The following is a 144,179-nucleotide window of genomic DNA, read 5'->3' on the forward strand; positions in this document are numbered from 1 at the left end:
GATACAAGGGAGCCAAGGTATGTAACACTCTGACTGAGATATCTTATCAGAGGATCAGGAAGTGGGAATAGGTATGCTGAACAGTTTCTATTGCCCACTGAGGGAGCCTGATAAGGACCGTTAACTTAAACTCTCTTTGTTGAACATAGAATATAGAACATTACAGCGCAGTACAGGCCCTTTGGCCCACAATGTTGTGCTGACATTTTATCCTGCTCAATGATTTATCCAACCCTTCCCTCCCACATAGCCCCCCCATTTCGCTATCATTCATGTGTCTATCTAAGAGTCTCTTAAATGTCCCTAATATATCCGCCCCCACTACTTCTGCTGGCAGTGAATTCCAAGCACCTTCCACTCTCTGTGTAAAAAACTTACTCCTGACATTCCCCTTATATCTTCCTCCAATCACCTTAAAATTATGTCCTCTTGCGTTAGCCATTGTCACTCTAGGAGAAAGTATTGGTATTGGTTTATTATTGTCACTTGTACCGATCGTACAGGTTAATTCATTACACAGTGCAGTTACATTGAGTTAGTACGAAGTGCATTGATGTAGTACAGGTAAAAACAGTAACAGTACAGAGTAAAGGTTCACAGCTACAGAGAAAGTGCAGTGCAATAAGGTGCAAGGTCACAACAAGGTAGATCGTGAGGTCATAGTCCATCTCATTGTATAAGGGAACTGTTCAATAGTCTTATCACAGTGAGGTGGAAGCTGTCCTTAAGTCTGGTGGTACGTGCCTTCAGGCTCCTGTATCTTCTACCCGATGGAAGAGGAGAGAAGAGAGAATGACCCAGGTGGGTGGGGTCTTTGATTATGCTCGTTGCTTTACCAAAGCAGCAAGAAGTGTAGACAGAGTCCATGCAAGAGATTGCGTACGAGGCAAATCGAAGGAAAGTCGTACAGCATGGAGCCAATGGCTGTTGTGAAATGAGTGATGATGCAATATCCCTGGTAGTTTGTAGTGAATGAGGGTAATATTAACAAAGAAGATGTCTTCAGAGTCATAGAGAGAATATTGAGGGCATTCCTCGAGCATCATGTTGACTGTTCAGAAGTCTGCCAGTAAGGGCTGGAAATGTGTCTATTTCCAACAAGTGAAGCAAATATTGCATCATGATGTCAGTGAAATATTAGGACAGGAAGTGCTGATGACAAAAACACCAAATGAGGCCACTGTGTGGCTGAGAAAGAGGCGGGTCAGAGAATTACATCAGGGTACGGCGACTCAGTTAGAAAAGACATTCTGAGTCTGGAGCCAGTGAAAGACGATTATTCATAGCCTGATTCAAAGGCATGATTCGACCATCTCCGAATTAATGGGACTATTCTCAAATGTTGATGGAAGGCAGTTCAGAGGAAGAGCCTATAATCTGAGGAAGAGTCAAATCACTGGAGTTTCAGGAAAACAGCTGGGGCATGGCAAGTGTCCATGAACAAGGTGAGGAGGGAAAAGCTCAGTTTGAGGTGCTGAAACAAGGGAATATCAATTAAGTCTGGTGCAGACAATAGTGACAGATGAGACAGTGTGAGTTAGGGAAGGAACTCCATATCCATAAGAGCCTTGTTTACCAAATTAGTGAATCCAGTGCAGTCGGAGTTGGGATGGTTTAGAAAAAAAGATTGCAATGTGGAGGCAGTTCAAAGACTGTGAAGATCCAATGTCAGAAACAGCAAGACTGTCTGAAAACAGTCATGGCAAAGTTGAAAAACTTGAAGGCAATGCAGAAAGGGAGAGTGTGACTTTCCCTTTTGAAGAAAGAAGCATGAAAGAAGAAAGATCTGATGGCTACAGAGAGTCGGGATGACAGTATCGATGCACCATAGAAAGCATCCTATCTGGATGTATCACAGCTTGGTATGGCAACTGCTCTGCCTGAGACCACAAGACACTGCAGAGAGTTGTGGACACAGTTCAGCACATCACAGGAACCAGTCTCCCTTGCATGGACTCTGTCTACACTTCTTGCTGCTGTAGTAAAGCAGCCAGCATAATCAAAGACCCCACCCACCTGGGTCATTCTCTCTTCTCCCCTCTCCCATCAGGCAGAAGATACAAAAGCCTGAAAACACATTGCACCAGGCTCAAGGACAGCTTCTACCCCACTGTTATAAGACTATTGAATGTTCCTAGTACGATAAGATGAGGACACTTGACCTCACTATCTACCTTGTTATGACCTTGCACCTTATTGTCTACCTGCACTGCACTTTCTCTGTAACTGTTACACTTTATTCTGCATTTTGTTATTGTTTTACTTTGTACTACCTCAATGCACTGCGTAATGAATTGATCTGTATGAACAGTATGCAAGACAAGTTTTTCAGAATTAGAATCAAGTTTACTATCACTGGCATGTCGCGAAATTTGTTGTTTTGCGGCAGCAGTACAGTGCAAGACATAAAGACGAAAATTACTATGTTATAAAAATAAATAAATAGTGCAAAAGAAGAATAACAAGGTAGTGTTCATGGGTTTATGATCCGTGTATCTTGGTACATGTATCTTGGTTCACTGTATCGTGGCACATGTGACAATAATAAACCAATTCCAATAAACCAATTCCAATTCCAGTCGGAGTACAAGACAGGATAAGAGCAGAAGCAGAAAGATAAGAACTCTTAAGAAGCATCCAAAATAGAGATTATTATGACTGAGTTCATAGTATTCAGTGATGTGTAATTGCAGTTATTGCAGAAATTAGTGAGGCATTAGCCTCTCTGTTAGAGCCATAGAGAGAAACAGCAAGGAAAACGGCCCTTTGGCCCATCAAGTCCATGCCAACCATCAACATCCATTTTACAGTAATCCTACCTCAACCCCATTTTTTATTCTTCCCACATTCTCATCAGGTCCCCCCAGATTCAACCATTCACCTACAAACGAGGGGCAATTTTCAGTGGCCAATTAACCCACCAATCCACATGTCTTTGGGATGTGTGAGGAAACTGGAACACCTGAAAGAAACCCATGAGGTTAGAGGGAGAATGTGCAAATTCAATTCAGATAGTACCCGAGGTCAGGGTTGAACCCAAATCTCTAGTCCGATGAGGCAGTGACTACTAGCTGTGTCACTGTCCCTCATATGTTATGTTAGGTATTATATGTTTTGTATTATGTATTACATTTAGGTATTAGAACATAGAACAATTACAGCACAATTCAGGCCCTTCGGCCCACAAAGCTGTGCCAAACATGTCCCTACCCTAGAAATTACTAGGCTTACCCATAGCCCTCTATTTTACTCAGCTCCATATACCGATCTAACAGTCTCTTGAAAGACCCTATCGTATCAGCCTCCACCACCGTTGCCGGCAGCCTATCCCATGCACTCACCACTCTCTGAGTAAAAAAACTTACACCTGACATCTCCTCTGTATCTACTCCCCAGCACCTTAAACCTCTGTCCTCTTGTGGCCACCATTTCAGCCCTGGGGAAAAGCCTCTGACTATCTACCCTATCAATACCTCTCATCATCTTATACACCTCTATCAGGTCCCCCCCATCCTTCGTCTCTCCAAGGAGAAAAGGCCGAGTTCCCTCAACCTGCTTTCATAAGGCATGCTCCACATTCCAGGCAGCATCCTTGTAGATCTCGTCTGCACCCTCTCTATGGCTTCCACATCTTTCCTGTAGTGAGGCGACCAGAACTGAGCACAATACTCCAAATGGGGTCTGACCAGGGGCCTATATAGCTGCAACAATACCTCACGACTCCTAAATTCAATTCCCCGATTGATGAAGGACAATACACCATATGCCTTCTTAACCACAGAGTCAACCTGCGCAGCCGCTTCGAGCGTCCTATGGACTCAGACCCCAAGATCCCTCTGATCCTCTGATTATGTGATCCCTCTGATTATGTGAACAAATTAGTACACACTGGTTACAATCAGAAAGATCAGAATTAGATTTATTATCGCTGTCTTAGGCCGTGAAATTTGTTGTTTTGCGGAAGCAGTACAGTGTAAAGACACAAAATTACTATAAAATATCAAAATAAATAAATAGTGCAAAATAAAAGCAATAATGAGGTAGTGTTCATGGGTTCATGGATCGTTCAGAAATCTGATGGCGGAGGGGAAGCTGTTTCTGAATCACTGAGTGTGGGTCTTCAGGCTCCAGTACCTCCTCCCTGATGGTAGTCACAAGAAGGGGGATGGTGGTCAAGAGTAGTTAACATAAACTGGTCATAATTATGAAGGCAAACTATGTTGAAGCAAGAATTGCCAGATATCAGGGAGGCCAGCATGGAGAAATGATCCGCCGGAACTATAAGTGCCTGGAGTGGATAATTCAGAGATGTAAAATGGCTTTGCACTGAACAGTTCAGTGAATGAAAAGACCAAGACGTCAAGTGAACTTAGACTTGGTTGAACTCACAATTGTGTATTGCTATGAATAGATGAATGATTGTATAATTTCACGCCTGCAAATAGTTGATCATTTGCAAGAGTTTATTTTTTTTATATGTTGGAGAAGCAGTATGGTTTATACACATGTAAATGTATTTCAGAGAACTGAGTTTGCCATGTGGTCTGACATCTTACACTGCTGTTAGTTGAGATTAACTGCCTTCATTAAAGGATGTTTTGTTGATAATTCTGCCTCTGTTATTTGCCTTTGCAAGCAGCAGCACAAAAGAGACCACAGACATAGCAAAATGAATAATGTGTTACTGAGGCAACCGTCAGAATAACTTCCATCAAGCTACCTTGACTAGAGAAACATTCATGTAAATGCTAATGGAGTCAGTAAAGAATAGCAACAAGCTACTCATTCTTCAGATGGGTGATGTTTGTCCTGAAATGGAGAGGAGCCAGTGCCAGAAGCATAGAATCTTGGATCCATCTACAGTGCAGGAAGAAATTAAATTACCTTGTTAGCTGTGCAAAGCTAAGACTGCACTTTGCATACTTCATCTTCTATACTACTCAACTTTAAGCCCAGCATTAGAAATCTTCCCTTCCCCTGCACTTATATGTCCTGTTTAATTACACCAGGACACTTCACTACACCTCCATCTGCTTGCACTTCCATGTTCAACATATGCTACTGCCTTCACAATGAGTTTTCCTTCTTGTTCATGCTCCCTGCTTTTCCTGCTCACTGCACACACAACTGAAGAATGCTTGCTAACAAGTGTTCACAACTCTTCTGTTGAGCGGCCACAAACACAAAAGAAATTGTCTGAGGAGATGACAAGAAGAAGGTTTAATATGTGGCAGACGTTGCAGTGGTGGGTGCCAGCATTGGTACTCTCGCAGGGTAGGTCCTGAACTGCAAGCCACATGAAGGATGGTGGACATTTTACCATGATCTTTCTCTTTGTCCCTTAACTCACTAGCTCTTACATTTAATCACACTTCATGGGGCAACTTAATGTTGCCACTCACCGACTACCATTTACTTTTGTCGCTACACACTAATACTTGTTCCTCTATCCTTGTTCAAAGTTCTGCAAGCAACTCAGGTCCTACCACTAGAGTTCATGCCAAAGACACCCTAGTCAGGTTGCAGGGAAATTACTACTCCAAATTACATAAAAGTGGGATTAATGGGTCTGCAGAAGTTGATTCACAGAATGCAAGAGATTAAGTGGGAAAAGACAAACTAGAAAATGAGAACAAACTTGACTCCAGCTCTGCAGCTTCAGTAAGAAGGGACTTCAAAAAGATCATGCCTTTCTTCTGTTCTGTTCACTAGCTGAGCTATGGATACCCATGGTACAATTTATAGCATGGGCAGTTACACAAAGGTGAAATGTGTGGTCCTCTCTCAGTGTAACAGCATGTCTGCACTTTTGCAACACCATCACCCCGTTGCCATGGAATCTGCCTGCCTCAGAAGATGCATTTTGCTGCAGTCTCTTAGGCAGGAGCTGTGAGAGTTCACTGACCATGAACATCTCCATAGCCTTTGAATGAGCCACAACAGCTTTCCACCCCCACACCGCAGCAGTCAAGGAAATACCTTGTAAGAGCAGTAGAGAAAGCAGAATTCATCTAGATGTTAATTATTGTGCAGGCATTCATGCAAGCCAGGAAGATTAAATCTTTGTGTATAGAGAGTTATTGACAAACCTGCAGTGTTGGGTGACCTGAATATCAACATTGGTCCCTGTGTTTGTAATGTACTGGAAAGCAGGAAAACTGGTACAGTTGATGGGCATGACTTTGAATGCAAAGGAACACAGATTTATTTGATGGAAGCCTGGGATTCTGAATCAAGCAGATAAACTTCAGAAGTCTACATGCTAAAAAGAGACGACAAAATTTGCCCCATTTTTGGTCAACCTTTTTGTTTCTATGGGAGTTCACAAACAGTCAGATCACTGATTGAGCAGGATGATATATTTTATCTGCATTAGTTCCTCTTCATTTTCATCTCATTATCACAAGTCATGTGATGGAATGGTTGACATGAAAATCAACATATCCATGCCAACCCAAGACGGACAACAAAATAACAAAGCAGCATCATATTGCAAAATGATACCACTAAGGAGTGCCTGATGCATATCTGTTATCATGTTTTATAGAGTCATACAGCATGGAAACAGGCCCTTCGGCCCAACTCATCCATGCCAACTGTGTTGCCCAGCGAGCTAGTCCCATCTGCCTGCAGTTGGCCCATAGCCCTCTAAACCTCTTCTCTCCATGTACTTATCTAGATGGCTTTTAAACATTGCTAATAGAATCATAGAAATACAACATGGATACAGGTCCTTTAGCCCAACCAGTCCATGCCAACAGTGGTGTCCACTCAGCTAGTCCCAATCTCCTGCGTTCAGCCCATATCCCTCTAAACTGCACTCCTCCAATGTACCTATCCAAGTGCTTCTTAAATGATACTATTCAACCACTTCCTCTGGCAGCTCGTTCCATACATTCACCACCCTCTGCATGAAAAAGTTGCCCCCAGGTCCCTTTTAGATCTTTGCCCTCTCACCCTAAACCTATGCTCCCTAGTTTGGGACTCCCCTACCCTGGGTAAAAGACTGTGACCATCCACTTTATCTATTCCCCTCATAATTTTAAACATTTCTATAAAGTCGCCTCTCATTCTCCTATGTTCCAAGGAATAAAGACCTAGCCTGGCCAACCTCTCCCGACAACACAGGCCCTCTAGTCCTTGCAATATCCTCATAATTTTTTTCTGAACTCTTTCCAGTTTAGCCAAGTCTTTCCAATAACAGGGTGACCAAAACCGTACATATCACTCCAAGTGCGGCCTCAACAATGACTCATACAATTGCAATATAATGTCCCAATTCCTATTCTCAATGCCCTGACTGATGAAGGCCAGTGTACTAAGTACCTTTTTCACCACCCTGTCTACCTCTGGTGCCACCTTCAACAAACTATGCACTTGTACTCCCAGGTCCTTCTGTTCCATTACACTTCCAAGTGCCCTACCATTCATGGTATAAGTCCTAAACTGGTTTGACTTTTCAAAATGCATTATCTCACACTTATCTGTATTGAAATCCACTTGCCAATCCTCAGCCCACTTACCTAACTGATCAACATCTCCCTGTAATCTACGATAACCTTTTACACTATCTACAACGTCACCTAGTTTCATGTCATTTGCAAACTTATTGATCAAGCCTTGTTCATTCGCATCCAAATCGTTTTCATAAATTACAAACAATAAAGGTCCCAGCACCGATCCCTGTGGCACACCGTTAGACACAGGCCTCCAGTCTGAGAAACAGCCCTCAGAGGGTGATGTTTCCTACCACTGAGCCAATTATGAATCCAATCCACTATCTCCCCTTGGATCCCATGTGATCTAACCTTCCAGATTAGCCTGCCATGAGGGACCTTGTCAAAGGCCTTGCCAAAGTCCATATAGACAACATCCACTACCCTACCCACATCTACCCTCTTGGTTACCTCCTCAAAGAACTCCAAGAGATTTGTCAGACACGACTTCCCACGCGCAAAGCCGTGTTGACTGTCCCGAATCAGACTCCATCTCTCCAAAAGTTGCTCAATCCTGTTCCTCAGAATTCCCTCCAGCAATCTACCCATCACTGATGTCAGACTCACCAGCTGACTTGATTTTGATACCTTTATAAAGTTTTAGCATTTGTTCATTTTATATTCTGGAACTGCATCTCACACATTTAAATCTGACTTATCACAAGTACAATAGAGCATTTCCACTCATTGAATTCCAAGATATCTCATCTTTAACCCCAGAAAATCAGTTTTCTTTTGGTTCTGATTTGTCCAGGTGGCCATGCTCAAATTTCCAGGACTTCGTAAAATTAAGTCAATCATGCATTGAACATCTGTTTGACAATTGATCTGTGCAATTTCATATTTCATATTTGTTTACAATATAGGAGGTGATTTGACCCATCGAGCTATTTCCACCAGCTGTCACAGGATCCCACCACAAGTCACATCTTCCTCTCCCCACCCCTTTCCATTTTCCACAAGGACCAGTCTCTCTGATCCCTCCCCACCCACCCACCCCGCCCCCCCCCTCCTCTGGCACTTCCCTCTGCAATCATAGGAGGTGCAAGACTTGTCTCTACACACCCTCTCTCATCCAGGGACCTAAACATCCCTTCCACATCAGGCAAATATTCACATGAACCACCTCCAAACTTGTGTGCTGCATTCAGTGCTCTCAGTGTGGGTTTCCCTACATCAGTGAAACCAAGCACAGACTGGGCGACTCCTTCACTAAGCACCTGCACTCTATCCACAATGGTCATCCTGACCTCCCAACTGCAAGCCATTTCAACTCGCTTATCTGTCTGTCCTCAGTTTCTTCACTGCCAGGATGAGGCCAATCGTAAAGAGTCACCAAAGACTCTTGCAAATTTCTACAGATGTACGGTGGAGAGCATTCTGACTGGTTGCATTACTGCCTGGTATGGGGGCTTTAATGCGCAGGACTGAAAGAGGCTGCAGAGGGTTGTAGACTCAGCCAGCTCCATCACGAACACAACCCCCTCCACCATTGAAGACATCTTCAAGAGGCGGTGCCTCAAGAAGACGGCATCCATCATTAAGGACCCTCACCATCTGGGACATGCCCTCTTCTCACTACTACCATCGGGGAGGAGGTACAGAAGCCTGAAGACCCACACTCAACAATTTAGGAACAGCTTCTTCCCCTCCGCCATCAGATTTCTGAATGGTCCATGAACCCATGAACATTACCTTGTTATTCTTCTTTTGCACTATTTATTTATTTTTGGAACTTACAGTAATAGTGTAAGTTCTAATTATAACCTCCCAACTGCAAGCCACTTCAATTCGCTTCCCTCACTGATCAGTCTATCCTCAGTCTTGTCCACTGTCAGGATGAGGCCAATCGTAAACAGTGACCAAAGACTTCCAAATTTCTACAGATGAACGATGGAGAGCATTCTGACTGGTGAAATTATAGTAATACTGTACTGCTGCTGCAAAACAACAAATTTCACGACATATGACAGTGATAATAAACCTGATTCTGATTGAAGAACAACACCTCATATTCCCCCTGGGTAGTCTACAACCCAATGGTATAAACATTGAATTTTCAAATTTCAGGAAATCCACCCTCCTCCCAATCCCATGTGTTCCTTTCTCTCCCCTTCTGATCCACCCAGATTTTCTCACCTGCCCTTTTTCCAGACCACTCCCTCAACTACTGCCAAGCCCCCTGTTACTCAGTTTCTTTCCCCTCCCCCAACTGTTTCCATCTGCTCATCAACCCTTCCTTATCACCTTCCTTGCTCCTCAGATTCTGGCATCTGCGGTCTCAGTAGTGTTGCAGTTAGCATAACGCTACTACAGCGCCAGCGACCCGGGGTTCAATTCCCGCCACTGCCTGTAAGGAGTTTGTACATTCTCCCCGTATGTCTGCGTGGGTTTCCTCCGGGTGTCCTGGTTTCCTCCCACATTCCAAAAACATACAGATTAGGAAGTTGTGGGCATGCTATGTTCGCGCCGGAAGAGTGGTGACGCTTGCAGGCTGCCCCCCAGAACACTCTACACAAAAGATGCATTTCACTGGGTGGCTTGATGTACATGTGACTAGTAAAGGTATCTTATCTTGCGCTTCCAGCCTCTCTCTGTCTCCAACTTCACTCTCCCATCCTCCACCCACCCCCCCCCCCCAACCCCACCTGGCTCCATCTACCCATTTTTTCACCCTTTATCTGTCTCTGTCTATCACCCACCAGCTGCTGTCTCCTGGCTGATGAGGGATATTGAGGTTCTGGTCAGGAAACAGAAGGAGGTCTAGGTCAATAACAGGCAGCTGAGATCAAGTGAACCTCAGGAGAAGTGTAGGGGTTGCAGGAGTATACTCAAGAAGGAAATAAGAAGGGAAAAATGGGATAGCTTTGGCAGAGAATATTAAGGAGAATCTAAAGAGGTTTCAGAGGGAAAAGCAGTAACTAGAGAGAGAATCGCGCCTCCCCACCCCCAGACCAAAACAAACATCTTTGTATGGAGCTGCAGGAAATGGGCGAGATCCTCAATTAGTACTTCTCCTCGGTTTTTACAGTGGAGAAGGAAATGAAGACTTTGAACCTTGAAATAGTTAATGGGGAGGTCTTGGGGATTATCTGCATTACAGCAGATAAGGTATTGGATGTCTTAAAACATATGAAGGTAGATAAATCTTCAGGGCACAATCAGGAATATCCAAGAACACTGTGGGAAGATAGAGAAGAAATTGCAGGAGCCCTGGCTGAGATATTTGCATCATCATTAGTAATGGGTGAGGTGTCGGAAGACTGGAGGGTGGCTAATGTTGTGCCGTTATTTAAGAAGGGTGGCAAAGAAAAACCTGGAAACTATAAACCAGTAAACCTAACATCTGTGGTAGGTAAGTTACTAGAGGGGATTCTGCGGAATAAGATATACATGAATTTGGAAAGACAGAGTTTGCTTAGGGATATTCAGTACGGCTTTGTGTGTGGGAGATCAGGTCTCACAAATTTGATTGAGTTTTTTGAAGAAGTAGCCAAGAGGGTCAATGAGGGCAGAGTGGTAGATGTCGTCTATATGGACTTCAGAAAAGCCTTTGATAAGGTTCTGTGTGGAATACTGCTGTGGAAAGTCAGATTGCATGGGATCCAGGGAGAGATGGCTAATTGGATAGAGAACTAGCTTGATGGTAGGAAGCAGAGGGTGATAGTGGAAGGTTGTTTGTTGGACTGGAGGCCCGTGACTAGTGGTGTTTTCCAGGGGTCAGTGATGAGCACATTGCTATTGTCATCTATATCAACAATCTGGATGAAAATGTACAAGGCATGGTTAGCAAGTTTCCAGATTACACTAAAATAGATGGAGTCATTGACAGTGAAGATGATTATCAGGATTTACAGGATCGATCAGCTGGGTAAGTGGGCTGAGGAATGGCAAATGGAGTTTTATTCGGATAAGTGGGAAGTATTGCATTTTGGGAAGACAAATGAGGGCAAGACTTTCACAGTGAACAGTAGGGCCCTGGGCAGTGTTGTAGAACAGAGGGACCTTGGACAACAATTACATGGCTCCTCGAAAGCAGCATCACAGGTAGACAGGGTGGTGAAGAAGGCTTTTGGCACGCTGGCCTTCATCAATCAGGGCACTGAGTATGGAAGTTGGGATGCTAAGTTGCAGTTGAACAAGATATTCTTGAGGCTGCATTTGGAGTATTGTGTTCAGTTTTAGTCACCCTGCTATAGGAAAGATACCATTAAGCTGGAAAGAGTGCAGAGGAGACTTACAATGATGTTGCTGGGACTCAAGGGACTGAGATATGGAGAGAGATTGAGCAGGTTGGGACTGTTTTCATTGGAATGTAAAAAATGATGGGTGATCTTATGGAGGTGTATAAAATTATGAGGGGCATAGAAAGGGTGAATGTGCACAGTCTTCTCAGGGTTGGGGAATCAAGACCTAGAGGGCATAGGTTTAAGTTAAGAGGGGAGATATTTAATAGGAACCTGAGGGGCAACTTTTTCACCCAGAGTTTTTGAGGATTAATATCTTTATTAGTCACATGTACATCGAAACACACAGTGAAATGCATCTTCTGTGCAGAGTGTTCTGGGGCAGCCCACAAGTGTCGCCACGCTTCCGGCACCAATGTAGCATGCCCACAAATTCCTAACCTGTAAGTCTTTGGAATGGGTGCGGAATCTGGAGCACCTGGAGGAAACCCATGCAGTCACTGGGAGAAAGTACAAAATCCTTACAGACAGCGGCCGGAATTGAACCCGGGTCGCTGGCGCTGTAATAGCGTTATGCTAACTGATACACTACCGTGCCATCAGTAAATGGAATGAGTTCCCAGAGGAAGTGGTTGAGGCAGGTACATAAACAACATTTAACAGGTACTTGGACAGGTACATGGATAGGAAAGATTTAGAGGGATATGGGCCAAACACAGGCAAAAGGGACTGGCTTAGCCGGGAATCTTGGCCAACAAGGACCAGTTGGGCCAGAGGGCCAGTTTCCATGCTGTATGACTCTATGACTGGATCATCATGATTTGGATGAAGACACTGTTGGCATTGTGGCCAAGTTTGCAGATGATACCAAGATAGGTAGAAAAATGGGTAGTGTTGCAGGGGCAGGGAGTCTGCAGAAGGACTTGGACAGGTTAGGAAAGTGAGCAAAGTGGCAGATGGAATACTTGGTGGGGAAGTGTAGGGTTATGCACTTTAGTAGGAAGAATAAAGGTGTAGACTATTTTCTAAACAGGGAGAGAATTTAGAAAGTGGACATGCAAAGGGACTTGGGAGTCCTAGCTCAGGATTCCTTTAAGGTTAATTTGCAGGCTGAGTTGGTAGTAAGGAAGGAAAATGCAATGCTAGCATTCGTTTCAAGAGGACTAGAACATAAAAGCAAGGATGATCTGCTGAAGCTTTGCAAGGTATTGGTCAGACTGCATTTGAAGTATTGTGAGCAATTTTGGACCCCGTATTGAAGAATGATCTCAGGAATGAAAGGTTTAACATATGAGGAGCGTTTGATGGCTCTGGGCCTGTACTCAATGGAGTTCAGAAGGATGAGGGGGATCTCATTGAAACCTACCAAAAACTGAAAGGCCTGGATAGACTGGATGTGGCGAGGATGTTTCCATTAGTAGGAGAGTCGAGGATCCAAGGGAACAGCTTCAGAATAAAGGGGCGTCCCTTTAGAACTGAGACGAGGAGCAATTTCTTCAGCCAGAGGGTGGTGAATCTGTGGCATTAGTTGCCATGGAGGGCTGTGGAGGCCAAGTCATTGGGTGTATTTAAGAAAAAGATTGATAGGTTCATGATTGGTAAAGGGGTTGAGGGGTTCATGATGGATAAATTACAGCATCTGCAGTCTCTTCTGTCTCCACAATTGGATTTTTACTTGAAGAAGATACTTTCAGAGATGTGGGAAAGAGCAGAACAGTGGAACTAATTGAATTGCAGTTTCAAAGAATTGTCACTGATGTGAGAGCTCAAACCCTTTCTTTCCATGCTCTATAATCTCCAGTGCAACAAGTGTTGCCAAAGGTCTCCACATACCAGAGAACAGTGTTTCAGATGCACTTGACGTTCATGGTTTAACCGCGTAGTTGATATTACCAGCTGGAACTTAATAATCAAACAAGCAACAGATCAACGTTAGAAGAGATAAAGGTAACTGTGGTCATGAACTATTGAGAGGGTAAAATTTTGCATCTTAACCTTACAAGGGGAACAGAATAAACACATCAAGGATAAAAAAGATACCAAGATACAGAGAAAGAGCCGGGGAATGGGGCTAACTGTCCCAGTTGGTCAAACAGTCCCCATCTGGGCAACACTCTTCTATGACTTTACTTAGTCTATGAATTGATCAGAGCTTTATCTGTTTCACCATGTAAATTTGCTGGTGGAGTATCAAAAACACCTTGTGCCCCATTTGAGGTCCTTTGCACTATTAACAATCTTGATTGGAGAAAATAGCAGGTAAAATTAATCAGATGCAAAATGAAGCAAGTCCAGTTGAAATTATTTCTCTGATGTTAATGAGGTCTCAACTATTAACAGAAAAATTTTGAATAAATGCCATAACTAAAATTATGGAACAAAATTGCTCTAATGTGGAATAAAATTAAGCATGGAAAACTAATGGCTGAAGTAGCTGTACCTGAATACAGTCATACCTACTTTAAATAAAACAAGTGAAAAGATTGCATTTATTTAGTGCCTTTCACAACTTCATAATGTGGCATAACACATTACATCCAATGAAACACTGCAATTGCTGTTCAGCCTCAGCACAGCAACACAATATGTGCAGTTACCAGATCATTTAATCTTGTAAAATACTCCATCACCTCATCAAACAGTGATATTCTCCTCAGCAAGCTTATTGGGATCTCTGGGAAAAGCTCACATAAACATATCATTCTCCCACATTTTTCAGCAAGTTAAAAATAATCTCAAAACGCTCACAAAGTGATCATTAATTCCCTGGACTAATTGAAGTCTGTCGTTGAGAACAACAGGACAGTTAGTTAGCTACACCTGTTTCTTCTAATTCCTTAATCAGCCTGCTGAGCCATTACATAGGTACTTCAACATGTTACCTCCCATAACACTGAGCAGCAGAGAGGCCGACAGCTGCTGATAAATTAATCTGAATCAGGCATCCTCTTGACTCCCAAGAATTCTTTCTGTAATTAGAAGAGGGATGTTGCTGTACAACTAACAAATTTCAAAGAATGACATCTGATGGAAGTTAGAAGGCAACAAGTCTTATCTTTTTACAAGAGGAAATAGACAGGCTCATTGATTTTTTTATTTAGTTCAGCTTACACAGCTACTCAGAAAGTTGACAAGCTTTGTCTGGCCTATCAGGTGTGCTTACCACATTTACAGCCTACTTCGGGTTTTCATTCTCATTCCATTGACCCAGTGATGGTGTGAAGCAGCTCTTACGCTAAACTGGAATGTAAAGTGTCCAAACTTATTTCAGGGTAAAGTAAATGAGTCCCATTCAGCTTCATTGCAGTGTCTAATCAGACTCAGGCAGCAAAGATGAAGTTGTGGTCTAAGTGAATCCATAAAAAAGTAAGAACTATGAACAATTGTTTATATCTTTTAAAAATTCTGATGACCATAATAACTCATGCAGATACATTAATATAATTGATCTTGTCTTAGATTCATGTAAAGGAATCCTTTCACTAGAGATCAACCAGATGAGTTGAATGAATTGGAGCCTGTCTCCAAAATGTATCCCTTTAATGCCAATGGAATGAATTTCAGAGGCCCAGTACTATGTACTGACAATGCGGAAGAAATATTCTCTCAGTCTTAACTGATATGTAATTCCTCGTCATTTCTGAAAATTGTACTTCTGTAAAATATACTTGTGTGAATTCTGAACTCCCAGATTAATTACTCTTTTGCATATTGCAAATGAGTTAGTTTGAATAAATGGTAAAAAGACATTATGTTCAAGAAGTTATCAACATTCCTTGTATATGGTTTGGCAGAAATTACTTGAGTTTATCATGGAGCTGTTATCTAATGTTCAAATTATACTGGACAGTTAATACAAATGTCAATGTTGATGTTGAGATTTGAGCAGACTGACACCACAATAAACATTACCCAGGAGGAGGTATGGTCATACACAAGTGCAGTTTATACAAAAAAGGAAAGTTTTTTGAATATATTGTCCTTTTCCTTTTCTACAGCATGGTTACATTCTGTGGAATGTAGGATATCATGACAGACATGGTGTGACTCAATGGAAATATTGCTGCCTTTAAAATGGAAGTTTATCGTTTCAAGGTCCACTCTCAGAGACTTGAGCGCACAATAAAAGCTGAATCCCCAGTGCAGTACTGTATTATTGTCCTGCTGGAGGTGCCATCTTTCAGATAAGATCCCATTTGGCCTCTGAGGTTACCAGAGCACTATATTGAAGAAGTGAAGGGAAGTTCACATCAATGAGTTGGCTGATACTTATCTCTCAACTAACCTTACCGTCAAATGGTCGATAATCAAACGATGTTATTTGTGAGACATTGCTATTTCTGCCCCATTTCCTACATTACAACAACGACTGCACCCTTAAAATGTTCACTGGGTGCACAGCACTGGATGTCCTGCGATTATGAATGATGCTTTAAAAATGGAAGCCTTTCTTTCCTCACAACCTACACGGAAGTAAATGCACATCAATGAGCTTTCCAATAAAAATGAAAATTCTAGAATTACTTAAAAGGAGAAAAAGCTAGAGACCAATAGGAAGAAAAGATGGAGACAGGGAGAGAGCCTGAGAGAAAGAGAGGATATGAAATAGTTCTATCGGAAACTGATGAGAGTTGGAGTCCCTTCATGATTTTGAGCTGTGAAGCAGTTCAGGCAAAATTTGATTCTTTAGTTTCTTAAGCTTGTCACACATGACATTTTATTATTCCTATTGTTCTACAATTGTTCATTGGAACATCTATTCATCCATAATTGTTTTTAAGTCCTTTAGAGATCTTCAAAAAAGAATAGTGATAAAAAAATGACAGAAAGCGAGTGTCACATTTCACATCCTAACTTCTTTTTCACAAGAAAAATGAAAATTCACTGTCAAGTGTCAAGTTCTTTCTGTCAAATGCTAGTGCATGTAGGTGGTCCAGGGGAGTTAATAATACTTTTTCAATCATCTCCATATCCTCACAATTGAGATATTCCTTTTGTTTCCACAGATAATCGAACCTCTTAGTTGAAATTAATTATGATACGGTTCATTTCTGCTTTGCTAACACTGCATTAAAAATAACCAAATGAGTAATCAGCAATCTCTTTTGATGCTCCAGGGAACTTGTTTTCTATTTTGACATTGACTTTGGAGATCTGGAAGTAAGAATTTTTATGTGCTTTGCACACTGCATAACTAGGTTTTCTATGGGTAATATTATAAACTTGAAGATTTGTCGGTACTGAGAGGAAGAGGAGATCAACGTTGGGGGTTGAGTTTCTTGGTGAGAAATGTTGTAGTAAGTCAGGGGAGTCTTCATATCGGACCAAAATTATGTGGGAAGAAGGAAGTAACTTATTTCCTCTGAGTGCAGAAATATGAAATGGGGAATCCAGACACAGGAAAACAGGTACGAAGTCTGAAGTTTTCAATGTAAAGATTGACTTAATATATGAAGCTACTATCCAGGCCCATAACTGAGTGTCAAGATGGATATCACTGGTTCAGTACAGAATAGGTAGTTTCAATTCACTGTTGAAATCCCTGTGGCCTAGGCTGGTAATGGCTTCTTCAGGAGGCATCATTATTGTTCAATGTTCTTCCTTGTGATCCATGATGACTATTTCCCCAAACTGGAAAACATTCATTTGCAGTAGTTGGTTCATGTGGCTTTTCAAAGTCTAGCAATTCCTTTACACTTAGCAGCTATTTCATCAAGGGAAAATGGCACTGTGCACACTGCAAGCCCTTCTGTATTCCAAATTACAGGAAGTGCCTTACTGGTTGAGGCCAGCCACTCACCTGGGTGCATTCAGATCTTCAACTCCGCCATTTCGTGGTTAAACTATTAATGCCATCGTATCTGTGAAGGGCATGCTCTTTGATCTTTATCTGAATGTTTTCCAGCTTTCGTTGCCACTTTAATTTTCCTAAATCTCAGTGACCACACCTACCTGTCTATCCATGATGTATCAGGTCTCCTCATCTGCAGTGTCAACATTTTAAATGATAGGTCTGCAAAAAAATGTTTAATTTCGCAGGCAATGGTTATGTACAAGTTTCCCTTTTGGAGGAAAAGAATAAAATATAAAATCATGTACATTGAATAGATCCTAACTTCAAGTGACGGCACCAAGACATAATAGTGAGAGAAAAAGCTGTATCACCCCTTCAGAAGATGCATTTGAAAAATAGCTGAAACCCTTAACAAGGTGATTGTTGGTTAGGTTGTTGTTGAGTTGTGTAAGAATTATCCCCTGCATTCACGAATTCCCCTTCTACTCAGACGATGGGAGAGTAAAGGAATAATAAATAACGGACTGAAGGTGGCTTGAAAGGTCGAGACTGTTCTAATAGCACCAATAGCTAGACTTACTTCAGCAATGTATTTGTGTGATCCTTGGACCTCTTTGGGCATGGCATGGTCATTCATGCATTGGCTGCCACCACTATATCCCTCCATATAAACTATCTCCATACTTAACCCTCTTATGGAACCCTCAGACGTCTGTGCCCAACAGTGCTATCAGGAGAGGGTGGACAAACTTGGGCTCTTTGGAGAAGCGGATGCTGAAGGGTGATCTGTTGGAAGTATATAAAATTATGAGGGGCATAGATAGGGTGGGCAAGCAATATCTTTTTCCCATTATTGAGCGATCCAATACCAGGGGGCATGTGTTAAAGGTGAGGGGGGTAGGTTCAGAAGAGAGGTCAGGGGTAAGTGTTTTACTCAGAGAGTGGTGGATGGCTGGAATGCGTGGTAGAGTGTGTGGTGGAGGCACATTCATTGGGTACTTTTAAGAGGGGCTTGGATGGGCACATGAATGAGAGGAAAATGAGGGGATATGGGCATTCTCTAGATAGGAGGGATTAGCTATGTCGGCACAACATTGTGGGCCGAAAGGCCTGTTCTGTGCTGTACTGTTCTATGTTCTATGTAAATCCCTGACCCATCGAAGGGAATGTGCAGATAATGTGAGGCTGGAGGGAGGGGATGAAGGGTAAAGATTGGCAGGGATTCTAGGATACAAATACCTTCAAAGGCTATTAGTCTTTGACATTGGAAACTGTTCTCTGTAGTTCTCTGAATCAGCTGCAAAAGGTTAAATTACTGCTGCTTTTTAAAAAGTTGCTCTGAAATCACTTCCATCTCAAAAGGAACTGATCAGAAATGAGGAACATTCAGGAGATTTGTACCAAAGTCACACAGGCTTCCTTCTCCCTCCTGAAAAATTAACTTGACAGTGATTAAACAAGGGATAGCACATTAGTGGCCATTGTTATTGTTTTTCTGTTGGAATCCTTTCACATTGATCTTTTCAACGCATCGTCTTTGACAACTCACTATACTCTATTTTATGAAAGTTAACTTTTTAATTCCTTTATATTTAATGGGAAAATATTTTTGAAAGGATGATTTAATTTTACTACTTAAACTTTATTTTAATGTGACTGTAGATGCAAAATCAGCCATTCAAGGAAGACAGAATGGATGTCCTCTAAATGTTACAATTGATTTACATGCGTGACTATTTCTTCCATCATCTGCAGTTTTCTTGTCTTCTGTTTTGTGGTTGCGAATGATCTATTACCAGTGATTAGTCACTAATATTAATAAATCTCCTGTAAACAAGTGCAATGCATACCACACAGATATGAAACGATATTACTCTTGCAGATGGATTCTCCTTTCTTTTTCACATTGTGCTCTTAAAGTGATAGGGTTGCAAATAAAATGATAAACAAGCCCAGAGTAAGAAGATAAGAACTGATTCAAATCAAATCTATTTCTCCTGTTTGTTTACCTAAGGTAAGCAGTGTACAGCAGATTGTTCAATCAGGCATTTGAAATAGGTTATAAGTCCTTCAAAGTATTTCTTCTGTTTCCAGTTTTCTTTTGTTATGCTTTCTTTCCTGGAGGCAACGTGTGGCTCATGCTGATGTCCGATTTTAGTGTTCAAATTTTACAAAAACTAAATTTGCTTTTATGCCTTTCCAGAAGACAAAGAGAAGCAGGGATGGTCATTGGGGCCCTTGAGTCTGTTTTGTTATTCAGTAAGGTCATGGTTGATCCTCCCAGATCCCAAAGACATACAGGTTAGGAAGCTGTAGGCATGCTATGTTGACGCCGGAAGCGTGGCGACACTTGTGGGCTGCCCCAGAACACTCTATGCAAGGAGATGCATTTTACTGTGTGTTCTGATGTACATATGACTAATAAAGAAATCCTGTCCTATCTTAGTGAAAATGTGGTTGTCATGGATCACAGTGATTTCTATCAGTCCCTGACATATCACCTGCCTACCTTAACTTAATTTAATCATTTAATATATTCAGTTATTTAAAGATATTGCTGTACCATTTCCCTTAGTGGATCAAACACCTTCACTCACCAAAGTACCGAAGTGCACATTCCATAGACATAGAGTTCACTTAGATAAATATATCAGGAAGATACAACTATATTTGGATGGATTACCAGCACTGCTATCTTACTGAAAATGACAAGCAGTACATTCCTTACAGGAATAGCAGAAGATAGGCTTCAGGTGCCAGTGGACCAAAATACCCACTTCACACCTTTGCAGTTAGACACAGGATCATAGCCCAAAGCTTGACAAATGTGAGCGAGTATCAATCTGTTGGAACTGGCTGCTGGTGAAGTGACAAAGAAGAGAAAGAATAATAAGAGTCTCACTCACCTCTATCTGCCCTCAGGCAAAATCATGTCACTTACTGGTTGAGTCATGAAATAAATATTGACCTCACAGATGCAAATAGGATTAATTATGCCAACTGTATTACCAAGATAAAAGGCTGAAACAAAATTAATGATAAGGTTAACTGAATGAAGAATAAGTTAAAATTAATTAAATATCATTTCTAAACCCTGAAGGATCAAATACAAAAGACAATTTGAGATTTTGATTCTGTTTAAATTGAACATTTGGAGCAGAAGTTCACAATGTGATATTCTCACTCGTCACAAGACAACACAGTTTGTGATGCCAGTATTTATTCCTAGATTTTGATGTTGGAGGTTTAACCACATGTCTCTTCACTAACTGAGGGCAAGTCATTACACCATAAAGTTCAATTTTTTCTAGTCTTTGTTCATCTTTTTTGCTTGATATCAGTTAAGCTAATAGTTAAGTGACATACAGGTTATGGTACTTCAAAGAGAAAATGTACTAACAAGTGGGAGTAAGAAAAAAAGCATAGTAAGATATGAACATAAGAAAGAAGAGCAGAAGGAGGTTATACAAACGCATCAGCCCACTCTGCTATATAATAAGATCACAACTTCTTGATGTAGGTATTATGTCCACTTTCCTATTTGTTGACATCTCTACACACCAAAAATAGATCCATCTCAACCTTGAACACCTTCAATAATGCAGCCTCTAAGCTCTCCAGAGTAGAGAAATTCAATGATTTATGACCCCCTGAGAGAGGAAATTCTCTCTTATCTCTATCTTAAATGGCCAACCCTTTTTTTCTGAAACTATGCTGCCCAGATTCCCTCACAGGGAGAAACATCATTTCAGCATCTACCTTCTCAAGCCCCCTCAGAATTTTATGTTCACCTCTCATTCTTCTGAATTCCAGTGAGTATAAAACCTGCTCAATTGTTCCCCATAAGACAACCTCATGAATTTTCTCTGAACTGCCTCCAGTACAAGTTGAATAAGGAAACCAGAACTGCGTGCATTTTTTCCATGCACGGTATCAGCAACACCCTGCACAGTTACAGCACCCTGACAGTTAACAGGAGTTGGTGAGACTATACCTTTTGAACCTCATCCACATTGCAGTAAAGTCTAACATTTCATTTGCCTTCCTAATTACCAGCAGTTCCTGCATGCTTGCTGTCTTTCTGTGTTTCACAAGAACACAGATATCCCTCTGCTCTGCAGCATTCTGTAGTTTCTCTCCAATTAAATATATTCAGTTTTTCTATTCTTCCTACCAAAGTGGATAATCTCATATTTAGTGACCATCTGTGAAATAATTCACTAACTCCATCCCTTTGCAGTCCTTTTGCATCCTCCTCAGATCTTGCGTTCCCACTAATTTCGTATTGTCAACAAATTTAACACGTCCTTCATCTAAGTCATTACTATAAACAGTAACTAGTGAAGACCTCAGCACTGATCCCTGTGGCATTCCAATGGTTAGTTTTTCAATGTAATAATGGCATAATCATTCTGAGTGTTTCCTGTTGGGGAGCCAATTGTCTACCCATGCTATTTTACCTTCATTGACATGAGTTCTTGATTTGTGCAGTAACCTTTTATGTGACACTTTATTGAATGTTTTCTGGAAATGCTGCTGAAAATGAACTTGTTTATTCTATTTCACAGTCCGATGAAGGGTCTCAGACCTGAAACACAGATGCTGTCTGACTTGCTAAGTGTTTCCACAACTTTCTATTTTTATTTCAGAGTTCCTGCATCTGTAGCATTTTTGACTTTAGTCAAATATTATATTGACAAAGTGTTGTGGTCTTTAGTTGGACTAGACGATGCAATTGAATTATTGAAGAGTTGCTTTGCTCATAGTACTATCATTCATCACCTATAATTCATATGAAGGTTGTCGATAAACATTGCAAATATCTGATTTGTTTGATCTTTTAAGCTCATGTCACATTAAGATTCCCAGAGGAAATGCTTTATTGGCTCAGACTGTTGAAAGCCTTCTTTTAACTAAACTGTATAATATAATGAAAATAGTGTTTAAATTAAACATAGCTGTCATATTGTACTACATGGTCTCAAAGGATTGCTTCAGATTCAGGCAATAATTTGCCCAAGTTAGTTTAAAAACAAAACATAAGCTGGAACATATTTTGCTTGGTTGTTAAAGATGTAATCCAAATTCCTAAAATCACACACATTTTGCTGACATTAATGCACCTTCATCATGCTACATTAATGTTAACAGCAATGAATATAATTTCTACCTATACTCTAATTGTGGAACATAATTACCAAAAGCTGAATCATTACATGACAAATGTACGTGATGTTTCAGTTGTACAAAGTGACAATATGTGGAGTGTAGGTGGGCTCCTTTGTAATGTTGTTTACTAAGGCAAGTAACAAAGATAGAGCTGCCAAGAAAATAGCCTTTATCGGAAGTAGTCAACATTCAACTAACAGCAGTCACTGTCACGACAATTTATTAAAAGCCATACCACATGCTAAACAGAGTTCTTAAAGGTACACTCATATGTATATATGAATTATGTATCTCCCCTTAAAAAAGTCACAAATCAATGAACATCATTAACTATCTATCTGTATTCAATTCTATGTGCCATTAAACAATTTACATATACCAAAATAAATAATTAGTTTATACTTTTTACAGATACATACAGTATATGTATGCACAGTTACAAATTTAACCTGTCATAAATTTACTTGCTTCTTTCATCCTCTCAGCAGGAAGTACCTTTTACAACATTTACCAAACTTCAACTGTAACTCTAAGCTTAACTTAAATTATTAATCCTTGTTAACTATTGTTTTCATTGTAATACGAAATACTTTAAATGCAATCATATTGGTTTCTACTTTAATTTCTTCTTAAGCCCCTTCCGTGTGCCTTTGTTCTCATTCTGTCTTGGATCTTGACTTCCCATGGAAGTATTTTTTCTCTTTCCTGTGATCCCTGTAGATGTTGGAAAGACATTGTCTCTCCAGAGACTTCATCACGGTTTATATCTTTGGCTCACTTGATGTTTTTTTCTGCAGATTCATCTTTCCCCTTCATGGTGATCACCACAGATACTTCAGTAGCTATCATACAAGTATTCTCTCTGCCATTCTAATGCAGTATTTGCTTTACTTGCAGGTCTGCAGCAAAGTAAATATATGCACACCTCTTTCTGGTAGACAGACAAATGGTCAATACTGAAACCCATCACTTCCAAAAGAAAATCTCTTACTATTTTCTTTATGTCTCAAAAGGCGAGTACTTCAGTGATATTACCAACTCAAACTTCAACCCTATATTTGGGAATGTCACCTTTCCAATTACCTTCATGTAATTTTACCCTTGGCTTCATATCATACAATCTTTTCTTGAACTCTGGTGTGCAACCATTGCATGCACGAGGGCCAACTCTAGTTTACCTCCTCTCTGAACTGTCTCATGTTTTGCTGCTAAGCTCACCTTTTACCCCAGATGTCACATTCCTCTTCTGATGGCTGTCATCAAACTGTTTGACAAAGCGTCACTACACATACCTTGATAGTAATGCCTTCCTCTGTGAACTGAGCCACCTTCTCTCTACGTTCATCTGAGCTATACTTCCCCAGGAAGTGAAACACTAGGTATTGATCTCTCATTCATCATGACTCCTCCACTTGAGCAGCAGTCGATAACTCTGGCCCAAAAATGTCTATGAAATATAGACTTCTTGGTGTCTCTCAAGCCCCCCTGAGCAGTGATGTGCTTGGCCAGCACCAGAGTACCAAAGCACATGGGTCTTGTGTCCCTTCACTGCCCAACACTGCAATTCCCTCAAACAAACAGTCTCTCAGTCTGAGTGACTCCGTTTAAGCTATGCCCATGATTGCTGATGCATCCCTCTGGCTCATAGCATTGTAGGTTATAGGACCTATCAACAGCATACTTCCTCAAAAGCCTGGAGAGTCATTCCTACATAGGTGCCCAAGACTAATGGGATCTGCCTCAATGAAAAATGAGTTATTTTCAAAACATATCCAAACCTATAACAGGACAACATGCAGCAATATCAATATGCATATCTTTCCTAACACTCTCAGTTAATGAGGTGACTTTGAATATGCTGTAACGATCTTTCTCTTAATTCCATTCAATAAACACATTTCCTTTTTATCATCATCCATGACCATCATGGCAGATGGAACTCCACCAGAACAGTTCCACACCCTTTGCTTCCTTGCATCTAAGGCGAACAGGGACTATCTTCAATGGCAATCACTGTATTTAGGTTCTTCCAATATACCTGTTCTGGGATAATTATGGAAAGTAAACGGACATTCTGCACATCTGCCATGTCCAAAATCTGCTGTAATTAATACATTCCCTGGAAAAACTTAATTACTGCCCTGTTGCTCCCTCACCAAATTCATTATCAATGTTGGGTCTACAGGCTCATTTCTGTTACCGTTCACCAAGGCAGTACAAGGACAGGGTTTTATTGGAGGTGGCTAACAATCAGCTAATAGCAGTGGTTGATACAACAATGTATCAAGCCATTCCATATGGTATATACAATTCTTAAAGACACAGTTACATTCATATATGTTATGCTGTACCCAGATGCATTCAGCAAGAAAGCATAAATCATGATGAGCAAAAACGAACCAAGGATTGATGAAAATTCCCATCCTATATTACCGTGTGGAACACAATCTAGACTCCTGTTAAATTGCAATGTCACCAAAAGTTACACGTCATCAAATAGATAACAAGATGTCTCCAGTGTGAGTGGATCTCTCCTCTGCAGGTGTTTGAAAGTATAAATATCTGGAGAAAAACACAACCTTTTCAAAATGCTGAAAACACAAACTTTTCGCCCGTCGAAGCATCTTTGTTGTGCTAATGATGTCACCGTATTGGAAAGTTCATGATATTGTTACAGGAAGTGGGATGTAGATGGCATGATCAGAATGCAAGTTTGTGCCAATCAAACTGTCACGAGTGGTGTTTATGGAAAATTTAAGAAACTTGCAGGGAAGTTGTAGACAGAACTGCTTCAGATTTTGTGTGATCACCAAGGTAATTTCTGCCTAGAATCATCTAGGTTCAAGAGTGAGGCAATGTTTACAATTTAAAAGTAATTAACAGATCAAATTAATCATCTCTACAATGTTAGAGAGCGGTTTACGTGAAGTAGTTAGTTAGGTTTCAAGCTGTGTAAGGGTACTGAACACAAAGGTCATGTTAGTGTATAACAATTTGTGGTATTTTATATGTTATATGATTTGTGTTTAACTCATACAAAGATGTGAGGTAAAACACAAATCATGTAAGAAAATATTTCATAAAATGGACAAGTTTGTGAGATATTTTATGCCACTGATTTGTGGTGTTTGTATTTATATTATTTTACCTGTGGCATTTGGTCAGTTTTAATAAACTTCTTTGAAGCATTCTGTCTTTGCACTGTGAATTTGACCAGCTTTTACTCATCTGTATAGATTCTGGCTGATTCCAGAGGATAGCTGTGAGAGAAAAAAAACTGCTTGCACACCATGAAATAGACTTCCATTGGATAGAAATGATATCAGCTCTGAATTTCTTCAGACCCACTCCCAAGATTTGCTGCTTGCCCAACTGCTCAGCCTGTTTTCACATTGAATAGACACCCCAGCAAGAACTCCCTTAATGAAGATAGTTCCAGTCTGCTCAGTAAAGCCGTATGAATAAATATTTGCAAACATTAAAAAAAAATCAAAATTTAAGATATTTGAAAACAACGAAACATATTTGCATTTAACTCAATTAAATCTAACATTTCATTGAAGCCATTTCTCTCCATTAAAGTGAATTGTATTGCTGTACCAATAGCAATTTTAACCTTGCATATGTTCAGGGTGCAGGTTCAACTGTGGCAGTTTGCAATCGATCTCAGGAATTCTTATGATGTTCATGAAGTCCACCGTCAGAGAACAGTAGACATGATAGCAGCAATCAACTATGAGGAAGTTCAGGAATTCAGCATTCACCCATGGTTGATCTTAAATCCTTAAGTTTCTCATTCTTAAAGAGCTAAATGCTGGCAATTCCTGCGAATTTGTCCAATCGATCCAATGTAATGACACACCTCATTGTTACAGAATTTTCACCCCCATCCTTTGCCCTCCCCAAAACTTGAGCTCAGACCCACTGAGTCAAGAACACAGATCAGCTATAGCACCTCTGCTGCAAAGCTGACCAAAGGTTTTCAGGGTTAATCATATCTTCATGGCTCAAGGTATATGATATATTCTGTTACGATATGTCCTGATACAGGTCTCGACCTGAAGCATCAACAGCTCCTTTCCCCTTTCACAGATGCTGTTCAACCCATTGAATTCCTCCTGTGTTTGTTTTTGCTGTAGGATACATCGCCCAACTGAACAATTCAAAATACATAACATGTAGAACTAAACCATTATGCATAACTTATGCAATTTATGCATAAACTAGCATTTACCTTTACAAAAAAATCCAATCTACAATTCAGTTGCTCCAAGCCTTGTTCCTTAAAAGGATCAGTATTCATAAGGCAATAAAACCAATGCATAATATTACAGGATAGTCCTCCTATTTCAATCAATGCAGATACCTGCAATTCAAATCAAGACACCAATATAATCTGAGATTAATGAAGACCATTTGGATAATTACATCAGGGATGCAAATTGCATGCCTACAAAGTATGAAAAATGTCCAATCCAATTCACAATGGATTTGGTGATATTTAACAGAATACCTTTAATGCACCAGAAAGGTGTGAAGATCCAAATGTTTGATTTTTTTGATGAATAATAGATTTCCTTGTGCTGACTTTATTCCTTGAACATAAACTGACACCTGGCCCAAACGTGATTGTGAGCATCGGTACTATATGCCACATAAATGTTTTCTATTTTCTATTTTCTATGCAATTTTACAATTTTCTATGCAGCTTCAGTTAATTGCATCCTTACCAATAATTAGTTTAATTGATGTTTTATTCACCAGCAAGTAGATCTAACTATCACTGAAATAAAACATTAAGCACAGACAATGATTTTCTGCAAAACTATTAAAATCACTGACAAGTGAAAAGAACTCTCCTTACGCATGCAATGTTAACAATACTATGAACGTTAATCATGCAACAGGATTAGTAGTGAATTTAATAATAAGACTGTAATTTGGCTGTAGTTGAGGGTAAAGAAACAAATTGGGCTGGAAAATAATTTCTCTAGTGTTAAAATTGGACCCAGTACCTCTCAAAAGAAACTAATTGAAAATCAAGTTGTGTGTCCCATTTGCATTGCCCTTCCATTTATGGGTGGATAAGGTATACTGGAGGCAATGGGTCAAGTCTTACAGGCTGACAGATGGAGCTTCTGAAGGGAAATACCAGTTCTCAGCCACTATCCCTCAGAACAGTTCTGACTTCCATGTGACCAAACATGGAAGTCAGAACTGTCCTGAAAATCAGATACCGACACATCCAACCGTCTGGTCCATCACTGGATTATTGTTGAGTCCGGTGGTGAATCAGTGATTCACCGAAAAATGGATCTGAATACATTTGTATCTCTCGCTCTGCTTTATGCCAGGGAGAACTGGTGCAGGAAAGGTGATCCCTTCCATTTGAATGGTTTCACTAGCCCTGAGGAAAATGATGAGTCCAGGTAAATATTTCTATATTCAATGTTTGTGTTGTAATCTGTTTTTTTATGATGTTTTAACATTATTGGTACTGATATTGGTTTATCATTGTCACTCATATTGAGGTAGGGTGAAAAACTTGTCTTGCATACCTTGTCTTGCATACCTTGTCTTGCAAAACTTGTCCTGCATTTTGTTGTTTTTATATGTCTAGAAAGACGACCAATGCATTCTAGGGGCAGGATCTTGGAATTTGCTGCCTGGGTTATGCTCAAAATACAGAGTCCACTCCATCTTACCCAACACCTGTCGGGATGACAGCCACAAAGGAACTTCATCTAATTTCATCTGGATGCATCAAGGCTTGGTATGGCAACTGCTCTGCCTGGGACCACAAGAAACTGCAGAGAGCTGTGGACACAGCTCAGCACATCATGGAAACCAGCCTCCTTTCCATGGACTCTGTCTATACTTCTCACTGCCTCGGTAAAGCAGCCAGCATAATCAAAGACCCCACCAACCCTGGACATTCTCTCTTCTCCCGTCTCCCATCAGGCAGAAGATACAAAAGCCTGAAAGCACGTACCACCAGGCTCAAGGACAGCTTCAGTCCCACTGTTATAAAACTATTGAACTGCTCCCTGGTACAATAAGATAGACTCTTGACCTCACAATCTACCTCATTATGACCTTGCACCTTATTGCCTACCTGCACTGCAATTTCTCTGTAGCTGTGACACTTTACACTTCACTTTACTCTCGGTACAAGAGACAATAATAAACCAATTCCAATTCCAGTTCCAAGCTTTGCTGCAAATTTTAACACAGAATGGAGCCACCCAATAATTTCTCTGAAACAGCTATACAGTGTTTCGTAATGTCCATTTGGGACTAGCCCTGAAGAAAATACTTCAACCCAAATGAAACAAAAAACATTTTCCCAAAGGCCTTTCTGGCCAAGTTGGTCCAGGTTTTCCCAATCTTTAGCAGCACCACCCACTTCATGCTGAAACAGTAGACAATGCAGGCAATGAGCAGCCAACAGCCCTTCACAACTGTCACCTTCAACTTATCTTCTCTCTGAGTGTTACAGATGTGGTTTGGATGAAATTCATGGGGTAACGAGATATGTCTTGTGTTATGTATCTCCAGAATTTGCCCCAAATCATTTGCCTTCCAGAAATGATATATTGACCTCAACCTTCCTATTTACAGAATATATTGATATGTTCTTTAAACATATCAATATGTATTTTTATATGTTTTTTTATTCCATGTAGAAACTGGCCCATACTGTAACTTGACAATAGGAAAGAGCAACCACGATGCAACTAAACTGACTTAAGAAAGTTATAACTGGAACCTAGCAGCATACACATCCTCAGAGGCACAAGAAATTCTGCAGCAGCTAGAATCTGGAGCACACACAAAAAGTGCTGGAGGAACTCAACAGGTCATGCACCATCCATGGAGGGAAATAAATATCCTTTTAGTTACATTATAATTGATACCATAATGCTGATTGATCTCTTGGGGCTAGAAAGGAAAGAATTTAATCTTTCCTGTCGCATTCTTGCATCTACTCAATTGCTGCTAGAGATTACAAGAGTTAAAAAAAGAAAATGTTCATTTGCTTGTTTTACTTTCTGTGTCTTTTTCTCTTAGCTAAGCTTACCCCCTCACTTTCTTCTCATTTTGTACCTGATATAACTTCAATTCATTCTCCTCAACATCATCCATCCCAATGTTTGAAACTTATCGTGCTTCGATATTGTTCCCTTCAGTCAGTAATATCTCAGGTGTCCTGTTATCTTCCCCATGCTGTCATCAGCGCTCATTTTAAGTAAAATCCACCACACAAATATCTTGAGCTTACTTAGTGAAGTAATATGCAGGTAATCCAAATAATGGACCACACTACATAATACCCTGCTCCACCAAGCAGCTGCATAAGATTATTGTGTCATTTGAGACTTCTACTTATTTTGCCTGGAAGGATCTTTGATTTAATCTGTATTATGGAATTAATAAAGAATTAGATTTAGCTTATATGATTAATTTCTGGAGTTGCAAGATTTAGTGACAACATTAAAATTAATGTGGACACTTAATAATGGATTATGTGAATGTTAACACACTGTCTCAAAGGGAAATAAGATAGCCATTATAATTTTATTTTCTTCACATGTCACATTAATCTTGAAGTCACTGAGCAAATGTTGGAGTAACCTGAACCCTGATATTAGAACAGGTTTTCATTTCCCAGCAGGGAGATTCATCTAGCAAAGAATATCTGCACTATGTACTTTTTCTGCAAAGGACATGTCTCATTTAAAGTCATTACTTTAATCGGCAATTCAGCTTTTATTTACCATTGGCTTTGTGTCCATTGCTGGCAAGGCCCAACTTTAATTGCCCTCGAGAAAGTGGTAGCGAGCCATTTTCCTGAACTGGTGCAAATCTTCCGGTGAAAATTCTCCTGCAATATTGGGGAAGGTTTTGGAATATTAAGAGTCTGTCATGCAGCCTCTGCTCTGATCTTGTAATCACTCCCTTTATGTGACTAGCCCAGTTTAGCTTCTGTTCATTGAGGTTCCGGATAATGATGGGGGAAGCTACACAATGGAAATGTTGTTGAATAGCCAGTGTTTGGTACATGGAAGAAAGGTAATAGGTCAGCCTTTGCTTCGTGGTTGTTCTTTCCCATTGTCAGGTTACAGTATGAACCAGTTTCTCCATGGAATAATGAAACATATAAAAATACTTTCATTGATTTAGGGAGTAGAACTGACTGAACAATTTTGAAAGCTGGTACTGATCAGGTGGGCTGAATAGCCTTCTCCAGTTCTGTGACAATTTTTGCTGCTCTGTTAACTCTTTTGATGGACAGGTAGAAGGCGAGATATGACCTTTAAGAAAAAAAATACAAATCACTGCTGATAAATTAAAAGATCATTAATTTTCAAATGATTACATCATACATGAAAATCGTAGTGTTCATTCATCTATTTCATCCAAAATTAATTATTTTGTTGGTGTGACATTAACTATAGGGAATGTGCTAGAATCTATTAACAGGGCACTCAGAAAATCTTAAAATGCTTGGGCAGAGTTGGCACAATTTCATGAAATAGAAATTACAGTTACAGATTTTTTAGCCTTTTTGACATTTTGGCAGAGTATATAGAGGGGAACTAGTTGATGTAGTATAGTTGGATTTTTATAAAGAGATTCATTAATGTATCACTCAAAAGGTTGTTACACAAAATTAGGGTTTATGAGATTGGGGATAATTTGGAATGAATTAAAATCCAGAACATAGGGTAAAAAAAAAGTGTTTATGTTGGGAAGTTGCACGTGGTGGACTGTCTCAGGGTTAATGTATGGGTCTCAGCTCCTGATGATCTATATCAATGAGTAACTAATTGCACTATCCTGATATTATAAACTGTGAGGAAGCTGCAAAGAGACTGCAAAGGCAGATTAAGATTAAGTACTATGAAGGGGAATGTGATATTATCAATTTAGGTAACAAACGTAGGAAAAATAGAGTTGACTAGAAATTGAGATGCATTAAACAGCTAATTCACCACAGGCCAATGAACATTTTCCTCAAAAAAGATTCTGCAGTGCACAAGCCGAAGCCATCATGTGCTGCTGAACAGCCTCACAGTCAGAAAAAAAATGTTCCTTCACATTGCAGAAAGGGCAAATTCAACTATAACAACATAAGACATAAAAGCAGGGGTGGGCCAATCTACCTTGTTATGACCTTGCACCTTATTGTCTGCCTGCAATGCACTTCCCTGTAGCTGTGACACTTTACTCTGTATTCTGTTATTGTTTGTACCTGTACTACCTCAATGCACTCTGTACTAACTCAATGTATTGGCACTGTGTAATAAATTGATCTGTACAAACAGTATGCAAGACAAGTTTTCACTGTACCTCAGTACAAGTGACAATAATAAACCAATACCAATACCCTCCACATCCGTTCCATCATTCAATAAGATCACAGCTGATCACTTACCTCAGTGCCACTTTCCTGTATTGGACCTATAATCCCTTTATTCTCATAGTACCAAAAGTTCCATTGATCCCTAAATTGAAGATACTCGGCATCTGAGTCTCCACAGTCTGCTTGGATAGAGAATTCCAAAGATTCACTATCCTCCAGGTAAAGGAACCTCTTCCCATCACTGTCCTGAAAGGCCAACCCCTGATTTTGAGTCAGTGACACATGATTCCAGACACACTGGACAAGGGAAAACGAAGCATCTACCCTGTCAAGATCAATAAGAGTTGGTCAAGTCTGGGACTGATGTCATGGGGACAAAAAGCCAAGGAATGGGGTGGAGGGTTTGCTAAAGGAGAGCTTGAAGACCATAGTAAGAAGAGGGGTCACCCGATCAATAGAGGGGTCAATTTGGTTGCTAGGCAAAGGGGTTATGGCAAGGACATATGGGATTGTTCAGTGATGATTGACTGCCAAGGATCAGTGGATTGAGAGTCAGTAGGTGAAGGGGTTAATGATATGGGGATAGGGGAAGGTAGAATTCAGTAGTCAGAAAGGGCATAGATAGTCAGTGGAGGGTGATTGAATGTTGAGGAAGAATTTGGAAGTTAAAGGGGGATAGGTAATCAGGAGTGGGTGGAAACAGTAGTCTGTGGGACTGTATTAGAGTGAGGAGCTCCTGGGGATGTTGGGTTTAGGATAGGATGCTTGAGGGAGAGCTGGGTGAATGCATCAGTTGACAGCTGCCGACTGGAAAGGATACCCAGAAACGTTCTGGCATCTGCTCAGGCAAGTCCATTTTAAGTTACAGTGAAGCTAGCCTTAGCACTGTAAAGGTCTGTTTCTACATAAGTGGTTTCCAAGCAGCACAGGTTCCAGGTGAATGGGTGAAAATAATGGAAATGGTGTGCAGGCATCCATTGCACCTCTGCAGGTGTCCAGGCTCCCCCTTACTTTATCTCATTAAATGTCAAGTGGAACCAGAAGAAACCTATAGACTTACTGCTGCACACCTTAAGTCCCCAAATTTCCATTGTACTTCATTTTCCATTGAAATTGCATCATATAATTCACAAAAAAAAACACAATGCAATCAATTTCTAAGGAAACGTGTTTAAAAGATGAAAGATTTAATGTTGATGTGCAAGGGATTAGTTTGGTTTTGAACAGTAATCAGAGGATGTTGACTTGCAGGTAAAGCAAGCAATTAGATTATTAAAGGATATAGAACATAGAACATTACAGCACAGTACAGGCCCTTCAACCCACGATGTTGTGCCGACATTTTATCCTGCTCTGAGATCTATCTAACCCTTCCCTCCCAAATAGCCCCCCATTCTTCTATCATTCATGTGTCTATCTAAGAGTCTCCTAAATGTCCCTAATGTATCTGCCCCCACCACCTCTGTTGGCAGTGTGTTCCATGCACCCACCACTCTCTGTGTAAAAAAACCTGCCTCTGACATCCCCCCTATACATTCCTCCAATGTGGATCTTTATTGCATTTGGGTTGGAGTACCAAAGTTAGGAGCTTTTATTCCACATAAGGGGCTTTGGTCAGACCACAGCTGAAGTACCATGTGCAGTTTTGTTCCATTATACCTAAATAAGAATATACTTTCTATAGACACACTGACTTCTGAAATGGGGGTGTTGTCCTATTTGGAGAATAGCTAAACCTGCAGATGTAAACATTAAGCTCAAAGAAAGCTGACATTAAAAGAGTCAGGTGGGTTTACTGTTTTATTATCTCGACATATAAAAATTGACAAAGCTTCCTATCCCAGCGTGTTGTGAGGAGCCAACAGGGCATTTAAATGAACATCTGAGAAAAGGTTGTGTGATAAAAAACAGAAGAATCATTTGCACTGAGACGCAGATACAATGGACTCTAAACTGACCCAAGAAAATGAGTACATGATAACATGTGTTTGTGTTTATACTTAACCATTCGACTTTGTCTCTAATACCCTTTGGTCTGCCCGCAAGATTTACCAATCCACAGGATAGTAACAACCACGGTTCCACTTAGACTGAATTCATTCTCAAAAGCTTTTCACCAACCTTTCAAAATCTGATAAATGCAGAACCTTCCTCATCAAAACACCTTGCGTAATAAGGGTCCAAACATCAAACAAGATGATATTCCCTTCAGAGGACAATGAACTAAGGAGTGAGAAGAAGCCACGTCATTGACACATAGCAATCAGACGAGACTAAGATAATGATCAAAGACGGTGAGGGGGGGCAGGGGGAGAGGTGATGCATCAGTCAATTGTCATGAGCATGATTCTTGTACTGTAAAATAAGAATATTAGAGAGAAAACTTGGGCAACTTGCAAGGGAACTATGAACAGGACTAATCAGACTCTGGGAAATCGCTGCAGTGAGTAATGGTTCGTAAACAACTTGAGTTAAAGAGGTAGTATTCAGAGCTATCAGGAGAAGTATGTTGAAGGAAGTAGCAGATTGGCATTAATATAATATTCATAAGTACAGTCCACAATTAAAAACAAGTGAGTTGTACTACCCTGTGAGCCCTGTTAATGCTACCTTGTTGAATTCAGGCTGAATTTAGAGATTATAGTATTTAAAGGAAAGTGGGGTGGGGAGTATGTTAAGACTATATTTTCCAGTGTTTAGAGGATGAGATGGGATCTCATTGAAATGTATAAAATTTCTGATACTTTGATAAGGCGAGAGACAGTTTCGTCTGGCACACCTAAGCACAATTTTAGGATTGGGTGTTGGCTTAATAGGATTGTGATGTGGAGAAAGTTCATCACACACAGGGTTGGAATTGTCCTCTGTAGAGGGCTATTGAAACTTGGTGCAAGAAGGAGTTTGATAGAATTTTGGACATTACTGACATCAAAGGATAAAGAGATAGGTTGAGAAAGGAGGCTTTTAGTGTAATTAGTATCACTGTTTATTAGAGAAGGGTTCCTTCTACCAATGTGCAGTCTTATATTGTTCGCCCAGATAGAATTTTGATTTTAGTTTATTAAACAAAATTCTCTTGATTATTCTCAAGATCACACACTTTAAACTATAATACAACCTATATCAATCCATAATGACAGTAAACTAAAAATATTCATTAGCTGAATTAAAATTATATGAGAACATAGAACATGTGCAGCCATTATATTCCAAAACCTTGTTTTAATCATAATCAGATTACACATTCCGTTTGCCCTAATGTTTTGGGCATCCAGCTAGAATGTCTTCTTAATATTAATGTGTTTCTTGCTAATGGCACCTTACAAAGCTTCTCATCATACATATCTGTGTGCATGATTTAGCAGTTCATAGCTGTATTAATATTCATGTCACCATTCTAGTTATTAATCTTTAACTTTGAAATTCTGTCTTAACACTAATTGCATGGATGCTATTCAGGAATTATAGTGACAGGAGGGAAGGAAAAGGTTGAGCAAATTGAGCCTGGAGTGTTCTGGCGTTTGGAGGAGTGAGAGGCAATCTCATTGAAATATTTAACATTCCTAGTGCTCTTTGCTTTGCTTTCCATTTTAACATATATACCTCATATCTCTGGCTTTCTGCTTCAATCATTTCCCTTCCATGAGAAGTGGTTTAGCTACTACTATCCTGGTTTATTCTTCCCTGTCTAGCCTCCTACACTGAGGCTATGCACTCTTTTCTGCAATTAGTGCATCGGGTTGCTCTGCTCTGAAACACACGTTGAATGATTTCACTGCAACAGTAGCAGACTTTCCTGACAGAACTGCCTTTCACACCATGGCTTCTCAGAACAAGGAGCCAGAAATCATGGGAAAATTAGCCAAGCTGACTTTAGACCAGCATAATATCCAAATCCACAAAACTAGCTGGGCCAGACATTCAGTCTGCACTCACTGGTAGTGATACGACAGCAGGAATAGGTGCTAGTGTGCACAATGCACATCCATCTATTACTGACTGAGTATTGAATAAAAATATCACTCCAGGGAAAGAGAATCAATGGCGAAGCAGACCTAGGTTTCCAGTCCCTATCTCATTTGGAGGGTAGCATTCAAAGCTTCCACTAAACACCTTGTCCTTTGAAGTGACGAATGGTGGCCCTACTACCTCGTCATCCAATTGGTCGAGTTGAGAAAAATTTCTGGAAGGTCACTGCAGGGGTATAACTACCTTCCATCAGCAAGAAAGGACAACCATAACTCTGCCCTGGTGGTCAGCAATGCAGAACCTTGACAACAGCCAACAAAGCCAGTGAGGACAACAGCCAGCAAAGGGCTCCAACCAAAGGAGCAAAGGCAGCACCATTTGAGGCAGGAGACCAACATTCCTGAAGAGCAGAAAACCCTGGACTCCGGGAGTCCAGCGAAGATGCCTGTGACCAGCCCCAAACATAGAGGATAGTGTTTGGGACTTGGACAGATAATTAGAGACTAAGCATTGTTAAATATTAAATCTTGGCTCGCCCATAGAAGACAGAGGGTGGTGGTAGATGGAGCGTATTCTGCCTGGAGGTCGGTGACCAGTGGTGTTTTGCAGGGATCTGTTCTGGGACCCCTGCTCTTTGTGATTTTTCTAAATGACTTGGATGAGGATGTGGAAGGGTGGGTTAGTAAGTTTGCTGATGATACAAAGGTTGGTGGTGTTGTGGATAGTGCAGAAGGTTGCTGTAGATTACAACAGGATATTGATAGAATGCAGAGCTGGGCTGAGAAGTGGCAGATGGAGTTCAACCAGGATAAGTGTGAAGTGATACGCTTCGGGAGATTGAATTCAAAGGCAGAATACAAGATTAATGGCAGGACTCTTAGCAGTGTGGAGGAACAGAGGGATCTTGGGGTCCATGTCCATAGATCCCTCAAGGTTGCCACACAGGTCAATAGGCTTGTTAAGAAGGTGTATGGAGTGTTGGCCTTCATTAGTCGGGATATTGAGTTCAAGAGCCGTGAGGTGATGTTGCAGCTCTATAGAACTCTGGTCAGACCACACTTGGAGTATTATGTTCGGTTCTGGTCACCTCATTATAGAAAGTATGTGGAAACTTTAGAGAGGGTGCAGAGGAGATTTACCAGGATGTTGCCTGGATTGGAGAGCATGCCTTATGAGGATAGGTTGAGCGAGCTAGGGCTTTTCTCTTTGGAGTGAAGGAGGATGAGAAGGACTTGATACAAGATGATAAGAGGCATGGATTGAGTGGACAGTCAGAGACTTTTTCCCAGGGTGACAATGGCTAACATGAGGGGACATAGTTTTAAGGTGATTGGAGGAAGGTATAAGGGGGATATCAGGGGTAAGTTTTTTTACACAGAGAGAGTGGTGGGTGCATCGAACGCACTGCTGGCAGATGTTGTGGGGGCAGATACATTCGGGACATTTAAGAGACTCTTAGATAGACACATGAATGATAGAAAAATAGGGGGCTATGTGGGAGGGAAGGGTTGGATAGATCTTAGAGTAGGATAAAATGTTGGCACAATATTGTGGGCTGAATGGCCTGTACTGTGCTGTAGTGTTCTATGTTCTATAATTAGGACTGCATATGCTTATCCACAAACTTACCTCCAATCTAAAGGCCTACCAAAGTTTCAGGAAGGAAATTATGACCAGAGTGTGTGCAAGACCCAGTGCCACAACAGGTCTTTTCAGAATAACAATGAAGTTGCTTATAGTCCCTTCTGAATTCCACTAACGGGTTCCAAATGTACAATATTCTACAATCTCCGACAGTGTTAAGTGGAAATGGTTTTGCAGCTTCTCATAAATTCACAGAATCATATAGCACAGAAACAGGTTCTTTGATCCATCATTCCGTGCTGACCATCGAGTACCCAGCCGTGCTACTCACATTTACCAGCACTTGTTCATAGCCTCTCTGCCCTGGCAAGTCAAGTGCTTATCTAGATACTAGTGTACTGCTGTGAGAGTACCTACCTCCACCAAGCCCTCAGGCAATGCATTCCAGATCCAATCAGCCTCTGGGTAAAAACATTCTTCCTTAGATTCCCTCTAATTCTCTGACACATTACCCTAAATCTATGCCCTTTAGTTTCAGACATCACAGCTATGGGGAAAGCTTTCCTAATACCTACCCTATCTATGGCCCTCATAATTTTATATATTTCCATCAGGTCCTCCCTCAACCTCCTCCACTCTAAGGAAAACAAACCCAGTCTATTCTGATAGAGTCTATATAAGCTTAATAATGTACCTCTTCTAAATTTCCTAAATAGTGGAAATATGCCTTTATTGTGGCAGTTGATTTCAAACAATTTGAGCATGATCCTTAAAATGATGCTAAGTTAACTATGTGATACAGTTCTTGAAGTAACAGTGACCCTGCCAACCTTAAACTAGTACTTCCATGTAACAGCTAGTATCATGCTGCCTAATTACTAGGTCACACATTACAAACTGAATTAGGACCAGGTTATCTATTCACAGAATTGTTCTTCCTTCATTTGCACAACAATTGTAATAAACCAGCAATTAAAACCCCTAAGCAGAATTAAGGACCTCATTTATGAATTGGATGAATGGAAATTAGTTCACTTGCAAAGAACATTACATGTAATAAAACTATAATGTTTCTAAACTTCTTGACTATTTTTCCACAGATAAGGTAGATAGTTTCTGGTTAAAGTGTAATGTGTCTTCTTGCAAATTAAAAAAAAGTATTCTGACCACAATTTTATTTACGTTAAGCTGAATTTGTTTGCCACCTGACACCAATCAATAGGCAATTATTTTTCTTTTCAAGAATTTGAAAACATGTCACAATTTATGCAGAAAAGTTCTGACATGGTTGGCATTCTACATGACGGGGGTGGGGTGTGTGGGTAGTAATTGTAGAACAGGTAGAATAGGGGTGAAAATTTTTGACAGTGAAAGAAGCCTTTAAAAATTGGAATGTTAAAATAATCAGGCACGTAAGTCTTAGACAGCCATCAAACACTTCAAGGACTTTGAATCTTTCCAAATGTCCCTACTGTTCCCTTCCATTCAAATGAATGGACCTGATCTTCCTCCTCAGGTTAAGCAGGCAGATTCTCCAAGTGTTAAGAGCTGGAAATTGCAGCAACTTGGCTATTTGTTAGATTTGAGAACTTGCTGGCAAACCTCAGTCAGCAAACTCAGACTTCCAAGTTTGATCAGGACCGGTGATTGTAAATTTGTTGGCACATATATTCAGAAATTTCACTCGACTGGGGGGAGAGCCAGCATTTTTCATCAAATGCATTACATCTGTGAATGCTTAACATCTACACGTTGGTACAATAATATCTCACAGATTAATTTTCAGGGTTATTTGAACATAATAAACTTCATGGATCAATACAAGTTGTCTTTGTTGTCAGCCTCAGATGGTATTCAAGGCTCAAATTTATTATTTGAAATTGTTTTGACAAATTAAAATTGAATAATCTTGATAGGTGGTTTCCTGTTATCAGTATTTAGTCTTTGACACATGTTATATTATTCCTGGCATGAAGTATTATGGATGTAGTCACACAGGAACAAATCTGAACCAACATTTCAGAAAGCTTCCCATCTTTTTTAATGGATATGTTTAAACTAAGAAGATTACTTTAGTGGCTATACTTACTTTGTGGGAAAACCAAATTGCAATATTTAATTTAAAGCATTCTTAGCTTCACTTTATGAAGTGATGTAATTAAAAACTGTGCTTACTGCCTAAACTCTTAAATAAATTATCATTGCTTTAAAATGCCCATTAAGGTAACTTAATTAAATAGTGATATTTTACCCTTGGTTTAGTTAATTTTTGACATAATTCTCTAAACACCTTTTGAGGAACTTGGTTTCAATCTGCCTTCAACATCTGTTTCTGGCTTCCACATAGCTTCAGCCACTAATGATTGTCAAACAATTCATTTTTAATTTGCTTGATTAAATTTGTACAGCTAGCAAGTGATAATTACGAATCTCCAGACAACCCAAATTTGTCTGAGTCCTTTGTAAGTAATGAAAACATGGTCCACAAGAAATGATATCCAACGTGAAAGCACAAGCCAAAATGATGTACCCTTTTAAATATCTTCTTAGACTGTGGAGGAGTGATTAACATGAGTACGGTAGCCACATATGATTTCAGGAGTTGCACATGATGTGGGAACTTATATGGAGAATGTTCTGCCATGGCTAGAGTTTTGAAGTGGTGGTTCTTAACTGGAACCATGCTGAAATTTAAGCTACTCGCTCCGGTTTCCTCCCACATTCCAAAGACTTACTGGTTAGGAAGTTGTGGGCATGCTATGTTGGCGTCGGAAGTGTGATGACACTTGTGGGCTGCCCCCAGAACACTCTACACAAAAAAGATGTATCTCACTGTGCGTGTCGATGTACATGTGACAAATAAAGATATCTTATATCTTATCTTATTCCCTTTTATCCCTCCTCCCATTGGGCAGAAGACAGAAAAGCCTGAAAGCACATACCACCAGGCTCAAGGACAGCTTCTATCCCACTGTCCTAAGACTATTGGATGATCCCCTTGTACAATGAGATGGACTCTTGACCTCACAATCTACCTCCCCATGGCCTTGCACCTTATTGTCTGCCTGCACTGTACTCTGTCTGTAACTGTAACACTTTATTCTGAATTCAGTTATTGCTTTTTCCTTCTACTCCCTCAAGGTATTGATGTGATGAAATGATCTGTATGGAACATATGCAAAACAAAGTTTTCCACTGTACCTCAGTACATGTGACAATAATAAACCACAACTTACCAAGTCAAAAATTCACTATATATTGCAGTTTGTACATGAATAAAAAATCACTATCCTTCGTAACCCTACCTCCTTCACCACCGTCCGGACCAAACAAAACTTGTACAGCAGCACCATTTTAGCATGTAATTTTTATGGATGACATGAGGTCAAATAGATATTAAAGTTCTGAATAGATTTATACGGTTTGGAGCTTTTTAAATATAAGAAATATGCTGGAAATAGTGGGGCAGCTTTGGATAACTTAATGTTAAAAGTTCCTGGACAGACACAGAATTGGGCATACCACTTTCACAACCTCTGTCAGCAGAGTGGAGACTCAGTTTGGAAGATTGGTACATAGAGGCTGTTCTACAAAACATAAAAAAAGACCTCACTTTCAGAATGCTGTTCATCAATGCAACTGAAGCTGATACCATTATTTTCTTCTGTGGCAAATACCCAAAAACTGTGCCAATGAGGGGAACCCATGATTCCTTGCATTAAAGGCTATTTGGTGGAGGTTGACCCTGCCTTGTGCCAGATGTTTGTGTTCTAATATCTTCGCAGCAACGTCAAATGAACATTTCACGTCAATTGACATTACTGCTACATAACCAGGGTTCTTCATTTGTAATTATACCACTGGCACAGAAGAAGCACAATTCAGTGCCTCATTACAGGCTATGTATTGTCACATATAATCACATTGATCCCAAAATATTGGTGTCTAAGTCATGTAAAATTCCCGTAGTGCATTGCCAAGACATTCCAGAAAGCTGTGAGGAAGGTCTAAAACTTGACATCGGGTCTTATCATGGTAAGTCAGGTGTTCAATGCCATTGTTAGCTCCAACTACTCTTCCTCTGCTGAACCCAACTAAGTACACCTGTTCTTCTTTCCTCCACATTAAAGTAAGTTTTAAAGAGACTTCTTATTTTGTGGCCTGCCCCTTGTCCTGAGTTTTGCATTGCAGAAAGAAGAAGATAACTTCACTCCACTTTTTACCAATATTGGAAACAGGTCTAGAAATGGACAAAGGACATTCAGGAGGACAAAGGACAAAGGTTAAAGGAGTTCAGACGAAGTGTCTCGGCCCGAAATATCGACTGTCCATTTCCCTCCATAGATGCTGCCTGACCTGCTGAGTTCCTCCAGCATTTCGTGTGTTGCTTCAGATTCCAGCATCAGCAGGGTCTTGTGTTTCCAAAGGACATTCATTTCAATGGTTAAGTGAAGCACCTAAAAACGGCCTTCCAGAACGTAGCATTTACCAAGGTACCTGAATGTAAAAAGTGTCTGTTGAATTTATCACTTTGTCACAGAATGAGTGCAATAATCTTGAATTTACTGCTTTTTCCACCTGCTGGCTCATCGATCTGAAAAACCCTTAATCTTTAGGCCCCTTTCTCATTTAGCCTTGTTTAGCCTTGGTCTTTAGTCATAAAAGAGATGGTATTTAATTAAGCCATGTACTTAATTAGGTTGCGGGTTGCATGTGCTCAACAGGTGTTGTTGCTGGCTCACAGCTCCAGCGATCTGGGTTCATTCCTGAGCTCCTGTGCTGTGTGTGTGTGCTGTTTGCATGTGCTTCCTGTGACCCTTGGGAACCAGCTTTCCCCCTCATCCGAAAGACATGCTGATAGGTTACTTGGTTACCCTAAACCATGCCTTGTGTGGGTGGGTGGTGGGAAACTCAGAGTGGAGTTGATGGACAAGGTCACAGGGAGATAAATGAGGAATAGAATTGATGGGATTGTTCTAATAACTGGCATAGACTCAATGGACTGAATGGCCTCATAGCAATGAAGAGTATGAATTATTACAATATGTTACAATATTGCTGAAGAAAAAGAGCACATTAGGGCGAGAAATGTGCCTTGGCAGCTGGCATTAAACACCTGTGTGAGTGTTGGCCGCCAGTTCTCTTCACCTCCAAAGTTTACTTCCATTGCCTTCAGTGCAGCTTACATCAGAAAGTGAGAACAACTGGCAGTCAATACTATTGCATACATTTAGCCCTAGCTATTGAAGATAAATTTCTTATCCTTAAATCTGTTCCTTCAGGTTTAAACAAATTTAATTAACTGCATGTGTTAAGCTGTCTTAATCCTTGTTATCTGGTTTCCAATTTACTTACTCCACTCTTGAAGGCACAGATTTAGGATGAGATTTGACTGCCAGGAGCCCCCTAAATCTCACTGAAAGGGATGTGTGGACTCAGATAGTGCATTTTGGACAACTATTGGCATAAAAAAAATCACCAGAACAAATGAGATGAGATATGGTGGCAAAAATTCTGGAAACATCCTGCTGACCACCAACATAATTACATTGGATTGAATTATGTTATTGGATAGTGTGCAGCTAACAAAATGGAATGATTTTCCAGTTAATTCACCTACTGCTTGAATGCAGAAATAGCAACTTTGCTTCATGTTATTTCTGGATATTAATTTAGAACTCCCCAAAAACACCTGGGTGCTTTCCCGTGGTTCCACCATCCAAGTTTGATGTTGTGTAATGGTTTCAGAATCTACCTAACAGTTTACCTATGCTCAGTCAGCTTCTGTTTCTTTTCATATTTCTCCTCCTTGTTTAAAATGCCGCAGTCAATTATTTACATCTTTTCCTCATGTTCCAGTTTCCAGTTTTCATTCCACTATCACCAGTCGCAAGTGCCCTTGAAGACATATTGCCCTGTCCGTTAGATCTCCCTTCCAAAACTATTTGATTTTCCTCCAATTCATCCTGACTCCTAAAACATCCTATGAACCTAACCAGTTAAAAAAGCTTTTAGTGATATCTGCCAACACTGATCTCTATCCCATCAATTCTCTGGGTCAAATTCCCTCCCCACATAATGACCTCTGCAATAACACCTTTGTTAACACCTGTTCAAAGTGGACATACCACCTCTGTGAAACCAGACAGTGTACTGTCCATCTGGAAGAAAAGCTGCGTCTGATCCGGTCTCACCCAATGATCACTTATGCGCAATGGAAAGTCATTCAGGTTTGGATCTGCGCATGTCTCAATTACATATAGTATTGACAAACAGAGCTATTATTGAGGCTTCTAAGTTAATTGGATTTTTATCCTATAATTAATTGGTTGAAGGTAAATTCATAACAAAAGCATAAGACCTTTCAACATGTTGCCAGATTATAGGAAAATGACAAAATGTCAGTCAGGGACACCAGGATTTAGTCTCAGGGAACGCGTCAATCTGACAATAGCAGACCTTCTCAGTAACTGTGTCTTTTTGCCAGAAGGAGGGAAAGGATGCAGTCTTCTCCCTGGCTTATCTCTGAAAATCTTTCATTCTCAGATCTTCATCAATGACTGCACCAGCTTTGATCCTCCTCCTCCTGCAGCGATGGGCATTTGTGCACATGGTTAATACCAAACAAATACGCCTTTAGGCTTAGGCTGCCAAGTGCAAAACCAGTGAGACTTCAAAAAGAGAACCATTTGAAGATCAGCTACAGGTAATTTTTAAGTCTTGTTGTTACTTGTGAATAATTTAAAGACATTTTCATTGGATGTATTGTTTTTAGGTGTATAACTCTTTCTTCCAAAGAGTTGACAACATTTCTGTTGACAACATTTCTATTTTGTCTCTTAGAAAAATATGATAATAAGCATTGCTGTGTGAATGGACTCGATTTAAATAGATAATATCCAATTTTAATCTAAATATCTGTGGTGGGTATGGTGGGTTTTGGATCAAATGCTGTTCTCCACCCGACTTGCTTCATCTAAGCATATTCAATGGAATATTTGAGTAGAGTAAAAATAGGCACCACTTTCTCACTCAGTGGGATGGGATAATATCTCAAATTTTATCAAAGAGAAAAACAAAGAATTGCAGTTGCTGGAAGTCTGAAATAAAAAGAGCTGGGGATAGCCAGCAGGCCAGGCAACATCTGTAAGGTGAGATATCTTTATTAGTCACATGTACATCGAAACACACAGTGAAACACATCTTTTTGCATAGCCTTCTGAGGGCAGCTCGCAAGTGTCGCCATGCTTCCGGCACCAACATAGCATGCCCACAACTTCCTAACCCGTACATCTTTGCAATGTGGGAGGAAACCGGAGCACCCGGAGGAAACCCATGCAGACACAGGGAGAACGTACAAACTCCTTACAGACGGCAGCCGGATTTGAAGCCAGGTCGCTGGCACTGTAAAGCGTTACACTAACCGTTACACTACCATGCCTGCCTGTAGAGATAGAAACAGAGTTAACATTTCTGTTGACCTTTCGTCAGAACTCAGAAGAGTTGGACATTGAACATGAGTTACATTGCAGAAAAGGGAGGAGGATGGAGGGAACAAAGGGAATATCAACTTTATTCTAAACCCCCACCTGATGTGTTGTTGGTAAGAAAATTGTCAAAGAGCATCTAATGTTTCCCTTTGATTTGTGGTGTTATAGTGGATAATGCCAATTATTTTATTGTCCTTACTACTGCAAGCTTGGGCCTAAAAGTTAACTGAGGTCATCCCCAGGTCACAGCAGGGTTCCTTCCCTGGGCACTGATCATAAGCCGAAATGCGGCTGCAACTCGAGTTCCCACTCAGCGGAAGATGCCTGAAGCCCCGCAGCACCCAGCAATCCATCCCGCTGGTCTCCCAAGTGGTCACTCATATATACGGTCTGTACATACGCTGGGTGTTCGTAAGCTGGGGAGGACCTGTTTCTATGGTTGAGAAAACAGATTGATGAGTAGTAAACCAAATTAAAATGGGGAGTTTTCTGTTTCTGCTTCTCTCTGAGTATGAAAATATATCCACTGGATACACACATTAGGAAACTGAGCAGTCTCAGCCCATGGTTCAGATATTATTAAAAAAGCTGTTGATCAGGAGTGTTCAGTTGTAGCATGAGTGCTTCTAATTTCAGGTTCCATTCAGTACTTGAGCGCGTAAAAATCCCTTACACAGACTTTTGGATGAGATTTCCTCTTGCCTGCATTGCAAGAGACATTTTCCAGTGAAATTTAAGGAATGGTTTATTCATCTTATTCACTTGACAGTGGCTGTCATTCTTGACATGATCACCAGTGCATTCATGCCGAAAGGAAAGTAAATCAGACATTGAGAATTGAGGAGCCAGAGATATAGGATTTCAGCAGACAGTTGATAGGACAGCAGAGACCATGGGGATTATCTTTGATCTCCAGGATAATCCTGAACAATGAACAATTTTGGTTGTGAATCATGTGTAGTAATATGATGTGGTAATCTGCAGATAGGATTTGTTTCCCTGCGACTTGATGCAATAAAAATGAGGGCAGTGGACAATACTAAAGGATGTCAAAGGATGATGTAGAGTGTTAAAGTTTTTAATAATCATTATGTGGGCAGAAAAGAGGGAGGGTTTCTTTGAGAAAATCATCAACTTCTGATATTTTGAGGTGAATAGAGGTCAAAAAGACACAAAATTTGACATTATAAAAGATGTGGGGAAGAAATATTTTTCATGAGGAAATGGGCTAGAGAGAATGGTGGGTGCGGATGTTGACAAGGAAGTGGCCAATGATTATTATGGCACACAGTGAGCTACCAATGTTTAGGAGAAGGCTGACACTATGGGAAAGAATGTTGTTGCAGGGCAGAAGAGTCAATCAAAAATAGAAAGTAAGGTGAGTTTAGATGGAGATTGAAATCTTTAAACATGAGAAGTTGTTCAGTTCAGAGACTAAGGAAGGAAAAAGTATCATGGTGTAAACTTGGGGATCAAACAGAAACCACTAGAAACATTCAACCAGTCATGTAGCACCTGTGGAGGGAGAAACAGGAGCTTTAGGTTGATAACTTCTCATCAGCATCATTTTTCCTTTTGTAAAACTTAGGGTTGAGGGTTGGAAGAGGGCCAAAATGTTGTAAGAGAAATAAGAGGAGTCAAACCCAAAGCGAAGTGCCTAAGATTGGAGAAGGGAGCAGAAGGGTAAGACAATGACTTTCCATTTGGAGGCTGAAAGAGCCATTGTGTCACATCCCTGGTACAGTTGAGGTAAGTGATAGAATCTATAGCCAATTCGGACTAATTTTTTGAAAAATGATCAGACCAGTTAATGAATCTGGAAAAATGCAATTGACATTAATTAGGGAATGCTTAATTGATTGATAAATTTGTTACAGCACAAAAGGAGGCCATTCACTCCAGTAATCCTATACTTGCTTTTCTGTAAAGCCTATCAATTGTTTTATCTTCTGATATTTATCCAATTTTCTTTTGAAAGCCATAAACGAATCTGCATTCATCACATTTACAGTCAGTTTATATCAGATCATAATTCCAGGAATCAGGTGATCCCCTGCGGTACAGCCATTTGGGTTACAAAAATTTGCCCTTACCTAATTTACGAGTCACAACCCAAAAATTTGAGATGCAGAATGAAATTCACTCTCACAGAATTTATATCAAAAAAAGTTAATAAATCAGCACAAAATATAATTTTTTTTTCAAGTTGCATTTCTTGACACATATGCAGATGTTCTCTCGTTATGGAAAGTCACAAGATAAGATATCTTTATTAGTCACATGTACATCAAAACACACAGTGAAATACATCTTTTCCGTAGAGTGTTCTGGGGACAGCCTGTAAGTATCACCACGCTTCTGGCACCAACATAGCATGCCCACAACTTCCTAAACTGTACGTCTTTAGAAAGTGGGAGGAAACCGGAGCACCCAGAGGAAACCCACACAGACATGGGGAGAACGTACAAACTCCTTACAGACAGAATTGAACCCGGGTCACTGGCACTGTAAAGTGTTATGTTAACCGCTACACTACCGTGCCTGTAATAAAGGCTGTTTTCTAGGAATGCAACAACATGATTTTCAACATCTTCTCCGCTCTGAGGCTTATGTTATCATTCATTTAGTATGTTTTGAAGGGGCAATTTGTTGATTGACATAATCAGTGCATATCATTGGCTCATGGCATCTTGCTTTGACTTATAATTAAGGGGTAATGTTGAAATTACCTGCAATTAATTACAATCACATTTTCTTTATTATTGTGGTGGGGAAGGGCAGAAGCAAGGGGAGAGTAGAGCGATAAATGTAAGTTCTTCTTTGATATATGCACAGCAAAATTGCATGCTCGAAATAAAACTAAAATACAATGCTGGAAATGCTGAGCAGGTCAGGCAACATCTTGAAGAGTAAACCAGAAATAATATTTCAGGTTGAATAGAGAAAAGCACGTTGTATGATGCAGAGAAATGGGGGAAAAGAAGAACAAAAGAGAAGATTCAAGTGAAGGTCTTGAAGATTTTAATTATAATGAACAAATAAAAAACAAAAGCCTACCTGGAAAACTGATTTATTTCACAGATAGAACTTTGTGTCAGCAATGAATGTCAATCAGCAGAGTTCACATTTTCATTTATTTTGGTATCAGAATGTCACAGGTAGCATACAAAATGCACATACAGATGACTGACCAGTCCCATTTCTTTGAGAAATGCACCAGCCAGTGGTGTAACAATGGTGACAAAGCATGGGGAAGTATAGATGGAGTGAGTCAAAAGGTTCTGTGCTTGCATTAAAGAAAATGATCATTTTGATGAAATTCTGTGAACATTTTTCCAATATTGCACCACATCTGTGAAGGACGCCAGTGGAATCCTCAAAGAAGGATGATTAACAACAGTTACAAACACCTGCTTATGTTATTTCTCCAGTGGTTTATGACGGCAACCTACACGGTTCAAGACTCCCTCCATATGACGTATTCCAAAATGCACTGACAAAGTGTGAGCTTCCAGGGAGTTCCCTCCCAATTGTTGAAGATAACTTTGGTGGATGTGCCACAGAAGGAGATTTTCTTGTTTTTGATTGAGAATTCTCCAGCTGAACTTATGGCAGATGAATGAGAGAACTTCCACATAAATTCACCAAAAATTGTGTCTAACAATAAACTTTTGAAGAAGTATGTATGGAATATGCTTATATTGAAGATTTAAAACAAATGTAATTGAGGCATTTACGATTTTTAAAGCTGCTCAGAAGATCAGAGGAGAGAAATTAATTCCTCTGCTGAGAGAGTTCAGAACAAGGGGCTAGGTTCTATCCTTAAAGTTAAGGTTTCAATATTCAGTGATGATGTCATGTGGCACTCCTTTACACGAAAGGCTGTGGAAATCTAATTCCAGACTTGGAAAAGCTGTTGAGGTTGAGCCTCACTGGATTTGTGTTAGACAAGGAATTGAGATAGCTCTATGGAGTGAAGATACTGATGAACAGTGATTTAATTAAATGGAGAAATAGGTTATCGGTGCTAAATGACCTTCACCCATTGTTTTCTACTCCCCAACCCTAATGATGATACAATGCCAAATGGTAGACAATACCACAAGGAGGATGCAGAGAAGTGCTGTGGATATGAACAGGTGCAGTGAACATAATAGGACATGGCAGAGAGCATAAAATGCAGAAAAAATTCTGAGAAAAAATAGGCAGGCTGAATATTTTTTTACTAGTCAGAGATTAAAACATATTGGTGTTCAGAGGGATCAGGGTGTCCTTGTACTCCGATCGCAGAAAGCTAATATGCAGGTTCAGCAAGCTATTAGGAAAGCTAATAGTGTGTTGGCCTTTATTGCAAGAAGGTTTCAGTATAAGAATAGAGATGTCTCGCTCCAACCCTGATGAGTGCAACTGGAATAATATGTACAGGTCTGATCTCAATAGCAAAGGAAGTGTATATTTGAGATAGAGGGAGTGCAACACCGGTTCACCAGATGGACTTCTAGTGAATGAGGTGAGATTAAGCCAACTAGGCTTATACTCTCTCGAATTTTGAAGGATCTCATTGAAGCATACAAAATTCTTAAGCTGCTTGACAGGCTAGATGCAGAGTTGATGTTTCCTCTGACTAATGTGTCTAGAACCAGGTGACTGGTCTCAAAATATGAAGTTGAATATCCAGGACTGATATAAGAAGAATTCTCTTCAGCCGTGGGGTGGTGAATCTTTAGAATTTATTACCCAAGATGGCTATAGTGGCTCAGTCATGGAGTGCATTCAGGACAGAATTTGATAGATTTTTAGATGTTAAAGGAACCAAGAGATTTGGGCTTAGTGTAGGAAGTAAAAGATCAACCATGATCTTGTTGAATGATGAAGCAGGCACTCAGGGCTCAATGGCTTATTCTTGCTTCTCTTCCTTATGTTCTTATACTATCCTTATAGAATGGAATCTGCTCAGGAATTTTTTATTTTGAAAATCACTGCAGTAGAATTGACTTGCAGTTGTTTGATCTATGACAAGAGACTCTTGATGAGTGCTTTGGTGCAGTTTTCACATTGATTGCAGATTTATCTAAGTAGTTAACCATCTTGATGGCATGGAAACTATGATTATGCTCCTTCAGTGGCAGCTTTAGTTGTTGTTTCTGTACTTTAGAGTGACAGTATTAATTCACTGCTTAACAATTCTTGAAGTTTACTAAAGCTGAACAATAATTACTGTTTGAACTTGATCAGCCTTGTTTTAATTATGTAGAAACGAGAACTGATAAGGAACATGGAGAGGTCATTGCTGATATTGGCATTCTTATGCAAGCCAAGTTGTTTTATACAGTCTACGTTTGTTTTAAATTGCTTTCCCAATAGTTGATGCAATGTGAGACTGTAGCTGTTATGTGTGACCTTAATTAACAATGATGTTGGAGGAACCTTAAGTGTATCACAGTAACAAGAAATTGATTTGCTGGTAGCGTTAAAACTTTCTTACGGATGTTTAAAAGATTCTGCACTAAATAATAGGACCTTCGAGAAATGTTTGCTTTTTTCTGTGGATCCCCTTGTGAGGAAGATCAGAAACTTCCATTGAAGTCTTAAACTTGATGTGATGAAGATCAGTTAACATTGCAAGTCTGCTAGTAACCATTGGTTTAATTTCTATTGTTAGCATTAAACATTGCTAACTCTTTCTCACTTGTTATTGACTATTTGTCTTACAGCAGCATTTTTGTGCACCTTGTATTTAATTTTACACAAACAATTGTTAATTACATGTAATAATGATCACAACAGATTGATAAAACTTAAGCTAGAAGTGTTCATGCAAAATGGGTGTAAGTCTAGATTTGGGCTGCCTAATATCAACAGCCTACATGTAGTAGTTCTGGGTAACAGTAAAAATAGTCTTTTAGAGATATAAAGATTGTGGTCTTGTTTATAATTAATAGCCCCCTAGTAAAAATGTATGGTGGCTCAAGATGTTGTACAGATAGTACAAAAAAAGTTAATCTTCTGTCTTTTCCATTAAAGACTATTGCTTACATGATTACATGCTCATATTATTGTGCTACATAGGTTAGCAGAATATCTCAAACTCAATATGGAGTTTATTGTCGTATGCATGAGTACATGTGAACATAATAGGACATGGCAAATAGCATAAAATGCAGAAAAAATTCTGAGAAAAAATAGGCAGGCTGAATATTCTTTAACTAGGTGCACAGGTGAAATGAAAAACTTACTTGCAGCAGCATCACAGGCACATAGCATCAGATGAGCAGCATTCACTGCAAAAGACATAAGTTAAGCATAAATTGTGCACAATTTCTACAAGAAAGAATACAATTATAACAAAAAAAGGGTCCATTTAGTGCAAAGTGATCAACGTGTCATAGTGTTGCTATATTGTAGTGATTAGGGTTGTGTCAATTGGTTCAGGAACCAAATGGTTGAAGGGAAGTAGCCATTCTTGAACCTGGTGGTACTGGATTTCAGGCTTCAGTACATCCTGCCTGATGGCAGCTGCATGAAGATGTTACAACCCAGATGGTGGGGATTGTTGGTGATAGATGTTACCTTCTTGGAGCAGTCTTCTGTAGATACTACCAATAGTGGGGAGGGATGTGATGTGACGTGACGTATTGTGCTGAGTCCACAGCTCTCTGCAGCTTCTTACTTTCCTGCACATTTGAATTGCCGTCCCAAACCATGATGCAACCAGTCAGGATACTTTCAACAGTACATCTGCAGAAGTTTGTCAGAGTGTTCAGTGACATGCTGAACCTCCTTAACCTTCTAAGAAGGTAAAGACACAGGCGTGCCTTCCTTGTGATTGCATCTATGTGCATCCTGTACCAGAAGGTATTATATTTGCCAGTACAATTGTAATCTGCATTCAAGTATAATATTCATGCATTCCTTCTCACATAAAAATCGAATGAATTACTATGATGTATTGTTTACAAAGTGCTGGCTTACTGCAATACAATTCTAATCTCATCAATATGTTGAAAAATTGTTTTATTAAGCAATTAGTAACAAGGACACAACAGTTTGCCCTATTACAGTTTGCCCCATTAAAATAAAAGCAACTCTTATAGCCCTCTGATTTTTCTTGACAACAGCAAATGTAAGAGTCGTCAACAACTCTTGACACCACTCATGACCACAGTTCAATAAATAACTCCACTCAGTTAATCCAAGACACAAACAGTTGTCAAGAACAAGTGTTTGCACATTCCTTCTATTGTTGGGGATTCCCGGCAACATTGAACATAAGAGTATCTTCTCTGTTTTAAATCCATTGACATCACTCACAATCACAGTCCAAAGGCAAAGTTATTTCATATACATGATCAAACTACTTCCTGTCACATGACAAGCATCTTCTGTCACATGACAGATCACTATAGGAACCACCTTTAATTCTGTTTAACACATTGGTAAATTGGTAACATTACTAGACAGGTGGTTTTTAAACAACATAAATTGTACATATCACAATGTTATAATAAATTAGGTAAAATGTATAATATCACTATTCTAATCCAGTTACAAAGTTCTTGCTGTCTTCTGCATTACTCTAAATGCATATACCCTGTGCCCAGGACGTAAACTGGAATTGTTCACTTATCACAGCCTTGCAGTGATAATCTCCAGTCTCCACTTGTCTGTATTTACATTTGAAATTTATCAGGTATTGAAACTTATCCTTTGCTATGTTGGTCTTTTAAGCAAGGTTAGATCCAAGTAGTAAGCATTGCACATCAAAAAGTTTAAACACTCTGTGTGAAATGCAGATTATCTTCAAATATTTTTTTCTGCAGCCTCCTTTTGAAATTTCTGAAACAAGACCTAGAACAAAGAAGGCTGAGATTTGGTGGAGGTGCACAAGATCATAATGAGTTTAGATCAGGAAAATACAGGGAAGTTGCTTCTATTGGCCATTTGTTGAACATCGCACAAATTTAAAGTGATAGGGAAACGATTCAAGAGACCAAAATGTCCACAAGACAGGATATTTACATTGCAGCATTCTCAAGAAACTTGGTACAGTGTAGTAGGATTATATCTGGTAGCTGATTAAATGGCACAACAAAGGAATCAGTAATTGATAACATGAATCATTAACGAACACTGAGTGCTTCCCTTTATACAACATTTTCTATCCATATACCATCTCCCTAACTGAAAGATAGTTTTCACTCATCTTTTTGCAATATTTTCATTTGATTAACATTTGTATGTACAATGAATAATATGTCAGCTTGGGCCATTAAACTACAGATTTTTTAAAAGTTCACCAGAATTCCACTCAGTTGTTATTTCAACTTGTCTTGATTGTATCGATTGTCTTCATCTTTTTAAACAGTCCCTTGGGATCCAGGAGACTTGCTTCATTATATTTTTTTCAAGGAGACTTTGAAAACATCTTTTATGCATTTTCTCCATCTCACGGTATTCTCTTCCTGAAGTAGACCAAAGTAGGGTGTGTCTTGTGAGTCTGGTGTGAGGCATATAAACGATATGACCCGACCATCAGAGCTGGTTGAGTGTAACTAGAACCTCAGTGCTGGTGATGATGGTCCATTCATTTAGTCAGTGGATTTGGACTATTTGTGGAAGCAATATTGGTGGTATCTCTCCAGCGTTTGCAAGTGTCTGCTGTGGGGAGATCTTCCATCCAAAAAAGTTTCCTGCAGGAGTAGAGCTAAGCTATGGGATGGATGAGAAACTGTTCAACTTACATTGGCTTCACCTTAGAATCAAGTTATAGTACACAGAGGATGCATGTGTGCGCATTGAGAGGATGAATTATTGTTCACTGAAGCATATGAGAGAATGGACCATATCCACAAAAGATAGGCCATTAGTCCTCACTGTACAATATTGCTTTCAAGCAACAAAGATCCACACCAAGATCCAAGACCACTTGCTATGTGTTGGGAGCCACCTCTTGGCGAAGATAGACATCAATAATCCAGTATACCAGCACAGACTTTGACCAATTGACGAAAAGATGATTTTAAGGTCAAAACCTCAAACCCGGCACAAAACCTGTGATCCAGTGGACAGTAGTGATCCCTGCCTTCCTCTGCTCTTCAGAGATGTGGAATGGTTTGAATGGACTGTACTGCTGCTATGGCAATTAATATGTGTTGAGAATGAACCTACTGAGATGTTCTACCACATTCAGTCTGCAGAAGCTTTGAGAGTGGCAACACTAAACCCTTCTATTTTATTCAAATATCACACATTGAACTGGAAGTAAGTCACTTGCAGCTCTGAGTGTCTCTGCAGAGTTTATTCTATCATCTTTTTTATGATTAAAGAGGACGGAAAATCATTATCAGTGCAGTGGCATGAAATGCTGTGTATCCCTGAGGTAGTTATGACGCGGCCATCTTTCATCCAAAGTTCATGAAAGTTATAAAGTAATTAAAATTGGCCTTGTTTACAGCAACAACATGAATTTTTATACACTATTTTTTAAAACTTGTTTGTTCCAAACTGAATTCACCGAATTTGCTGAATTGTACTTAAAATATGAACACATATTCATGATTTTATTGCAGATGGTATTTTTCCATGCAAAGAGTTTAGGTGAGCAATGAGCTCCCACTCCAGATCCAGAGAGATTTTTATCACTTGGCCTCGTTTAGTTCCACAGGTCTCAAATAATGAGGCAGATAGCACTAAATGATCACTGGACAGGTGGGGAAATGAGGGAGGGGTGAGACCTGTGCTGGGCACGAATGGGAGCCAGGCCCAGCGACGAATGGACAAACAAGAAGTGAATCTGGCGCACAAGGAGGGGAAAGGGGGTGGGGAGGGGGGATGGTCAATGATTTCCAAAGTAATCTCTTGTGGTGTTCAATTCAGCTCTCAACTTCTTTGGCCTGGCAAGAAAGGCATTACTACTGCCCTGAACTGGAATCAACTTTACCACCCATTAAAGAGAATCCAGCTAGCTTGTGGGATGTGCACTTATCACTGATTGTTTTTTTAAAATTTTATTTATACAGCACGTTAACAGGCCCTTCCGACCCAAAGAGTCCACGCTGCCCAATTACACCCATGTTAACCTATTAACCCGTACGTCTTTGGAATGTGGGAGGAAACCGGAGCACCCAGAGGAAAACCATGCAGTCATGGGGAGAACGTACAAACTCATTACAGACAGCGGCGGGAATTGAACCCCGATTGCTGGCGCTGTAATAGCATTACACCAATGACTACGCTACCGTGCTGTACATTGTTTTTGACCACATCAGAGTGGGTAATGGTAGTGTGACGGTTAGTGCAATGCTTTACAGCGCCAGCGACCTGGGTTCAATTCCGGCCACTGTCTGTAAGGAGTTTGTACGTTTTCCCAGTGTCTGCGTGGGTTTCCTCCGGGTGCTCCAGTTTCCTCCCACATTCCAAAGATGTACGGGTTAGGAAGTTGTGGACATGCTATGTTGGCGCCAGAAGCATGGTGACACTTGCGGGCTGCCCCCAGAACACTCTGCACAAAAAGATTCATTTCACTGTGTGTTTCGATGTACATGTGACTAATAAAGATATCTTATCTTATCTTATCTTATCTTATCTTATCTTATCTTAAAGAGTGGATGTACATTCCTTAAACAAACTCATTGTCATCTCCCCTCCGCCACCATCCCCCCACCACCTCAAGTTGGCTTTGGTCAGTCTTGTGTTACTAATTTCACAGTCTGGTGACTGGATAAGTGGGGTTGTTCTCCTTAGAGCAAAGAAGACTGAAAGATTTGGTAGATATATACAAGGTCATAATGGGGTAAGGTCAGATAAATCAATGGAAGCTGCTCCTATCAGCTGATTCTCTCATGACCTTGGTCACATATCTAAAGTTATGGCAAAAAAATGGGGGAATGGGAACAATAACGTTTCTTCTGCAAAGAATAGTTATGAATTGGAACTCACTACCTGTAAGCCCAGCAGCAGAGTGGCACAATAGTGAGCATTGTCGCCTCACACCTCCAGAGACACAGGTTCAATTTTGACTTCTGGTGTTGTCTGTGTGGAGTTTGCACATTTCCCCTGAGAACCACATGGATTTCCCCCAAATGCTATAATTCCCTCCCACATGCCAGAGACTGCTGGCTGGTTGATTCATTGGCGACGGTAAATTGGCTGGTGTAGGTGATTGGCAGGAGAACAAGGTGATGGTTGGGGATGGTAGTTAATGGGGAAAAATTGGATTAGTGCAGATAGGTTGATGGTCAGTGCAGATGCAGGGGCTAAGGGGCTTGTTTCTGTGCTGTATCACTCTATGATCCTATACCTGGTGGACCCTGCGTCATGTAGTCCATTCTAAAGGCCGATGTGGAAAAAAAATGAGGGGGAATGGGAAAGATGTGATTACTCCATGAAAAGCCAGTGTAGACTCAAAAGGCTGACTGAACTCCAACTGTGCTGCAAACATTCTATGACTCCTTCATCTGATCAGTTTAGGAGATGTACAGTTGGGTTCTCTTTCCATTCAGGTCTCAGATGCCAAGTTTCCCTCAATGCAACACTATCACTTCTCATTTGCAGCAACTTGGGGAGATGCATCACGGAAACACGCCCTTTGGCCCACCAAGTCCATGCTAACTGTCGGACACCCATTGACAATAATTCCATATTTTATTCCCCCCACAGCTTCCTCAATTACTCCCAGATTCTATTGCTCACCCACACAGCAGGAGTGATTTTCAGTGGCCAATTAACCTCCCAACCCTCAGGTCTTTGTGATGTGAGAGAAGTGAGATCACACAGAGAAAACGCACACGGTTACAGGAAGAACGTGCATCTCTAATCCCGAGGTCAGGATTGAACGTGGATCTCTGGCACTGTGAAGCAGCAGCTCCACAAGCTGTGTCTGGAAAAATAGATAAAACCCTAAATGCTGAAAATGGAAGTCTTACCAAACAAAACAATCCAAAAGGCAGCCTGCCACAACAAATTGGAGTCTTATTTTAATGGAAAATAGTAAATAAGTGTTATATAACTTGGTAAAATCCCCTTACCACCCTTCGTGTTGGGGAATGAGATGAAAACATCGTGCTGTATTGAGTTTATTGATCCCCTGAATACTGGGCAAGTAAAATATAATAAATACAAGTACACCATTTTTTTGTATTGCAATAAAATCTGGCATTGCATTGAGGACAAATATAATGATCCAGGGATCCCAGAGGGAGCTGTGATTAGCAAGATCATGGGTCAGAGACTGAGCTACAGAACTACAGAACTACAGTGCTAATTCTCCAACCCATGCTCCTTGGAGTGTGGCACCAGGCTGGAGGCACAGGATAACAACATTTCAGACTCCCTTAATTTATTTAGTCTATTCTTCAATAAGTCGCAACCTCCACTTTTCTTTCTCCTGCAGCATGTCAGAAGCAAGTGGCAGGGTGGACCTGACATGCTTTGCAATAGGTCAGATTCCCCACAGACTGGAGGGAGTCTGGTGTTCCTTAATGTTGAAGAGCACCATCTCTGCAAGTACTGAAGTTGCGACTTTTGTGCTGAGATTGTAACATTTTGTCTTTCACACAGTGATGCTTCACTCGAATCATGGAAAGGAAACTAGCACAAGAGCATGCACAAGAGCAGTTAGGGATCTGACCAGGGTCTGACCAGCTCGTTCAGGGATCAGAGGTCCGATCAGAGACAAAGGTGGTAGTGGTTGGGGATGGGGTGAAGGGCATTGGATGCCCAATCCTTGGCTCAGGCTGGGGGCTGGTACACAATGGAGGACTGAGGTGAGGGGTGTGGATTTCAATGACCAATGATCAGGGATTTGGGGAGGGAGTGCGGACATTGAAGTTCCATAATCAGGGCCCAATTCGTAGAAGGGTTCAGCTAGTGACAATCCTTGTGGCGGACTGAGGTTTGGAACTCACTACTCAGAAATCAGGGTCAGGGAGTTGAAAGGATTTGGATAAGTCAGGCGACTGGGCCAGGTGGGACTGGTCGAGGGATTGGGAGTCAGGGTCAGGGCCTGGGCTGGAGGCGGGGAGGGTGGGGGTGGGGGGGGTGTGTGTGAAGGGGAGGTGAAGGGGAGGTGAAATTGACGAATGGGGGAGAGAAGATGGTAACTCTAAGGGATGGTGAGCCTGAACGTTTGGAGATAAGTAATGGATCTTACTTTACTAACCAGTGGGCATCATCTCCCAGCAAACAAACCCATTCTCAAACTAAGCCCCAATCAGGGACCTTCAGTGTGAAGTTGCATTAATAAAATCTAATTGTTCTGGGTATACCCAAAAATGGATGTTCCTAGAACAATATGGGCTAAAGAAACAAACGACTGCGGATGCTAGAATCTAGATGAACCACACGATGGCCTCCTCCACTGCCAAGAGAATTCCAAGCGCATACTGGAGGAACAGCAGCTCATTTTCTGTCTTCGAACCCTGCAGCCTAATGGTGTGAACATTGAATTCTCCCACTTTAGGTAATTCCCCTCCCCCACTCCTTACCCACAGCCCACCCTCCCACCCACCATGCTTCTTCTCTTCTTCCCTGTACCCATCCCCCAGTGGATCTGCTCTCCCCTCCTCCCCCACACCTGCCTATCACTATCTCTTACCTGCATCTACCTATCACCACCTTGTGCCTGCCCCACCTCCCCTCTTTTGTCCACCTATCACTGCTCTCCTAGATATTGGGCTTCCCCTTTTCCTATCTTCAGTCCTGAGGAAGGGTGCTGACCCGGAACATTGACCACCTGCTTTTCTCCACGGATGCTGCCTGGCCTGCTGAGTTCCTCCAGCATCATCATGTTTTTCAATAATATGGACTAATCCTCCTGACAATCTTCCAAAAGGAACATTGCACAGTGGTTATCACCAGTTTATGTGTGTCTAATGCAGAATACATGTCAGGTCTATAAATATAATTCATACTTTGAGGAGCTCAGCCAAATCTGTGGGCTGATGGAAAAGACTAGAAATGATTTCTGTCACATTTGAATCCAGGAAAAGTCTATTTTCATTTTGCAATTTGCTGAAATAAACAATGCTATGCAATTTAAATTTGAGTGCAGGACAAATTATAAATAGATGTGCAGAGTTCAAAAAAGCCAAGATAAGTGCTAATCATATAAGGAATTTTCTTCTTCTTCTTAGGCAGTCCCTTGATATCATAGATGACTTAATTCCACTCTGGTGTTGCAGATTTTAAGATGGTTAAAGTGGAAAATGGGCAACTGCAGACTCACATACAGGTGGGTATTGGTATTGGTTTATTATTGTCACTTGTACCGAGGTACAGTGAAAAACTTGTCTTGCATACTGATCGTACAGGTCAATTTGTTACACAATGCAGTTACATTGAGTTAGTACAGAGTGCATTGAGGTAGTACAGGTAAAAACAATAACAGTACAGAATAAAGTGTCACAGCTATAGAGAAAGTGCAGTGCAATAAGGTGCAACATCACAACAAAGTAGATCGTGAGGTCAGAGTCCATCTCATCATATAAGGGCAGCTCATGGCTGACAGGGCAGGTGAATGGGTAGCTTGTGAAGTGCTTGGCTCCTTCTGCCACTTACACATGGCCTCTGTGTGCTCCCAATTCATGGTCTCAAGGTTCTCAACCTCTCAACCTTCTCTACTTTAAGTGGTCATGGGCCAAAGGTTCCCAATAGTCAGTGGAGATTATGCTTTCTTTAGGAAGGTTTTGAGCACATCCTTGAATCTTTTTTTCTCTGAGCACCTGGTACAAGAAAGACTGTGGGGTATAAATCCACGGCTCATTGAAAGTGATGACACAGGTAGATAGCATGGTTAAGAAAGGTTATGGAATGCTTTCTTTCATTAATTGAGGTATTGAGTATAGGAGTCAAGAAGTTATGATGCATCCCTATAGAAATCTGGTGAGGCCGCATTTAGAGTATTGCGTGCAGTTCTGGTCACCTCACTATAGGAAGGATGTCGAGGTTTTAGAGAGGGTGTAGGGGAGGTTTACTAAGATGCTGCCTGGATTAGAGGGCATGTGCTATCAGGAGAGGTTGGACAAACTTGGTCTCTTCTCTCTGGAGTGGCCGAGGCTGAGTGCCAGAGGGCATGCACTTAAGGTGCAAGCACTTAAGGTGAAAGGGGGTAGGTTCAGAACAGAGTGAGGGGTATGTTTTTTTACTGAGAGAGTGGTGGATGCCTGGAATGCGTTGCCTGATAGGGTGGTGGAGGCAAATTCTTTAGGGGCCTATAAGAGAGGCTTGGATGGGCACATGAATGAAAGGAAAATGGAGGGATATGGGCAATCTGTAGGTAGGAGGGATTAGCTACGTCGGCACATTGTGGGCCGATGGGCCTGTTCTGTGCTGTACTGTTCTATTCCCTTCACATGATAGAGATCAGAATAGACCATCTGTTTTAGGAGTCTGGTGTTGTGCATACCAATGACGTGACTTGTCTAATGTGGTCACCTGAGAATAACTAAACCTTCAATACTGGGGACGTTGGCCTGGGAGAGGATACTGATATTAGTTTTGTTTGCCCTTCCCGTGAATATGGAAGATTTTACAGAGACAGAGTCGGTGATATTTTTCCAGTGCCTTAAGGTGCCTGCTTTAAGTGGTCCAGGTCTCTGAAGCATAAAGGAGGGCAGGGATCACTGCTCCACGATCGACCATATTTTGTGTTAGCAGACAGTCTATGGTACTCCTTCAGTATGGTTAGACTAATATTAGTTTCAATGTATTTAGACCCAGTGGATTTGAAGGAAGAGCACTTTCTGCAGCATTTAGAGGCCCTCACTGACCAACCTGGACTCAATGTCAGAATTGCATGTTTCTGTTCTGTACACTTCTATAGTTATAAAACCCCATGACTCTATCACTGCTGGTAACTATGTAGATACTTGTGAGAACACCTCTGTGCTTCTTCAAATATTTCAGTGGGATCTTTTGCATTTGCCTATCAATCCTTGTCTGAAAGGTCAAACCTTGGCCATTGCTGCTCTCTTTGATTACATACTTAACCATCAGCTAGGATCTTTGTACCCAAGTCCCCAAACTCAGACATGAACGTACAATTTTCTCATTAGAGTTTGACTCTCTGCAGTCTGCAGCATCCAGGATAAAAGAAGGAATTTCTGAAGAGCAGACCACAGAGGACTGTTCTACAGAGCCAAGAGATGGCTGAGTGAGAGAGAATTTAAGGGGGGGGGGCAAAAATGGCAGTCTAGAAAAGGGATCAAGCATAAACAGAGATGGTGAAAACCCACATAAAGAATAGACCATGCTGAAAACTTCAAAAGACCTAGGAAGAGATAAAATGTACAGAAGAAACAAATTCCTTGGAATTGTTGAGGAAAATTGTGAAGGAGAAGTTAAAGGGAATTATGATGGAATGATATGTAATCTGAGGTATGTTTACTCAATCTTGAAACTTGAGTGGTTTATTGTTTTCTGGTGACAAGAAGAAGGGTATAATTGAATAAATATTTCCAAGCATGAGGAAAGGTTCAAACAGTGGCTATGGTTTGGATGTACAAAGATAGGTTAGATGACCAGCAATCAGATTTTTAGAAGCAAATGAACCTTTGCTTCTAAAAACAGTGGTTTAAATCTTCAGTGTATTTTGTTGGATATGTGGGATGACCATCATTTGATGCCAACTTGACCGAATACATTGGCAGAGACAGTAAATAAGATTGAGGTTCATGGAATGATGCAGCACAGGAAGGGTCCCTTGATGACCATGCTAGCTTATTTATCCCACTACAGTTTAATAGCTGTGCTTCTGTTTTTAAAGTCTAGATCAAATACATTTTAAAAAGTTGCTTACGTATCTTCTTCCACTGCATGTTCAGACACTTGTTTTCGTTGGAGATAAGTTTAAAGTGGTACAGCATGGTTGGAATCAATTTACATGTCTAGAAATTGGAAGGCCCTTTGAAAGTCAGGAAAATGATGTGAAGGAAACACATTGTACAATGAGGCAGCAATCTACAGGTATCAAGAGGGCTGGGAGTACTGGGGATGACTATATCAAAGAGATACATTTCCTAAAATACTGTAATCAAGTGAATTTATATTATCTGCGATAATATAAACGTACTTGAGGTTGAGAGATTACAATAATCATAATGTAACAGCTGCTGAAAGGAAGCCCTTCACTTTTTCTCTATGTTATAAGCTGCACCCCACAAATGCACACATATCCCAGGGTTCAATCCACCGATGATCTTCTGAGGCACAATTCCTGGTGACTCACCAGTTCCATTTCCTGACTGCAGTTCCCTCATGACCGAGAGCTCTTTTAGGATAAAACCCTAATAGTTATTATCAGCTGCAAATTGCAGTTCCCATTTAACTTCAGACAAACATTTATATTCTCCCCTCCCTTCACTTTAGCTTGATTTAGCCCCACCCACACCAATCTTCTTAGTATCTGTGTTAGCTTTGATATAATTTTATAATGTTACATTTTTCCAATATGAATTACATTCCAGGTGGTAAAACACACAATTTCAGTTGTTACAATAATTGTAATGAGGTTTGTACTTCAAACACACCTTCTCCTCCTACCGAGAGAAACAAAGGACTGCAGATGCTGGAATCTAGATGAAAAACAGGATGATGCTGGAGGAACTCAGCAGGTCAGGAAGTGTCCATGGAGAAAAATGCTTTTCTTCACGGATGCTGCCTGGCCTGCTGAGTTCCTCCAGCATCACCGTGTTTTCTTCTCTACTTCACCCTTTTTAATGAATTGTTGCCTTTATATCATTTGCTATTGATATCCTGATATACTCCTGCTATCGATGTTGATGAAATATCATTGTGTAAATAAGCCAGCCCTTGTGACATAACGGGGTTTCAACTGAAGTAATTCTTTATTTACACAGCTGAAGTGCTCCTCTACTCTGTTTAACTCAACAGCTTTTTCACTTAGCATTTTCAAATGCTTTGTGGATAAAGTCCAAATATTTGGAGTGCTAGTTGTTATTGTCTTGGGAATTCCATTGTTTTTGTGGATGGTCATAAACCACAGCAGCTCAGAGAAGAAACAAGATGGTTAATGACAGCCAATACATTTCTCTCTCTGCCCGTCTCTTTCTTCTGACAGCTTGTGCATATACAGAGCCTTTGGTTCTCCTGTGGTGTGCTGAAATATTAAACATTCTTCAATTTCTGGGTATGTGAGCCGCAAATTGCCTTTAATGCACAGCATCTGGGCCCATAAACTGTAGGTTATCGCTGCAGACATATCTACATTAAGAATATGTAAGGAGATATAGAGCTTTGTCCTGCAAAAAATAATTAAAAATTCGATACTTTACTTGTGCATCAACAGTGTGTCCATTCCATCAGCATAATAGTTGCATAAGTGGAGATAAATAGCCTGAATTGTTTTATTAGAATTAGTTTATTATTACTGTCACTTGTACTGAGGTACCAAGGTACAGTGAAAAACTTGTGTTGCATATCATTCATGCAGATCAATTCATTACACAGTGCATTGAGGTAGTACAAGGTAAAACAATACAGAATGCAGAGTGAAGTGTCATAGCTACAGAGAAAGTGCAGGTAGACAATAAGGTATAAGGTCATAATGAGGTAGATAGTGAGGTCAAGAGTCCATCTTATCGTACTAGGGAACTGTCTAATAGTCTTGTAACAGCAGGATGGAAGCTGTCCTTGAGCCTGGTGGTAGGGGCTTTCAGGTTTTTGTATCTTCTGCCTGATGGGAGAGGGGAGAAGAAAGAATGTCCCGGGTGGGTGGGGTCTTTGATTATGCTGGCTGCTTTACCGAGCATAATCAAAGACTCCACCCACCCGGGACTTGCATATAATTTCAATGTGTACATCTATATGTTTGACAGATATATTGCCTGCACCTGCATCCAAGGGACAGAAAATCTCAAGGCAACTTGAACGGAGTACAAACCAATCTTCCATTCTCTGTACTGCAGGTACCCAAAAACTTACAATGCTATGTTAAAATCATAGCTGATGACAAAGGGATGTAGTAAATCACATGGCGTGGAAGGAGGTTATAAGTTGATCTGTATGGACAGAAGTGATTGAGTTGCAGGTGTTGCTTTCAATATAAATGTGACATATTTGTGAAAATAGTAGTTGAATATGGATTTAGTATGGACAAGGTAGAGGCTCAGTGGATTATGTTGATAAGCAGAAATTAATGGAGATATCTATTGCAGACCACCAAATAAGACATTCAGTGCTGCAATCAGATTGGAGTCATATATTACAGTGTGAGTACAAACATCATTGAGGATATTTGTTTAGTAGTTAATGAGGAGTAGAATAGTGGGATCAGGGACAAAGAAATTTACTTCCGAGAAATGGTCATGAATTTATTTTTGACACAAATATTAAAGGAGAAGTCTTTTGATCTAGTTTTGCGGATCAAACCTAGGGCAATTAAGCAGAGGAAGATCAGGGAATATCTTGCAAACCATGTCAACAACGTAATTGAATTTTGCTTCAGTCTCAGCACATTAGCTTAAAGTACAGACTATTAATTTTAAGAAGGTGAGCTGTTATAGAATACAGAAAAATACCACCTGGCAGAAATAGTTCGAGGAGAGAAGACGACAGAGTTGGTGCAGTTTTAAATGTATAATATAGTCATTAAATCTGCATATGAAGTGGATCAGACTGTGCTGTTTCTGTATCAGTATTTTGAGTCACCCCACCTGCCTGCATTCACCTGTGTGCAGTGTTTGGAGGTGACGTCTCAGTTTGACGGTGACACCTCAGTGGCAAATAGAATTCAGCATAGTGCTAAGGACCTTCCTCCAGTTCCCTGAACACACTTTTAGGAGAACAAACCTGAGGGTGAGGCTTGGTCTCCTGTCAAAGCAGTCACTGAATTTAATTTTTATATGTCTCTGATAATCTGAAGCATTTGAAAAGTATTGAAATTCAAGTAAAGTTTTCTTTTAGTAAAGGAAAAGGCTAATTTAAAACACTTAAGAGCACATAGAAATAAGTAACAATCTTAAGCAAAATTAAAATAATGTAAAACATGGTTCGCTTCCTCAGTGCCTCGAGTCCGCAGGCCCAGAATCACCTTTGAAGCCAATATGGTCTCAGATCCTATACTACGCTGGAGATTTCCAGCAGGGCTCAGCTCCACCACTGTCCTCCACCTGGGCCAGCTGCCACCCGGTAAGGTTCAGATTTCCTTATTTGGTTTCACATGCACTGAAAAGCAAAACCTCATCAACATTTCATCAGCTAAAAGCTGGTTGTTCCCATCCCAAGCACACCACATTGAGAAAACTGATGGAGCTAGTTGATCTGGACATCTCCAAAGATTGTTTTGAAATAAAATAAAGAACTTGCATTTATTTAGCATCATTCACATTCCACAGATATAATAGAAGTCATTTTGGGTTGTCCTTATGCAAGCAAACATGGTAATAATTGGCATAGAAAAATCAGATGTATGATTAATGATTATAAACCTGCTTTTAATATTAATTAAGAAAAAAATGATAGCTGGAAGATTGGAAGAACTCAATTGTTCATCTTCAAATCACACCTCTTATGTTTGCCTCAGAGATTTGAAGCGCTCTCGGTCGACCTGGTCATCTGATGGATGAAACCTACAAAGTGCAGACCAAATTAAATGCTTAAGTTTTCAGACATTGCTTCAAAAATCAAATAAGTAGGTCAAAGGTAATTGAAGGATTGATAACTGCTAGGTGATATATCATACCTATTGCAAAAATTCTATACAGAATAGAAACAAGAGAATGGTTTAAATCTTCAGGGTATTTTGTTGAACATGTGGCGTCATTTGATTCCATCTTGACCCCAATACATTAGCAGAGACCATAGATAGAATAGAGAATCACTGAATGATGCATCCTTGCAGAGGACCATTCAACCATTTATGCCCATGCCAGCTCATCGCTCTGTGCTTTTTTTTTAAAAAGGCTATATCTAATACTTCTTAAAAAGTTGCTTGTGATTCTTGTTCCACTACACACTGTGTCATAGGTGATAAATTGATCAAGCACAAGAAATGGTTAGTTGGATCTCCCACAGAGAAGCATTCAGAGCTTTATTATTTTAACATTGTATATCAATGATGAACTTAGTGACGATCAAAAAGAAGTCAGGATTTGCAAATAGATGTAAGGGAATAGAGGACAGAGGCTGAAAAGAACCAGCAACACATTGTTCAGTTAATGAAGCATTTGGTCAGTTCAGTTTGGGAAGTTAGGATAAGAAATAGCAAAATTAAACCCAGTCTCAGCAAATGGAAGGTCATGGAAATGCAATAAGTATTGACACCTGGAATCTTTGTGGGCCCAGCAAAGGAAGATCAGTGGAGAAACACAGTAAAGAGCTGAAATGGCTGGCATGTATGCTGATTCTCTCTGGGCTGGATCAACCTCCCATTGACATTACATCAGGAGATCAGAAGAATCTCCAGGACCCAGGCTGTGTCAACCTACACAGAAGGAGAAAATAATTTTGGGATACAGGAGGATAGATCATTAAAAGTGAAGACACATAGCGCAGCGGCAGGGAAAGGAGCAAATAGGACCTACGTATGTGGAGTCACAGGATCTAAGGCTGAAGACATACAGAGATGGGAAATAAAAATAGAAAAATACTGGGAATAATCAGTAGGCCAGGCAGCATCTGTGAAGAGAGAAAAACAGAGGTGATGTTTAGGTTGCTGGCCTTTATCAGAATTCATCAGCTCCCATGCGAATCTTAAGGCTCGTTATCTGAAACTGTTGAATTCAATATTGAGTCCTAGGATTATTATATGTCAAGTCAGAAGATGAAATACTGTTCCTTGAAGTTCTGCTGCTTTCTGTTGGAATGGGAGTGAGAAGTAAAGTGACAGGTAGCTGGAATTATGCAAAAAAAGGTGTTCTGCAAAGCAGCCACCCAATCTGCATTTGGTTTGTCCAGTGCAGGAGAGACCACACTGAGAGCACCAAATGCAACAGGCTAAACTGGAAAAGCAACATGTGAACACCTTGTGAATATACAGGTGGGGTTTGTCCCCATCAAAAGTACTGTGTGAGGCTCTGGTGATTTTAAGGACATAATACTACTGAAGGTAAAAGCTAAAGGGCATTTATGTCTCCATCTTATCTGAGATCAGGGAAATGAACTGCAAAGAAGAAATATGTAAGCTGAGTTTATTAGGATGAAGAAAAAGGCAAGTAGGATAACCTGCTGAAATACCCTTAAAATAACAAGTGGAGCACTGAGAAACGGTTTATTGCAGGCCATTGAATTACAACCAGAGTTCATGGGATTACATTCCAAAGAGGGAAGGTGAATGGATAGATCAGATATAATTATTCCGACAGAGTGAGTGGTGAATATTTGGCTAAAGTGCTCAAGCAAGTCATCAAGGTTGATAGCATCAGTAATCTTAATAGGGAATTGGGCAAGCTATTAGCAATAAAATCAATTCAAGGAGAGAAGTAGTGAACCAAATACATTCTGTTTTTGAACTCAAAACAGAAAAAGCAGCTTAATAGTTACTATTCTTTTACATCAGTGTAATAGCTAGCTAGCTCTGGGTGATTGCGAGGTTAAAGGGCTCAAGCTTGTTTACTCAGAACAGAAAGCTTTGGGGAGATACCTTCAAGTATTCAACAGACTAAGGATATGTGTAAATTGAAACTGATTCATCTCTACAAGAGATTCATAGGACAGAACTAGGAGACAAGGACTCAAAAATTGGAAGAGGAAAGTTCAAATACAGAAGGAAAGGACAGAAAGGTGTGTATAGATTGAATGTCTTTCAGATCCCTTTTAGGAGATCCCACAGGGTACTACAGCCAATGATATAGCTTTCAACAGGCCAGGCAGCATCCGTGGAGAAAAGCAGGCAGTCAGTGTTACGGATCTAACACTCTCCTCCGCCTGGCTGAACTTGTCTTCACCCTTAACAACTTCACTTTCAATTCCTCTCACTTTCTACAGACCAAGGGCATAGCTATGGACCCCAGCATGGGCCCCAGCTATACCTGCCTCTTCGTTCGCTATGTTGAACAGTCTCTGTTCCAAGCCTACTCCAGCCCCATTCTTCAACTCTTTCTCCACTATATCGACGACTCTATTGGTGCCACCTCTTGTACCTGTGTGGAACTTGACAGTTTCATAAATTTTGCCACTAATTTTCACACTGCTCACCAGTTCGCTTGGACTATCTCTGATACCTCTCTTTCCTTCCTCAATCTTTCCATCTCCATCTCAGGAGATTCATTATTCACAGACATCTTCCACAAACCCACTGATGCCCACTGCTACCTCAATTACAGCTCCTCTCACCCTCTCTTGCAAGGATGCTATTCCTTTTTTCTCAATTTCTCAGCCTCTGCCGCATCTGCTCCCATGATGAGGCTTTCCACTCCATGATATCCAAGATGTCCAACTTATTTTCTAACTGGGGCTTCCCCCCATATGTGGTTGTCAGAGCTCACACCCATATCCCTGCCATTTCCCGCATCTCTGCTCTCACCCCCACCCCTCCCAGACCCAACAGGAATAGGGTCCCCCTTGTCCTCACATTTCATCCCACCAGCCAACGTATCCAACACACCATTCTCCGCCTGCCCCTACACCACCTCCATCACTTTCATCTAGGGACTCAAACAGTCCTTTCAAGTGAGACAGAGATTCACCTGCACCTCCCTTAATATCATCTACTGCATTCGGTGCTCCAAGTGTGGCCTCCTCTACATTGGAGAGACCAAACACAGGCTAGGTGACCGTTTCGCAGAACACCTGCGCTCTGTCCATAACCGCAACCTGCATCTCCCTGTTGCCAGTCACTTCAACTCCCCCTCCCACACTATCACAGATTTGTTAGTCCTCGGCCTCCTCCACTGCCAGGAGAAGTCCAAGTGCAAACTGGAGGAACAGCACCTCAGTTTCTGTCTTGGAACCTTGTAGCCTAACAGCATGAACGTTGAATTCTCCCACTTTAAGTAATCCCCACACCCCTTCCCCACATCCCCCCCCACCATGCTTCTTCTCTTCTTCCCTTTCCTAGCCTCTCCTTTTCTACCATTTTTTTTCCTTTCTCTCCTTATTTTTGACCCATCCCCCGGTGGATCTGCTCTCCCTTCCTCCCCCGCACCTGCCTATCACTGTCTCGTACCTAGATATCCCTGTCACCACCTCGTGCCCACCCTGCCTCCCCTCTTTTGTCCACCTATCACTGCTCTGCTTTTCCCTCCTAAATAATGGGCTTCCGTTTTTCCTATCTTCAGTCTCGAAGAAGGGTCCTGACCCAAAACATTGACCGCCTGCTTTTTTCCTAGGATGCTGCCTGGCCTGCTGATTTCCTCCAGCATCATCGTGTTTTTCATCTAGATTCCAGCATCTGCAGTCCTTTTTTCCTCTAGCTTTCAACAGTTCCACCTTTACACTGCGTCATAGGTGATAAATTGATCAAGCACAAGAAATGGTTAGTTGGATCTCCCACAGAAAAGCATTCAGAGCTTTTGCAAGAAGGAAGAGCACAGAAAACATGCAACTGTTCACTAAAAGCTTGTAGAGAGATGGTTTGAAAACAAAGCAGACAGGGATAGGGGGTGACTGAAGAAAACAAGGGAAGTGACATGTTGCTCAGCCTCTGCCCCCAGGATGCATTTACTTTGCCTGCATGCTCCATCCCTGTTGATCTGCTTCTGTCCCCTCTGGCTGCTCAGCTTGCTAGCCATCTCCACCGCAGGCTTGCCAACAATCCACAGGAATCCCCTGGCTCGCCCCAACATCTTAAAAAGAACTGCCCATGGCATCATCACGTGGAGACCAGGATGAGCATCGTGGAGACATCGGCTAAAGACGCAAAACGGGACAACCACCCATCATCTGTCTGGCCCTTGGGACCCACTCAATACCAGTTCCGGGTCCTCAGGACACTTACGATGTCAGCCTTTGGCTCATGTGATGCTGGGCCTCAAATCACGAACTTGGGACCAGGAATCAGATTGACCCCAAGACCAGCAACTCAACGGTACCTTTGATGAGAGATCCAGAGATGAGATACCCAAGGACCAGAAACACAGAGACCAGGATTGAACCTGGTCTGATCAATTGGGCCCACACAGATCCAGGTTCACATCCAGCTCTTGACAAAGATTTATCGCATTAGTGGACATAGGTCTGTCACTATAAAATGGGTACAGTGCTGGTGGGGACCGATCTGGTAAAGTAGAAAGGAGCACTGAAGACGTGGCAAGATTAAGGGCAAGGGGGCAGTGCATGAAGTAGCAAAGATGCAGAGAGTAAGCCCAAGAAGGGGCAACTGAGTGGCAACAAGAAGACATTAGAGTGGCAGTGAGTGGAACAGCAAGAGCAATGGCATTTATATCCAAACATGATGGATACATTCCCCTGGTCATGGACAGTTAAGGTAAAACATTTTTCATGCTATGGGCTCACAGGACAAGATTTACAAGTCCACATCACTCAATATTGAATTTCACAACTTCCACAACTTCTGTTTGTACTCGTCATCCATTTGTGATATTAGCTCAGCTTGTCGTTTTTCTTTTATTTCCTTTATTTCTTCTGGGAGTGGAGGACCTGTCTAGCCTGACATGCAAGGTATACCTTTCTGCCCCGCCTTTCATGATCCCTACATTCTTTTGCCCATGTTCTCACTTTTAAATGGCTTCCATTCTCCCATTGACCAGGTAACCTTGTTTACAGCTGATTCCCACGGTCAGCCTGGCTTTACACAATCAGAGACATCCCATCTCCCTGACTCTCCCTAAAAATGACCTTCCCTTCTCTCCTTCCCAGTTCTGGTGAAGGAGCTTCAAGCTGAACTGTTAAATCTTCTTAAAGATGCAGCCTGACCTGCTGAATATTTCCAGCATTTTCTGTTTTTACGTCACAGAAGAAGAGTTGTGGTCTTGGGTGATCAGATGTGATCATTTTGAATGGTGAGGCAGGCTTAAAGGACCTGGTGGCCAACTCCTGCTTCTATTTTCCAGTGTTATGTTCTTTTGTCCCATTACCAATCTGTTAGCTCACTTTCTCAGATGTTCAGACTACCTTCATTCTCTGACATTGTTTTATTTACTATTCCTAAGGGCAGGCACGGTAGTGTAGCGGTTTGCGTAATGCCATTACAGTGCCAGCAACCCGGGTTCAATTCTGGCCATTGTCTGTAAGGAGTTTGTACGTTCTCCCTGTGTCTGCGTGGGTTTCCTCTGGGTGCTCTGGTTTCCTCCCACGTTCCAAAGACGTACAGGTTAGGAAGTTGTGGGCATGCTATGTTGGCACCGGAAGCATGGTGACACTTGCGGGCTGCCCCCAGAACACTCTACGCAAAAGATGCATTTCACTGTGTGTTTCGAAGTACATGTGACTAATAAAGAAATCTTGTCTTGTCTTGTTGTTACTTCTTAATCTAAAGATCATGTGCTATCCTGACCAATTTGTTGTTGTCAAAGGTCTCTTCTTCTGTAGTTCCTTGTATATTCAACTTCTGGAATCAATTTCTTATCACATAATTATCCAAATTGTTTCGATATTTCTCTTAATTGCAGTTATTTGGTCAACATGGGTACTTCTGACGAGTCGTCTAATATAAATAATACATTTTTTAGCATTGCACACTGCAGACTTGTACTACATAACCAATAGCTCACTTCTGTATATCATTCTTGTTCATTGTTCTTCATGGTCTCAACTTCTCTCACTTATAATCGCTCTGATACTTAGTCTACCCCAATGGTTCATTCTTTTTAAGCTACTTGTACACTGCTGCTAATAAGTTATGGCTGATCTTTTACTTCAGTACCACTTTCCTGCACTCATCCCATATTCTTTGATTATCTTAATATACAAAAATCTACCTCATAAAATAATCTAATAGAATTCTGGACTTTTTTTTTATCTCAAGGATAGGACACAAAGCCGAAAGCTGAGTTGCAATTTTGCAAATCCTGCTTGTCCCACACTTGGAGCATTGGGAACAGTTCTCCACACTACTCTTAACCAAAGGCATGTTGGTCCTGGTGGTAGACTGCTGTAAATATTGGTATTTGGACTGCAAGGTTTAAACTACTTGCAGAAATTGCATATTGGGGTGTATTTCCTGGTTAAAGGGGTGATTTGATTTAAATTTTCAAAATATTAAGGAGAACTGAAAGTTAGATGGATTTCTGTTTATTGTGGTGTCTTGGACAAGAAGTCAAAGTTGGGAGACACTTCTATACTTCTGTAAATTGCAACTGAGGCTAAGTCAATTGTTAACTTTAAGTCTGCAATGATTAACTACTTTCATTAATCAAAGATATTAAAGGATATGTAGACAAGACAGGTAGGTTTATGAAGTTAGTTCAAGATTGCCCTGATTTCAGTGAATGCTTTGGGTAGTATTGCAAAATCTTTTCAGAAGATATGATTGTAAGTTTAAATACTTGGAGGTTTTTTTTTTCTTCTCCAGATGTTTTCAGTAACTCCTGTAACTATGTGACATGAAAAAAAATTATGTTTGACTTGGAACTGAACATAATTCCATTGAATGGTAGAAAAAGCTTGAGGGGCTTTTTGGCCTTTTCTTGTTCCAAAGTCCCAGTAAAAGGACAAGCTCCTGCATTCAAGTTTCCTCATGAGTTCTCCCTCAGACAATGAAGTGTTGTGGTTTATATTAATTCTATTTCCTGCACTAGATTGCTGCAGGCACAAGAGAGACAATGCTGCGGGATAGCACTGCAGTTATTCAAGAGAAAGTTAAAAATTTAGAGTATTTTCCCTGATGTACCCAGTAACCTGTTAAACTGTAAATCTGTGAACTGAAACATTCATGATGTATTTTTAAACAGAAAGGGGAATCATGCTGCAGAGATCCATCTCGGAACCTGTGAGAGGAGAGGAAGGATAAAGGCTGACGGATAAAATACTGACAGAAAAGAAGTCATCGTCTCTTGTGCAGAAGTTGGGAGAGAAAATCAAAAGAGGTCAACAAAGTATTAAATGTATGTAGGGCAATATTTCAAATGAATGATCCCAATTGATGAGCTCAGTGCCAAAGCTGCCTTTCAACTTCTCACAAAACAAATAAAAAATCTTCCTATAAAACATTTTCCCTGAACCAAAATACATGGAAGTTACAATATGTTCTTCACAGTCTTCATTCATCAGATATACTTCATCTCATGTTAATGTGAGGGAATGACTGCCCTTCATCAACAGTGAAGTATTGTCCGCTGTCACAGTCCAATTTTCAAACAAGCTGTGTTACCTTTCGATGTCAGTATTATCTGTAACGTGATCTTTCTCCTGTGCCTGAGCAATTAGTGAAATGTAAAATGCCATAGGAAGATTTCAATCAAGTTAATGCAAACTGCCAATCCCTAATTGCCCTCTGAACTGGCCAACAAGCAATTCAATTTAAGGGCAATTAGGGATTGCCAATAAATGCTGGCAGAACCAGCAAAGCCTTCAATCCATGAATATAGAGGGAGTAGGAAAGTACTTAAAAAGGAAATTAGGAAACCAAATGGAAGTCATGGCAGAACAGATTAAGGAGAGTCGTAAATCCTTCTATAAGTATACAGTATTAGGAGCAAGAGGGTTGCTAGGGAAAGAGGGTAATCTATGTGTGGAACCAGGGGATGTGGGTGAGGTCCTATATGAATATTTCTTGTCTGTACTCACCAAGAAGAAGATGAAAGATAGTGAGTTCAGGAAAGGAGATGTTGATAATCTGTACTGTGCAGGTATCAAGAAAGTGAAAGTGTTGGATATCTTGGAACAGATAAGGGTGGATAAATCCCCAGGGCCTGATGAGATCTCTCTGAGAATGCTATAGGAAACAAGGGAGGAGATAGATGGGTCCTACCGGAGAGTTTTCATCTTTGTTAGGCACAGGGGATGTACCAGAGGACTGCAAGATAGCTAATGTTGTTCTTTTATTTAAGAAGGGTAACAGAAATAAGATAGGTAACTACAGGCTGATGAGCCTTATGTCAGTGAAGTTTAATTTACTGGAAAAAATTCCAAAGGGCAGGATTTATGATCATTTAGAAAGGCAGGGACTGATTAGGGATAGTCAGCAATGCTTTGTGAGCGGGAAGTCGTATCTCATTAATTTAAGTGAATTTTTTGAGGACTAAGGAGATTGATTAAGGCAGGTTGGTAGACATTGTCTATATGGACTTTAGTAAAGTACTTGACAAGGTCCCACATGGTAGGCTGGTCCAGAAGGTAAAAGCACACAGAATCCACAGCAAGCTGGCTAATTGGATCCAAAATAGGCTTGGAGATAGAGACAGAGTAGTGGTGGAAGGATGCTTTTCTGATTGGAAGTCAGTGACCAGCGATGTACCACAGAGATTGGTGCTGGCACCTTTGCTGTTTGTGATATATATGTGAGTGCAGGTGGAATGTAGGCACAGTAGTGTAGTGGTTAGCATAACGCTATTACAGTGCCAGCAACCCGGGTTCAATTCCAGCCGCTGTCTGTAAGGAGTTTGTACGTTCTCCCCGTGTCTGTGTGGGTTTCCTCTGGGTGCTCCGGTTTCCTCCCATGTTCCAAAGTAGTACGGGTTAGGAAGTTATGGGCGTGCTATGTTGGCGCCAGAAGCATGGCAACACTTGCGGGCTGCCCCCAGAACATTCTACGCAAAGGTGCATTTCACTGTGTGTTTCGATGTACATGTGACTAATAAAGATATCTTATCTTATAATAAGTGTGCAGATGACCCGAAAAATGGTGCTCTTGTGGATAGTGAGAAAGGTCGTCTAAGATTATAGCAGGACATAGATCAGTTGAAAAGATGGGCAGAGCATTGGTAGATGGAATACCGACAAGTGTGAGGTGTTATATTTTGGGAAGTCACCTCATATACAGCAAATGGTAGGACACAAAGGAATGTTGATGAACAAAAAGGCTGAGGTGTCCATGTTCCTGAAAGTGGCAATGCATATAAAGGTGGTGAAGAAGGCACATTGGCTTGCTTGCATTCATAGGTCGGGCCATAGAATATGAGAATTGGGACATTTTGTCACAACTTCATAAAACACTGGTTAGGCTGCACTTGGAAGATTGTGTCCATTTCTGGTCTCTAAACTAGAGGAAGTGAGTGGTTGTGCTGGAGGGAGTGCAGTGGAGGTTCACCAGGATGTTGCCTGGATTGAAGGACTTTAGTTATGGGGAGAGATTGGATAGGTTGGGTTTGTTTTCCCTGAAGAGAAGAAGGTTGAGGGGTGACCTGATAGAAGTGTGTAAGATTATGAGAGGCATTGATAGGGTAGATAGACAAAATATTTTTTCCCCCATAGTAGAGGTAACAAAAACAAGCAGGCATAATTTCAAAGTGATAGGTAGGAGCTTTAAAGGGAATCTTAGGACATTGATAAGTTGGAAAGTTGGGCAGAGCATTGGTAGATGGAATTAAATACTGACAAGTGTGAGGTGTTATATTTTAGGAAGGATCAACATTCTCAACTGCATTTTTGAAGCAATAAAAGTACTTCAGTATGGGAGATCAGTCAATGGAATTGCCATGGTCAAAGCAATGGGAAAAACTTACAAAGCCTGAGGAACCCACACGATTTTGACTTGGTGTAGGTTACACATAAGATCTGTACTGCTCCCTCATTAACAAGACTGTAGTGTAGACAGCAGACACCCTAATATACTGAAGCAATTCTGGAAAACTGAATGAAAGAAGTGGAAATGAAAACAGAGATTGTCCATGCCCAGTGGTGCGAGAATCCATCCATGTCAATCGTGACATCAACAGGTTTGAGGTGAGAGGAAGGAGTTTTAAAGTGTTCAGGGGAAAGTTTTTTCTTCCCCACACAGAGTAGTTGACATCTTGAATGTGCTGCCAGAGGTGGTGGTGGAATCAAATGTAATTACTATGTTTAAGAGCCATGTAGATAGGCACTTAGACAGCAAGACATGGAAGAGTATAATCCTAATGTGGGCAAATATGATTAGTGTAGTTGGGCAAAAAGGTCAGCATGGACATAATGGGCCAAAGGGCCTTTTTCCATGCTGTACAACTGTATGACTGTGGATAAAGGAAATGAAGACAGGAAATAGAAGTTATAGGATGTCTGGGATCGGTGATGTGGTCAATCAGGTTCAATATGTCATTAATAATCATAAATACCTAAAATAAGTTAGTTTTCAAATTTAAAAGAATGAACCTCAAAGAAGTAAGGGAATAACAAAATCATTTAAGTTGGAGTAGATTGCTTAATAAGATGAGTGGAAGATAAGTAAAACAACTCTGAAGGAAGTATTTTGAATTTTCAGGCTAAATGGATTCTGACTAACTGAACAGTCAAACTAAACAACCAGATTCTTAAATTAACAAAAACAAAGCTAAAAAAAAACATGAAGCAACAACTATGACATGCAAAAGAAAATGTAAAAATGCTTTAACAGAATGAGCACTGGGGAAAGTACCACCAGGGAAAAGATTGGCAATAGAGACTAAGGGCTTAGCTGAGCTGGAAAATAAAGCTTTCATCGTCACAGTAACAAGAGGTAGCAAGAGAAGAAGCAAAAAAAAATGTAACTCTCAAACAGTCTCAGATCTGAGGATGAATATAAATCAATCAATATTCTGATGAACATAAGGAACATATCTGAGTCAAATATAGAACCAAAAACCATGACCAATGTAGAGTTTCATAGAACAGTACAGCACAATACAGGCCCTTTGGCCCACAATGACCTTTAAACCTCGCCTAAGGTTTAGAAGCTCAGAAGGAGATCACTTAGTCTGTTGCATCTGCACTGTGTCCTCCAGAGACTACCTATGCTTTTTATTCATGCTCCTCCATCTCAAGTCCTTTTCTAAATTGTGGAATCAGCCACCTTATCTTTACAGGCAGAGCATTCTGGATCCCAACAATTCTGAGTAAAAAAAAATTCTCCTTGATCCACCTCTATTTCTTTGGCTGTATAAGTAAGGTGGAAATAAAGTGGATGGTGAAAAGGCTGCAAAATTGAAAAAAAAACTTAAATATAGATTGTACATTTGGCACCCACAAGAGATCCCGATTTTTGAACAATTACACCAAAGTTGAACTCTTTATTTAAGCTTCTGTCTCATCAATATGCATGGCAATGCAGTGTGTGATAAGTAATCAGGTGCCCCTGGACCTCTTGGGTACATGTTCATTAGAACATAGAACATTACAGCACAGTACAGGCCCTTCAGCCCACAATGTTGTGCTGACATTTTATCCTGTTCCAAGATCTATCTAACCCTTCCCTCCCACATAGCCCCCATTTATCCAACATTCATTTGCCTATCTCAGAGTCTTTTAAATGCCCCTAACGTATCTGCCCCCACAACCTCTGCAGACAGTTGTATTCCACGCGCCCACCACTCTGTGTAAAAAAATTTCCCCCTGACATCCCCCTTATATCTTCCTCAAATCACCTTAAAATTATGTCCCCTCATGTTAGCCATTGTCACCCTTGGAAAAATTCTCTGAGCGTCCACTCGATCTATGCCTCTTATCATCTTGTACACCTCTATCACATCACCTCTCGTTGTTTAGATAGTGCAAGTTACTGTTGCCAGCATTTTCCAAGTATTTCAAATATAACGATTGGGAATGAGAATTGTGCATGTGGGCAAGTATGGATTTATGAGATGAGTTAGTTGGTTGTTGATTCAAGTTTCAATCTAGAGGGTCAACCCTAAAAATCTGGGCTGATGCACTAGTACTTAAATGTTGAAGTAAACTGTCATAAAAGACAATAATGCAAAGTAAAGAAAAATAAATCAATAACTTATATAATGCCAGATCCCAAAATATCCCACTGCACTTCAAAGAACCTGTGTAAGCATAGCAGCCATTCTGTACTACCAATGTCCTGTGAATAGTTATGAGATAAGTAAATTGCTTTTTGAGCCATTTGCTGAGCAAAGGGTTTTGGCCTTGACATCAGAAGAATTGCCAGTGAATATTTAATTAGTAAATAAGGGATCTTTGAGTTCATTTAATTTCAGTGCAAAGTAAAAACAGGAGCCGATTCTGCTCCAAGGTGGTGAGTAACTGAAATGAAGGATGTAGTCAGTCTAATCTGTGGGTAGAACATTACCTTCTTGTTTGGAAAGTTTTGGATTTAATTCCCATGTAAGACGATTGCATTTAAAGATCTCAGTTGGCAATCCAGTGCAGTTTTGGAATTGTTACCATGACAGAAGTCTTTTAAATGAGGTGTTAAACCAAATTTTATCTCTCAGATTAACATTTGCGACCCCACAGTGCTATTAGTCACCTTCACATTGCTTGTTGAGGGGTTTACTGCCAAAAGGTAAACTAAATGACAACAACGACCATAATACATAAGGAACTTGAGCGACTGAGTTATGGAGAGAGGTTGAGCAGGCTGGGACTTTATTCATTGGAGCATAGGAGAATGTTGGATGATATTATAGAAGTGTATAAAATCAAGAGGGGCAGAGATCGGATGAACGCACACAGTCTTTTTTCCAGGGTTGGGGAATCAAGAACTAGAGGACATAGGTATATAGGGTGAGAGGGGATAGGTTTAATAGGAACCTGAGGGGCAGCTTTTTGAATGAGACAGTGGTCCATATACGGAATGAGCTGCCAGAGGAAGTGGTTGAGGCAGGTACATTAACAGCATTTGAAAGACACTTGGAAGGTACATGGATAGGAAAGGTTTAGAAGGATATGGGCCAAACACAGGCGAATGTGACTAGCTTAGATGGGAATCTTGGTTGGCAGGGAGCAAAGGGCCTGCTTCCATGCTATATGACTCTATCACATAAAGCTGAAAAGTATTTAGGAAGTTCTTCAGGTTGTGAAAGGCATTAAATAAATTTGCTGGCCTTTTTGTCAGTTGAGTTTCCCACACGAAATATCACAGCAGTGCAGTGTTAAATTAAGTGCACAAAAATCCAATGGACCTCTGGGGTATAGTTTTGTTTGGGCAGTGCACATTACATTTTAATTTCCTGCAAAATACTGGCAACAGTAAAGACTGATAAAGAGAACTTTACCAGTCTTTACAAGCATGGGCTCATAGAATTCTCACTGTAGGATTTTTCAGTTTTAATTGATAAAATACAGAAAACAAACCATACCTGGAGGTCTACTTGGAAAAAATGCTTTCATTTTCCACCAGTAAAACTCTATGACAGCCATAAATTATTACATTGCAGAATTTATATTTCCATTCTGTTTTCAGAAACCCAGACATGGCTTTCAAATGCTCAAACAGCCAATGGCCAATCCTATTTGTTCACATTATGTTAATCACTGGTGTGTTGATGCTGATCTGGTGGGAAACTTTGAATAATGTAATATGCCTTTAAACATGCACATATTATTATTGCTAATTTCAATTTACTCATGCTTTAGGAAACCAATTGTGAATATGTCTCTTGATTTGTTTAAATAATTAATAATACCCAATTTTACCAACATTAGCAAGATATGAAATTGATCATAAAAATTCATGTCTGATTGATACTAAAATTTTTCAGGCAGGTAATGTGCCTGCCAACATCAAGGATATGTGAAATTGGTGATAAGCATGGAGAGAATTCTTCTATAGTGCATGATCCACAACCTAACGCCCCACATCCAACCAGCATGGTCATGACCTCCAACTCACTTGGTATTGGTTTATTATTGTCACATGTACTGAGATACAGTGAAAAGCTTTTGTTTGCATGCCATCCAGTCAGATCATGACATACATAATTATATTGAAGTAGAAAAAAGAAACAGAATGCAGAATATGGTGTTACAGTTACAGAGAAAGTGCAGTGCTGGTAAACAAATAAAGTGCAAGGACCACGATGAGGTAGATTGCAAGATCAAGAGTTCATCTCGAGCAAATGAGAGGTCCAATCAAGAGTCTGATAACTGTGGGATAGAAGCTACCCTTGAATCTGGTGGTACATGTTCTCAGCCTTCTGTATCTTTTGCCCGACAGGAGAGGGGAAGAGAGAATGACTGAGGTGGGAGTGGTCTTTGACTATGTTGGCTGCTTTCCTGTGGTAGTGGGAAGCGTAGACAGAGTTAATAGAGGGGAGGCTGGTTTGTGTGACGGGCTGGGCTGCATTCACAACTTTCATCAATTCCTTGCATGCTTGGGCAGAGCAGCTGCCATACCAAGCTGTCATGCATCTGGATAGGATGCTTTGTAAAGTGCATCTGTAAAAAATTGTAAGTCGTTGGAGACATGCTGAATTTCGTTTGCCTTCTGAGGAAGTGGAGGCATTGGTTTGCTTTCATGGCCATAGCACCCATGTGGCTGGACCAGGACAAATTGTAGGTGGTATTTACATCTGGGAACTTGAAGCCCTCAACCATTTCCATCTCAGCACCATTGATACAGACAGGGGCGTGTACTCCACTCTACTTCCTGAAGTCAATGACCAGCTCCTCTGTTTTGCTGAGATTGATGTTGTTGCCTTGAAACTAGGCTCTCTATTTCCTTCCTGTACACTTTTTCAATGTTGTTTGAAATCCAGTCCACTATTGTGGTGTCATCTGCAAACTTGTAAATGGAATTAGAGCAGAACAGCAAGCCCCTCACTCATTGAACCAGTCCACACACTTGAACACCAATCACCTATTTCTGACCACCAATCATCAGTCACAACTGAAAGCCAACTGATTGACTCACTGTGACCAAAATCACAGGCCCCCCTGATCATTGACCCCATCTCTTCCTGACCTCTGATTGGAGGTCTCATTGATCCAACTCACCCTGACCTCTGGCTCACCTACCCACCTCTCCATGATCTCTGAGTGCAGGACCCAACACACCAGTTATACACTCTTCTTCCACATTAGGAGTGCATGACTCCAAGTGACCAAGCAAACCCACCCTCCCCCCAATGCCTACTGCCTCACCCATCTGTGGATGGCACATGACTTTTGACCTATAGCATGCTTCTAAGCTCAACCTGTTGCCACACCTGCAATCTTTCTCCCCTGAAACCACCCAGACTCAGCTCTGATTCCCGAGAGGAGGAGGACCTGATTTTAAATGCATGCTCTGCACTGGTCCAGCACCCAATGTACAAGTTCTTCTTCTATCAGGCTGATTCTGTAGCGTACGTAGCTTGGGTACTGCAGAATTAGCCGATGTGTGCTCATGAACAGCACAGCCCTTAATACGTACTGGAGGTTCTAGACAATTTTCAAGACCATTATCTGATCATTATTCCTTTGCTGTTTATGGGACTTTGCTGCAATCAAATACTGTTGCATTTCTTGTATCAGGGCTGCACTTCAAAAGTACTTCATTGGCTATAATGTCCCTTTTGATGCCATGTTAAAATGAGGGACTTCCTTCTCTTTTGCATGAACATAAAAGATTTGTTTTGAAGAATGATAAGGGAGTTCTCTCCAGAATCCTGAGCATTATTTATCCCTCCAATAACATTAATACAGACAGGAGATCTGGACAGTATCACAATGCTCTTTGGGAGAGATTATGTACAATTCCTGCATTACAATGGCAATTTCCCTCCAAAGCACTGCATTGGCTTGTGAAGCATGTTAGGACTTCCTGAGGTTAGGAAAGGTGGAATTTTTGTTTCATTGTGTTGCAGGCTTCTAGATTTGGGGCAGAAAACTAATGGTGCCCAGGCTGAAGCAACTTAGTAGTTAAAATTTCCCAGGATCGTGCTTGGGAGATTTCATTGCGTTGCAACAAAGGGAAAAAAAAACAATTTTCTCCTCAAGTGCTGAGTCCTTCTAGCATTTCATTTTTATATTATGTTGTAAGTCCATCATAAGGGTAATGATTTTTCAAGTACTTGATATGAAATCAAGCTTACTTGGAACTTGTATTGTATAATTTCCTTGAAAAGAGAATGGCAAGTCAATGCATTGAGAAAGATCAGGGTGTATTGAAAGGAAAATCTCTCTATAAAGATTGCTTCTGCAAAATGCTTCTGCAAAATGCCGCTTGTATAGATGGAACAGTCCAGATGGCATCAATCCCAATCAATTAAAGCTCACAGATAAATGGTGATATTGAAATGCTGTCCTTGGAGACTGATTAACAAAGACTGCACCTATCAAAAATTATGGTCTTTTATAAACACCATTTCAATTTTAATATGCAGAAAACAAATGTGTCTGCAGGCAACTGTAAAAAATGTTCAGATACAACAATTAACATTGTTTGGGTCTGAGCCATATCAAATCGAAGTGAGAATGAATCAAAATGTCTTTATTCATGTATGTGAGAAGTAAAATGTTATATATTGATCTGTTGTAGCATTATTGCAAAGGTGAGATTATTGGATAGATAGGGAGAATGTGCACATTTCAAAAAAAGAACCATTGACAAAAATTCTGAAAATGGGCAATGAATTATACAGTAAAAGCTCGTTTATCATGCGCTTCACTAACTGGTACACTGAGGGAGGGTCCTGACCAATATCAATACAGTGTGGAGAGAATAGCCAGACCGATATCAAGAGAGCACTCAGGCTCTGCCCTGGTCAACAGCTGGACAGTACTCAGGTGTGCCTGGGCTGGTAGAGCTATTACAGGAAGGAAGGTTTGGTAGAATGAACCTACATATTTGATTAACTGGAACCTGTCAAATCCAGTATGTGCCAAATAACTGAGCTTTAGTTGTATTTAACCTGTACTTTCAAACTGCTCTTCAAATATAGAATTTTCAGAAACAAAGATGGTTGTAGATGTTGAAGGTTAATTATGCCAGCCCCAAAACACCTTCAGCTGTTTCATCAATAGCCTTCCTTTTATCATAATTTCGGATGTGGAGCTGTTTGCTAATGACAGCACTATGCTCAATTCCATTTGTACCCCCTGTAAATGAAGTAGCCCATACCCGAATGCAGCAAGATCTGGAGAGCATTTAGGAATGAACTAATAAGTGACAAGAAACGTTCGTCCCTCAAAACTGCCAGGCAATGACCATCTTGAATAAGAGACTGTTGGTTGTTCAATATGTCGAGGTTGCAGTGTTTACCATCTACAAAGTGCATTGCAATTACTGATCCAAGCTACTCTGACAGAGGCACCCAAAGCCACGAGCTTTACCAATAAGAGGAACAAAGGTAGCAAGCACAAGGGAACACCTTCATCTCAATGTTCCCCTCCCAAGTAGTACATCATCCTCATTTGGTAGTTTTTTGATTATTGCTAGGTCCTCCAACCCAACTGTACCAGAAGGACTGATTAGATTCAAGGAGGTGATTTACCACCACCTTCACAAGGGCAATTAGGAGTAATCAATGAATGCTGGCCTTCCCAATGAGATCAGATCCTGTAAAATGATATTATCTGAGTATATTCAAGACAGGTTGATAGATCTTTAGATATTAAAGGAATCAAGGGATTAGCACAGGAAAGTGGTGCTGAGGTAAAAGATTAGTCATGATTTTATTGCATGCAGAGCAGGCACACAGGACAAAATTCTGCTTTTATTCCTGATGTACTTCTGACATCCATGGAGCCAGATTTTGGAAGCATAGCAACATATGTAGCTGCTACAATAATTAGTGCATACAACTGAGGATGAACCTCCATCTCCTGTGAGTATCTGTGCTTTACACTTTCACAACAAAATATGCATTGCAAAATTAGTGTGTGTAAAGTAAATTCTAGGAGGCAAGTTGAGATTATCATAGGATATATTTTTCCAGTATCCTGCTCTGAATAAAGCTTAACTTTGATATGGCAACATTATGGAGATGTGATTTACTCTCTATTCATCAGATGAGTTCCTGCAGAAGGTACAGGAGTTCTACGTCCAGGCTGTAAGTGTGTACATTGTTTACTTGCTGCTGGGAGGGAAATAATAGTATTGGCAAGAAAGCCGATGCTCATGCTGCGGCTTCTAATGTTTGCTTGAAACATCACCAATTGTGGCTTGGAAAAATAAAAATATCAATTTATCACTAAAAGACAAACCTTTGTCCAAAAGTGATGAAGGAAATGATAATAATTTATGGAATGGAATGTTTTTTTTTTCTGATCCACTGTCAATATAGCTTTTCGTATAATAGTCCTGCAGTGCCCTTAGGTATCTGATCTCTCGGTGTCACAAGGAAGACTTCAGGATATCAAACAGAACCAGTGCTAAGGATCAGCCACAGGAACACTTAGCAAAAGTCAACTTCAAATTCAATTGAGATATTGCTGTTTGCTGCCTGTCTTCAATTATATTGGAGGAGCAACTCAGGTCTAAAGATGGTCTCACCGAGAGTACTTATTATAAAAGGTTTCACATACCCGTGCTGATCTGTTCCACTGGCCTTGAGCAACATTTCACAAGGTGTTTTTGCAAAGCCACCTGAATGTTTATAATTGTCTCCTGAGATTTCAATACAAGAGAAAGAATTAAGATTTGTGTGGTACCTTTTCACATTCTTTGGATGTTCAAAAGTCCTTCCGAACCAATGAAGTGCTTCTGAAGTGGAGTAGGGAAATATTGCAGTAAACCTACACACGACAACACCCCGCATACAACCAAGAAATAAATGAATGGATATTCTGTTTTCCAGATAATGGCTGGCAGATGAAAGTTGGCAGACCACCATCTCCATTCATCTTCAAACAATATAACAGATCCCTTATGGCCACTTGAGGCCAAATAACATTTCAGTTTAATTTCTCATCTCATAGACAGCGGGGTTAAATTGAACAGCCTTCTGAAAAAGGGTGCAGGGGTCACAGTGCTTGATTAACTGCATCCTGGGCATTGATTGTAATCTGGGCACCATGCCAAATTTTGCTGCATGCTCATTATAATGATTCCTTCGCATAGCCAGCACTGAGTGTTTGGTTCATTAGATGCATGCATCAACAGAAAGCCAAGTATAGTCACTTAAAGAAAGCTCAGACCTCTTAAAGATGAGACTCACTGTGATTGGAATGGGCACTAAGAGCCACTCTGAGTGAATCTGATCTGGGGAGGGGTTAAAAACAGATGACCACAGGAAGCAGTGCAACCAGATTTCTGGATACTTCATTCATTCATAGGACGTGGGTGTCACTGACAACACCAGTACAAATTCTCCATCCTCAATTGTCCTTGGGCTCAGGAGACAGTTAAGCGTCAACCATACTGGTGGGTTTGAAGTCAACATACGAGTCAGAGCAGGCAAAGTTCCTTGTGTGTAAACCAATCAAGTTTTCACTAAAATCAAGGAGTTAGAGTTACAATAAGTAAGACTTTTTTTTTAAAAAGTTCCAGATTTATCGAATTACTTGAATTTAAATTTCCTAACCACCACGGCAAGAATCAAACTCATACCTCTTGATTAACGGCCAGATCACCAGCTGTTAGTCCACAAATATCACTACCACGCCGCTGGAGGGATGAGGAAGGAGAGATAGAAAGGGGAAAAATATCAGAGGAACTGGAAGCGATGATGGAAGGTATGTATGTACGAAATTGAATCTATTTCTGCAGCTGTATGTGAAGCAGTGGAATCAACTGGTTGCTGACGTCGAAGGCCAAAAATTTAGACCAAGGATTTCAAATGCAGTGCTGGAAGAAGACACTGAATTCACACATCAAGGTTTGTGAGTACTTTTTCCAAATGGCATATCCTATCAAGACCAGAGTGGCCTCAGGAACTGCTAAAAGCACCACATCCCCATCACTCACCTACCAATAGTCTCCATCAACCAGAACTCATACCTAACATTCATACACATCAACTTACCTTCCCAAACGTAGCACATTATACTACAAATCATCAGTTCACTCTTCATTCACACTGCCACTATCAAATGATATTAATGACATCAACCAAACAGATTAAATGGCTTTTTCTGACTCACCACTTTTTCTTATAGGAGAGGCAGCATGCAACTGAATGGAAGTGGGAACCTATCAGAGGGACAGGGTGCACTGGTATTTCCTACCTCCCCATGAAAGAGACAATGCTGGCCATTATTTGAAGGATCATCACTATGGTCATGCCCAAACACAAGATCAGAGCCATTGAAACTTATCATTTCCTCATGCCAAGTTCCATCTGCAACTATTCTGATAGTGTCAGAGAGTCAGAGTTGAACAGCAGAGAAACAGGCCCTTTGATATACCACTGGTCACAAACTTCGAATCATTAAAGCATCCTTCCACTACTACCCTCTTCCTCTATCACCAAACCAAGTTTTGATCCAATTAGCCAGCTTGCCTTAGTTCCCATATGACTTAACTTTCTGGACCAGCTACCATGTGGCACATTGTCAAATGCCCTACTAAAGTCTGTAAAGACAAAGGCAACCAACCTGCCTTTGTTGATCTTCTGAGTTACTTCCTCAAAAAATTCAAATTAATGAGGCAGGATTTCAACTGCAAAGACACGCTGACCATCCCCGATCAGCCCTTGCCTTTCCAAATGTGCATGAATCCTGTCCCGTTGGATTTTCTCCAATGATTTCCCTACTACCGGCCTGTACTTATCTGGCTTATCACTGCTGATCTTAAATAACGGAACAACATTTGCTATTCTCCAGTCTTCTGGCACCTCACCTGTGGCTAATCTTTTCCTCTGTCCACCTGGTAACCCTTTCCCATTTTACAGAACTCATAAAAGGTGTTTGGTTCAGAAGCTTCATGCCCCATATGGAAACACTGGGCCCTGATTGAGTGTAACTAGGACTTCAGTGCTGAGGATGTTGGCCTGGGAGAACCATTGACTTTGGTTTGCTTATCCTGCCAATGAATTTGGAGAGCTTCTCAGAAGCAGCATTGGTGGTTTCTTTCCTATCTTTCCAGTGCCTTGAGTTGCCTACTTGAGGTAGTCCAGGTCTCAGAATCATGTAGATCTGAGGACTGCCCTCCTCCTGCCTCCTGGCTACTGTCTGGTCTCCAACTCCTGAGGTTGGCTGCATAGTTGGCCCCATTTCTAACACCCCTCTTCCCCTCCATCCCAGTGCACCCCCTCTTCTCCCACCCCAACCTCCATCCCATTTCCATCCCCAGCTCTTGCCATTAACCTAACCGTGTTTCCAGGTCCTATCTCCAACTGAAAAGCAAACCACATTCCTGACTCTCGGCTCTGCAGGCACACCAAACCACAATCCCAATCCCCAGCTCCAGCCGCACGGAACAAGTGACAAACATGTGCATTGTGGCTGCAGTGTATATCATCTCCACAGTTCTCTGGAGCAGCTTGGTAACTCAATGTCTTGAAGAACAAGGGCATCAAGTGTCTATTATGTCCCATCTAAGCAATACACTGAAGTGACTTATATTACCATTTGTTGTTGCTGAGTCAAAATCCCAGAGCCCTCTGTTTGATAACTCTGCAGCAGTATTTTCATCACAAGTGCAGCGGTGCAGAAAACCAGCTCATTAGCACATTATGAAGGTCATTATTGTGCATGTTAAATACTGGGTTTTTCCAGTGATACCTACATTCCATGCATGACTTCCTGCAGACTTTTGAAAGTTTAGGCAACCGCAGAAAATACCCAATTCAGGGAACTGCAGCAGCCGTCACAAAAGATGATCAGCTTCCAACCTGTAAAATATCGATGATCATAAATAGCTGCATGCTTGATCTGGAACATTAAAGTGCCCTGCAGTGCCCTAAAAACAAATGCTCGTAGTCCAACCTTGCCCCTACCACCTCTGGTAATACACTGAAGTGTTAACGTAGATGACACGCTCAGATCTTCAGAATGGGTGTGAACCCACAACCTTCTGAGTCAGACCCGAGGCTGACTCCTATCAATTGCACAAGGTGGCATCAACCATTTTGAATGGTGCATCAACATGGAATCTTATCTGCTCTAATGTTCAGGCATTTATATCCGCCATTTTGTGATTCTTTCCTTCAGCCTTTGTCTTTTTATTTTAACTTCTTTCCTTGTTGGGGAAATCCCCAATTTACACGCAGAAAACTTTGGCTACAAACCTGAACATGCAAGGGTGTGTGGCACTGTTGGGATACAACTAATATTTCACTGTTGGCTCATTTTAACAAAATTATTAGTCAGAGAAAATTCTGATTGATAGAAATATGTTCCCTTTTCCATCCTTTACACTTAAGTGACAACTTATTCCACATTAACTTTTATTCAAGCCATAAAAATAAGGAATGTGCAATCTAAGATATGGTCGTTATGGAATCTCCTCCTGAGGTTATCTTTTGAATTCTGTCCAACTTTGATTCGCAATTCTTAAAGCAAAGTGGATTGTTAGTACCCTCAGGTGCAGCTGCAGTTTTAGAGTCTGTGAATTACTGCTCCTAATTACACACCAATTGTGTTTTAGTATGTACTGTTCAGATAGAAAATAGAGGAAGGTGAACAGAATGTTTGACTAGGATGAGGATTTTATTTCCTTAAAGTGGTATAGCTGGGCTGAAGGGAGAAATAGGAACAAAATGATTTAAAAACCTACCTTCTCCATTTGGATAACTGTAACAGGAAGGAAAACTGATAACTGTGTTAAATATATTTAAATGAGCAAGTGTACAGAACAATAATATATTTAAATGAGCAAGTGTACAGAACAATCAAAAGAGATGAGACCAAATTACCTGGCAAGAAAATCCATACAATGACATCTCCATTAAATTAACTGACAGAGAGCAAGCTAAAAGTGCTGAAAAATAAGCAAGACAGCTAATGAGCTGTGACATTTGAAGATTGAGTTTGCATATTGTCATCTGCTCTTTAATTCAACTAGAGCTACATGTATGCAGATACAGTCCAACTACCACAAGACTGATTTTTATGTGTTGCATTCTTCACTGTAAAAGTTTGCTTCTTCACTTCCTATAGCTTGGCACCACACAGAGCAAAATATCACTTCTAGCAGCCCAGAACTGGAGGTCTGGAGATTCAGGAGGCCTGCAGCCTTGTTGGAGCAAAAGTGCATCCAAATATTAGCTATCTAGTATGACACATTTCTTGTATTACAATCAAGCTGGGAGATCAGCTCCAGTTTAATGTCGACCAAAGGAAAGAACAAGAGAGTTGCCACCAGGCAAAGCTCAGGAATGGTAGCAATTGAGTGAAGCTACTAAAGAGAAATATGTGTTTGCTAAACACCTTTTGACAGATATGTAGTTCTACATACAATGGCTCACAGTCCAGCCCCCACTGACAAAATGTATCTAGTTCAGAATGGTGGCAGATAATCAAGCAATGAATGGGAGCATGCAACTACCTAAACACCACAACTTTCACTCATGGCAGAGCCCATTATTGACATCAAGCTAAAATGCTCCCAAAAATCCTTGGCCCAAAGTGCTAAGTGGAAGATCCCATTCAGTTTAGTCCCAGGTTTCCTGTCAGATACTCATCAATCAATTTGGTTCATTCAACATAACGTTACGAAGTTGGAAGAATTTAAGCTCTGAAAAAGCTAACCAAAAAACCGGTTATATGACCCATGTTGTGGTCATTTACAGATAGATTTAATAACCTTGTTTAAAAGAGCTTTTGCAATGCTTTCCCACCACAATATCATAGAACATTTGACTCATGGACAATTATTTTCCTTATGCAAAAAGGAAATAATCAAAAGCCATTGGAACTGACACCATGGTCAAGCAAGATAATTCAGAATATTGATCTCATTACAGACATCTCAAATTAGAAAAAAGATTTGATGTTGCAATTGTTGTAATGATGGTATTAGTGGTTCCTTAAAGAAAAAATACATCCTTGCAAATATTTAAATTGCTTGAGTACCCATAGAATCTGATAAGATGTGGGAAGATTGAGTCACAATATTGACCTGCTACCAAATAATAGTAGATATTTTCTTGAGTTTTTAGCCAACATATATTGCCCAACCATTGCCCTTGAAAAGACAGCGTTGAATCACCTTCATGAACCACTGCAGTTCTTCTACTGAAGGTAGAAAGCAGAGAGTCTCGGACTTGGACCCAGCAACATTGAAGGAACATCAATATATGACCAAGTCAGGATGGTTTGTGACTTGGAGAGCAACATGCAGTTTTTTTTTTGTAGCAGACTATAAATATATATTGGCCTGACTGGACAAGGACAGGAGGTTTCATTCCCCAAAGTACATCAGTGAGCTGGTGAGATTTTTACAACAATCCAACATACACAGTAAATATAGTCACTTTGACATATACCACCTGATTATTTCCAGAAGTTTTGTTTATTTGTTTTATTTAATTTTATGATTTAATGCACCTGATAATTTTCTTTACATTTCATACTCTAGATTTTTGGCAAAACAACATTGGCAATGATCCCTGTAGAAAAAAAAAATTCTAAATACAAATTTATCATTCACAATCTGAAGGTTTACAGTTTCTATTTAGCTGTAGATTAAATCTGTTATAAATATAAAAAATGTTCTTGAAGATGTCCAATGATCAATAGCCATGTCAGGTATATAAAGGAATGAAGAGGCAACAAATCATTGCAAACTTTTTATCTTGTTTTAATCAACTTGAGGATACTTGAGAAATGTATTCTATATAACTCCATCAGATGTTGTTGAATTGCTCTGGACATTGAGATGAAAAATGGTTTATGGAAAACTCAATTAGTGTCTCCAACAAGTATATTATGATAGTGAGGCTGCATCATAGTTTGCACTGAAAGTACTTCAACTTGTGATTTATTTTTCCTATGAATTGTTTCTACTTCTTAAACAGAAACATCATGTTGATTGCGATATTGGTTCTATCTGACATTTAAAACTGTAATATATCACTAATATAGTTAGATTGCAACTGGCAATGAGGACAGCTTAAAATGAGCAAAAGCGAAATAATGTAAGTGCCAGAGATTTGATGTGAAAACAGGAAATGTTGGATATTCTGATGAAGGTTCATTGAAATGTTACTCCTTGTATCTCTATTCATTGATGCTGCCTGAACAGCTGAATATCTTCACATTTTTGTTTTCTTCCTGAAATATGCTATTCTTCAACTGAAGACTTTCTCTCCCCATTTTGACATGTCAGTCAAGTAGTCTACTCATACATTACAAAACATTCCTTGTCCATTTCTTAAATTTCATTGCAGCAATTAGTTTTCTACCAAACAGCCACCTTCAGAATAGAAAGAAAATCATTCTCTCTGGATTAGCTCAAAGACAACAACACTTGCAGTTCAATAAAAGCATCACTGAAGTAAGCTCAGTCATGCTGAAAGCAACTAAACATCCAAACAGAACATTGTACAACTGACCTTTCACAGCTGGCCTGTGAATGTCCAAAACATTTATTTTCCCCAAACTAATTTGTTCCCATTATTTTTTAAACAAAGAAGCATGAATAATTACATGGGTTATTTGCTGGACTCTGCTTATTTTAGCTTTAATCCATTTACTGGGAGGAAAGGGTCAAGAGTTAATTTGGCTGCCAATTTTCATTTTTAATTATCTTAATATTGGTCCTTTATACCAGTGAGACAGAAACTCATTGAACTCATTTGTATGAATGTATCCAGTCAAAAATTCACATACAACTGCAGAAATAGATTCAATTTTGTACGTACATGCTTATGGGCTCTCCCATTTAGGCCAAAGGCATTTGCAAACACATTATCTCAATATGTTTGTGGAGCAACTTTATGTAACTGAAAAGCCCAAAATGCAGAGACCTTGGTGAATTTAGCAACAGGAATTCATTTCAAATAATTTCCTTATTTCATATGTAGCCGCTAACTCATTTGACTGTTTCCTGGGAGAAGGGGTGGAGCAAGTCATGGACAAGCAGTTGAAGATATCATAGGATGAAGTGGTCAGTGGATTATGAAGAGATTCCCAATTATTATTGTATTGTGGAAAGGGAGAGTACTCCAGAGGGAGTGGGACAGAATTCAGGCACTACCACTCTTCCTGGACACCTAAGCAGTGCTGGAGATAGCAGTCTTCCCTTCCCTTCAGCTACCAGGTTTATAGAGTCACAGAGTCATACAGCATGGAAACAGGCCTTTCGGCCCTACTTGCCTATGCTGATTGTGTTGCCCAACGAGCTAGTCCCATCTGCCTGCGTTTGGCCCAGACCCCTCTAAACCTCTGCTATCCATGTACTTATCTAGATGGCTTTTAAACGTTGCTAATGTGCCCACCTCAACCACTATTTCTGGCAGCTCATTTTCTTGAATCCTTGGAAACCTGGCTTGGATTCATTAAATCAACACTGTTGTTAACATTTGAGGCAAGCAGCCTTTACTAAATGTTAACATTTCTGGTCAGTTTCTTGAAAACAGTTTAAAGGTAGATTACAGGTTGGGTTTCCCATTTGTGACATCTTTTTACTGCATGTTGCAAAGGCAAGAGATTTAGGAGGAAAGGCTTTTGTGCACATTTACTCATACAATATATAGTGTACTTAATATCCTAAGGTACATTATGCCTTGGACAACAATGTGCACAACAATGTTGTCTGGGGTTTTGTACAACCCTGACACAGGCATAGGCCACCCTGCAGCACCAATTTAATACATATTTTCAGGAGGATTACAATTTTTAAACCAAGGTCCCTTTTGCCCTTTGAATTTTCCTTCCACTATCTTGCCATCCACCTGACCACAGATCTTCACTGTTGTTCATTCACCCCATGATCTGTGCTTGCTTAAAACTTCATGATATGTAACCCAAAATATTAACTTTGTTTCTCTTCTCCCAGATGCTGCCTTCACTGCTGAGGATTTTCTTTTCTCATTTGTGATGCTTCTTGGTTGTTACACATACATCATATTTTCATTGTATTCTGAACTGCTTGCTTTGAAATCTACTCCTTTTCGTTGCCACATCCAATCTTGACTATTCCAATACACTCAAGCAGGCCTCTCTCCCCCATTCTCTATAAAGGATACAGTATCAGGATATCCTTGAGTCTGGTGGTACATGCCCTCAAGCTTTTGTATCTTCTGCCTGACAGGAGAGGGGAGAAGAGAGAATGACTGGAGTGCAAGGGGTCCTTGATTATGTTGGCTGCTTTCCCGAGGCAGTGGGAAGTGTATACGGAGTCAATGGAGGGGAGGTTAGTTGGCGTGATGGACTGAATGTGGTATTAAAGAGCAGAAAGTCAAAAAGCATCAAAGAAAACTCTCCAAGTGAACATCCTTTGACATTCAATGGCATTACTATTGTGACTCTTTCATTATCAACATCATGAAAGTCACTGCTGAGCAGGCAGAATCTCAGCAGGATCAGTTAAATAAAAATTGTGGCTACAAGAACTGATCAGAAGCTGGGTATTCTGCAATGAATGATACACCTCCGACCACCATGAAGCCTTGCATTTATCTATTAGTCATAAGCTAGGAGCATGATGGAATACTCTCCACTTGCTTAGATGAGTGCAGCTTCAGTGCTCAAGAACTTGATACCATCCGTGACAAAACAGCCTGTTTTTTTGGCATCCCAACCACAGACTAAACCTCTCCACCTCTCTACCATCAACACATTGTGGCTGCAGTGTCTACCATCTACAAAATTCATTGTGGTTGCTTGCTTTCAATAGCAGCTCCCAAACTTATGCCATCTGCCACCAAGTTCAGTGGGTATGTGAGGTTCCCATCAAAATCACACACAATCCTGACTTAAAATATATCACCATTCTTTCAATATCACCTGATCAAAATACTGGAATTCCCTCCCCAAGAACAATGTGAGACTATCTTCTCTCGAAGGCCTGTGATGATTCAAGGAAGTGGCCCACCATCACTTTCTCAAGGGCAGTTAGATACGGGCAGTAAATACAGGCCTTGCCAGCTACATGATTATTACATAAATGAGTAAAGAGCACATTTAAAAGTGCTTTTTCTCTCCCAGCTTTCAATTTCAACCCATACTTCTGTTGAAATCATTAAAGTTACTACCATGAGGGAGGAGGTACAGGAGCCTGAAGACTCGCACTTGATTCAGAAACAGCTTCTTCCCCTCCACCATCAGATTTCTGAATGGTCCATGAACCCATAAATGCTACCTCATCACTCCTTTTATGTTGCACTATTTACTTATTTTGTAATTTATGTCTTGCACTGTACTGCAAAACAACAAATTTCGCATCATAAGACAGTGATAATAAATCCTGAATCTGATTCTGAAATCAATAGAATGACATAAAATAGTTAATTATAGTAAGCTCTTTTGTTCCCCATTTATACAAAAGCTGTGGTTTACAATCTTATCCAAGGTAACTAAAACTGCAAATGAACTATATGAATGCATTAGTACAAGCTGATTGCTCTTGATATCCCATTGCCAGTCATTCCTGAAAAAAAGATGCTCTTAACATGTTGTGAAGTAGGGTCACATTCACTTAAAAAAAAAATCAATAAAACAAAAAGCCAGCATAGCATAAGTTACCTCCAAAGAAATTTTGTCTTTGGAAGGACACCTAATTTTCCATGGAGTTTGTTTGCAACAAGCTGTGGCAAATATCCTTAAAGTAATTTTTTTTTGGATTTACTTGTTGAATTCCACTGGAAATATTTTATTTAATAACAAATCTGTTATTCATCTATGGTATAGATAGTTTCCTCACTCGACATTTTAGCAAAAAAGAGACTGTACACGAAGTGAAGCCACAAGAAAGACTGCGGATGCTGGAAGATATGTGTTATTGTACACCAAGTGCAACCTAGTGAATATTGATGAAGTTTCAATTTCATTCACGTTTTATTTATTCACTTTTCCAGCTATCCAATGTAAATAAAGTACAACTAAAAATAACATGGAATGCACAGGTAATTATCCAAAATACCTCTACATCTGCAAAAAGGTATTTTAACCCATAAACTTAAATATGTTTTAGCTACAATATGATTAAGCATTACAATTTTCTTTGTTAACTTTCTAGCTGAATCTATATAATTGCATCTGAGAAGCTTTTTGTAGCTCTATTTCAGATGTTTGATTACTGGAGATTGCAAAATCCAGGTTCATAAATTCAATCCCTTCAGAAAAAGTTATGTTTCCTTGGTGTCTCATGTAATCATATTTTAACTGATTTAAAGATCTTCAGTTTTACCTGAAGACCCACTCTATGTGTTGTTCCCTCTTTGTTTAAAGAAGAACTTCTTTATTTTGACCATTAACCATCCCAAATCATTGCTTGTTTTTTCCTACTTCATTCTCCTTAAACACTTTAAAATTCTCCTTTGGGTTTTTTTCCTCAGGTACACTTAATACCCGATCAGGAGAACAAAGAACAAACTATGTTCATATATAAAATCAGGTCCAAATCATTGATTGCTAACTGGTAAGATTGTATGTGTACTGCTTGCAATTTTCTAAATTACAATGCAGCTCATGTTATCTGAACATTTAAGTGCATCTATCATAATTGAACGCTAGATGTCTGTTGACATTTATAGCTTTGTAAATCTTGACATTCATTCTTCTATCAAATTGAAGTCTCCAATTAAGGCTGGTAGAATAACACATATATGTGATTGGATTTAAAAGCTTAATGGGTTATCACTGTACGTTCCAGTTCTCTGCAGTTAAAACCAGATGGAATATGCTGTGTTACCTGCCAAAACTTGATGTTCACTAATGCAATATGTCTAAAATACATTACAAAACATGATTACATCTCATCAAAATTTCTTTCAAGTATTCAGACACAAATGTTTCTAGTATGATTAATTCAGGCTCATACCTCAGATCCACTAACATTCTTCCTTATTTGCTCAACAAGACAGTAGATAATCAATTGTTGTTTACAATTAGGCTGAAGAATAGAAGAAAGCTTTGATATGAGCACAGAAATCTGAGCATGTTGATAAAACGAACCAGATGGTATTGGTCTTTCAGGATATTTAATGCCAGCACAGACACATGTAACTGCAGATGTTAGCCCTTGACAGCAGATGGCTTATTACCACAGTACCATAGGAGTTCTCTATTACTTTTTAATAAAGCACTTTAACATGCATAGCAACATACATTTTGATGACCATCAGAGAATTGAATGATAATGGTCTTATAGGAAGCTAGTCTGATTACAGATATGCCAGAACAGATTTTCTTCAGAAAAGGTAATTCCAACTTTAGAGAAAGACCTCAGCCACTGCCCTTCTTACTGAAAGTTTTAATGCTCCAAAGTTGAGTGTTGCTCCCAGAAAGCACATCACAACAATCATTGGTGCAAAATTATTGACTTTCTATTCAATAAGACAAAGGTTGCAAACCCGTTATTTCCAATATCATAGCTCAGCAGGTGATTCAACTTACTATTGGTATTGGTTTATTATTGTCACGTGTACCGAACTACAGTGAAAAACTTGTCTTGCGTACCGTTTGTACAGATCAATTCATTAAACAGTGCATTGAGGGAGTACAGGGTTAAAGCAATAACAGAATACAGAGTAAAGTGTCACAGCTACAGGGAACTGCATTGCAGGTAGACAATAAGGTGAAAGGTCAAACAAGGTCGATTGTGAGGTCAAGAATCCATCTCATCATATAAGGGAACCTTCAATAGTCTTATCACCGTGGGATAGAAGCTGTCCTTGGACCTAGTGGTATGTGCCCTCAGGCTCCTGTATCTTCTGCCTGATGGGAGAGGAGAAAAGAGAGAATGACCCAGGTGGGTGGGGTCATTATGCTGGCTGCTTCACCAAGGCATTACTAGAAAACAGCAATGCTTCTCATATCTCTAAAAATCTTCATTCTTCTGACATATCCAGTTGCCAGTGACATCAGCTTCCACAGTGAATAACTTTGTAAAATAATTAAATCCATCTGAAGCAATAATTAATCTTTTCTCTTCTAGGTACTGGTTTTCTTGTTGCATCTCTCCAGCCTTTTTTTTACACTAAAACATTTATTTTGTGGTTGGATAAATGGTAATTAGTCTGTTATTTTCTTACTGTATGCTTTTTCATTGGCATGTGAATTCTATGGACATGTTTATGCTTGTACAATTACAATATGAAAATTTTGCCAGACTTTAATAGCCAAATTAAATGAAATCTCTTCTGCCTGCACATGATCCATATCCTTCCACCACTACCCCTGGCAGCCCATTCCAGGCACCTACCACTCTCTGTGTAAACAACATGTGCCACACATCTCCTTCAAACTTCCCCCCTCTCACCTTAAATGCATGTCCTCTAGTACTTGACATTTCTACATCGGCATCAAGATTCTTATCGTCTACCCTACCTATGCCTCTCATAATTTTATAAACTCCTACCAGGTCTCTCCTCAGCCTCCAATGCTCCAGAGAAAACAACCCAAGCTTGTCCAGCAGCTGCTATAGTTCATACCCTCTTTACCAGCATCCTGGTAAACCTCTTCTGGACCCTTTCCAAAGCTTTTACATCCTTTCTGTAATGGAGTGACCAGAATTGCACACAATCCTGCAAGTGCAGCCTTACCAAAGTTTTATATAGCTGCAACATGACTTCTTTACTCTTATACTCAGTGCCCCAACTAATGAAGGCAAGCATGCTATATGCCTTCTTTACCACCCTATCTATTTGTGTGGTCATTTTAAGGGAGCTATGGATTTGGACTCCAAGATCCCTCTGTACATTAATGCTGTTGAGTGTCTTGCCATTAACTTCATATTTTCCCCTTACATTTGACCTCCCAAAGTGCAACACCTCACACTTGCTTGGAGTAAACCCCTGTGTATGTATCCCATGGAAGAGAAGATTCTCATTTTAAGGTTTGATTCATTAGTTTGGTGATTGAGGAAATCAAGTCAATCAGCTGCAAGTTAAATACAAAGGAAGTGAGAAACCTTGGATTGAAGTCTGAAGTAATGAAATATGCAAATGAGTATTGACAATTATAGTGGATTCAGGTCAATAAAGTGTTTATAAAATGTTGTCACTGTTGTTCAGTAGGAAAAGGCAGCTAATTTTATAACAATGCTGATAGATCTCCCTTAACACCGAATCAGATTTATAGGGTTGTAATTTCACAGCAGTGGAACAAGTAAGCCTCCAGTAGCCCTCCAATTGTGATAAGTGATATATATATATATATCACATATATATGTAAATCTCTGGGTCTGAAGTCCCAGTTACCAGTAATGATGATGGTAAATTTCCTTTCCTGATGTTTGTAAGTTAACAAAAATCTGTTTTATTGTGACTCTTCCCAATTCAAGTTTGTTTTAATTCCAGATTTTCTGCATGTTTGAGATTTAAATTCCCAAGAACTGCAGTAGCATGAATCCATACCTCTGGATCAATAGTTAATTAATACTTAATATCAATACTTAATCACTATGCCACCATGTCACCTTGAACTGCAGGTGCATCTTTGTACTAAATTAAAGCCACACTCAAACCACAGAATTGACAGCCTGAGCTTGGATTTATCACTATTGTGTGCTTGAAGCTGTTTCAATATCTTCATAGAACGTTGCATTCCCCCGACTATTTTAGTGACAGTGGACTGTGGCTTTGTGTGACCTCATCATGGTCAGGTTCCCTGTAGCTGCAAATAGTCGAGTGTAAATTTATGACTCCAAGTGGGAGATCTTCTCCAAACGCCTGAGACTATTTTTGTTTGAAACAGCAATACAGCTGGCAGACTTAAATGAACAAAAACTTCTGGCACACTGAGGAAATTAAGTAAATGATTAAATTAAAGCAGGTGATCCCAAGAGTAATTACATCCACTTTCTACAGCTTTGCTTGCAATTAAGCAGGAGATCAGGCTACGTCACCAGTTGTTGGGAGATGAGTCCAGGTGGAAGATGCTGACCAGTACTAAGGGTTAAGAAGAGGCTTAGAGCAGAAATGAGATTCTGTATGTCCAGATAACAGCAGAGCTGCAGAAGTAAGAAGCCAGAATTTAAAGGAGGGAGCGTAGGCGGCAACCAAAATGGAGCACAACAAGATGTGGGTGCAACTTTGACCACAGACTGCCTAAATCACATTTGAAGCCTACACATTTCAGTCAGCCCACTGTAAATGGAATTACAGGCTTACATGAGCAATATTTCTGCTACTTTATTTCAAGAAGCAAATGATAATCCACCCACGGTAGAAATTTTTAAATTTTAAATCAAAGACATTATGGTATAATGTTTTTTGAGAGTCTGACACTGGATGGGGCACATCATCACTGTAGTGATTTGTTTTATAAATTGTTTTTCAGCAGAATTTTTGTTAGGAAGAAAATTAAAATTTAACTACTCTTCCATTTAGTAACTTTCAGCCTTTTAAACTATGTTGCTAGGTATTAATTTATTTGTATTTACTTGCACTTTAGCTTTCCTAATTGATCAGATATCCAACTTGTACAGAAACATACTATTACATTTAATTCAAAATCAAGAAACTCAGAAGTAGTTAAAAAAGTCATGTAAGAATAATTATATTAATATCCAAGAATAAATCTATAGAATAGAAAGAACCACAGATTAAATGGCTTCAAGGATTTTTTACGATATAGAGGGCACTTAATCAAGTAAAACAATGAGAAGTGCACTTGTAATGCACGTCAGACTTTTGTTCCAGGTCCTCCTCATACATGAGGTGATTATGCTTGATGGCTGCACAACACATGCAGTGATCTCAGACACTGTGAGCATATACTGTAAGCCTGAACATCAAAACAAAATCTGGCAGATGCTGGAAATCTAAAATGAAAAGAGAAAATGCTGGAAAAATGCAGCAGGTCAGACAGCATCTGTGAAAGAGAAACAGTGCCAGTTAATTCAGATCTGGCATCCTTCATGGAGGCCACGTTTGCTCAGCATTTTCTGTTTTAATTAAAAGCTTGAAGTTTGTTTAGGGGTTACTCATAGGGACCCCAACCTTACTTGTTCCACTGCTGTGAAATTTAAGGTGTCATATAATTCCAAGTAAGTTCTCCTTTCTATTTTTCTCAGTAACCTACCAATCCCCATCACTGCCAGTGGTTCTGCTTCATTTGCCCCACAGACATCTCCCCAATTGACCATCCTCTTCCAATTTCTTTCTAATTTCCTTGTACCTTGTGCATTCACATCCAAATCATTTATATAAATAACAAATAACAAAGGTCCCAACACCAACCCCTGCGGCAGACCACTAGTCATTGTCCTCCATTCCGAGAAACAACCTTCAACCACTACCTCCGAGCAAACTTTGAATCCATTGAACTCTCTCTCCCTGGATTCCATGGGACCTAAACTTCCAGACCAGCCTATCATGCAGGACCCTGTTGAAAGCCTTGCTAAAGTCCAAATAGACAACATCCACTGCCCTACCCTCATCTACTTTTTTGGTTACCTCATTAAAAAACTGTAAAAGGTTCATCAAGCATAACTTTCCATGCACAAAAACATGCTGACTCCTCTTAATCAGACTCTGTCTATCCTGTCAGCAGATCCTGTCCCTCACAATTCCCTTCAGTAACTCTTCCAGCACTGATCTCAGGCTGATCAGCCTGTAGTTCCCTGGCTTGTCCTTGCTACCCTTCTTAAACAACGGAATGACATTAAACACTATCCAGTCCTCAGGAACTTCACCAGTGGCTAATGACAAAGTAAATATCTCTGCAAGGGCCTCCGCAATTTCTTCTCTAGCCTCCCACAAAGTCCAAGGATGCACTCAGTCAGGCCCTGGGGATTTATCCATCTTAATGTGCTGTAAGGCTGCAAATACCTTCTCCCTGGTGATACAGATGTCATCCAAAACATCTCCACTTGTTTCCCTTATCTCTTGAGCAACCATGATTTTCTCCTCAGTAAACACTGAGAAGAAATATTTGCTAAAAGTTTATAAAAATATTTTTAAGTAATGTGAATCTGACCAGTTACCACGATGCCAAGTACTATAGAAGATGGCATCATCGCCAACCTGGTTCGTGATAGGCTAGTTCATCCTTGAAGTGACTTGCGTGGTTACTCTCTCTGATTACCTTCCCCAAGCAATTGAAAATTGAAATGCGCCAAAAAGATAGATCTTTTTAGTGCATTTACAAAGAAAGTCCCCAAGGGCCACAAATTGATTAACATCTGGCCAGGACCCTGGCTCTCACCTGTTGTGCTTTATAGAATTTTTACATACTGTAAAGAAGGCCAGCTTCATCTGGGAAGGAAGATCGTGCGTGGCTGCAGATGATGGGTGTGTGAGGTGGGGATGATTGGGGATAGAATCGTACTGTGTCTTCTCATATTTTGAGATGAGAGACCATCTGCTGCTGGGTAAGCTGAGTCGAAGCAGGCACACTTTGCTACTAAATGGGAGAACTAAAGACCATCAGGTGAAGGTTCTGACCTCAAACCTCAACCTTAGCTTTATGCCATCAGCAAGATCTTAAAGATGTGTTTCCTTGGTTTAAACAAAAAAGCACCAAAGGTCAGAGCAACTATTTCAGCTTTCATCTCTAAGCAGAGCTGCCTCAGCCTCAGTGATAGTCTTAGGCAGAATATGATACTCTATATAATCCATTTAATCCTAATCATAATTCATCTAAAAAAAAGTAACTCAGAGGACAACCTGCTGAGAGGTTAAACTACTACTCGCAGTTAAATTTACTGAAAACTTACCTACAGGCAAAGAGCAACAGGGAAGAACAATCACTGACAACTTCTGCAGTGACTGCTGGCAATTTGGCATTGCCTTTAGAAATGTGAATTGAAAGGGCTAAGTCATGTTCTGACATTTGAAGAGGTCTACACTTTTGAATTCCAAATGGTGACTTATCCCCACTGAACATCTAGCTAGTAAATTAGGAAGCTGTGGGGCTGAGAACTCTCCTTGACTTTATGGTTCCTGGGTTTGTAATCCATCTTCAGTTAACCAAATAAACATATTGATGATAAATATACAGAAGGCAAATGTGTTGCTGCTGCACAGAGAATGTTGTCACAAACTCTCATTTTTTTCTGTCTTAAAGTTTAAATATAAGCTTCAACATATTAGTTTTTTGTCTTTAATAATTAAATCATTAATTTTAACTACTTTTCTTGAGTATGATCATTTTCAGAAACTTTTAGAGAATGTATACCGGTTGTGCAAAGTTATTTGCAGCAGCTTGCTCCTAGACCCTTCATGTAACAAGCTAACTGCTGTTGTAATCCAACCATGCTGAAAACTAAAAACACTAAATCATTAATTAAACAGATGTGCGAGTAGGATATGCCAAGAAATTTGGCAATGTTGTACTTTCACTGTTGTTGCATTACAGCATTATTTATAGGAAACCTTTATCTGTGAATTGATGCATGACCATTAAGAGATACAGAAGTTAGTTATCGCCTGCTTTTAAGTGCATTTACACTAACTCTCAACAGGCTAGAGCCTCCAGAAAGTAACCAACTCATCTTGTTCTGTTTAATTGAGAAGTCCTTGCTTCTTTGATTGGAAGGTTAGATGCAGGAGTGGGTGGAAAGGAAGGAGTAAAATGGAAGGCACTTGCATCCTGGCAACGTCCCTGCTCCTTACAGCTCTAGATCAAAATTAAATAATCATTAATGACTTCTGGTGGTGGACATTAATGTGGGCAAAACCTCTACAGGCAACATGAGCAGGAAAACCCCATTACCTACTCCACGCAGGGCAGTCTAATGTATTTGACCAGGAACCTTGAAGTGGAGTGAGGTTCCTGATCAGATTTTCAGTGGAGAGAATTACCACTCAGAATTCAATGACAGTTCCATTATGGGAACTAATCTTCCCACTAAAAAACGTAAGGGCTTATTCATCTGATTTAGCTCAGCGTTCTGGAAAATAGACAGTAATTCTTGCCCCTGTTTTCCATTGGCTAAAGCAATAATTTCTATCTCATAGAATGTGTTTCCGTTCAAAACATTTCAACTGTGCATTTGAATATTTAAATTAGCAACAGGAGTCGGCTGCTCAGATTTCAAGCCAACTCCATCATTTAATGAGATTAATGTTGATCTGATTATGACCTCAGCTCTGTATTCCCATCTCCCCACAGTAGCTAAAGTCAATGTTAGGAAAGCAAATTGTACAAAATAGTAAAACTAATGGCTTTAACACCAAAAAGTGATGAGGATCCTTCCATTTGTGGTTTTATTTCACATTTATTTCCTTCCCTCTAACTTTTCATCAACATATTTCTGTCTCAACAAATTAATATGGTGTTGAATAAAATAAATTAACACTACATGTGACAATAATAAACCAATTCCAATTACAGGATTTAATCTTCAGATGCAGAACCTTATGTACCACATTCAGGTGCATAAGAGGAAGTTAGGTTTAAATCATAATCATGCTCACATGTGAATTTGCAACACATTCTCTTGTTGATTGATATGCAAACACAAGGATGAAGTGAAGTTGCCACCAAAATCTCTCATTACTTCAAACTTTAGACTGAACTTTGTAATAGTGAGCCAGAGTCTCAATATACATGAGCTGGGTATGTGCATGTGTCAGTATGGTTTACAAGTGAGAGATATCAGGTTCAATGTTCAACGTGGAATCAGAGGATGCAAAGAAAAATCGGTTCCATAAAACTTGAATGAAAAATGAAAATTATCAAGACAAATAGTGGATCTTGCTCAGATTCACTGAAAGCTAATACTGAAAAATAAAATCCTTGTACAACAAGGAGAATTACTTAAGCAGGAGATGAAGAAAATGATAAGAACAACGGTGTTCAAGAATGGAAAAAAAGGTGTTCCAAAGGACAGGTCCTGAGGGTGAAGGAGATTTGTTATGATATAAAATTAGGCAAAGTAACTGTACTACACTGATTATGGCACTGAGCTAACAATCCAGTAAAGTATGTTCTAGAAATTGGATTATGTAGCTCTATTTTGCAAGTGTGGAACAAACACTTAATAATTCAACATTATAAATACATTCCCACACTCATTCCACAGTAGAGGTCACTACCTTTCTTACTGGTCAGCACCCTTCCACAATTTTGAAGCTTGCAGGCAACCCACATACTGATGTCTTTTCAGTTAGATTGGAACTCCAGTTTTCCTAAGCACTGGAATTCTGCCAACTTCCTCCATTGTGATTAGCCAGATTTGAAAATCAACCAGTAAAGTTATACATTCCACACTAATTAGTACTTAACAAGCAATTGACAAAATAAGTAAAGATTGGGCATGTGGGTTAAAGTGTATTGGGAGCATTGATTCTCAGGAGTGAGTTTACTAACATTGTCAAAAATTAACACCTGCCCAATTAATGCCAAAATACAAATTACTTTTCCTGAATGCATCCACTATCATTAAAACACTGAGCAGCTTAAGTCTTCCTGATGTTTTACAGCCAGATTATTCCCTTTATGTTTGTGTCACAATTCAAATCAGAATTGGATTTCCAATGTCATATTATTGAATGATGCTACAGAATCACCTTTCCAACTATAATGCAATTAATTCCTAGTAAACATTGATACCAGTCTAGGAGAATCCTGAGAGTATCTATGATGAAACTAAATTCCAAATGCTATTCCATTTTCCCTTTACAGATTCTTATCTCAATTTAATAAAGCAAACGTAAATGCCAAAAAAAACTCACACCATAGACAACATCTGAATAAACCTAATAACCCTTCATTGCCTCTGCCAGGTTTGTCATTCCTTTTTCCTTATAAACCAGTTTTAAAAATACTGCTTAATCACCTGTAGTCTCGGGTTTGAAAGTAATTGACTGGATCGTTCTGACAGGCCACTGCGCAGATACACAGGGTGGAACTTGCTGCAGAAATTGACTCAATCCATTTTTTTTCTGTGGATTGGTCATTGCAAGAATTCTTTTCTGAGGGCCAGAGTTTACAAGTTCAGAAGAACAAGCTGGAAATGATGGGCATTCTTTCTCCTTTTGAATATTTACTTTTTAGTTCAGTTCAGATGTGTTCATATTATCCATGGTGTGCAATGCCAGCCTGCACATATGTATGTAAGTACATCTAATATAATTATAACAGTTATTAATATATTACAAATAAACACATACTTATTAAGCATCTGGTTATATTGACAGCACAAGGAGTTTGTCAGCACTGTGATTAGGTTACAAATCCAGTAATCTAGATGACTAACCAAATAATAGTACCTGACTTCAAATCCCATCATGGTTGCTAGGGAATTAAATTTCTGTTAATTAATTTTAAAAAAAATTAGAACAAAAAGCTGTGGGAGAAAGTCTGCCAAACCAAGTCTGGCAGTTATATGATTCTGGAAGCAGAGAAATATGTTTGACTTAAGACCACCCTCTGAAATAGCCAAGCAAACCAGAGGTACCTACATGCCTGGAAAAAGTAAATAAAAAGTTTTACATTGAAATAAGACAATGTTGAATGTCCCTTGACAAATATAAGAAAATTCAGCTTCATTCACTTAAACCAATGAAGCAATCTGATGATTTGTCAAGAAACACAACTCACTGTCAGACCCCTATGCTTTGCTGATTTTGCTTTATTATGAGTGGTCAATTTATTTAAAGATTTCTGGGCTATTGCCAGCACATTGTGTACGATGAGTTGGAGAACTAAGTTTCTCCCAATATTCTGCCATAGGTTTGGTGGACATTCTGTGAAAACCCTGAAGACATTGCAGATGTGATCATTTTAGCCAATTTCCCATCAAAGTTACGAAATAATCTCCACAGAAATGCAGGTGAAACCCAGGAAGAGAAGTCAATAGACATAACCAACCCACAATATCACAAAAAAATTAAGACCCGTTGTGCATCTTAGGTCATAGACATAGAACCATGGAGTCATAGGCAGATACAGCACAAAAGCATGGAACCTTTGGCCCACCGAGTCCATATCAACCACCAACCATCCATTTGCACTATTCCTACATAATCCCATGTTTATTCACTTTCTCATCAACACCCCATCTCCTTCCACAGATTCTACAGCTCTCCTCCAAGGGGTAATTCACAGTGGCCAATTAACCTACCAGCCTGCATGTCTTTGGATGTGAGCAAAAACCAAAGCATCCATGTGGTCACTGGGAGAACCGTGTAAAGTCCACGCAGATCCCAGGTTCTGAGATGAAGATTGAACCCAGGACTCTGGTGCTGTGAAGCAGTGGCTCTACTTAGTTGCACCATTTTGCCACCCTCTTTTAATTAATATATTTAAAAATGTAAAACTTATTGACTAAAGAATACACTTATTTAAAACTGCAGTAAATTGCTGCTAATTAAGCTATAAATATGGAGTGAAATTAAGAAACCATGAAACGTAGCACAAAGACAAAAGATGAACAGTGACAGAAGAAATGTATCCAGTCCCTCAGCTGAATAAGTCATGGAATGCTCCTGGACATTCCATGACTTATTCAGCATCACTCCCATTTTACTTCAGAGGTGCACAAAGCACGACCAAATCAATTCTGCCAGTCTTCCCTTTCACTAAAAGTTAAAATAAGTGCAATTGAACATTCCTCAGATGTCCTCCCACTCTACCAGTCGACTGATGATGCAGTTTGTGAATGTTGTACTGACAAGGGTTCCAGAGAAGAAACATTGGCAAAGAGGGAGGAATCTCTCTGCCTTTGGAACAATGGCTCTTGCCCAGGCCGTTGTCACCTGTTTCCAGTCGAAAATATCAATGGGTTGAGTCACAGTGACAGCTTGCCTATGATTCTTGACAGAACCTGGGGCTGTGTGTTAATATGTTCTGGACTTCCGTGCCTGCAGACAGCAGTGTGGAAGTACAGTAGCCACTGCAGGTCAAATGGCAGTGCACCTGGTCTCACCCTCCAACCATAGACTTATCACTGTGTCCAGGAGCATTACATGAATTATTCAGTTGAGGGACAGGACACATCTCTTCCATCTCTGCTCATCTTTTGCCCTTGTGCTAAGTTTTACTGTTTCTTAATTTCACTGCATATTTATAGTTTTAATTAGCAGTGATTTAAGGCAGTTTTCAAGAAGTGTCATATAACTTGTTTAATAATTTTTAAGATTTTAAATCAACTAATTTTAAATGTTTCTGGTTATCAGGGATATTTAAGAAGAATGAAACTGGCCGCAGGCAGAGCAAGCAGTCAAAGTGCATCCCTGCCGTGCTGAGGTTGGGAAGTCAGATGCAATGGCCAGAGGGCAGGTTGCTACTTGTGGCTCACTTTCCTTTGCAGAATTGATTGCGGAACTGAGGCCTCAAGGCGTGGCTGTGAGAGATTGATTGATCACATAGCTGGCCCCATTTCTCAGCTGCTATTAGCCCAGTATTAGGCTATGTTTAGCAGCCAAAATTGTGAAGTCTAATGGAGAAAAGCCAGATGAATTTGAGGCTCTTTTGGAGCTAGAAATGAAGGTTTACCTGAAGGAATAGTTAAGGGAATTGAACATTAGAGCTGCTAAGGAAATTGAAGTTAGCAGTGGCAGAAAGGCTGTCATCATCTTTGTGCCAGTACCTCAAATGAAGTCCTTTCAGAAGATCCAAGTGCCTCTTGTGTGTGAGCTTGTAAAGAAATTTAGTGGTAAACATGTTGTCTTTGTTGCACAGAGGAGAATTCTACCAAAGCCAACCAGAAAAAGTAGAAACAAGAATAAGTCATAAATTAACTGTAGCACACGATGTAGTTCTTGAAGACCCGGTTTTCCCGAGTGAAGTTGTGGGCAAAAAAAAATTGTGTGAAACTGCATGGAACAAGGATCATCAAAGTCCATTTGGACAAGGCACAGCAGAACAAAACAGAACATAGAGTGGATACATTTTCTGCTGTGTACAAGAAACTAACAGGCGGAGATGTTGCATATGAAATCCCAGAGTTCTAGCTGTAAATTCTGTGGAAGGTTTTAAATGATAAAAAGAATTTGGTCAAAAAAAGGACTAGCAAGGGTCTCAAGCAAGGGCAGCAAGTACAATCCAGCCATTATGCTTTTCACCTACTTAATATTTATTGCTGTATGTGTGTCAGTGGCCACAAGTTCATCTCTGAATGTTCAAGCCCCATTCCAGGGAGCTGAGTACTTGAGGATGATACTCATGTTTCTATTGCCGGAGGTGCTGCCTTTCCCATAAATCGTGAAACCAAGGCCCTGTTTCACTTTGCAGGCAGACATAGAAGAGATCAGAGAAGTTATCCCTCATCCAGAGCGTTATCCCATATGGGCAGATTGTTTGCTATGTTTCCTCCTTTACAGCAGTGACAACGGTTCAATAAATTATTTTAATCGCTGTAAAGCTCTTGGGCACATTGTGATATAAGAAGCTAAGAAATAGCATGAGAATGCTCTGCCATTCAATAAGATCATGGCTAATGTAATAGTTGACCACTTTCCTGCTTGATCCCTTAACCCTTCAATATTAATACTATACATATGACTCAGCCTTGGCTATACACAATGGCTCAGCCTCAACAGCTCTCTGGCATAGAAAGTTTCAAAGATTCACAACTTCTGAAAATAACAAAGTTCCCTCATTCCAGGTCTTTTATCCTGAGATGCTTCCGCCTAGTTTTGGATTTTCCCACTCCTCACAGCATCTACTCTGTCAGGTTTGCTCAGAGGTATGTGTTCGAATAATACCACTCATTCTGAACTTGTGACTGCCGACGTTATGTCAGAAGTTCCAACAACTTATAGGCTAAGCACCATGCAACACATCTATCATGTACACTGCTGAGTTGAGAGAGAATTTCATTTCATTTCCTTCCCACTGATATCCAAAAGCTTGATTACCAACTAAACACTAAAGAAAAGAACACCAAATTCCTGCTCCTTCTTTGTCAGCTTCAATTTTGGAATACCGAGAGCCGTCCTGCTTGGAATATTGAGTGCTTTCCTGCTAATCAGACTATTTCAAAGTGCTGGCAATAGCTGTTGCCATTCTTTCTTCGGGAAGTCTTCTGACAATGCGCCTTTTCGTCATCAGGTATTTTTAGCAATTCAAAGATGGGGTGGGGTGGGGGGATGTGAACAGTAAGAGGAGGAGCTGTGGGAGTAATGAACACAGGGGTGGAGGTAATAGGATGGAAAACATGAATGGAATCTCAAGATCCTCTTGAGATTCCTACCCTCCCAACTGATATGATAGGCCTAGAACTACAAGCCTGCACTTTTCTTGTGCAGGACATAAGGGAGCTGTGGTTCTGTCATAAGAAGGCAAAATAATGCCACATTCCACAAAAGGATGAACATCTAACTGCTATAGTTAGTACAGCATTGTCTGTTGCTACCCTGAGGTCTTTGCCTCAGGCTCCTTCCAGACTACCATGAGGGATGTTTGCAACATTAGTTAGTCTGCATTTCATGCCTGAATCAAGCAGATGACTGCTGTTGTGTTTGATACAGTGAGTACTTAAATCACTTTTCCTATTGTCAAACTGAAGCAGCGGAACGTAGCTCATGAATTTGCACAGATTGCAGGCAAGGATGTCATAAGTTGCACCTATGTTGGCTTCAAGATTCCACAACTCAGTCCTATCTTTCAGGAATCTCAAAGGCTTCCTGTGCAAATGGTGTGTGATCACCTTCAACACATCATATGGGTCTGTGCTCATATTCCTGGCAGCAGTCAGAATGTTTTTAGCTTCTGCTAACCCTTCATGACTTGATTTTTCAACTGTTCAAGTCTTATAACAGAGGGATAGGGAAAGATAAGTGGGAACAGATAAACAGCAGCGAAGCGGTCATTTTGAATGTTTGCGTCTGTGAATGAAAAGGGAAAAAAAGGAAATGAAAAGAAAGAGAGAAATCATAGCCCTTGGTCTCACTACTTTTAATGTTTCTTTTTCCCACAACTCATGTTAAAAGTGGCCTCTTCTGTTGGCAAAAAGACCTGGAGTTCCTCCTGTTGTCTGCCCTTTTCCAGTACCTTATTTAGATCACAGGAACATTTTGGGGGTCTGTTATTGGCTTCTCTGTGTCTTTCTGTGCATGATATTTCTCCTGTGCACTTTTGTTTTGTTATTCTGGGTTGGTACTGCAAGAGATGAGCCAAAATATTAAATGTTCAACCCAAAAATCACAGTATTACTTCTTATGCAGATGATCCATTTCACCTTTGAGGGACTGCCTCATGTAAGAGCCACGCGACTAAAATTGCTACCCAAGCGGCAAACAGCCACTGAGGAGTGTGACTTACCATATAGCATGACAGCTTTGGCCTGCCTCTCTCCTTCAATATGCTTCAGAAAAAGCACAAGTTATGATTTACTGAGGAACAGACTAAATAAATTAAGGGAGTGAAATGTAGTTATCCTGCGCCTCCAGTCTGGTGCCACACTCCAAGGAGCATGGGTTTGAGGATTAGCACTGCAGTTCTGTATCTCAGTCTCTGAGCTGTGACCTCACTAATCCCAGCTCCCTCTGGGAGTCCTGGCTCATTAAATTTACCACCAATGTAATGTCAGGTTTTATTGCAGTATAAAATATGGAGGGTGTGTGCTTGTAAGAACCTTGTTATATTTAACTTACCCAGTATTCAAAGGATTAAAAAAGTCAGTGCAGCAAAATGTTTCGTCACATTCTCGCTACTAAAATGAAAATATTGGTAAAGGGCTTTTACCACTTCATAAAATGAAAGACTGTGTTAAAGTTAGTTACTTGCAAATCTTAAGCCATCTAAAAAATAACTGAAAGCAAATGTTTAATGTCCACTGGTAATGTAAACATTTCATAGTATATAACTTGTTAATATGGAAAATTAGAGTTGATGGCACATTTTCCAACTTTGTGTGATGAAAAATCTAAACATTTTACAATTAATGGCTAATATGATATACAATACTGTTTCACAAAGCCATTTATGGTTTTGTATTTACCTGCTAGAGATGTCTGAAAATAATAGGAATGATTAGATTTTGATTCAAAGTAGATAAAAATGTGAAGGTTCATTAGCTGCTAGTGATTATGTAAGCATCTTGTCGGCTATCTAGATGTGTGTCTGAACCATCAATGTGTAGTAGGTTTTAAAATTGCATCATTTTCTGTGCTTGAATTAATACACTTTTACTTTGTGTTGTATTTATATCTTAAAATGACAGAATAATTCTCGCCCAAAAATTTTATTGACTCATTTGAACTTGAAGTTCAGATGTAATGCTAGAAATACCGACTAGTCATCTGTTATAGAATGATTGGTTTTAATGGAAAGAAACATTGAGCAGTTTCTATAAAGAGAAGCCAAGTCACAACATTTTCAAATCCAGGAAATAAGTTGAAAATCTCCACCTTTGACTCCTCAGATAAGGTGGGAAATATGACAGAGGGCACATTGATGAGGCAGAGTACAATAACCAACCAAGGCTTGTTCAAATGCCTAACATTGAAAAACTTATTTGTATATAAGACCCAAGGCACTTTGTGCCACAGAGTGAAACTCACACCCTCAAAGGTCTTTACTTTGTTCTCGCTGTTATTGCAAACTGCATGTTACAAATGAAGCGCATCTTGGACTAGAGCATGCAGGGAGCTTTGGGTGTCAATATGAGGGTTAGGCCCTCGAGGCTCAGGGTAAAACGGTCAGGGGTGCCAGGGTCATGAATAGATGCCAGGAATTGTTGGTGGATTGGATAAGGCTGAAAAAATCACTTGGTGTGTGGGGTGTTGGGGTGCTGTCATGCTGAGGGCCAGAAGTGGAGATAGATAAGGAAATGGGGGGAGGACATCAATATGGGAATCATGATGAGGGTTGAGCCAGGAGATTAGTAGAAGGGTTGAAGTATTATATTACATTTCATTTGATGATCATGTCAGGTTGGGAGATTGGTATTGGTATTGGTTTATTATTGTCACTTGTACCGAGGTACAGTGAAAAACTTGTCTTGCGTACCAATCGTACAGGTCAATTCATTACACAGTGCAGTTACATTGAGTTAGTGCAGAGTGCATTGATGTAGTACAGGTAAAAACAATAACAGTACAGAGCAAAGTGTCACAGCTACAGAGAAAGTGCAGTGCAATAAGGTGCAAGGTCACAACAAGGTAGATTGTGAGGTCAGAGTCCATCTCATCATATGAGGGAACCGTTCAATAGTCTTATCACAGTGGGGTAGAAGCTGTCCTTAAATCTGGTGGTACGTGCCCTCAGGCTCCTGTATCTTCTACCTGATGGAAGAGGAGAGAAGGGAGAATGACCCGTGTGGGTGGGGTCTTTGATTATGCTGGCTACTTCACCAAGACAGCGAGAGGTAAAGACAGAGTCCAAGGAGGGGAGGCTGGTGCTTGTGATGTCCTGGGCTGTGTCCACAACTCTCTGCAGTTTCTTGCGGTCCTGGGCAGAGCAGTTGTCATACCAAGCCGTGATGCATCCAGATAGGATACTTTCTATGGTGCATCATTACAGGAGTCAAGCTGAAAGATCATTAAAGGGATTGAACAGAAGGATTGGTGGATGCTTGAGGATCACAACCGGGGTGGATGCAGCTTGCAACTAGTAGGACATTTAGGAAGCCTGAGAGAGACCACCAAAGAAGAAAGCATTTCACTTAAAATGGACCTCCCTGAGGTGGGTTCACAATGTCAGACTCCACTGTCTGAGACTTACTCAGGCAGGTTTCTTTAAGCAACTATGAACCACACTGTGAGGATTTGCTTCTGTGTGAGTTGTTAGTGCCATTCATGGGCATGCATTCGTTAACCAAATTCATGGAAATGACAACTGTGTTGCATACCATTGGATGCTACTACTCATACCTGCCTTCCATCATGCATTCAAGCTTCAACAAGAAGGAGGAACCATAAGGAAACTCACAGATGGAGTTGTAAGACACTGTCTCTCTCTGTCTCCCTCTGTATCTCTCTCTGTCTCTCTTTGTCCCTGTCTGTCTCTCTGTCTGCTTCTCCCTTTCTGTCTTTCTCTCAACAAAATTGTGGCACTACACAAACTAGTTTCTGGGCAGACACACTTTTATTTTATGCCAAACAGGTTGATTTCTTTGTTTTGAGGAAGCAGATTAATGAGTCATCGATGTGGGGTTGCCAACTCTGTATTCCAACAATGTGGAATACGTTGTGGGCAGGACCATAGCAAGCCCTAATCTTTGACATAAGGTCCCAGGAGCATCACACTCTCAATCGGACAAACTGTCTTCCATAACTGCAGACAGTGTGTGAAAAAAAAATGAATGAGTGAAAAAGGAAACTGAAAATATAATGTAGTATCTGCTTATGACCCACTTCTGAAATCATATCAGTTTTGAAAAGCATTACAGTCCTCACAGCATATACTATTACATTTGGAAGTAAACTTTGAAGTCAGTGGGCTAGGATGGTCAAGGAAAATATATTAAAGCTAAGAGTATTTTGCTTTTAAAACTGGCTGTTCTCGCCCTCTTTTGGGAGGCCATTCATTTCCCATCTTCTTAAGTCAGGAAGCTGCCTGTCTTCCTGTCCTTCCATTTCTGCCTTCTTTACCTCAACACCCATTGTCCTTTGTAAACTACAACTTTATTTGGAGAATCCTTCAAGCTCATGTCCACGTGTCTCTCTCTAATCAGAGTAAAGTCTGAGAGATCGGCCAGCACAGGGATGGTAATTCAAAGAATCTTATAGTTCTTTGAAACTGCAGTCAGTGCTGCAGGGCATCTATACTCATAAGTACCGATGCCCGGAGTTATATGTACCCCTGGGCTACAGTGGTAGTATAGCGCTTGAATAGTAACTCAAAGGCTGGGATTAGTAATCCTTGAGATGTGAGTTTATTTCTCACCGTGGCAGTTGTGAATTTTAAAATTCATGTAATAATAAGCCGAAATTTAAAATTAAAGAAATACAACCATTTTTCGCAACACACAAAATGCTGGAGGAACTTAATGGGTCAGGCAGCATCTATGGAGGGAAATGGACAGTCAACATTTAGGGCTAAGATCCTTCATCAGGATGCCATTTTCAGTAATGCCAATCACTAAACGTTCCAGATTGTTGGTAAAAACCAAGTGATTCACAAACATATTAGAGGAGGAAATCTACATCTTTACCCATACTGGGCTGTATGTCATTGTAGATCTGCAATAATTTGGTTGACTTGACTTCCTCTGATTATGATATATCAACCCATACCAACTAGATCATAATTTAAAACAGAAGGAGACTAGGAAAGACTACCCAGTGTCAGTCTGGGCCCTGAATTCAGACACAACCTAGCTAACCTTGCAAACACCTCCTCAAAAACAATTGGGACTGGTGCCTAAATTGGAAGAGCTGTCAAGTCAAGCAACAGTCTACTGTTGTCATTCTCATAGAATCATACCTTTTGGATATGGACCATGGACATTGGGGCTGAAGGGTCTATTCCCATGCTGTATGACTCCATGACTGTATAAAGTTTTGTGGCATCAGGAGAAACATAGACAAGGAAAAATCCACCTACTGCCCTCCCTCAGCTGATGAACCAGTGCTCTTATATGTTGAGCAACACTTGGAAAAAGCTCCAAAACAAGCCAGGGCATAAAAGGGACTCTGGGTGAGGAACTTCAAAGATCATCATCTAAAATGGTTTGGTAAAAGGACCAATGACTTATCCGGCAGAGTCCTGAAGATCATAGCTGCTAGTCTGGTTCTGTGACAGACAATGAGTGAACCAACATGAGAGATAAACCTCACCAATCTACATATTGTAAATGTATCTGCCCATGATAACACTGGTAGGAGAGACCACTGCACAATTCTCGTGGAGCCAAAGTCCCATCCACACACCAACAACATCCTCCATCGTGTTGTGTGGCAGCACCATTGGGGTTGTCATTCTGTGAGAAATGGGATTGTCTCAGAGCAGATCTAGAAGCTGAAAACTGGGAATCCAAGAGGCACTGTGGGCCCCACCAGTAGCAGCAGCAATGTACTCCACTATAACCTCATAGCACAGCATATTCCTCATTCTACTATGATAATTATGTCATGGGATCAACCCTAGTTCAAAGAGAACTACAGAAGGGAGCAGCACAAAGTATATCTAAAATCAAGGATCAAAGTGCATGCCTCTACAAAGTACTATCTACATACAAAAATAGTATGCATTCAGCACAAATAAGCAATCTCCTCATCAACAAATCAGAAGAAAGCTTTGCAGTCTTGCCAGATCCAGGCATGAATGGCAGTGGACAACTAGACAGCTCATGGGAGCAAGAAACTCTGAGAATATCCCCACCCCCAGTGATGGCAGGAAACTACACTTAGGTGCTAAACTCTAGGTTGAAATATTTGTAGTGATGCTCAGTCAGAAGTACCAAGCATATGATCCATCATAGTTTCTTCCAGGGGATTCCCACCATCACAGTCAGCTTTCAAACAATCCGATGCAGTCTGCATGATACCAAGAAACAGGTAAAAGCACCAGAGTCAGACAAATTTATGGGATTAGAAAACAGGTTGGCTGTGGTTCTGAAGTTCTGCACCCCAGAACTAGCCATTTCTCCAGCGATACCCTTCCAGTACAGTTACAATACCAGCATCTATTCAACAATGTGGAAAATTGCCAAGGAATATCATGTCCGCAAATAGCAGGATAAATGCAATCTGATAATTACTACCCAAACAGTCAATACTTAATCATAGAACACTACAGCACAGTACAGGCCCTTTGGCCCACAATGTTGTGCCGACATTTTATCCTGCTCTAAGATCTATCTAACCCTTCCCTCCCACATAGCCCCCTATTTTCTATCATTCATGTGTCTATCTAAGAGTCTCTTAAATGTCTCTCTCATCTCCAAGGTGATGAAAGGTGCTGTCGACAGTTCCATAACTTAGTCACCATTGTTCGGTTTGTGTTTTGCCAGGACCACTTTGTTCCAGGTCTTAACATAGACTTGGTCCAAACATCAGACAAAGAGCTAAAATCCAGAACTGCGTTGAGATTAACAGCTTTTGAAATCAAGGGAGCTTTTGATCAAGTGTGGCATCAAGGCATCCTGGTAAAACTCAAATCAATAAACGTCAAGAGAAAACACTCCAATGGTTGGAGTCATACCTCATGCAAAGGAAGATGCTTGTGATTGTTGGCAGTCAATTATTCCAGCCCAGGAGTTCCTCAGAGGAGTGCTCTAGTTCCAACCATATTAGGGTGCTTCATCAGTGACTTTCCTTCCATTCCATTAACCCTGACCTGTACAAGAAATCGAGATACAACTTCTCAATTGGAATTGTCACCACCTGCTCTGACAGCCTCCAATGCACCTGAACCCACAGTCACCATTGTAGACGCCAGTACAGTTTTCCAGAGAGTGAACTGGCAGAAAGTATCTGGCCTGGATAGTGTCCCCAGCCTTGTGCTTGGATTCTGTGCAGATCAGCTGGCACAGGTATTTGCATACATTTTTAACCTCTCCCTACTCAATCTGAGGTTCCCATCTGCTTTAAGAAGACCTCGATCACCCCAGAACCTAAGAAAAATAAGGCAACATGCCTTAATGACTATCGCCCGGTGGCTCTGATATCCACTATCATGAAGTGCTTTGAGAGGCTGGTCATGGCACACATTAACTCCAGCCCCCAGACGATCTCGACCCACTGCAATTCGCCTACTGCCAATACAGTTCCACGGCGGATGCTCTCTCCCTGGCCCAACACTCATCTCTGGAGCACCTGGACACTAAAGACACCTATATTAGACTATTGTTCATTGACTACAACTCCGCCTTCAATACTATAATTCCAAGCAAACTCATCTCCAAACTCCTAGACCTGGGACTCAACACCTCCCTTTGGAACTGGATCCTTGACTTCCTGACCTACAGACCGCAATCAGTAAGGATAGACAGAAACACCTCTGCCACTATTATTCTCAACACTGATGTCCCACATGGCTGCGTCCTCAGCCCCCTACTCTACTCCCTAAACACTTACAACCATGTGGCCAGATTCTGCTCTAACTCCATCCACAAGTTTGCAGCTACCATGACAACAACCTTCCCCTCAATGTCAGTAAAACAAAAGAGCTGGTCATTGACTTCAGGAAGGGGAGTGGCGCACATGCTCCTGTTTACGTCAATGGTGCTGAGGTCAAGAGGGTTGAGAACTTCAGGTTCCTAGGAGAGAACGTCACCAACAGCATATCCTGGTCCAACCATGTAAACGTTATGGCCAAGGTAGCTCACCAGCACCTCTACTTCCTCAGAAGGGTAAAGAAATTTGGTATGTTCTCTTTGACCCTCACCAATATTTTATCGATGCACCATAGAAAGCATCCTATCCGGAAACATCACGGCTTGGTATGGCAACTGCTCTGCCTGAGACCACAAGAAACTGCAGAAAGTTGAGAACACAGTTCAGCACATCACAGAAACCAGCCTCCCCTCCATGGACTCTGTCTACACTTATTGCTGACGCAGTAAAGCAGCCAGCATAATCGAAGACCCCACCCGCCCCGGATATTCTCTCTTCTCCCCTCTCCCAAGAGGCAGAAGAATCAAAAGCCTGAAAGCACGTACCACCAGGCTCAAGGACAGTTTCTATCCCACTTTTATAAGACTATTAAACAATAAGATATACTATTGATCTCACAATCTACCTCATTATGGCCTTGCACCTTATTGTCTACCTGCACTGCTCTTTCTCTGTAACTATAACATTTTATTCTGCACTCCCTTATTTCTTTCTCTTGTACTACCTCAATGCACAGTTGTAATGAAATGATCTGATTGGACGGAATGCAACACGATTTTTTTCACTGTATCTTAGTACATGTGATAATAATAAACCGATTTATCATCATGAGGTCTGAGGTGGAGAAGTTTACTAATGATTGCTCAGTCTTCAATTTGGTTAAGTCCTCAGCAATGAGACCTAATCAACAATCAAGTATAGGCTGAGAAAAAGTAGCTAACAGTTATGCAACAAGTGTGCTAGACCATAGCCATCTCCAGCAAGGGCAGCCTAACCACCTATCCTTGGCATTCAATGGCATTACCATTACTGATTACACATACCATCAACATTCTAGGGTCACCACTGACAAGAAATTCATCTGGACTAGTCACATAAATACCATGCCTACAAACACAGGTCAGAAGCTGTGTATTCTGCGGTGAATGACATCATCTGAAAGCCCAGAGTCTTTCCATTATCTGCAAGGCATGGGTTAAGAACGTGACAAACATAATTTAGCAGAGACTTAAATTAACATAAATTATACACAACTTATAAGGCCAAATAAACTAAAATAAGCATAACGACATTCATGCAAGTTGAGAGATATAAGAAACATAGTCCAAGGTAGTGTTGCGGTTTTTTTCAGGTTGGTTCAAGAACCTGATGGCAGTGGGGAAGAAGCTATTGTTCCACCCTGAGGTGTGGATCTTCAGGATCCTGTATCTCCTGCCTGATGGCAGCATCGAGAAGAGGGCATGGCCTGGATAGTTGGAGTCCTTAATGCTGGATGTCGCCTTCCTGACACATCGCCTCTTCTAGATGTCCTCGATGGTGGGGAGAGCTGTACCCGTTCTTGCAGGTATTCACCCTCAACGACAATAATTGATTAGGCACAAAGAGAATGTGTATTAACTGACAATTACATTTATTGGTTCAGTTAAAAACAAATATGCAAGTCATACAAAAATAATATCTGTGTGCACACCCACTAGGTTTCTCTGACCCTTCTTGAACAGTCAAAGAATAGAAAAGCTAATAGCCGCAGATAGGAGCTTATGCTGGCCAGACATTCCTCTTGATCCCAATGTAATCTCCACATTTCCGGCATGGGGTCACCCACTTCTGCAGTGGTGGGTCTCCAGAGTTTTCGCTGCTTCTATTCCCAAAATCCTCCATTCTTGTCCTATTTCTTACTATTCGTACTATCCTGTTTCAATTTTGTTGGCTCAGGCTCATCTGGCTAGCCTGCGTCTGCTTCTCATTGGATCTGGCCCAAGGCTATAAGTGGTGTTACTTTATTGCTCTTCCACCAGACTTGTGCCTCAGGTAACTTTCTTTGTTCGCCCAGTTCAAACCAGTTTATCCAGGTCAGTCAAACACTGGGCTCAAGTTATTTCAGGTCACAGGCTGTTTTTCTATAAGCCTGCTGCTTCAACCTCACCAAATAAACAGCTTCTTATTTGGAAATGATCTCTGGTTTAGCAGATCATCAGCAGGGACCTCATTGCTTCCACTTTCAATTGCTCTGATCGAGCCATCCCTGGGCAAGAACCAATTCATAAAACAGTTCACAAAATGGTGGCTGCAAGAACAGTCTCAGAAAATGGCAGCTTCCATTCCTTCGATCACATGGCAAGAACAAAGACATTTGGTTTGTCTACTTCCACTGTCCTTGTCATTACACATTAACGATTTGGAAGAGGGGACCAAGCGTAGATAGGTATCTTTATTGGTCACATGTACATCAAAACACACAGTGAAATGCATCTTTTTGCATGGTGTTCTGGGGGAAGCCCACAAGTGTGGCCACGCTTCCGGCGCCAACATAGCATGCCCACAATTTCCTAACCCATACGTCTTTGGAATGTGGGAGGAAACCAGAGCACCCAAAGGAAACTCACACAATCATGGGGAGAACGTACAAACTCTTTACGGACAGTGGCCTGAATCGAACCCGGGTCGCTGGTGTTGTAAAACGTTATGCTAACCGCTACACTACCGTGCCCAAGTTAGCATATCTAAGTTTGCTGATGACACTAAATTGCATGGAAAAGCAAATTGTGCAGAGGATGCAGAGACTCTGCAGAGAGATATAGATAGGTTAAGTGAGTGGACAAGAGTCTGGCAGATGGAGTACAATGTTGATAAATGTGAGGTCATCCACTTTGGAAGGAAAAATAGAAGATCAGGTCATTATTTAAGTGGTGAAAGATTGCAGCATGCTGTTGTGCAGAGGGACTCGAGTGCTTGTGCATGAATTGCAAAAGGGTGGTTTGCAGTTGCTGCAGGTTATCAAGAAGGCAAATAGAATGTTGGCCTTCATTGCTGGAGGGATTGAATTTAAGAGCAGGGAGGTTATGATGAAACTGTACAGGGTACTGGTGAGGCCACACCTGGAGTACTGCGTGCAGTTATGGTCTCCTTACTTGAGAAAAGATATACTGACTTTGGAGGCAGTGCAGAGGAGGTTCACTAGGTTGATTCCGGAGATGAGGATGTTAGCCTATGAGGAGAGATTGACTATGCTCCTTGGAATTCAGAAGAAGGGGATCTTATAGAAACATATACAATTATGAAAAGGATAGATAAGATATAGGCAGGAAGGTATTTTCCACAGGTGGGTGAGACTAGAACCAGGGGACGTAGGATGCTGTGGGGACTCGAACAGGTGTGTCATTATTCTCCTTCACAAAGTGTGCATAAAAGGCACGAAGCTCAGGGAGTGCTGTATCATTGCCGCTTACGCTATTTGTTTTCGCCTTGTAGGAGGTGACGGCTTGCAAACCTGCCACAGCTGCCAAGCGTCCATTTGTGTCCCCAGCATCGACCAGAATTGCCTCTTTGCACTCGTGACAGCCTTCTGGAGGTCATACCTGGACTTCTTGTAGGTCTCTGAATCCCCAGTCCTGAACACCACAGTTCTAGTCCTCAGCAAACTACAAACCTCCTTGGTCATACAGGGCTTCTGGTCTGAGAAGATGGAATGTTTTTATGGGTGCACACTCGTCCATGCATGTCTTAATGAAATCAATGATGACTGTGGCATAATCATTCAGATCCATTCATGAATCCTTGAATATGCTCCAGTCAACCGATTCAAAGCAATCCTGTATGCAGAAAGTAGAAGCACAGCCAGGTAGTCAGATTTCCCGAAGTGCAGATGCGGGGTGGCTCGGTAGGCACAGTTGATAGTTGTGTAACAGTGGTCGAGTATGTTGAGTCCTCTGGCGTTACAGGTAACATGCTGGTAGTATAAGGTAGAAGGTATAAGGTATCTTCATTAGTCACATGTACATCAAAACACACAGTGAAATGCATCTTTTGTGTGGAGTGCTCTGGGGACAGCCCGCAAGTGTCGCCACACTTCCGGCACCAACACAACATGCCCACAACGTCCTAACCCGTACGTCTTTGGAATGTGGGAGGAAACCGAAGCACCCGGAGGAAACCCACGCAGACAGAGGGAGAACATACAAACTCTTCACAGACAGCAGCCAGAATTGAACCCGGGTTGCTGGCGCTGTAAAGCGTTACGCTAACCACTACACTACCGTGTCTGCCACTTTCACTTCCAGTGGCTGATGTTTTAAAATGATTCCTATTAATTCAGCACCCCCCACCAACACCCCTTACCCCACTGCTCTTCAGCTTATTACTTCCACTGAGGTGAATTAGATCTTTGAGCACAAGGATTGGTGCCCCCTTACCTGTTGACAGAGGAAAGCTGTAGTAAATATTAGGCTATCGTGGGGTAAGGTATTGTGCCAGGTCACTGGCGCTGTAATAGCATTACACTAACCGCTTCACTCTGTGCCTACCCATAGTTCAGTGGAGGTTTCTTCAAGCTAACCTGGTTGAAATTCCCAGTGATGATGGGGAAGGCAGTGAGGTGTGCTGTTTCATGCCTGTTAATCAAGGTGCTCAGTTCCTCTAGTGCCAGCTTGAGATTTGCTTGAGGTGAGGTGTGTACTGCAACCAGGATAATGGTGGAGAGCTCCCTTGGCAGATAATATGGATGACACTTGATTGTCAGATGTTCCAGGTCGAGGGAGCAGGACTGAGACCGAATCACCACATCTGTGCATCATGTTGAGTTAATGAAGTAGCAACCACGGCTGCCTCTGTTTTTACCTGACGCTGCCGTCCAAACCATGTGGTGGATGGTGAAACCTTCGGGCTGGAGTCCGGAGAGCTTGGGGGGGTGGGCCATGACTCTGTGAAACAGAGTGCATAGCAGTCCCTCACGTCTCTGTGACATAGCAGTCTTGCTCTGAGATCTTCTGTCTTCTTTTCTAATGACTGCACATTAGGCAGGAAGATGCGAGGGAGGGGGGTCTCTCGTGACTGGGTGCTGGTCTCAAGACCAACCTGGTTTCTGTGTCTCTGCTTCCAGCATCGAGTCCTAGTCTGGTCCCTGGAAGTCTGATAGTGTTGGTGCTGGGTCTAGTCTGACCTTGAGTTCCAAGCTCACTCCAGTCCCTGGGTCCCTGGTCTGTTTGGCACAGAGGACCAGGATCTGACATTGGGAAGTTCCCCAAGGACCTTGCTGACTTTAGATAGGCGCTGACAGTGGGGAGGGAGTCCGACTTCCAATCTTTACAGTTCCTCACCCAATAACCAGTGTGATCATGCCACCAACCTCTCTTTTTAAGGATTTAGACTCTCCTAAGGACTCCCAGCCATGTGCCCCCTGCCCTTAATGGTTTCGTAGGAAAGGTGGGTATTATGCCTCAAAGTCATATGGGACACCTAATTTTCCTTTCGGATATAGGATTGTTGACAATCCCACACTGAACAATCTGTAATTTACAGAATCACAGGGCCCGATGCAAAGTGTATCAATGTGTTTTCAGAAACATTCATCAAATGCTGTTCCATGAAAATTGTGTTACTTTAAAAAGCATGTTGTATTCTTTTGGGTGTCAGTATATAGTTCATAGTATTAGTACATAGTTTTTATACTCGTCTACCATCAGGCCAGTTGCAGTAAAAGAAGAGTCACTTTGAAAATCTAGCCCTTGGCTTTGGTTGTTTTCACCGCATGATACAGTGCAAGATAAAATAATCTTGGACGTTGGAGTTGCATTTTATTCTTCATTGTACAATCATTGAAACGATTTCTGAGAAGTCCTTTACAAGATCACAGCCAGATCATTTGGAATGATATTCAAATCAAACTGATTGTTGGCAAAAGTCAAAGAAAGCCTCGAGAAATTTGCCCTCGTTTGTTGGTGAGTGATAGAATCTGGGGAGGGCGGGGGGTGGGGTAGTGGGGACACTGGGGGAATAGAAAGGAACGTGGAGAGAATAAAATGGATAAAATATTTTTATTGGTCACATGTACATCAAAACACACAGTGAAATGCATTTTTTGCGTAGAGTGTTCTGGGGGCAGCCCACAAGTGTTGCCACGCTTCCGGCGCCAACATAGCATGCCCACAACTTCCTAACCCGTACGTCTTTGGAATGTGGGAGGAAACCGGAGCACCCGGAGGAAACCCACGCAGACACGGGGAGAACATACAAACTCCTTACAGACAGCGGCCGGAATTGAACCCGGGTCGCTGGCGCTGTAATAGCATTACGCTAACAGCTACACTACCATGCCTACCCCATGGATGGGTACTTGCCGGTCAGCACATACTTGATGGGCCAAAGGGCCTGTTTCTCTGCTGTATTAATCTATGACAGTAATTGCCTTGCCTTAAAATCTGCATTGCAAATGGTTTCATTCAATTTGAGAGAGATCAGCTATCTCTAGCGCATCCATTGTATGGCAAAGTTTCACTAACTCTTAGAGCTGAATGTCATGAGATGCATTGCGGGCTGGAATTGTGCACATCCATGCAATTTTGCGGCAATACCGCATTCAGGATTGTTCAGACTCCTCAGATCTATGTGCAGAGGCAGAAGGATTCATGCACTTTGTTTCAGCATTCACTTCCTTGCCCCCTGCATTACACCCTGCAGGCCCCTCCGTCCACCACCACCCTAAGAATGTATGTTGTCTGGCTATCAAAACAGAGAGATCACCAAGGAAAAATAAACTTACACAATTCACTGTGCTTTGACAAGATGCAACCGAAGCAGCTGCTTATTGTTTACTCTTCCACTTAACCTGAAGATCACCCTGCTTCACTGGAAGCCCATTAACTCTTGCAAATTACTGGTGATTGTGCAGTGTATCCAGACAGTTCTCAAATATAGCACCAAGGCCAGGCAGATTGTATATTTCAATGAAGTTGTCAGCTTCAGGAGACACAAGAGACTGCAGATGCTGGAAATCTGGGGCAACAAACAACCTACGGGAGGAACTCAGTGGGTCGAGCAGCATCTGTTGGAGGAAAGGGATTGTCAATCAGATTGTCAATCTGTTTGTTGCTTCAGGAGCTTGTGCTTCAGCAGAGAAACCACAGCTGTCTTGTACCACCTGCAATAGCAAAGTGTCAGGAAGTCTAATGGCATGTGTATTGTTGCTGCTGAGTGTTCTGTACAAAGAACCACAATAACGCACAAAATAGGACACCTTTCCTTGGGAGGTCCACGCCAGTTTTATTCGGAAGCTGCACCTTCACCAAAGAACTGCAGGGGTTAAATTGGCTCACTGATACCTTCTCAAGGACAATTGGCCTGCATTCTAAAAAACGAATGAGAAATAATGTCAGACCCATGCCCAACATCAAAAACATCAATTGATTATCAGAACTGTGTCTACCTGGCCAATGCAGTTCAAAATGAGGCAGATCAATTCAAGCTATTCATCTTCTTCGGCAGTTCCTCAGGACCAAAGATGGACTTCCACTCCAATTTTAGGATTTGAGATGGATGATGAGGCCGGTGGGTGATCCCTGACTCTGCCACAGGTGGCTCAAAGATCCTTCAGCAGTGTTGGATTCGACTCTTTTAAGTAGTTTTTTTTTAACATGTATAGTGTTTAATACATCTCAAGTGCTGTACAAGGAATGGCCACTTCTTAACTTATTGGTTTGTCCATCAGGTGAATACATGTTTTCTCACTGGCTGGTTTTGCCAGAGGTATCTAATAGGTTTTCTGATTGGACTATTGTTGGCTAAGGAACACCTTTTATCTCAGGTATAAAAGAAGTCATTTTTTGTTAATCACTCTCTTGCTTATCTATTTTGCTTATCTCTCTCTTTTGCTCTCTTCCCCCTGGCCCTAGCTCATTTTTATTTCATTTTGTCTCGGCTCATCTCCTCGTAGTAAAGCTAGTGCCATGTCCTCTGTGACTGTTTCTTTGTTTTAAACTTTTCCAATAAAACTTTGTGAAGCACCAAGTTGTTTTCAACACATTCTTGGACTCCTGAAAGAACCTGCGGATTCGAAAATAACCGGATCCGACAGTAGTTACTGGCTTTCAACTAATTGTGCCAAAGGCCATTTTGTCCAGGAAACCATTGAAATGTAGCAAAAACGTACTTGAATTAAAAAATGATGGGCCTTATATACAGATGTGTCCATACCATGGGCTCGATTGAGCCCATTTTGGTTATGAATCAAATATTGGGATGTAGGTCATTTTCCCCTTGTGCTTTGGTGTAAGTAATCACCTAGGTAAGTGCTTATAGGAGAATTAGCTGGAGAGGATTATATGCCACTGAGGGGATGTTAGATTAAAAACAAGCAAAAAGGACAGTGTTGTGTCTCCCTTCCCCTTCAACTTCCGACCTTCTGTTGTCCTTTCTTCTTTTACTGGAAGTCCCTCAATCTCACAGATGGCTTGTTTCCAGCACAGTGTTGTGGTTGTGGCCATAGGTGGGACGCAAGGTGGTAGAGAGGGCAGTCAGGTGGTTTGGTTAAGAGCTGGTGTGCTCATTCTGCCATTAATACTGGGCTTCTGTGTGTCCCCAATAAATGGTTCTCAGTGTCATCCTCCCCAATGTCAATGTGAACTTGGGCCAGGGAGTCCTATGAGTTGGTGAGGATGTTGCAGATTTTCAAGTTATTTTTGAAAATGGCCTTGAATCATTTTCTCTGTTCATCTAGTAATCTCTTGCTGTCAAAAGAATGTCGTTTTGGGAGTCTGGTGGCAGACATGCACATAATGTGGCCTGTCCAACAGAGCTGACTGAGTGTTGGGGATATTAACCTGGGAGAGTACATTGATGTTGGTTTGCTCACCCTGCCCTGGTCTAACAAGCAGCAAGGGTCACTGCCCTCGTATGTGTTTCTGATATAGAGGCTACCTACAGCTGCTAACTCAAGCCACGGCAATGTCCTCAAGAGGATAAGATAAGATACTTTTGATTAGTCACATGTACATTGAAACACACAGTGAAATGCATCTTTTTGCGTAGAGTGTTCTGGGGGCAGCCTGCAAGTGTCACCGCGCTTCTGGCGCCAAGATAGCATGCCCACAACTTCCTAACTCATACGTCTTTGGAATGTGGGAAGAAACCGGGGCACCCGGAGGAAACCCACGCAGATATGGGGAGAACATACAAACTCCTTACAAACAGCAGCGGGAATTTAACCTGGGTCACTGGCACTGTAATAGCATTACGCTAACCGGAAGGAGAAAGAGAGAGAGAAAGAGAGTGTTTTGTTCTGCTTAAACCTTGATTGATGGAATTATTTTGAAGCTGTGTTTATTAGATGGTAGAATCTCTTTCAAGTATTCTTCAAATAATAGAATTATCCATGAGGGATTTAAATAACTAACAAATAACAACAGCTTCAAGCCATTTTACCTGAGTCACTGGTGGGATTTGTAGCTATTTACATTTTTTTTTGAGAATCTTTCATTTGATCAATTTATGAGATCATTGTTATGTGCCTTTGACTAAAAGTATCAATATTCTTATTCAATATCTCATTCTCTTTCTCATTCAGTTGACAAGCATCCATTAATATAAGCTTGTAAGCCATCCGCCTAGGGTGATATTGATTAGAAATTCATCTTACCATTGTAATAATTATGCACACTGATTATGTATTAACAGAAAGGAATTTCAGACCTTAACTTTGTTCTTGCTCTCATCACTGCTTCCAAATTTCCTCCCCCAAAGAAGCTGAAGAACCTAAATGGAGATTTTTCACCTAAATATGAATCAGCAAGGTACTTGAGCAATAATTGTAGTTTGGAGGTACCTTGAGTGCTATTCTGTACCTTGCATATCTGGTGCATTTGGCAGGCAAATTTAAAAGTGACATTGCAGCTACAGCTGCAGATGGCTTTGCTTCAGTAACAGCTTCTTTTGTTTCAGCCCATTTTGCAGATAGCACACCATTAATGAATAATTTATCAAATGAGGCTCAGCAGGAATAGGAGAGAGGAAATGGTACCGTGGAGGCTGATGGAAACCGACAAAGATTGCTTCTTGGGGTCTGGATTCCCAAGTCACTTTAACAACAATGTTAAATGTTTAACAATGTTAACAACAAGCATTTTGAATCCACTGTACTTCTCATTGGCAGCCCTGAGGTTTCCAATACAGATATTAGCTATATTGCGTGGACCACTGTACTTCATTCATGAATGTGATGGAGTTGTGCATGATCTCCTCACAAGCTGCAGTGTGTCAGTGGAAAGAGGCGCTCGTTCTGGCAACTTTGTTCTGCCAGCAATCTCTGTAAGCAAACCCTGCAGCACACCACTACCCTACAAAGCCACTGCATTGACTGTGCTGGCATTTGAGAGCCTCGAAATACTTGTTCTTTATTATTTATAGACTGTGATTCACTGATGGTGATCTTGAGTGCAGATGATATATAACAGCAATATCGACTTGGCCTCCTGCTAAATGTTTCTCCCAGTTCTCATTTCCATTGACAGAAGCAAAAATCAAGAGAGATGTTCTCTGTGTAGTCCAGCAGATCTTGTCTATTGCTCAGATGATGTCCAATGAGTCATAACCAATAAACAATAAAAGAACAAGTTCTGCTGACTGCTCAGGGCAGAGTACACAGGCAGGGCAGTGGTTCTGTATGGTGTGCTGATCCTTTGTGGAAAAATAATCAGAAAGTTTGCCAATCAACCACCAATTGTTTTGCCCTGCCAACCAAGACCACATTCCCTTCCAGTGGTTGATGTTTTAAAATGATTCACATTAATTCAGCACCCGCCACTGCTCTTCAGCTTATTATTTCCACTGAGGTGAATTAGATCTTTGAGCACGAGGATTGGTACCCCCTTACCTGAAAGCTGTAGTGAATATCAGGTTATTGTGGGGTAAGATATTGTGCTGGGTCAGGGCTCTGTGGACACACCATCAGGAAGGGGCAATGCAGCTTTACTCTGAAGTTTCCAATGATTTCTTTTGTAGGTGTAGTTTAGTGGTTAGTGTGATGCTATTACAGCACCAGTGACCCGGGTTCAATTCCCCCCATTGTCTGTAAGGAGTTTGTACGTTCTCCACATGACTGCGTGGGTTTCCTCTGGGTGCTCCGGTTTCCTCCCATATTCCAAAGATGTACAGGTTAGGAAGTTGTGAGCATGCTATGTTGGCACCGGAAGCGTGGCAACACTTGCAGGCTGCCCCCAGAACATTCTAGGCAAAAGATGCATTTCACTGTGTGCTTTGATGTACATGTAACTAATAAAGACATCTTGTCTTAGATTGAGTTTCTGCCAACCCCAACCAAAACAAACATTGGCAAGGAGGGTATGTGGATAAGCCAGACTGGCAAGCCACAAGCTCAGGAGAACTTTCTAAGGTAATTTCCAAGAACATTTGTCACTTGGCTTGGTGAAATAAGGGTCATGGCCACCACATCCTGATAGTTTTAATCTGGCCCCATTACAAGTAGGCACTTGCCTCCATCATCATGTCAGGCATCCAAGAGGTTTTCATTGGTTACAGGTATCAATAATTGCCATGTAAATGAAAGATCATAGAGTCAGAGTTATACACCATGGAAGCAGGCCTTTTGGTCCAATTCATTCATGTTTGGACCATTTCCTTTCCTATCCATGTACTTGTGTCACAATGTCACATGAAGAGCAAGATCACAGAGAACCCAAATGCTGAACACTGGAACAAGACTGGAGTCGGGATGCTTCCTCGGTACCAAGTGCAGAACTACAAACCGAAGGAATTTTGCCTCAGGACTCTGAGACAGAGTCCCAACACAGAAAAAGGGATTTCTAGGAGAAACCACAAAACTGGGACTGCTCTAGAGTTAATGGCTGTAAGCAACCAGGAGACAAAGTATACCCAAAGATAGACCAATAATCTGGCAACCAGTGTTTGTGAAACCAAGGTTCTTATACTAGTCTCCTGATGGCACTCAGGTGTGTGTCATTAGGCAATTAGTAGTGCATGGAAACCATGTGCTGCACAACAAGGCTCCATCAAAGGGGAGAAGGGGCAGAATCAAGAACCAGCTCTCGGAACCATGACAACTTGTTCAAATGTGTTTTAAATGCTGTAATTGTACCTGCCTCTACTATTTCCTCTGGCAGCTCGTTCCATATACCCACCACTCTCTGAGTGAAAAGCATACCCCTCCCATCCCCTGTAATTCTTTCCCCCTCTCCTTAAACCTAGGCCTTCTAGTTTAAGACTCCACTGCCCCAAGAGAAAAGATTGTGATTTTCGGCCTTATCTATGCTCCTCATGATTTTATCAACCTCTATTAGGTCATCCCTCAGCCTCTATCACTCCAAGGAAAACAGTCCCAGCCTATCCAATCTCTGCTTATCACTCAAGAACTCTTCCTCTGATGCTACAGGATCAGCAGCAGAGCTCCTGAATGGGAACATCAACATGATTTCCTGGATTTCTGGCATAAATATATTATCGGAATCTGAATTGGCTATTCAGAGACACTCATCTCATTCACACCTATGTAAACCATGTTCAAAACCATGCAAATTGTTAATTGTTAACCCTGCTGGGTTGGGCCAAATGAAAATGCAATTCCCAAATATTGTGAGGCTGTAGGAAGACAGGTGTTTTGCAAGAAATAAAGCACAACAGTTGCAGATAGTAACATCCGATGTTGATAAAAGTATTAAGTCTGTGATTGGATTGATTCATTCAAAGAACATGCTGGCACCTCAAAGGTAAAATGACTTTTTTCTGCTATGTGCATTGTGATGTCTCAGGCTGAAGTGGTTTGAAAATTACATGTGGGCATATTAGCAGGGAATGAAAATCATTTAGCTTAATTTGCTGATAATCACAGTGAAGTGCACTCACCCAGGAATTCCACTAATGAAATGAAAACAGAAAATATTGGAAATAATCAGAAGGTCAGGCAGTAGCTATGGAAGAGGCATCTGTTTTTTTTGTTTTTCACTTCCACTAATGTTCCTTAATTTCCTGAGGCAAGGGAACATCCTAATTTAAATGTAGATTGTGGGAAAAGAAACAAAAAGAAAATGCAGAATTCATATAAGAAGCAAAAAGACTTTAAATTGTGATCATTCCCAGGGGCTAAAGCCAAGCTTCAGGCTGATTAATTTTTCAATATGAGTCCTTCCACTGCTGTTTGACTCTTGATTTACATAGTCGAGTGATCTAACCCAATGACTTTAGACCATCCCTTTACTCTTGATTCTTCATTACCACGTGCTTCCTCCCCACCATCGAGGACATCTTCAAGAGGCGGTGCCTCAAGAAGGCGGCATCCATCATTATGGACCCTCACCATCCAGGACATGCCCTCTTCTCGTTACTACCATCAGGGAGGAGGTACAGGAACCTGAAGACCCAATCTCAACAATTCAGGAACAGCTTATTCCCCTCCGCCATCAGATTTCTGAATGATCCATGAACACAACCTCATTATTCCTTTTTTTGCATTCTTTATTTAACGTCATATGTCAGTGATAATAAATCTGATTCTGATTTTTTATTGACATTAAATTATTTTGGGTACATTTCGTATGTTCACCTCACTCTGGTTTGTCTATGAGGAGGGGCCTTCTGTTTCCCTCACACAAAAAGGAGATACAGCAGATGAAGAAAACAGAGAACAGAGTAGAAAAAGAAGAGGATGATGATGCTGATGGTGAATACAATGCATCACTGCACCTGACACCTCACCACACCACCTCTGAGACTGGAACTGCAACAGATAACCAAATGAGGTCAGAGGGATGAGTATTATGGGAAAAGACACCAGCCTCTGCGGGACTGCAGTCTAGCATGTATTAAGTTATACAATAATAAATAAAATTAAGTAAGAATATATATTTGTAAGTTTACCTGACCAAAACTTTACTCAATCTCTTGCTCTCTTCTTTCTCTGAGCCCTTCACAGCAAGCTGTACTTGGTAGCTCTGAAATATCTATTCAGGCATTGGTAATTCCAATGGATCACTTCTCCAGGTACATAAATATGTGCCATGTATTCTGACAACTATCTTCTTAGTGTCACCTATGTATACGCTAAACTGTTCATGTCAAACTTAATACAGAGGCTAGTGACTCTTATCAATAATTATAGTGGTTTGAGGTTTTTGATATCTTACTAGATAGCATAGGCAGTCATAACAATCTCTACTTTTGTTGCTTCTGATGTGATGATATTGAGTGTACCTGTTCTAGAGTCCTAAACTTCAAGCCAAGACCTTAAGTCTTATAGTTATAGGTGTTTATCAGTACCCTCACTTTAGGCAGATTATTCTACATCAACCTATAATGCAAGGACTAATTTACTTTAACGACTTCAGTCTCTTTCTGAAGAGGTTTAGCTGTCAATAATCACTATTTCAAGTGGTGGGTCCCCCTCTCCAACCAAGGAGAAGATACTTTCAGCTAACAAAACAATGCCCTGACTGATGAAGGCCAGCACGCCAAAAACTTCTTCACCACCCTGTCTACCTGCAACACCACTGCCTGTGAGGAGTTTGTATGTTCTCCCTGTGACTGTGTGGGCTTCCCTTGAGTGATCTGGTTTCAGATGCGTAGCAGTTTTCAGACAGGGGAGGGGATGCGCTGCAATCCAATCAACTCACCTCAAACTATGAAGCAGTGCCCTTCCCACAAGCAGCAGTGTCTCACTTCAGTCACCTCAGAACTGCAGTGGAGGCAACTCATCCTTAACCCAAGGGACTGCCTGAAAAGAAATGAGTTCTCTGCTTGGGACTAATAGAATTAGAGTCCATGAGTGTAAACTGAGTGTAATACGAACCTCAGCTAGGTTAGCACCAAAAGTAAAGGCTCATGACAAGATCTCGGAAGCCAGATGCTGCACTTAGTTCTTGAAGGCAGCTATACACTCAGATTTTTACAATGAGCAAGGCTACATGGTGAAATGAAACAACTGCTCGATGCTGCTCCTTCTCCGAAAGACTTTTTTTTACAAATGGGATTGAAAGCAATTGGAACAGGTGAGACAGCATTAGTCAGAATGATTGCATGAACAGGGTAGTGTGACATTACAGTGATTATATCCAGTTGCTGTGAACAGAGTGAAAATTATTTTTTTACCACTGAGACTTCATCAGTTCTTCCCCAGTAAGCACCTTTAAATTGTCAGTTGGTTCAGTGGCTGAACCTGAACGACAGATGGAATTCCACAAAGGATTTCTGATTGCCTAGTAAGTGTGAACTTCATTGGCTTGAGCTGTCAGCCCTTCAGTGCTTCTCCCTGTCCATTTGTGCCAAAATGTTTATCATAATGTGACATGCAGCGCTGGCAACAGTGGTGTCTATCCACCATCAATGCTGAACAGCTGTCCAAGCATGAAACCTCCCAACCACATTTTGCAGCTGCAAAGTACATTCTGTGCGGAGGGCAGACTACTTTAAGAGAGGTGCCATTCATTAGAGGAACAGAGGTGCTGAGGTAAATCAATTATGTGATTGGATCAGGGATTCATTCACTGATATCTTATAAACAATTCATCCTGCATCATTTTCCTTGTATTAAATAAATAAAAAGGTGTGCTTCCCCCCCACTGTAAAAGATAACTGGAGATGCAAGGGTTAATGACTGGCAATGTAAGGGTTAATGGTGTGCAGCGATTCTTCCCATAGTGTGATATTGCCTCAAACATGGGGTGACTATAGTTATGGCTGTAAAAATGTCCAGGTGCGGGTGAGAAAGAAATAAGTTTTTTTAGACATATCTTGTTTTGCTAAAAGCTTGCTGTAAGCAACTGCCTTAGTAAGTGCAACTTCCCACAAAGATTTCTCACGAAGTGGGTATAAAGGTACACACTGACCGGTGGATCTTCGAGTGGGGTTCAGTACAGAGCTTGGGTTACACTGTTTACTCTTTCTCTGTATCCCTCACCCTCGCTAGCATTAAACTAATAAAGCATCAATCATATTTTCTTTGGTTCTGCTGTTGTCTGATTTATTACAGTGCGGGTCGACTTCCACACTGCTGTTCCCATCTGCCCTCCCCCCCCCCCGCACTTGATTCCATGCTTCACCTTCCTCTCCTATCATCTGCAGCCCCTTGTCGCCTCCACCTACTACCTCCCGGCTTCTGTCGCTATTACACTCTTCCCTCCTCCATCTGCCTATCACCCCTCCTCACCTGGATCCACCTATTGCTTTCCAGCTCATGCGCTACCCCTTCCCCTCACCTTTTTATACTGGCTATCTCCCTTCTATCTTTCAGCTCAGGTGACAGGTCCCAACCAAAAACGTCAACAGTCCATTTCCCTCCAGAGGTGCTGTCTGACACACTGAATTCCTCCAGCATTTTATTTTATGCTCCAGATTCTAGCACCCGAAGTCTCTTGTGTCACCAGATTAATTCTGTTTGCCAGATTATGCAGCTTCCAGCATACCACTGCTTGGTATAAACTGCAGGTTACCCCCCAGATGATAAGGGCAGCAGAATCTCATTTCCAGAAGACCAGCGAAATTGCCCACCACTATCCTTGTGCTTGCCAGGCTGACATTGCGTCTCCACTCATCTGGTGCTGCTGGGGTGCAAACAGAAGTGAGAAACCATGGAAGAAGAGATAGTCCATGTCCCCGAAGATCCATCTCTCAGGGGAGTGCTCACCAATGGAAATGTTAAGTAAAGGAACTCTCCTGGGATAAAGAAGTTGTGGAGGCTGCCAAGAAACAAGACTTGCACCATCATACGATTTTTCTCATGATCCACGATGACCTGGAGATTTAGGCAGCGGAAACCCTTTCTTTTTACAAAGGGATCTGGGTAATTCAGTGAAGGATTTACAGATACATGAGAGCAGTCAATGGCTGCTGGCACTCCTGAGAAACAGCAATGCTGTCAAATCCCAATACCCGAGACCCCTCTCCTCACTGAAGCTGAGATAAAAGGAATTATCTCTTCATGAGCAAATAAAGCCTTAGCAATCTCTCTATGAGTAAATAGTGAATAGCAAACTGAGTACAATGGCAAAGATCAGTGGCAGCTGCCTAGAATGATCCACAGGCCAGGCAGTTGAAAGTTGTTCTCTTCACCTTGACAGAGAGGGCAGATAGGTTCACGAGCTGTGTTCAAACTGTTAGCTGTTGAAATATCTGTTAATGAGTACGTCATTGGTAATATAATATTGGCATTATCAGTTTGCTGCTCACCATAGTATAGACAAATCTTCAAGGATTTGTACTCATAAAGCAATAATTTCAGTTCAGAAACTACCCAGAGAAGTCTCCAGGTGACAGCAGTGTCCCTTTAAATTGTGAGTAAAGTGAAGCTGTAACATGTTGGACCCCTAATTCTCCTGAGACTGCTCCATGGCAGTCATTGTCTGGAGCTTTGACCTCTAATGTTTGTCAGTCTGAGCTGAAACATGTGATGCACAATGATGGACTTCATTTGGGGTTGTCCAGCACTGGGAAAAGGTTAGACTGACTAATGTTGATCATGAACAGAACATCAGTTCTAATTTTCCAGCTGGTGCAGCTTCATCAAGAAATGATCATTATCACAATTTGTACTGTTTAAAATTGGTTTTGAATTGTGTTGTGCAATGGGTATTAATCTTAAAAATACTATGGTATACAGTTCCTTCTTTGTTATTCTGTTATTTTGTACAATGCACTGTGTACCATTGATATATTGTTCGATACTTGTCAGATTGTTGCAGGGAAAGTTTAATACTGCTTCTACCGGTATGAATAAGACCAGAATGCAGAGCTGATTTAACTCTCAGACACAACACAGGAGGAGCTTATTGATCTATATCTTCAATATCTTGATAGAATATATTGCAGCTATATGTAATCATTTTATGAAAATTAAATTGTTCATGCAAGCAAGGCAGTTAACAAAATTAAGATCTAATTATATCAGAATTATCTAAAATTTGCAGCCTGTGGGGAAAAAAAATGAAGAGCAGGTTTTTAGAATTAACATTTTTACTCTCTCTGTTCTGGAGATAGTTGCCTTCAATTCATGCTTTTATTTGCCGGTCCTATTTATTTACAACTTGAGTAAGTATTAAAATTAACCCCAATGTATTTCATTTTCAAAATGCTTTATGGATTGTTTGCCATTTATGAAGATGTTTGGGAAGGTTTTGCTGACTGCCCATGATGGTGGATTACATGGAGCATAGGTAATATTGCGTGAATTGGTGTGCATAACTTTTAAGGAGCTTGCAGTTTACTTTTTGCCATCTTTTTATTTGTTTAATATAAGCAAAATGATTCATTTTTGCTTACAGGTTTATATTGTGGCCTGCCCAATTTTCCAATATTCTCTGTTTCTTGGTCCATCCTTAAGAAAATCTTCTTTGCACTGATTATGATGTTTACAAGATGAGTTCCTCAAAGTAACATCTATTTTGGGACTAAATTTCACAGTGTCCTGCTTCTCTGACCCTGCCAGACCTTGCAGATCATTGGCATAACAATTCATTTGTTTAGGGCTATATAGGAACATCATCAATGCCCTCTAATCTCCTGCAGCGACTGGCTCCAGGTCCTGCCATCAGTAAAGGTTGACTGAAATGGACACCCACATGCATAACTCCATCTGTCTCCTTCTCATTTCCTATGTGAGAAGAATGGTCAATCTCAGGCCCTGAACTTCTAGCATGGATGCAATCTGATAGGTAGACAGTCAATGTAGTCATGAATAGGATTTAAGACTGGAAATTTCAATCAAATCAGGATGGATAGCAACTAAAAAAAGACAAACATGCCCACTTCTAGAACATTGCATGTTAATCTCAGCCATCCAATTCACAGTCAGGCAATGTCTACAGAAATAAATTTAATAAATTTAAAATTGTAAAGGAGACAACACACGTAAACTATTGACATGTTACTGAATGAGAAAAACACAAAACAATAACCATTTCATTTCATAAAAGTTTCTTTAATACTGAACATTCAATTAATTGTATGCATTATATTGAATGTCTGATGCTGACGTATAGGTCTTGCCACAATCGTTTTCGAGCCATAATGATGCTTCACTATTGTCATGACACCCAGGAGCTCGTAATGCTGTGCTGGCACTTTTACATCAGTGAGCTGACTACAGCACTTAACACGAGATCTACAGGCTCATCGCACTGGCAGTTTCCGTGAGTTCGTTGTTCTGAATGCACAAAGAGGTGGGGCCTGCTTTTGGAGACATGCTGATAGGACAAATGAGAGTGAAAGTGGAAGGTCGAGATGTAGCGGATTAAGGAAAAGCAGAAGTCGTTCATTATTTTGATAAGGGTCTTCTCTTCAACATTCATTTCAAAAGATGCTTCTGTTACAAAGTAGAAAAAGCCCTTGATTATTTTATGTATATTTTGAAAGATTCACAGGCAGTCAGTCACATTGTAATACATGCAACTATCAAAGCTAAATTTTGGTTTGGTTCAGAGAAACAATAGTGGATATTTCTTAGAGATGATTTTATTTGAGAAAGGTAAAACAGCCTATGGATCTAGGGAAATAAAGCATTTTCATTAGTTTGTGGTATGACAGATGCTGCATGACCCACTGAGTTCCTCCTGCACATTGTTTGTTTCTCCATTCTCATTAGCTTGTGGTATGATGCAAAGAAAAGTTGTACTGAATAAATTAAACCAGATTAAACAGAACTATTGCTCTGTTTGCTCAGTTGATGGGAAATAGAATAACTTAGAGGAACAATCACTGACCTCATTGTACTTGGTGTTTTCTTGGCCCACTTTTGAAAGTTTGGAGAGGCAACTGGGAACTTGCGCAAAAAAAACCCCCACAAAATCTAAATCCAGCTATCTGGGGATCCAATTGTAGCTACTCTGGGTTATGCAATTGTATAAGACAGTGATTAACTGTATGAATCTACAGAAGTTTATAAGAGAAATGAGATTGACTTATGTGAGCAGCTGGAACTATTATTACTCAATATATTTTGTACAGCAGACTCTAATTTGTAATAACAGTGTTATTACAAATTTTCACACGAAAGAAACACAAGTTGGTTACTTTAGTCATTACCAATATCAAACATAATTGTTTATGGATCCCTCCACCTCATGAGACAACTGCAACTGTGGGTTTCCCTGTACCACAGAACTGCAGCTTCTAAGTGTAGCCTTGGGGAAAACATGGGATAAGCATGGCAGTGCAATTGAGTACAATCAAGCCCAATATAAATGCATAGTTTCAGTACACATTTATATCAATGTTGAGTATTTCTATGTAGTTTTCTAACACCTTGTTTTGTCAGAAAGACAAGTACAGGACCTTGTGATAACACTCCTGATCCAGGCACTGGCTCCTGATATATTCCATCATCATCTCCGTGAGAGACCACAAGGATATCTGCATCACCTGCATCATGTCAGGTACCGATGACCTTTGGACTGACTACTGCCTATGCTGCTCTGTTATCTCCATCAGCCTGGCCCCAGAATGATGGTGGCTACAGAAATGCAAGAAATCAACATATCTCCCACAAAGGTATTTTTCTCAGACAATGCCTATTAACCAACAGGAGACCACAGACTGTCTGCACATCTGGACAACACTGAAGTTCTCATAATTAACGCCTGCAAAGAGACCCCTGGATTCTCTACTGACTAGGACTGATTTGAGGCAAGTGACCGGAAGATCCAAGACTCAATTTACTGTAGACACAGAAGTTCTTGAATTGGAAACTCCACCATTCAATTCTTCAATTTTTTGGGACCTTCTATGGCCCAAACAGGGTGGTACAGCTAGTGGAACCACTGCCTCACAGCACCTGAGACCCAGGTTCATTCTGACCTTGGTGCTGTCTATGCAGAGTTTGCATGCTCTCCCTGTAAAGACGTGGGCTTCCTCCAGGTGCTCCCGTTTCTTCCCCATCCCAAAGATGTGAGGGGTGGTGGGTTAATGAGCCACTGTAAATTGCCCCTGGTGTGCAGGTGAGTGTAAGAATCAGGGGGGAGTTGAAGAGAACGTGGGAGAATCCTGGCATTTATAAATCAAAGTATTGAGTATAGGAGTTGGAATGTTTTGGCGAGGTTGTATAAGTCATTGGTGAGACCAAATTTAGAATATTGTGTGCAGTTCTGGTCGCTGAACTACAGGAAGGATGTCAGTAAGACTGAAAGAGTGCAGAGGAGATTTACAAAACTGTTGCCGGGTCTTCAGGAGTTGAGTTACAGGGAAAGATTGAGCATGTTAGGACTTTATTCCTTGGACCGGAGAAGAATGAGGGGAGATATGATAGAGGTTTACAAAATGATGAGGGGCATAGACAGAGTTAATGCAAGTAGGCTCTTTCCACCTAGATTAGGAGAGGTAAGTATGAGAGGACATGGCTTTAGGGTGAAAAGGGAAAGGTTTAAGGGGAACATTAGAGGGAACTTCTTCACTCAAAGAGTGGTGGGAGCGTGGAATGGGCTGCCATCTGATGTGGTAAATGTGGGCTCGCTCTTAACTTTTAAGAGTAAATTGGATAGATACATGGACAAGAAAGGTCTGGAGGGGTATGGGCTGGGGGCAGGTAAATGGGACTAGCAGAATAATGTTTCGGCACAGACTAGAAGGGCCAAATGGCCTGTTTTCTGCGCTGTAGTGTTCTATGGTTCTAACGTAGACTATACATGCCACACAATTGAATTTATAGGCCCTAATGTTCCAATCCATATGGTGGAGATTTTAAAGTCGTTAAAGTCCTTTCTTCTCCTACTTTGGCCGTCCCTCAATTTTGAGGATAACTTATGCTTTTGTGCATTCTGAGCTAATCCTGAACGACAAAAGGAGCAGGCTTCGGATGCAGCAGGCTATGAGAATTATCTGGAGAGAAAAATCTGCTTGACTCACTTTTAATAATGCATCTGTCCACAACAACTACTCGGAATGATTACCACCCTCTTCTAATTGTAAAGATGAGAGTTCTTCTCCATAACAACATTGTCCATTTTGTTGCGTAGAATGGGGTAGCCTTAGAACATGTACATATGGCAGCTCAGACTGAGCATACATGGACCACAGTGGGCCATCGGCTGCAGCAGAAATGTATTCCACCACAATCTGTTAGCTCATAGCCTTCTGTACATTTCACCCTACCACAATATTCAAGCCAAGAAACCAAGCCTGGTTCAATAAGATGTATGACAGAGCATGCCAAGAGCAGCAGCAGACATATCTAAAGCGGAGATGTCAACCTGGTGAAGCTAGAAAAAGGATCAGATGCATACCAAACATGCATATCACTCTGATGATCCCACAAACAACTGATCATGATCAATGCTCTGTTATCCTGTCTCCTCCAATCATGAACCTGTTGTATGATTAAGCAACTGAAGGGAAGAGATGGCTTTGGTGATGGTGGCGACCAATACTTGAGTACAAAAGACAAGGTCAAACCATTTCCAGCTATCTTCAGTCATAAATGCAGAGTGGTTGATCCATCCAATCCTTCCCTTGAGGTCCCACCATCACAAATTCCATTTTGATTCCCTCCACATGATATAAAGAAATAACTGAGACCAATGGATACTGCAGAAACTTAGGGACCAGAAAACATTCAAGCTGAAGTATGGAAAGTAGAAAGTCTCCACAGAAGACAGTGTAAATCTTTTACTGCTAATTACCACCTCATCGAACAGACTGCTCCAATAGCCTGTTCACCATTGTTCAAACTTTTCCCCCAGGACAATTCAGCTCCAAGTCTCTTTATACTTCTGGTGCAAACTTTATTAAAAGAACCGAATACCAGCATCAGGTGAGAGTGAAATATATCTTCACTGGGAATGGCAACAAGGAAACCTGGTAAAACTGAAGGCAATGGGAATCAAGGGAAAATTCTCTATTGCCTGAAGTTATGCTTGGAATGACGGAAAATGGTTGTGGTTGTTGGAGGACAACAATCTGAAACCCAAAACATTATTGGATGAGTTCCTTAGGGCTGTGTCCTAACCATCTGTAGCTGTTCCATCATCATCAAAAGTAGAGGTGCGTGTTACTGATTATGCGATGTTCAATTCCATTTACAACTCATTAAATAATGAAGCAGTCAATGCCCAATATTCAGGCATGGGCTGAGAAGTGACAAGTAACATTCAAACCCCACAGTTATCAGGCAATAACTATCTCCAATAAAAGATAGCCCAACAACTTGTCCTTTATACTCAAAGGCTTTATTATTGTCAAATTCCTGGCCATTAGAATCCTGGGCATTAGCAATGACTAGAAACTTAAATGGACCTGCTTCATAAATATTAGATAGCTTTATAAGTTACATGTACATCGAAACACACAGTGAAATGCTTCTTTTTGCATAGAGTGTTCTGGGGACAGCCCACAAGAATCACCACGCTTCTGGTAGCAACATAGCATGCCCACAACTTCCTAACCCGTACATCTTTGGAATGTGGGAGGAAACCGGAGCACCCAGAGGAAACCCACATAGTCACGGGAAGAACGTTCAAACTCCTTACAGACAGCGGCCGGAATTGAACCCGGGACACAAGCAGGTCAGAGGTGAAGATTTCTGCAGTCAATGCTCAGTAATTTTCCATCATGTACAGGGGACACGTCAAGTGTAATGGAATGCTCTCCGCTTACCAGGATGAACGTTGCTTCAACAACTCTCAACAAGCTCCATATCTTCCATGACAAAGCTGGGCAGTTCATTCACATTCCAGCTATCACATTAAACGTTCACTTCGGCCAGCTCCAGTGCACTCTGGCTAGCAGCACATACCATCTACATACTATAACAAAATCATGAACATTTCTTGACAGAATTTCCCAAACACTGACGTCTAGTGCCCAGAAGATGAAAGATATTAGGTGAATGGGAACACCATGACCTACAAGTTCCCAATAAACATCCAGTCTTGGAAATATATTGCAGTTCCTTCATTGCTACAGAGCCTAAATCCAGGAAGAATATGAGTACCTTCTCCACATAGACTGCAACGTTTCAAGGCAACTCATCACCGAATTCTCAGGTGCAATTAGATCTGCAAAATAAATACAGCCCTTGCCAGCAATGCTCCCATACATGAATTAGTAATAAAGATACCAACTGAATCAAGCTGACAACATCTCTGCTTTTGCAGCTTCTGATTACCTGCACAGTCTTTTCTATTGGGAGTGTATACTCTATAAGTGGATTTTTCTGCTTATTATCAATGTTATTTTAAATAATAAAAAACATGCTTGCCCAAATGTTCAAAGTGCACTTCTACTAGACAATATCTTGCCATAGCAATGTGGGAAAATTATCCCTTTGTGGTTAACATTGAATGTTACTTTTTTAATACTTCTGTTGATAAAGGCCTGGTTTCATTAGGATGAGTGTGACTTTTACTGCTGCAATGGATAATGAAGTCTCTAAATAGCGATACTAAAGAATTTGGGACTACAAGAATTCATTAAATAACCCTTTCTTTCCCTATTTGTACCATTTTGATAAAGCTAATTTTGCTTGACTCAATTGCCAATGGCCTCTATCAGTATTCCCTTAAATACAGAGCATTGTGGAAAAAATTAAGATACTTTTCTTAATTTTGTGGGTTCATTGTTACATCATTAATATCGAAAATCCTAATTAACTAAATCTTTATGCCCCAGATTCAAAGTTATAGATGTACATCATCACAATTTATTGGCAAAAGAAAGAGATTTGCAATGGAGTGAACTGCAGCAAAGCTCCATGAGAACATACCAAATATTCTAAAAGAAAAGGAATTTCATTCCTTCGTGACTATTTTTCTTAACATATATTGTATACCTTGCCCTATGAAAGACCCAAATAAACCAAATCAACTTCCTGGGGAAAGATCCATAAGTACAACTCCTTAGCAGATGAAGCTAGTCAAAATGAATCTCTGATTTCCACTGGTAATTCATTGAAATGTGGGGATTTCAATTTAACGTTACAAGGTATGGTTTTAAACTATGGGCCACTGATGACATTTCCATGAATCTGACAGGAAAGGAACCATGATGTTCCATTATGCATTTGATCGTCTGGATCACTGCAGAAACAACAAAGCTGCCCTCCTATCAAACAAAGCTCCATCAGGGAGCTCAGCCTCATTAAATTTAGTTTCATATCTAGTTATGGATTTTGAAACGGAAGAGCAGGTGTAGGCAATTTCAGTGAAACAATGAAAAATATTGAAAGAATAAAATAATTGGCATAAAATTCTTTTCTATAGCTTGCATTTTTAGGCACCATGGATGTTGTTTCACCATTAAAATAGCACTGTGCCAGATGCTATTATAAAAAAACAGGATGCACAGATAATATCTACTGAAGGTATAGAAAGTAGACAGATTGTTATGCTGTTAGGCTGTTAACACTGCTTTGATTTCTGTGCTGCCAAACTGGAGTTCAATGCTCCCACTGATGCCCTCTCTTAGCCTTGCACAGTTGAGCATATGTTCAACAGCAGGGAAGGAACTCAATGCATTTCCCCAAGGATTGTCAACACAGTTTATATTAATTGATTTCTAATAGCTATTGACATGAACATACACTTGTCTGATATTTTCTAGAGTTCCTTAAAGTTCCTTAAATCTACAGGAAGTGGAGCAGAAGGTTCTGAAGGATATCTTGCCGTCTTTAGGATTCTGCATGCATTGGCTACTCCCAGACAAGACTGCATTAATTGACATTCCCCTGAAACTCCCCAAAATTGCCTTCTATATATCATAATGCTGTTTGGCCAGGATACAAAAATGAAAGCCAAGACAAATAAATATTCCAAGTAACTATCTAAAGCAAAGTCTGCCAAATTGCATAAAAATGTCAACCGTTCCCTCATGTGGATTCCCTTAATGCCTGATTTCTGTGTAAATTTGCCTGTCCTTGTGCTCCTCCACAGTATTACTACATTAATGGCTGGAGGCTGCAGATCCTCAGTGAAGGAAATTGCAGAGGGTTGACCTTGAGTTGCTCTGATTGCACCACCTTGGTTATATCTGCAGCAGGTAGTGCATGCTGGCTAAAAGGCTACTGTTAATGCACTGGAGAAGTAGCAAGGCTGGAATTACCAATGCTGTCATCCTGAGAGAAAACAGAAGATTTCAGGTCACTGCCACTGCCATGACTCAATAGCAGTGAGTCGGTAGACCTGCTAGGTTAGGGCAGATACCTGGAGTGGTGTGACCCTGCCAGCTGCCTTTAATATTTGCACTCACAGTTGTGATGGCAGAGTATGAAGGGGGTAAGCTAAGCTTGCAGGGTATAAGCCTACTGCTGATACCTCAGTAGAACTGAGATGTTGCAACATTTCTGGATCCACAATAGAGTTGCCCATCATTTCCATATTGTTTGGATATGATCCAAGCTTTTCAAGAAGTCCTGTGCTAAATTTTGCGCCAGTCTCCTTGATACTCCATTTTAGTATTGGTATTGGTTTATTATTGTCACTTGTACCGAGGTACAGTGAAAAACTTGTCTTGCATATGGACCGTACAGATCAATTCATTACACAGTGCAGTTACATTGGGTTAGTGCAGAGTGCATTGAGGTAGTACAGGTAAAAACAATAACAGTACAGAGTAAAGTGCCACAGCTACAGAGAAAGTGCAGTGCAATAAGGTGCAAGGTCACAAGAAGTTAGATCGTGAGGTCATAGCCCATTTCATCGTATCAGGGAACTGTTCAATAGCCTTGTCACAGTGGGGTAGAAGCTGTCCTTAAGCCTGGTGGTATGTGTCCTCAGGATCCTGTATCTTCCAGCTGATGGAAGAGGAGAGAAGAGAGAATGACCCGGGTGGGTGGGGTCTTTGATTGTGCTAGCCGCTTCACCAAGACAGTGAGAGGTAAAGACAGAGTCCAAGGAAGGGAGGCTGGTGTCCATGATGCACTAGGCTGTGTCCACAACCCTCTGAAGTTTCTTGCAGTCCTGGGCAGAGCAGTTGCCGTACCAAGCCATGATGCATCCAGATAGGATGTTGCATTTGGGCTTTCTAACTGGATTCCCAAGCATTTCACCGTGAATTAGCTATTTCCTGCAGGCTGCACCATCAGAGAGTTTATTTAAATCTTGTGCAGCAGAACTTGTGTCCAATTTCACCCTCTGGGAAGCTGGCCTCTGTGCTACCCTGATCGATTGTCTATCCTGGCTACAGGTTTCTTATCTTCCCTGTGTTGATCACAGTACTAGCTTTCCTATCAATTGTCTGATAACTGGGCTGTTGCCTTCATGTCAACTTGCAGGAGTGTTCATTCTTTCTAGCTGTCTAGCTCTTTCAAGTCTTGCTCTGTCACATCACCTTGCCTGGTTGCAGTTCTTGGGCATCTGAAAGGAGAAGGGCACAATGGTGGAGTTGTGAGTGTAAAGTATGTGGGAAGGTTTCTACACCATCCACAGCTCATAAATTGGAAGTGAATGCAGAATGTGGGAGATGTGGGATGTGAGAAGGGGGATGAGGTCATGAGGATGGTTCAGAGGAGATTTACGAGGATGATTCCCCGAATGAAAGGGCTTACATATGATGA

General features: G+C 40.7%; 1 pseudogene; it reads left to right on the forward strand.

Annotated features, from left to right (window-relative positions):
* The first annotated feature begins 45,341 nt into the window (after window positions 1-45,341).
* On the forward strand, window positions 45,342-107,641 carry LOC127574029 (40S ribosomal protein S7-like; annotated as a pseudogene).
* The last annotated feature ends 36,538 nt before the right edge of the window (window positions 107,642-144,179 follow it).

The sequence above is a fragment of the Pristis pectinata genome, chromosome 9 (genome assembly GCF_009764475.1).
Source record: "Pristis pectinata isolate sPriPec2 chromosome 9, sPriPec2.1.pri, whole genome shotgun sequence".
NCBI classification, from domain to species: domain Eukaryota; kingdom Metazoa; phylum Chordata; class Chondrichthyes; order Rhinopristiformes; family Pristidae; genus Pristis; species Pristis pectinata.